Here is a 138,045-nt window from a genome sequence, read left to right on the forward strand (position 1 = left end):
TCACATGCACACTGAGCTGTTATTTGAAGGCACAGTTTGTAAATAAATACCATGTTCTTAGTGTGAGGCCACACTATTGTAACACTATTGTTACCTAAATCAACTGTTTTTGTACAACTCTGGTGCTTCTGGAAAAACTGAATTGATTCAAATCAAATTCAAATTCAAAATAAAGCATGGGAAAAAAAATATTAACATTAAATTGTTGCACCACTCCGACTTAATGTTTTACAGAATCACTAAATTGAAGGCAAATGTTCATTCAATTGTGTCCATGTGCTATTTACATGTACTCAAGGCAGGCCAAGTCAATGCAGAAATAGAAGACGTCTTTTTTCTGATTTTCCATTCCACTTGCATTTTTTTAATTGAGTAATTTTGAGAATAAAATTCACTGCCATCACAACAAACTACTAGATACCAGATTTGGGTTCATCTGTTGCACTTTCAGCGTGCAGGCTACCTATTAACTAAGGTCAGCGGTCAACCTGTACAACAAACTGAACTAATCCCCATTGGCGTCCTCAAAAACCTGCCCATGTTTTGTGCCCACAGTGCATTTCTGTGATCATGTCACGTGGCCGCATTTGGATCAATATGTCTCAACGTTCAGTGATTGACCTGTGGAGGCGTGACACGGGCGAGGCAGGGGTCCTAAGCAGTGCGTCTGATTGGCGGATAAACTTTCTGCGACTGAATGTGGTACCTTGCAAAGGAGGGGACAGCGTTTACTACAGGGGGAGTCCCAGGGAAGTTGAATTTAAACATCTGCGCCGCTGCACGTATAGGCACATATGCGCCCTTGTTCGGAGACGGTTGTATAGCTGTTGCATTTAAACCACAATGCCTCGTTTTACAGTCCACATCCGAGATGAATGGCTGGCCGTGCCATGCCGGGATATCACCAACACCATCCGGTGGCTTGGACAAGAAGCTCTTAAACGGTACATGAAGAACAAACCAGACAACGGTGGCATCCCGGCTGGGAAGGACACTCGTTTTTCTATGCGCAGGTGCCAGGGTTTGGGATTACTGGACGCTGATGACACTGTGGAGGATGTGCTGGAGGATAATGACTTTGTCGAACTTGGTAATGACCGAATGATAGAAAAATGACAAGAAATGTAAAGATTTGTTGGACAGTGAAGATGTTTTACCATTAGTTGCACGTAATTGCGCATTGTTAGTCATGTACCGACGATATGAAACACGAAATGAAATTGTATATCTATTATTATCTATTATTCATCGTCATTATCTTGTACTTGCAGCTATTGAAGGAGATACCATGTCTCCTGACTTTATCCCGTGTGAGCCTGGAGTTTCTCATCTGTATCCTTAAACCAGCATGTCATATGTACCATAGCGGGTATTCAGATACTGTACTGTGTGATAAATACTACTTATTAAATCAGCTTTACGTTTTGATCATACCACAACACTGTTTTCAGTATTGGGTAATACTGATTTTATTTTAGGGTAATACTGTGTTTTACTAATTTTTCCTTAATTACCATGTGAAATAGTACAGCAGCATACAAAGAACCTGGCGAAGTAGGTGGTCACTTTACCAATTTTACAATTCAAATTTAAAACATATTATACTGCCTACTTCTGTTTAATATGCCTCTCCCTGGACAGTATCTCTCATTAGATGGCAACAGCCTGACAGCAAATGATTTGGTCAACTTAGGCAGAGGACTCTACAAGATAAAGGTAATGATCACCGAACGGTGTGTGGCTGCTCTGTGGTGATCTATTACTCAGGATAATCATTCCCTTTATCAACATTTTCAGCTAACAGGAGAAGCAGAAAGAAAAGTTGTGCAATCCAGGGAGCTCTTGGACACCATTGTGAAAGAAAACAAAGGTCAAGAATGATTTTAGGATATAGAGCTTAAATGTATATCAAAGAGATCAAATAAACCGATTTGAATGTTAACCAACTACTGCAAAACTACAGTACTCTAGAAATACATGATTTGACATATTCAAGTCTCTGTATTTCTTTCTTCTTTCTTACAGTTGTCTATGGAATCACAACGGGTTTTGGCAAATTTGCCCGAACAGTCATTACTGTCAACAAGCTCAAGTACAGACAAATTTTACAATATATTTCCTTTGTAATCTGAAGAGCTTCTGTTATGAAAATGAGACATTTCTAATAAGATTTCTCACCCTGACCTTATTGCTTCCACAGGGAGCTGCAGGAGAACCTGGTGCGGTCACACTCAGCAGGTTAAAAATAAAAACTAAAAAAAAATATATTTCCAAAAAGCTACCTCACCACAAACAGAATTTGAAAATGTCCAGGCATTAAGTCCTCCTGACAATGTGTTCAACAAAATGTTACACTGTGGTCTGTAGGTGTGGGAAACCCACTAAGCCCAGAAAGAACTCGGATGTTGCTTGCTCTAAGGATCAATGTTCTGGCCAAAGGGTACAGTGGGATTTCTCTGGAAACTCTTCATGCTATGATCCAAGCATTCAATGGTAGGCTTCGCTCAGACCCCCAGCCTTACTGATCCTTATCTTAAGATGACTGAGATACCACTTTCTTAAGGAGTAAGAGAAGCTGACTGTCATATGACTAACCATCTCAGACCCACTTTCCCCCCTGCAGCTTCCTGCCTCTCCTTTGTCCCAGAGAAGGGAACTGTGGGTGCTAGTGGAGACCTGGCACCCCTTGCTCACCTGGCTCTGGGGTTGATGGGAGAGGGAAAAATGTGGTCTCCTAAGAGTGGATGGGCAGATGCCAAATATGTAAGATTATATAGTTAAAACAGTCACAATGATTCTTCCATGATTGTAACAGCAACATGCCTAGTGCTGCAGGAAATGTGCCTTTGGCTTGTAAGAGTGAAAGATTACAGTGTAAAAACTGTTTTCTTTTGATGAGTCTTTTACATGTATTTGTTCTTTAATTTCTGGACAGGTCTTAGAGGCACATGGACTGAAGCCAATATCACTAAAGCCTAAGGAGGTAATATTTAAAACCAGTCATACTCTCTGATATTTGACTTGTTTGAACTAAGGACACTGATCCAGCACAAGCATTTTCATGAAAAATATACAATACAGTGCATGCTTCATGTAATTCAGAGCTGTTACGTACAGTTATTAAATCAGTCAGTAGGCACAACAGTGGCATTCAGAAGCTTTACTTAAGTAAAAGTAGTAGTACTAGGATGTCAAAATGCTGTTCATTCAAAATATTTAAATAAAGTAGACTGTAAAGCATTGTTTGAAAGCAGTACTTAAATGATCTAAATATTATTTCAATTACTATTGATTTGTTACTACAAAGCATCAAAGTATAATATGCATGTTAATGTAGCTGGTCTGAGTAAGGCAAATTTTAACTACTTATTATGCATCATACTTAGAAAGAAATTATCTTGTATGTAAAATCTCAACTTGCAAAGCAGCAACTACAGCTCTCAAAAACTTGTGGTGGAGTAAAAAGCACATTATTTCTCTGAAATGTTGTCATGTAGAATCATAAAGCTGCTTAACCTGATAAACCTGACTGTGACAGTACAGGGTCCAGTCCAACAGTACTATATAGGGTATGTTTGTTTAGATAAACCATGCTTTCCAATGCATTGGGACATAAGATTTAAATGTTAAAATGTAAAATGTGACACTGTCATTATACTACTTTCAATCATCATTCCCCAAGTGGTTTCAGAAACTGTAAAACACACTCATCTCACTCTGTCTTTCCTTCACAGGGCATTGCTCTGATCAATGGGACCCAGATGATTACCTCTCTGGGGGCAGAGGCTGTGGAGAGAGCCCAGGCAATCGCCAGACAGGCAGACATCATTGCTGCTCTTACCCTGGAGGTGTTGAAGGGAACCACCAAGGCCTTTGATAGTGGTGAGCAGTGGGAGTATTTGATAAAAACTCAAAAAAAGTAGATGAAATTATTTACCTCCAATTTAAAGGTTCTGCATCTTGTCCAGCCTGTGTCATTTTTTGGCTTTCTCCTACATAGACATCCATTCGTTGCGGCCTCATCCAGGACAGATAGAGGTTGCCCAACGCTTCCGCTCATTGCTAGACTCTGATCACCATCCATCTGAGATTGCAGGTCAGAGGACAAACCGAGATTCTACAACAGACAAATAATGACACATAGTTAAGGCTTACTGGGGTCACACTAAGTTCATTTTGCATGTAATTTCTTATGTTTGTGGGCATTTCCTCCTATAAAAAACACATGCATCTGTAAAGGAATACTTCTACCACTGCCCTCGATCAAAGTCCTAATTTCAGAACTGCAGTACTCCAATGTGGTTAACCACAACTCATAAATAGTTAGGTCTAATAAAGTTAAGCTTTAGGTAAAGTCATGTCTGCAACACAAGCTTGAACATGCAGTACTTGATATGGTGTTGGTATGTTTTTGCCAGAAAGCCACCGGTTCTGTGACAGAGTCCAGGATGCCTACACCATGAGATGCTGTCCTCAGGTAACCTTATTGTAATATCTCCACTGTCCTAGAGCCCGAAAATAGGAAAAACTGTAGTGGATTCTTCTGAGGTAAATCCCATATGAGTGAAAGTTCTGAAGCAGAAGATTTAGGTTTTTGGAATTGGGCAATAGGAGTAGGACTTCACTGTAAGTACTGTTCAGTTGTTTTTGTGCATAACCTTCTATTTCTGTACACAGGTTCATGGCATCACCATTGACACGATAAATTTTGTCCATAACATCATCAATACAGAAATTAACAGTGCCACTGACAACCCTGTATCCTTACATGTTTTGCAAAATGAGGGACTCACATAATTAAGTCTTATGTGACTCTAGATCTACTACATCTGTGCCTGCACTGCACAGGTACATTGTTTTTCTTAATGCCTGCATAAGATGGTGTTTGCAGAAAGAGGTGAGACCATTTCCGGGGGGAATTTCCATGGAGAATACCCAGCTAAGGTATGAACTTCATCTATTGCCAAGGTATTTGTGACTCATAAAACAACTTTTTGGCACTTGTTCTAGACTTGACTGTCTCATTTGCTCTCTCAGGCTTTGGACTTCTTAGCCATTGCAGTCCATGAGCTGGCCTCTATCAGTGAGAGGAGGATTGAGAGGTTATGTAACCCCTCTCTGAGTGAACTGCCTGCCTTCCTCGTCAACGAGGGAGGACTCAACTCAGGCTTCATGATTGCCCACTGTACTGCTGCCTCCTTAGGTTTGTGTTAAAACAATAAAATGAGCATAGCCATTTTCTTACTATTGTATCCATGCCAAATTAAAGAAATATTTATTGGTAGAAATAAATAGGTTTTAATATTGAATATGAATTTCAAGTAGATTTTTTTGTACTATATTTATTTTGTTTTTACTGACTGTTTTAGCATTCAACTTTTTTTTTTTATATTGTGTTTAGTTTCAGAAAATAAGGTTTTGTGCCATCCATCTTCTGTGGACTCTTTGTCCACTAGTGCTGCCACAGAGGACCATGTGTCTATGGGAGGCTGGGCTGCTAGAAAGGCCCTGAGGGTCATTGAGCATGTGGAGCAAAGTTAGTATCTCTATTTTTTGTATTTGCTATTATTGATTTACCATTGCTACTCGTCTGTCCCCATCACAGTAACTGGCACAAATATGAGCATCCACACACTAAATCACAGTTACATGAGCTGCTACATGTCAGTTGCATGCTTAACATTATTTTGTCTTTCAAAGTTATTTCAAAAACAGCTTGTAGTAACATAAGGCACCTAAAGAGGCCAACTACAAAAAGTACAAAGGTAGCAGTGTTGAAGATTGTCAGTGTATACCAAAAACTGTTTATCTTAATTATAAAAAAGGATTAACTAAGTGAGTGTATTTGTAGCTAAATTTGTTTTATTTCAGTGGAGCAAAGAAAAGGCACAATAACATACAATAGTTGCACGTTGAAATAGACTAAAAAGCTAAAGCAAATAGCTGCAGTACATAACGCATTGATACTATAATGTCTGTTTGACTACCATTAACTATAGCAGAGAGTAAAGTGTGGGACATACCAACTATTCAGTACAAGTGTTTATCCAGCACTGCAAAGCACAAAGGAAAACATAAAATTAGAAAAGAAAACTCAGGCTTTGTCATTATGTGCCTTTCAACTGAAGGTTCATGAGATGCACCTCTGAGCTTTGAGCATTTTGTGATCTGGTGATTTACATGTTCCCCTTCATTAGTGTCGGTCATGATTCACCTGAGAGGCTCATCAATTCTGGACACGTTTCCCAAAGCTCTATTAGAAATGTATAGAAACCTGTATAGGATTTTTTTGTAATCGAATTCCTCGATTTACTCGAAGAGTCGTTGCAGCCCTAGACATATGCTTGACATATACTAGTTAGGTCTTCTGAACTGAAATCATTTTTATTTTTATTTTTTTACAATTCAACAGAGAACCAGTATAAGTAATTTTGCTGAGGATGACATAAGCAACTGGGATTGTAAGAAACAGCCCACAGTTATTCATAATCATTTGGGTGCTTGTCCAAAACAAGGAGAAATATGATGCACACAAGTGACTACAAGATGTGTTGAGAAATGAATATTTTGAGAAATGCAATTCTGACAGGAGAAATGCACCAAAGCGGAGAAAAAAAAAGATATTTATCTCATGCAACATTTTCTTTTGAAATTTAACCTTATGAATATTATAACCCACCACATGTTGCAAAACAATACTAGGTGCAGATTATTAATAAGAGGATAATGTGTTAAAGGATTTCACATTCTCCACACCACCTTGCTTTTCAGAACATGTATGGCTGAATCTTAATGAGTGCTATTTGATAAGCTTTTATTCACTGATGTGTGATATAAAATGTGGTTGCATCAGAGGTTGTGTAACATTTGAATTTTGTGATTTAAATAATTACAAATAAATATGATTAATTTAAATGAAAAGAAAAAATAGAATCCTATTATAAATAGCACTGGTAGTATTTATTTAGCAACATAATGTATTGTCCTTAATTTAATAGATTTTTTTCTGTGATCAGTCCTTGCTATAGAGCTGTTGGCAGCTTGTCAGGGTATTGAGTTTCTCCGCCCACTTCGTACCACTACTCCACTGGAAAAGGTCTATGAACTTGTGCGCAGTGTGGTCAAGTAAGTCAAACACATGTGCCTAAGGTACACAATTTTCAGTCCACTGAAATTATGTAAAACACAGTTAATGTTTATCCACTTTTCCACTTCTGACTTTCTCATTTTCTCTACTCTTCTAACTTTAACAGACCATGGATTAAAGACAGATTTATGTCTCCAGACATTGAAGCGGTTCACCGTCTCTTAATTGACCAGAAGGCAAGTGCCAGCTCTAATGGAGTGACTATAAAATGTCAATACAAGCTCCACTGCAAAGATTTTTTAACTGCTTATTCATATTCTAACTCAGGTGTGGAATGTGGCCAAGCCTTACATTGACAAGTATCAGACAGAGTATATCCCAGAGTCTCGGCCTGGCTCTCCTACTGCCTTCTCTCTGGAGTCTCCTGCATCACCGAGGAAGCGCGTTCGCCATGAGTGAATGCATGCCGAAATATGTTTTTCTTTGCAGTTTCTTAAAACATGATGTACTGAGAGTTTTATGAATTTCGATGAAAAACAACCACAATATTGAAGAGTGATTGTATTGCTTATATTCATGTTTTGATTTCAGACATTAAGGTTTTTAATACTTGGGAATAGATAGATAGATAGATTTCATTCTCCAAGGGGAAATATAATATTCCCTATACACAAACAGTGGCCATTTTTACATACACCTGGAAAATATAATGCAACCTAATACAACAGCTTAGTCATAAATTCTTCCTTTACAAAGAAAATTGGCAATTTTGTTCAATACAACACCACAAACTACAACCTCATTAATAAACATTGGTTGCATTAGAATGCATAGTTTTATTTGAAGTATATTATCTCAAACTTACTTTAAACCACTGAGCATTAGAGTTGTATTTATCTAAACCTTTGCTCAAATGTGCCTAATTTAATTTTTATTTCCACCTCTACCATTTTCTTATCAAATCTTTAATGATGTAGCACAACTATTACTGTGGTAACTGTTTTTGTTGTTTATTTAGTGTAATTAGATGAAAACTTAAATTACTGTCATCTACACCTTCCAAATGAGACAACACAACAGTAAAAGTATGGACAATGATGTAATCTCTGCTCCCAGTTGCCTTCTCCTGCTAATAAGTCTGTACATTTTGGGCAGGGTGTTTAGGACATAGTAGAAGTGGTAGCAGCAGTGATAGGATCTACTCTCACTCTTGTGGGATTAAGGTGTTACGCATTATCATCACAGGAAATATATGACATAAGATCACCACTCTTTCTGTTACACAGATCTTAAAATATAGTACAATGTACACCATGCACCTGCAGTATGTCATAAAAGTGACAACAAAGAAAATCCTATAATGATTTAAAACACAGTAAGTGGTTTTATGAATCTTTGTCTCCTATCAGCTCATATCAAATGTATCAGCTTTCCACTGATTTGAAGTGAAGCTGCATATGGTGCCTGGCTAAAGGCCATGAAGAGTTAAAGCTTACAGGAGCTCCTCAGTAATTTAATTTAGAATATGGAATATGGGTAAGCTCATAACCACAACTTAGACAATATCCACTATGTAAATTATAACTTAAATTTGCACATTAGTTCTGCAGGTGGAGTGTGCCATTTACACTTAAGCTGCAACCAATAAACATCTTAATTTTCAATTAATCTGAAAAAAGACTAATCATTTCTCAATTATATTTATATGAAATGTCAGAAATAACAAAAATGCAGAATGTAATTCACTGAAGGAAAGGCAAAATGTGTTTCCAACTTACACAATTCACAAGTCTAATCAATATAAGCTCTTGCAGAGTTTACAAACGGTATAATGAAATAAACTACTTTCACTTATGACTTTTAACACTACAAACATTCATGTTCATATACAACTTGAACACATTCCTGCAGTCTCGATTTATGGGTATTCACGAATTAAGTTACGCTAAATAAGAGATAGCCTAAATCTCACTGATAGCAGGACAAAGAGCAAAAGAAGCTAAAACGTACGGGCTGTCCAAGCGTCGTAAATTAGATAGCGCTGTCATTGTGTTTTTAGTCCTGAAATGGTTTGCGGTAAAACGCTGTGGGTGGAGAAGAGAAGAAAAAAAAAAAAACATGTCTCCTTCGAGCCGGATTCGAACCAGCGACCTAAGGATGTCAGCCATATTACCTCTACAGTCCTCCGCTCTACCAACTGAGCTATCGAAGGGACGCTGACTGATGTTCGGTATGTTCAATATTCAAAACCTGACATATACTGTTTCGTTCCTGATTGATCCAATGTGTTGTAACTAGCACCTAACTAGCATGAGCTATAAGGCTAGTTAAGCTAACGTTAGCTAGCTACTGTCATTAATCACCTAGCTAGTTAACGTTAGAGTTATCGCTCAGTGAAAGACACTTAAAAATTTAGCACTACGTAGACTGAAACTCTCTGGCCTAAGAAACTAGTCTGTCTATAAAGTTTAGGCAAAAACCACGAAAAGCTGCTTTAGCTAGTCCTAACTTAAACGTAAGGGCTAACACAACGTTAATGCTAATGTTAGCATAATGTTATGTTATTATTATTATGCATTATGTTAGCATAATGTTAGCCACCTGGTCAGTAATAATGGCAAGTTTGTGGCAGGTTTGTCAAAAAACACTTATGTTACTCATCACAGTTTTACCAAAGTTAGAGTTACTCTGCTTAAAATGGAAACTATAACAAATTAGCAATATAAAACGTAAGGTTAGGCCTACACGGACACGAACTGGTGTAACACATCACTGAATGATTAAAATTAACCTATTGCACTGACCTAATTTAGCATTAACTCGCCTTGACCTGTCGTGGATTAAGAGCCTTTCTCAAGAGCACATCGTGTGTTTTTCTTCAGTACAAGTATTTCCTGCCGGTCGAGGAATATGTGACCATTTAATCACACAGATGTATTGATAGTTGTTATTATTTGCAGTTAAACAGGTAAGGAATAAATATCGATATAAAGCAGGCGATCACATATGGCAGGAATTAAACATATCTTTTGATAAATTGCTGAATAATGATGTTGAATAATCAAGGTATTTTTCAATAAGAATTACAGCACGGTGTCTTAGTGGTTAACACTGTTATGGGACCGGGTTCGCAATCCACCGGCGACTTTTCTGTGTGGAGTCTGCATGTTCTCCCTGTGCTTGTGTGGGTTTACTCCAGATACTCTGGTTTCCTCCCACAGTCCAAAAACATGTATGTCAGGTTGATTGGTGACTCTAAATTGCCCATAGGAGTGAGTGTGAGTGTGTGAGGTTGTTTGTCTTTGTGTGAATATATATGAGGCCCTGTGATGGACTGGTGACCAAAAGTAAATCCAATTTTAAACACTAGGTGGCAGCATTCACTCATTTAAAATAATGAAAGCACCTAGAAGCAGTACACAATAATTCTTATGCTGCATCCAGTCAATTGGGATTTTTGAGGGATTTGTATCAATCTTCTATTTATGTCACATTAGAAGATCCACCTCTATCTATATGTAATGCGATCACTGTTTCCGGCACCAAGCATATATTAACCTCACATCAACCCAGAGGAACATTAAAATTTACTCAAACATTTATGCATTTTTTTTTCAGTCATTGTATTGCTTCATGGTATCCTGTTCCTTATTCGTGATTGAACATTGCCAAAGCACTGCAGCTGAACAATAGCCAGCTGGATAACACAAGCAGATTTACAGAGATGTTGATGAATGTGCATTGTCCTTGTTAAATACATTAATAAAATGAAAATGCACAATGTACCATCCCATAAACACCATTGCATATTAAGAGTACTTTTAGTTTTAATAATTTGATAGACATAAATCAATGTGAATCAATGTGTGAGTGTGCTGAGCAGCAAAGAGATGACAATAATTACTTTCAGTCAGGTTTATTAAAAGCTCATAATGATATGACTTGCTGTCAGGCTGCTCTCTGTGCATCTCCACTCAACCAAATGAACATATATTCAGCTTGTCCTGACCTGTCTGACAGCAAGGCAACATGTTACATGTTAACCAGAACAAGGTCATGCTGCTCAGACAGCAGACATTCCTCTCATAGCAGAGTCAGGCTCAAATCCCTTGATTTTCCCCATCTTTTACTGAGATTTTCATCCTGTCTTGCCTTTAACTAAGCATCCATGGGCAGCTACATGTCTCTTTCTCCCTAACCCTTACCTGAAGGATAAAAATTTGATGGATAGATATTCAAAACATGTACCATCAATCAGGCATGCTAATAGATGGTGTCACAACATGCACATTATGAACACAATAAAATATAATTTCTCCACCATAATCAGTTTGACTACTTCATAGCATACTGCACACAAAATAATGCCATGTAATGTTACATACAAGTATTACTTATATAAAAAAACATGGGGTACCTGGTACGAGTGATCATACAAGGTTATCCATAAAATTCCAATGTTGCTGTACAAGATAAAATTTTTAAATATTGACATTTTGTGCATATACTTTGTAACAAATGGCAGCAGTGTTACGGTAAAGACTGTCAACGAACATAGGTCCATTTTTCTATATCCCACAGTTCCCATTTCTGTCTCCACTCCTGCTGTAAATTCAGTCTTGTGCTCAGTCATCTGTTGAGTCTTTCTTGTGCAATAAGAGATCATGTCAAAAGGTGATGTAAGATATAAACTTCCAGAAAAGCCTGAATGGAAGAGCTGCTCAGGGGAATGTGTGTGAGGGAGGCAGTTGCTTAACACCAGGAGTCGTACTACTGTTTTTATCATTTGAAAAACTGATACAATTAAGACCAAAGTAGTTACATCACATTTCAGGACTAAAAGTTACATAATGAAGAGCCTGTGTCAGTTTTGGTCATTACAGATTGAACTAGCTGATGAATTGTAGGTGGTGAGGAGAATGTTATGGCTATAGGAACAATCAGAGAGATAATGATAAACATAAAAATGGAAGAACAAGGAAACAAGAGTCAAAGGGTGTTTGGAGCTTTCTGTTCAGTGATTGTGTTCTGGTCTGTGGGCAAGGTACTGACCCTCCATGACTGGCTTCTTGTCTGGCTTTTACAGAAGAGTAGACCGATTGCTTAGGGTTGAGACAGTTCAGTGAGCTGAAGGTACTGGGTGACATGGCAGCATGAGGGGGTAGGGAACCATATCCTTTTACAGTCTGGAAATAAAACAGGCCAGCAGCTATGGAACGGCCCCATGTCAGGTATATTATTGGGCTTTAGATGACAAGGCTATAGCACCACTACAGGTTGTGGTGGTCCACCACCAGGGAGGTGTTTCATCCCAATACACAGTACTGTAATGACTGAGACAAAATTCATACATGCAGTTATCCTCAGTATTCTCAAACAGATACAGCCTTTCATTTGTTATTTAATGATGCAACAAAACTGGGGTAATTACATTGTCAATCATAAAATGCATTGTTCTTTTCATCATAATGAAGCTGAATGATACCAGATGACTTTGTCTTCCGGAGTCTGAGTGACTGAACACACCTGATCCAGGTAAGCAGTAGTGGGTAGGGCAGGGGTATCTAGTAAACAAACCGGGCTGTGGCCCTCGAGGGCCGGAGTTTAACAGCCCTGTAATAAAGAACTATGGTTCAAATGTAACATAACTGGCTACATTTGTTATATTAAATGAATTTTTAAGTTTATGGAACTACCAAAAAATTGAATTAACACATTTAAGTAAAATAAACAAGACAGCAGACCATTGTAGTTAAGCTGACAGATTTGTAAATTCAACAATTACCTGTAAGCAATTCAGAATATACAAATCTACATAAACCACAGTAAGATAAAAGCTCAAACAATATTTAATGAAAATAACAGTTGTGTTAGAGGAATGATCTGCACTTGTTTGACTTGGTGTAAATATGGCAGCTCCTTTAACTCATATTTTTAAGTTACAGGCAGGGATAGGTTAGCTTAACTTAATAATTGGAAAAAGGGGGAAAACAGCTGGAGTTGAAGAGAGTAAAGGAATTTGTTTGTAATGTGCCCAGCTTTCATCCCGTCAGGGAAATACACTACGGACTGGCTGAGATTAGAGATCCTTCTTGCAGCATTTTACATGGTGACTCCTGGGATTTGAGGATCGAAAAACATGCAAGTAATGTACAAAGAGAATAGCTCAAAGTGCATCACCCTTGCCCTGGCAGATCATCTATAGAGACAACTGAAATAGCCCATGTGAATTTAAAAACACACAGACATAAACCATGTCCCCTTTAAAGGGAAGAGGTCATCACTGTAGTCACAGTATTTCAGGAATGTCTGATCCTTCAGACATGGGATGCCTTAGGGAAGAGGCTGAGAATGCTTATGACCCCATGACTGCTTCTTTAATATATACAAGAAGATGATTCACATTCACAGTGAGAACATGTTACTTCTGCCTGCATGTTTTCACAGATATGTTTTTCTCACTTTAAAGCTTTTACATAGTATCAGTGTAAATATTAACCAGTGGCAATGTGACATCATTTATTTTTGTCTTCAAATGTCGCTTTTTGCTCACTGTGTGGTGATGTTATTTTAGAAAAAAAAAAAGTGGATGATTATTGGGGTTAAAGGTTGTAAGACCCTTCAGGTACAGGGCTGTTGTCTGTCTGACGAGGCAGGTAAAGTGTGTTAAATGAGTGGCAGTTAGAAATAAGTGGTGAAAGGTGGCAGGAATGCAACACAATGACACGCGTTCAGCTGATTGTTGAGGGGGGAAATAAGCTAATGGTTTTGAATATAACAAATGGCATGTAAGGTTAAGTGAATGTTCATTAATGGTGAAAATATTTAAGGATGATAGCAAAGTAAAAGTATAATACTTTTCATCTTATCAGTAATTTCCCCAGAGATTATTTTTAAAGAATCTAAACTTCCAGAAAACATCACAGCCTGTTTAAAATACAGAATATGACAAAAAAAGTGTTGTAGATTGTTTTGTGCCTTATTTTTGTGAAGTCTGGTTTTAGGAATCAAAGTGGGAGGGGTCTGGGAAAAGACCAGAATAGAGCGGTCCAAACCTCTTCATATTCCCAACTGTCAATGAACTCTGCACAGCTCAACCCTAAAGCGGGAATAATTTAAGGATAACGACTGCAGAGCTCTCAGATTATAGTCTGCATTTCTACATCATGACAGACGGAAATAAGCGCACGTCCAGTGTGTTTTCTTCCTTGTTTTTTGCGTCGTAACCTTAGCATTTTTAAACATCAGTGAGAAGCATGTTGGATTATTAACAAGCGAAAAGCTTCAGATTTAAAAGGCGCGTTCCTGCTTTTACAGAGTAAACAAGTTACTTAGAAGTAACCTACAACTCCTTCAGGATGAGACTGTGGACTTTACTTGTCATTATCCTCCCGCTGTGCGCATCTTCCCCTCTTGTAGCCGGTGAGTTTGCACTTGTGTGGAACTTTTACGCACGCAGTTTATGATGATGTGAATGAATAAAACAAGCGTTGCGTGTCTTATTTTTGGGAAATGCATATCTACCTGCTTCACAGCATAGTAAGTGCGCAATTTTCAAAAAAGGGAGTTGATTTTTTTGGTCGGAATCGAACAAAAACCTTTGTAGTAGCCTTTTGGCCCGCCCTGCCCGTTGAGGAAAATGTAGATTTACGTCTGTAATTCTTCCCTAATTTTGTCTGAGATCATGCTAAAATAAATGCACTTTTTCTTACCAGAAATGTCTCAAAGCAAAAGTCTACTTGTGGAGAGCCGATGCTCCAGCCGAGCCTGCAACCCCCGCATGGGAAACTTGGTGCAGGGCAGGGTGCTGAGCACCCTTTCCGTCTGCGGCTTCAACTCGTCGGAGCCCTACTGCTTCTACAAACAGACGGCTTCTCCCCGCAGCAGGGAGTCCTGCTCGGCTGCAAAATGCAGCAAGTGCAACTCTGCCATCCCCAGTCAGGCGCACCCTCCTTCTGCCATGAGCGACTCCTCTTTCCGCTACCCTGACACTTGGTGGCAGTCTGCGGAGGGAGTGAAGGAGGAGACGCTCCAGCTGGACCTGGAGACGGAGTTCCTCTTCACCCATCTCATCCTGGTGTTCCGCTCCACGCGTCCAGCTGCCATGGTGCTGGAGCGCTCTCAGGATCACGGGCAAACATGGAAGACCCTCAGATATTTTGCCAGTGACTGTGAGAAGATGTTCGACCTGGCAGAGGGCTCACCAGTCGCACAGAGCGGTGCAACGTGCACCTCCAAATATTCAGGAGCTTTTCCTTGTACCAGAGGAGAGGTGAGTTAGTACAGTGCCTGGTCTAGAAAAAGTTGCTTTCACATGTGACACTGAAGGCCAGAAGAAAAGCACTTATCCACATAAATAGCAACACATTATAGTTAATAACTAAACAATGTTCTTTCGCTTTTGTAATTCATGTGAAGTGAGACCAGACCTGCCATGAACTGGGCAGTATTAAAGATTTTCTATCTATCTCTTTCCAGTGCTTTTGACAGGTTAGAGTTCCTGAAAATTATAGTGGCCACATCAAACCAGGCTATCAGACGTTTCCCAGCACTTCACAGCAATAACCTTCTGTACCGCTCTTGTCCATTTACTGGCATCACGAGCCACCATGAGCTGATATCACACAAACCACTGAACAAACAGTTGACCTGGCTTTGTAAAGTGATCTCCTCTGATCTGCTGTGAGAGAACTTTGTTGTTAGGCCACCCTTTTAGGCCACAGGCTGCTTTGACTGCTTGCACGACTAGAATATCAATGTTCACTTTTACCTCTGATGTCTTCTCAAAGCATTTTTTTGGACCTGCTTTATTATCACAGGACGGTCTGAGCCAGAAAACTAGCCATGGTTACTTTATGAGCACAATTACACAGATGGCGAGAGATAAAGACTCTCACTGGCCAGTGAAGAATCGTTTTGCTCCAAAGTGCCTCAGACCACATTGGGAGGTTTTGACTGATCTCATAATTGCAGTGTATTTGCAGCAAATATGTGTACAGTGAACAATATGTTAGCTCTCTGGGGAAGGCCCCTCTCTCATTATAATTAGTGTCTGTGTTGCACAGAGGCATCCTGAAAAATGTGTGAAAATGTAAATGGTTTCTGTAATCAGATAATTCTACATACAAGTTTAAAATGTGCTTGCAGTAATGAGCTAAATTATACAATCACCACAAGTTATTACTTGCTTGATGCAAATGAGAATCAGGCACATGGTGTCATAGTACAAAAATATAGTCATTATGATACAGCATTAAGGCTCACTGTGCATTAAATCGCACAATGCAAGATGTCTTAAGTATAAAATGTAGAGTGTAAGTTAAAATGTGAAAAAATTAATTCAGTTAAGTTTACATGTGTGATCTTGCAGGTAATGAGTTAAAATACATTATTCAGTTCAGTATAATTTGTTCAGCTAAATTCAAGGTTTGAAAAGCTGCTACTTGTTTCTGATTAAATGGAAAATTTCAAGGTACAACATTTTTAGCCTACAGCGATACACAGAACTGCTGTGAGAATTGAAGTGGAAAATAAAACAAAATAAGTTTTAATATAACGTTTGTCCAGATTAATGTTTTGGCAGCTGCAATGCTTTTTATGCTAGTTCTAGTAAAATCCTTTAATACTTTACTGTGGGTCTGATGGTGTAGTAAAACTTAATAATTTAACCATTCAGTTACTTTTACAGTGTATATATATGGCCCTGTGATGGACTGGTGACCTGTCCAGGGTGTACCCCTGCCTTCCACCCGAAAAGAGAGCTGGGATAGGCTCCAGCAGATCCCTGTGACCCTGGTTAAGGAATAAGCGGGTATAGAAGATGGATGGATGGAGTTACTTTTACACTGGAGCTTATCTGATTTTCCCAGAATAGCTGCTATTTGAAGAGCATGAAAGGCAAACCAGATTAATGCATGTTTTTTATCTTCCAGACCATGAAAAAGAGAAACTGACATAAGTTTTGTTTTGGTCATGGTCTGTCAGAGGTACAATAAGATACCTCTTACCTCTTAGAGAGGCTTTACAAGTGAAATATGAAAGGTTTTAAGGCAGATTCTTCTCTACTTTAATACTCAGGTGATCTATCGAGCCTTGTCCCCCTGGCTCTCCGTGGATCCTTATGGACCAGCTGCTCAGGACCAGCTCATGATCACCAACCTGAGAGTCCATCTGCTGCAGCAACAGTCGTGTCCCTGCAAGATTAAGCACCCTGAAGCTGCTGTCCTGCCCACAGACCATTACGCCATATATGATTTTATTGTTAAAGGCAGTTGCCTTTGCAATGGACATGCTGACCACTGTGTCCCAGCAACAGGCTACCAGTCCAACCAACAGAAAACCAATAACATGGTGAGCAGTTTTGATCTGGAGTTTTCGAACAAACAACTCGCAGGTTTATAACATTCCATCAAAAAAAAAAAAAAACAGGTGCAGTTTGTTCTGTTGTGAAAACTTGCTCAGATGTTGTGTCTTGCTAAATTCTACTCATAGTTTCTGTTTGTCTCTGTTTCGTTGATGTGGTGAGATTGGGAGCAGATGAGGTTTTGTTCCCACCACTCCCTTGTTACTCAGATGTGCGCTTGTATGCGCGGCTGAAGCTGAAGGTTGCAGTGAAGACTAGATATTAGTCCATAACTTTACCTGTCATTACAGGGGTTTAAGGCTGTAGAAACCTTAATTATGGTATTCAGCCTAATGCTTTAACAACCCATGGGCTGTGTCATGTTACTCTCTTTACTGTAAATGGAGAACAGAAACACCAGTTTAAGTCTAACACGGCCTAAGAGGGTATAAACAAGTTACACAGTCAGGATAAGCTGCACTGGGTGTAAACACTGTAATTGTGCATACTGTATATATGTTGATATGTTGCAATACTTAAGGAGTATCATTATACATTTATCACATGCACTGCTGTTTGAAATCAGTGTTGGTGCAAAAAGTACTACTGCACTCTGATTTCAAAACACACATTTATTCTAATGGATAATGTCTTGATGTCCACTCATATATATATATACTGTTTATATATATTGTCTATTTGCCTGGCAGGTTCATGGAAAGTGTGTTTGCAGACACAACACAGCCGGTGACCACTGTGAGCACTGTGCACCTTTGTACAATGACCAACCGTGGATGGCTGCCAACGGCATCACTGGGGCACCACATGCATGCCAGAGTGAGTGATGGGGCAAGAGAGTCATAGTCATAGTCAATAGGAAACATGTTTGTTTGTTTGAAACATGCATGTTTCCTATTCTGCATTTGACTCTCTTGCAACATGAAAATGGGTTTAATGTCATAAATCAGATGTCAACCTATTAGACACTGAAGGATAATGAATAACAGAGGAGTTTCTCTTTTATGTCAGCTGCTGTAAGAGTTGGTTTTAAAAGATGGGCAAAGAAAACATCTCAAATCATAATTCTTTGGTTGGATATGTCCATCTAAACACAGAGTGCAAATGCAACGGTCATGCCAAGAGCTGTCACTTTAGTCGTGGATTGTGGCTAGCAACGGGGCGACGGAGTGGCGGCGTGTGTGATGACTGTCACCACAACACAGAGGGCCGTTACTGCCAGAACTGTAAGAGGGGCTTCTTCAGAGACCCCAGCCGTCCAAAAACTGCACCTGACTCCTGCAAACGTAAGGACCTTTATTTGCCCCCCCCCCCATAGGTTCTTTTGCCCTAAATGCTGTCTGGGTGAATGCCAGCTGAGACTTCCAATTGACTGCGGTAACTTTTGATCTTCGGAGAGCAGCAGTGAAGATTGGATTTTTTTTGGACCATCCAGATTAAAGCAGATTGATCTATCTGATGAGGGTATTTTCCCCTGGCACATTCCTTAGTCACTGTCTTTCCAGTGGGAACGACAGAGACCTAACAGTTTTGGAATGTGACTGTGCCCCCCCCCCCAAAATCAGGTATGCCACAGAATTTTTAAGAACAAACATGCTGCTTTTGGAAACAGATGAAGCAAGCTGTAACAAAAATCAGTCACACTGGACCATCAGGCAGCAAGTGTAGCAGCAAACAGGAGTGATCTACTGTTTGTTTATGCTGCAGCTGATAAAAGCATATTGAGCACATACCTCCAGCTTGTTATAAGAGGATGCCCTTGGAGTTCACTGTGTATACACAAAATATGTTTGTTTTTGCTTCTACAAATGTGTTTGTCATTTCCACACATAGTGCACATGTGCGTACTGTGCATATACTGAGTGTAGCTATGTCTGGGCCAGAAAGAGAGACATGTCTTCACTTACATAGATGTTAACATGCAGTCCTCTGTTCTGTCACCTTTCCCCTCTGCAGCCTGTTCCTGCCACCCTGTAGGCTCTGTCATCTCAGGTGGTAACACTCTCTGTAACCCCGGCAATGGGGAGTGCACTTGTAAGTCTGGTGTCACAGGTCCCCGCTGTGACAGCTGCATGATGGGATACTGGGGTCTTCATGAATATGGTTGCCGTCCATGCGACTGTACAGGGAACTGTGACCCCTATACTGGTGACTGCATTTCTGGGTGAGAGCCAAGACTCAGCCACATGTATCAGCAAATATAAATGAGGAATAAGTAACGCATAGTCTAGAGGTATAGAGCATTCTGGATTATTAACAGTGAGTGGAGCCCTGTTTCTAACTGGTCTTACCTCTGCGGCACAGCTCTGATATGGAGGTCTTCTATACAGCCACTGGCCACATGGGAGACAGCAGCAATAACAGTGAGACGGCACTCTTTAGGGTAGAGGAGCTTTTCTCTGCACTGCACCACTCTGGTGAGTCACGGGTCATATCATACCTACTTCCTCAACCCACATAAATAAAAATGCAGCTGTTTGATCTTGAAACTGATAAATCATGATGAAATTATTCTATTAATTTCATTGCTCCTATTTTGGTTCTCTAGAGAAATGTAAATGTGTAGAAGTACCTCTTGGCAGCCCTAAACTCTTCTGTGGTGTGGAGTTTGATTATGGTAAGTGGTCTTTGACACCACAAATTGATTCAGTTTTGTGCGATCCACTCATGGCAGTCACGGATGATAAGGCAGTTCAAAAACATAATAGTCTGTGGCAGCTTAAAACTCACCAGATTTGCATACTACATATAATTTGTAGTTGTTTTTTTTTCCTATTGATCTAATTTGTTGAATGACTGTGTTGCCTTTGCAGTGCTGGTGGTGAGGGTGATGTCAGCTCATGATAAAGGCTCCCATGCAGAGGTGGAGGTCAAGGTTAAGAAAGTCTTGTACCAGAACCCTCAGATGAAAATCCAGAGGGGAAGCATCACTCTTTATCCAGAATCCTGGACCACCCAAGGCTGTACCTGTCCCATCCTCAGCCCAGGTTAGCTGCAGCCGGTTTCAGCAAGAAGCTTTATTGCTCACGATGCAGAAGCTTATAATTAGTTTACTCTTAAGTGAACAATCTACCAGCTTTGTGCTGAACAGAAGATCTTTGTCACCCTCACAGAGGCTTTGAGTGGGTGCCAATGTCCCAGCATCACTCATTTAGATTGGACATTTACAGCTTAGATTAGAACCACTGCTATGTTATGAGACTATTTCACATCTAACACTTCATTATAATGATTTTTGACAACATTCATCAATGCCAACCATCGCAAATCAGAATTTAGCAGGTTGATTCTAGTTATATAACAATGATGTCCACAGTGATTTCTCCCTTGTTCTGTGTATTATAATGACATTTTCAGTAGAGTTAAATTTGACTGAGGCTCTGCTTTGCCTTCGTTCCAGGATCTGAGTATGTGGTAGCGGGTCATGAAGACTGGAAGACCGGTCAACTGACGGTCAACACCAAGAGCCTTGTTAAACAATGGAAGCCAAGCCTGGGACGCAAAATCCTCCACATCCTCAGGAAAGATTGCAGCCACCGGTAGGGCTCTGTCAAGAGGGATTTAGAGATGGAGGATCAACTGTGATATACACAGGGTGTTATGGATGAGTGAAATAATGGGCAAGACGAACATTTTGAAGCATTGCTTGGACACTAAAGTGAAAGCAAAACAAGGCCCCAAAAACAGGATGCTACAAGACTGTGCTAAAACTGTGGTGGGGGAATAAGCGCACACTTGTAAAGAGATACCTCAGCAGGCTACAGTCACTTAAGGATCAAAGCAAGCCATAAAGACTTTGATCCAGACAAAGCTGATTTTGGTTATGCCTCAGCTCATACTTCTTTCCAGATTATTACAAAGCAATAAGAAGTGCATGCCAAATTCTCAATTGTACTTTATTTCCTGGCTGAGGTAGCTGTCAGAGTTGATGAGCCAAAACACAGTCATGTCCTGCTGTATCTATTTTATTGAGAGCTTTTTATTTTGTAAGGTGCAGACTGAATTAGCATTGTTATCTCAGATATTGAGGATAAATCATGAATGAGTCAGAGTGTGTGTGTGTGTGTGTGCGTGTGTGTGTGTGTGGATGTTTGCATATGCTTGATGTCCTTGGCAGGGAGTCTGGAACTATGCAGGTCAGAACAAGTAACTCCTGGGTAAGGATGAAAAAAACATTAAAGGAATCAGGTGGCTTAATCTGAAGAGCTCTGCTTTTCTCTGACACACTTGCCCGCCTGTTGTCTGAGAAGTGCAAAACACACTCCACCACCTCTGTTCTGCAGTACATGGAAGCGGCTGTAACTCAGCAGACTGAGTTTACTCTTACGGCTCATTCAGGTTTTCAGGTTGCTTAAGTCTGACTTAATTCTGGAAGCATTTTCTTCTGCCCTCATAACATCTGCTTCCCCATGACAATGATTCACTTAGGAAGGCCTATCTGACCCTGTGGGAGCCAGTGCGTGTATGTGTATGTTTCCGTTTTAGGCCTGTGACTCCTGCTGCCCCAAAATAAATAAGTATTAAAAGCCTGGGACATCACACTGTATCAAATCCAGAGCCCACAGGCTGTTTTGAGACAGGTCCGGTTAAGAATAGGCCTGGTCTGCTGTCTCCAAGGAGAAGGACAAACAGTGTCAGGAGACATGATGCATTCCTCAGCCATGACATCAGAGCCTGTGTCCTTGTCCCACAGACTTTACCAAAATAAGAGAAAATGTGCTGGAGGTTTCCTTGTAAAGGACAAACTGGTGATTAAGGGTGCACGAATGTATTCTGCCATCACTCTGATTCTACTGCTGTGTTTCTGTATGTTGCCTTCTCATCTACACTATACCAGCTACATGTGAGTGTGCTCATTCTAAATGCTTCATGGAAAAGTCTATGTCATCCCTTTATTTACATATTTCCTTCACATTCTGCTGAACCAGGAAGTTATGACTAACCTGATGTGTCTCCACTAGCAGAGGAGGTTGACATATGTATAACCTATGTCTTAGTACCGCCCTCCTTCGGTTAAAAGAGAGAAATACATGGATGTTGGTGATGTAATTGAATATATTGAACCCGCAGGCCTTTGCAAATATGTACACAACATTCAGTCAAGATTTATAACAATTTATTTCTTATAAAAACTGCCTCAAATTATAAGCAAAGAAATAAATATAAATATAAATATTTAATAGCAGCTATTCATTTCCTCACAAGGTCTGAAGCATAGCAGGATTCACCAAAACCATTTTTTGCATGATTCTCTTGCATATTTCTTTTTCATATTTTCTAAAGGCAGTACATAAAAATATAACTAAAATGAAAACACTACATTTCATAAAGGTATGCCCATTGCCTATTGTTTTTTTCTTTGGAAAATAAATAGTAGTAGGTTAGTGACACAAGTCTTGCGTTTGCTAAAAGAATGGCCTAACAAGCAGTGGAAATTTACGTCAGAGAGAAATATTGCATATTTGCTATCAGTCTGAAGAGGTCTGTTGCCTCTGAGCTGCCATGCTCTTTCTGGTTTGCCTTGAGTTTTGGTGCATGCTTAGTAGTCATCTCCCCTGCTCACTACCTCCTTGCAGGTGGGCCTGAGTAGGATGGTGTGCTCATACTGGGCGGTGTAGCTGCCTTTGATGTCGCAGAGAGGTGGGTATGGGTCTATGATGCCAAGGTCACACAGATTCTTCAACGCCATAAGGTATTTGCTCTCGCCCAGACGGTCCAGCCAGCGGCGGCAGAATGCCAAGGTGCCAAAGTTCTCATTGATCACATTCAGCAAATGTTTAGCCCTTGGTAGCCTGCAGCACAGTGACAACATAGAGTCAAAAGTGACATGACAAACTGGAGGTTGAATGTAAAAGGATATGCAGATGTGATGCTTTATTCACTCGACAGGGGTGGAAGACAAAAATTAAATATGGAGCATTGTAAATAATTTTCAGAATCAATATTTTGAATTTCAGCACGGAAATGAGATAAAAACAGTGACCTTATTGGCACGTGTCCGACATTGAAGTTTTTCATGTAATGTGAGCACTCCATGTCATCGTGGACTGCACCTCTTCCTGTGCTGCCAAATGTCTCAATGGCATACACTTCACCTTCCTGAGAGGAAACAAAAGACATAAAACAGGCTACTTTGTTTTGTTGCTGACAAAAAATGTAGAATTGCCATGAAAGTTTTATTCATACAAAGTCACCGATCTGACTGTATCTATAGCATAAAAGTACATGCAAAGCTGACTAGGTATGATGTTACGGAAACGGGCACAAACACTCCACAGGGAACAGAGAGTACACTTAAGAAAAACCTCAAGTTGTCAGCAGTGAACATATTCCTGTGTAGTCTATTAAGGACAGTAGCATACTTTCTAGAGCAGCCTCTCTGTGAGTTGATTGGTTGGGTTTCATTGGCATTCTACGTCTCTATCAGTGCATGGCTGTTGTTGGATTCCCTGTGGTATTAGCTGATAACATTGCGACACCCTCTCTCGCTGCAACGATAATCAGTCAAAGCCCGAGCAGCCCCGTGGCCCACCCAGCTGCCGCTCCAGCAGTGCACTCTCTGATCACAAAGATGTTAATGGCCCTGTTACACGCGCACGCTTCAGCTAAAAATACAACACACAAAGCTGCCACATCAGCAGCACCCCCACCCCTCACATTCCTGGAACCATCAGGTAAAAAGTTTGATGCAGCAACTTGCCAATTAAATGCTCAGTTCCATCCAAATAGAGTCATGTACTGCAGCTGTGCGACTGCAAAACAGGCATGGATCTAATTGTAGTCTAGGGAAATATAATACAATGCAAAGCCATGTTTCTCCTTGGTGAAACACCAGCCTGGTAATGAACTCTGATTGCCCACGTTTGTGTGCTGTCCCAGTAAAATGAGTGGCTGGACTTTTAACACTTGTTGCTGCTCAGGGTAGGTGGTAAATCCTTTAAAGGTGTAATTAAAATGCTGATCAGGGTGACTAAACTGCTAGAGCAGTCACTTTATTTGACACCACACTGCAATGCTAACCAGCCCTACATTCTTCCAATTACAATTACGAATTTAAAGGGTTTATTATGCAACGCAGTAGGAAAGGTTTAATTTCGGACATTCTGTCTGCAGTCCTGTTTTGCGCTCTTGAAGGCAGTCGTATCATGCGTCTCAGTTTAAGTAACTAGTTAAATTTGACTAGCTCAAATCGTGTACGTTGGATACAAACCTCCATCCTTGTGGCCTCTCCACCTTTAACAATAGGGACTGTCTTCCCTGAGTGTATCCTGTATTGTCCAATGGAGTGGCCATTAAGATTTCTGATTGGCTTCACTATAAAGACAACACCATGCAGACATTTAATAAATAGAAAGCCATACTGAACTGATGCATGAGGAAAAGGTGACAAGTAACCTTATTTTACCTTGATATGTTTTCCCGTCTATCTCCACTTCATAAGACTCCATGACCTCCTGAATGGTCTCGCCAACGTCACACAGACGCACATCTATTCCGGCAAACTGGGATGAAGAGACGGTTACTCTCATATCAGTAAATGACATTACATTCTTCTCTGAACAGATGACCAGGATAGTATTTGCCTGTCGTGTTTGTGATGTGTCTTATTTATAAGCAATGCTAAAATATTTTGTGGTAAAGTACACAATCTTCTGAGTAGTAACCAAGGAACAATAAGGAAGAAATCAGGAAATTACTGCTAACTGCTAATCAGAGACTTATTTATTATAAGAGGTTAACAAGTAAATACTATGTTGACATGTGTGTAGATACGTGTGAATCTGTACTGACCAGTTTTCTGAATTATTACTTTATGAAGGGAGAGCTGTGTTACCCTGATGCCGGTGTTCGTTGCATCTCTCACAGCCTCCAGCAGTCTGTCAAACTTTGGATTGAATGTGACGGTGAAGGCACAGTCTATTATTCGACCTAAAAGACCAAACATCTCGGTTACTGCTCAAGCCGGAATCTTTTGCAGATATATTCAGCATGTATTGAATTTTAACAACAGGAAGTTAATTAACCTATACAAAGAGTTCATTTAAAGCAGTAAGAATTATATTGTAATCATCATTTTGCCAGTTTCATAATGAACGCCAAGTGGGAAAAAGCGCAGCATAACTCCAAAAGCATCTTAAAAATTATTAGTGAGTTCTCACCATTAATATGCGTTCCAAAGTCAATTTTGCAAACGTCGTCGTAGCGCAGTACCGTGGGGTCTCCTGCATTTGGGGTGTAGTGTGCGGCACAGTGGTTGATGGAGCAGCCTGTTGGGAAGGCCAGGCCTGCCTTTAAGCCGTTTTCTTTGATGAGCCGCCTGGAGCAGTCCTCTAGCTTCTCACTGCCACAAAGAGAAAGCAAAGACTGAGACTGCTGTCAGAACAAAGCATCTAGAGGAGGTTGCAGTATTTCCTCCATTTTCCATGATTAAAATAGTTTCTTGTACGATGGCACGATGAAGTGCCAAAACCATATGTGAAATCAGCAAGAAAAACCAAGATTAAAATCCCATAAAAGAGGATCATTATAGTGCATTTCTTACCAGATGTCAATCATGGTCATCTCTGGTTTGATCCAACTCCTGACATAAGAGCGGACCTGTCGGTGAGCCTCAGCTGCCTGTCTGAAATCACTCCACATCTCCTCGTTAGCCCTGTCCAGTGCTCGCTTTTCCTCACTAGTGGTCCGCCACGCTGCAGTGCGCCTGGTGGGAGGCAGAAAGGCAAGCCACAGAGAGGGGGCATTCAATAGTTTCTTAATGTATAAATATTTATTCTACTCAACACTTTTGTTAGTGTGTTTGCAGCTACTTAAACTAAGACTAATATGACAGATTTAATTTGTTTATACCTAAGCAGGAAATTACTACACACTAAACAGTGCACCTCATTATGTTGTCCAGTACAAATAAGTGCAAATAAAAACTAGGCATGTCACACACTAGAAGTCTACTGCTGAGTGTGAGGGACAATGTGGAGGTCACACACCCGTCTTTCGATGGGGGATATTCACACTCCTCTCCCTTTGGAAAGTCTCCGCTGGGATACAGCTCACAAACAGGGACTGAGGGAGGGTCAGTCTGTCCCTTCACTGTGGCCCAGATAGAAGGAAGGAGAAGCAGTGGGAAGCAGCTCAGGAGAGACAAGTAAACATAACTTATCCTCTCTGTTCCTGGCATTGACATTTTAACCAAAGAAACATGCACAGCTTCTGACCTACAGATCTAATTAAGTGAGTCACCATGGAATAAAAGAAAAATACTGAATCTTACTGACAGAAAAATCTGTGGTAACATAAAAGCAATTGTCTTATACAGTGGAATATAATAATATACAATATGTATTTGACTCATGCCACACTGAAACACAGACACCACTTGGCTTTCATTGCATCTGTATGTTAATGTTGAACATGCTGTCATTAATTCTGTCCCACCTGCTCGACATTTAAGGCCCCGCTGTATTTTGCTCCTGTGTCAGTCCTGCATTGTGCAACTCTCATGGCACTAATTAACCAAGTCGTACTGCTTGTGTGCACCTGTTTGTGCACCTGTTTTGTGTACATCTGTGTTTTGTGTACATCTGTAAAAGTAAATATTGTGTCATTGCGTTATGAAGTTTTAATTCAAATGCTAAATTGAATAGATTTAATGGAAACAGCCCAAGTGTGATCCGCTGTGGACTGCAGAGATGCATTTTGCCTCACTAAGAAAAATACAACCAGCTTACATCCTTTCTTCTTTTTCTTCTTTTTCTTCTTTTTTCCAGCTGAGTTCTCTCCCTCATCCCCATCTGTTGGAAGCATCATTAGTTTCAACACAGTTTATAGAGTGAAATATCGACGGGGGCTGGGCACAGCTCCCAAAGAGCTACTGAAAATCAGATATCACATTGCCTGTATGTACAGTTGAATTTCACTCTGCACTTCCAGGGACTTAAAAGTTCAGCAGAATTACCACTGCAGATGAGGATGATGATGTTAGTTACCTTCTTCTCCATCCTCTTTGTCTTCCAGTGTTTGCAGCTCTAACTGTTTTGCCACATCCCCAACACCTCCGGCTTCTCCATCCCCCTCAGCCTCATTTGTCCCTGCTGCAAAGTCACACGCCCTCGTGCATGCATGTGCAGGTGAACACACACGTGTACACCAGCGGTGTGCATGGACAGGCGCACACACACACACACACACACACACACACAGAAACGCACACACATGGAGAGTGAGTGAATTAGTGATTTCAAGAAAGTGCATCCACTACAATCTAAACTTGGCAGGGTCTCTGCATAAATTCTTTCTATAGCTTGGAAGTCAATATCCTCAAGGGCATATGTACCTTGCAGCATTATGACATTTACCCCGTCAAACGGTGCTGTACGGGACACACTTGACTTAGGGCAGGTTTAACAACTCAGGCGGTTTTTATATTTCCACATTATGAGGCAGGAAAGCTGAAATGATCTTCATGTTTTGCTTTTTTGAGTGGTTGCCATCTTATTGCACTAAAACTGTGGATATTCCTATTACATAAATTCATGCCGCTTAGGGGGATTTATAGGATGGAAAAGATTTAATCTGGAGAAAATAAAAATTTTATTCCACCCATATCTTCGAACGACAGCTTTCAATCAGTTCTGGTGTTAAATTTAGGGTTTTTTTTTTTTTTAAAGAGAATGTCCCGTTTCCAGATGAGCAGGCTCAGTTCCAGCAGCAGCCGCTCAGAGTTGGGACAGCTGGACAGGAATATCCCCTGACAGGTTGAAAAGTCTCCTGTCCCGCATGGTTTGATGTTAGTGCTCAATACGGAGTGGCACTGACAGACAAATTAGCGCTATTTTCTCAACGATTCTCGCAACCGCAAAGTGATGCCTCTTACCTAATACAGTGGTTTTATTCCTCTTCTTCTTTCTTCTCTTTTTCTTCACTGATTCTGAGACGTCCGCGTCTTCTCTTTCCTCGGTAAACTCGTCCCCATTGAGAAGTTGAGGGTTTACTTCAGGCTGTGGCTCTAGCTCCGCCATGATCAGCGACTGAGAGATGAAGTGACGCATAAGCTGCTGGGAGCCTCCAGTGGTCAAAGCAGCAAAGTGCGCTGGAGGCGGCTGAGCCAATAATGAGCTACAGGACCATTATCTCTGTGCAACAACTTGACCCCAATAGAGGAAGACGATCCTCCTACCTTCCCCAGAGCTAAAACTTTGATTCATCATCGGATTTTTTTTTAGAAGAAAAAAAATATATTTGGGGACAAACAGTACTAGAACAGCAACATAATCCCAATATATTCTGCGGAGGCAGGATTGCTTGTTCTGACTATAGGTGATATATGTGACCATCATAGTCTGTGAAAGCGGCATAGAATAATCACTTTCCCTCAACACGCAGCCGCTGAGTTTCAGGTTACCTGGCCGTGCGCAGGTAACCTGTAACAGAGCCCCACCCCCCCACCACCCCCAACACTTTGTGTCACTTTCTTGCTGGTGCCCACACTGCCAAACGAGAGACACCTTATCTTTTATTGCGAGGGATGCTTTATTGTTTTTGTCACTGATAGCTCTTCAACTTGATGCCGTGGAATAGCTCATTAATGGTGCGTAACGCGAGAATTTAGAACCCCCGGCGAGGAACGGTGTATCCAAGCAACCAGCCCCGCACAAAGTGGACAGACGTACATTTACAGCCGTGAGAGGAGGATTTTAAAGCACTTCACTGGATTTCTTTTTTTTGAGAGAAGGGGGTTATTTTCTTGCTTGGACATATATATAGGCTACTGCATTTTTCTTCTGAAGTGAGGTTCACCACCTGTGGTTTGTCAGCAGGAATGACTTCTTCCGTGGCTCTGAGAGAATTCAGAACTGGCCCTTTGTATTTCTTTGACCAGGTGCACTGATGATTCACTGCGCTATGCGTAATTTAAAGGAAACCGCAGGACATTAACCATTTATCTCTCTCCAGCCAACAGGACGGAGCCAAATCAAAGGGACAAGAAGCAACATTTTGCTGTTTGCTATGTCACAAGAAGAAACACAACCGGAAGACTCACTAAGGTTATATCCACCTGTTGCTGATAAAAATGTAATTATTGTTTTGTTTCAGATCTCAAACACCCTTTCTCATGTCTCATAGTAATCCAGAGAATGAAGAAGAAGAAGGTAAAAGAGATGAGCTCACTGACGGACTCTCTAATGAAACATGTGAGGATAATAAACCTGATACATCGTCCGCTCTCGGGGCCGCACTCAACATAAAGGAACACGATCCAACGGACGAGTACAAGCGAGCAGCCCCTCACTTACTAAATGAACTGGCTGCGCTACTGTCCCAACACAGGTGGACTGAGAAGGGCTGTGTTCCTCACGGGATTGTAAATGTTCTGAACTATTCCTGGCAGGATCTGACAGCTGGAGCGGTTTGGAAAAGTCCAGACCAGACTGAAAACCAAGAAAAGTCCAAAGGCTCCTTGAGGTTGGACGAAACTAACCGGCCGGTGTCTGCCAGTGACAAGAAGGAAACGAGAAGGAGAAATTCATGTGTTGCTGGAAACGTGGGTCTCTCTGAGAGAAAACCACAATCTAGCTCAAATCCACGCGTGAAAAAACGCAAACAAAACCCCCCAAAAGGTAAAAGAGAAACATTAATGTGTTTTCAGTGTGTGGAATCTAACGTTCACCAAGCAGGAAAACAGTAGTGGAGAATGACTGTATACATATGTATACATACATATGTACATACATCAAATACTTTTAATTTATTTGGAGGATTTGTTTATTATCAGAGCACTGGCCACATATTAGGCTATAGAGATGGGGAGTAAGAATGTAATGACTTGCTTATTTATTGCTAGCCAATGTATTATCAACTCTTTAAACACCAATAATAAACCACTTCTCTGTTCCCTGAACAGCTCATAACTCCATAATGACCAGTTTCTCCATCTCATCCAACAGCTGTAATGATCCAGGTATGACATGGAGCTGCAGCATGTCTTAATGATGGCTGCTGTGCCACTGTTGTCTCACCCGGAGCTCATTTGTCTCCAGGTTGGATCATCCAGACCCAGCCACCCTCCTACAATGAGCCTCAGCAGATCAATTTGTGTCAGTGGGTGGTGAAGCGACTGCAGGTGGCAAGAACTCCTGAGTGCGTTGTTAACCTACACTGCTGAATTTATAACAAATGTATGTGATTGAGGAGTTACATTGCAAAATCTCATTTCTGATTTCTCTGGGGGTGGCAATGTCAGTTGATTGGTCAGTCCATGACTTTGGTCAAAACAAACACTGGATATATGTTTCATTTTGCAATGCAACTCAAAGAGTTTAACTGCAATTCACCTTTTGAGAATTCATTTTATGTGATCTTGACATAGAAAACTGCAAGCAGCTGGACAGACCCAGAGCAAGACCCTCATTCTCCGTCACTATGGAGATGCAAAGGCAAAACCGAAGGACAGGAGAGCACAGAGAAAGGCCAATCCTACTACTTTAGTTAATGGGATTCCCCAGATACCAGAAGTGAAGCAGCAGGATCCAGCACAGCAGAAACTACACTACAGGATCAACGATGGCTCCTCATTCATATAGTATTCTTCCCTCATGTTTATTCATGACTATTTTAATTATAGTGCTTGTCCAAGAAGAAAATGCGGTGTAAGACATAAGGAAAATGTGTCACTTTTTGACCTATGACCCTGCCCTCTCAGCTACCCATCTGGTTGTATGGCAGTATGCCAGAGTCACTCAGGTCTGCCCTGTGGAGGCTTCTACACCAACGTGTTCAGTGACAGCACGTGTCCCACTATCCTGGCAACTATCACAGCATTTGGCCATGGGGCTGTTTCACACCCTCCTAGGTGAGTGCAGTGCTGATATGTAATATCTGAGCAAACCAAAGGGGCAGTTTTAAATAGGACAAACACTTTTCTTATTACAACTATTAGGTTTGTGAAAAGTTGTATCATGTCCTCTATGGCACTGAAAGTTTCTAAAATTACAAAAAATTAAATATGTTCTTATATATAAACTTTTCAGTTCCTCCAGATCTGCCATTGCAGCAGTGTGGGACCAGAATGGTGGTTTCATATGTGACCATTTGGGGAACATAACTAAGGAGTGGCACTGGCAGACCACCAGTACACCGAGGGAGAAGATCATTATACAGGTAAAACAAATGACCTACTGATGAAAATACTGTTTTGAGATTCAAATTTCATCATGGAGGCTGGACTGGTTTGTTTTAGAACAATGTATGACGTTTTCTATTTTTCAATATTGTTTTAAGTAATCTGCATGTGTCCTCCTGTCTCTTGCAGCTGTCAGCTCTGATCTCTGTGAGGCTGCTCAGTGGCACCTCTGCCATGCTCATCTTCAGGTGTAACAACGAAAGTGTTCAACTTCCTCTTTCTGCCCTGTCAGATATTAACCAATCAGAAATGGTGAGATTATTATCTAGTAGACAAAGGTTTGTCTTGATCAAATATATTTATGATAATTTAAGATTAACTGACATCTACTCTGAATCTACTCTGCATTAACAGCCATATTTAAAGAGTGATGGAAGGTTTACCTCTAATGCTGCTCTAGAACTCCTGGTGAGGAAGAGCAAGAGGAACATGACACTAACACCTGTAAGACAATCTGATGTTTGAGTGTTAATGTCATTCTTATGTTGAAGTCTGTTTTTTCTGTTATGTTTCCTTTGCCTTCAAATATAGTGTTGCTATCCACACTTAGGGTAAGGGCTTTGGTTAGGTGTCACGGCGTCAGGGTAAAGTTGGGTCGAAGCATTGCAGAAAATAGCATGAGTTTGATGGGGAAACAAACTTCAACACAATGCCAGTATTAAAGATTGCGACACTAACAACTGAGCACATATTCATTTAATTAGCAGATGTTTTGAATGCCTTTGATTTCTTTTTTGTCCTCTAAAAGTTACGCAGATACCTTATGTTCATGTACAGTGTATCCTATAATCTACCATGTGAGTAATGTTGTATGGCAGGTGTCTGGGTGCTCTCAGAAGGTCCTCCAGATGGTCAGAGCGGTGGAGGGGCTAGAGGAGCTGTCAGCACGGTGGAGAAGAGGAGGTTCAGGTGACAGGGAGCTGAAGAGACTTCAGCAGAGAGTACGAGAAACCCTGGATGACTGGCTGGATTATTATCGTGCAGCCATTGGTATTTACCAGCTCAGAGTCTTTCTAGCTTTTCTGAGATATGTAATTGTGTGCTCACTTGTCCCACCTGGGATCAAACTGTAACCAGTTATGAGTTAATAATGTATTATTATGATAAGAAAATCTGACCCAGTAAGGTTGTTTAAAGTAGATTAAAGAAGCAGAACATAACAGTATCAGCTTGTCTTGCAAACTCAACATTATTCAATATTTCCATCAGGATCTTGTTCACGGTCACTTGTGTCACTCAGCGTTGGTCTGCATTTCTAAGTGACCTCTTCCTCTCCTTCAGGTATCAAGTGTCCTGACACGGAGCGGAAGCCAGATGTCCCACTGAGGACCAGGGTGAGGAGAGAGGTACAGTCAGCTGCTCTGCCCTCTCTGAACCAGCCACATTGGGCAGATGTTAAAACAGTCCAGTCAGAGAATGGCAGCAATGAGCTACAGGAGCTGCAGAGACAACCGTCAGCACCTGCAGAAAGACCTCCTGACTCCTCCATCAGGCTGCCAAGGTCCACACTTCATAAAAGTACACAGGGTCAGGCCGCAGCACCATCACAGAAATGGACTGTTACTTGGTACTTTTACTACTAACTGCTTATTACTTTCACTACAATCTGAATTTTCCCATTAACAAAGTTCTACAGGAGCCAAGTCTTTGATTTCTGTAATAGAGTTTATTGTTTATTGATCAGTTTGAACTGCTAGACTTTGCACAGATCTATACTGCATTATGTAAGAACTAATAAAGGGCCAATTCACCTATTAAACCTGATTGTTGCCAGGACACCTTACAAGCGAGTAAAGGAAGAGCCCTGTGTCACACAGATAGGACCCCTTCAAATTCATGGCAACATCAAACCGGAGTAAGCCGCTTGTTTCACTGACACACACAACAGTTACAATTCAACTCATTTAAATTAATATTTAACATTTACTGTAGTTTGAAGAGATTTATTTACACCAACAGCTTAACTGTCATCCCTCCATCCTGTCAGGTCAGTGGTTATTGCAAAAAGTCCAGAGTCACCGCCTTCCACTGCCAACTGCTGTCCAGCCCCACTGTTGTTCACCCCCTCCATCCCCCTCACAGTGTGTCCTGTGCTGCTGAGATCTGCCCTGCTGAGGGAGGGGGGACGGAGGCGATGCTGCTGCAGCGCTACACTGATGCCAGTGGTGACAGACCTGGAGTATGATGCCTTAGTGATGGGCCAACCTCCACACAGTCAACAGATCCTGGTGGTGTGTGTGACTCTGTTGCACCAACCCAATCAAGCAGTGCCTGACCATGGCACACTGGAGCATCTTTACAGGAGGAGGAACAAGCACAGAACCATGCCCTGCACTCAGGTGTGAATGCTTTCTTACATAACAAAAACATTATAAGCATCTATCTATCTATCTATCTATCTATCTATCTATCTATCTATCTATCTATCTATCTATCTATCTATCTATCTATCTATCTATCTATCTATCTATCTATCTATCTATCTATCTATCTATCTATCAAGATAGATACCCAGCCAAGCCTCTGAAACACAGTGAAACATCACTTGTTTAATGCATCATTGTAGTAGAATATCATTATAATCAGCAAGGACAATAATATACATATTCTTAATGCATATTTTTCAAGTACAACACTGCATTACATAGAGTACACAACAAAAGGTCAGGGAAAGACATAATATAGTCAGCAGGCTATTGCATTTTATACATTTATGGAAGCTCAATGAGAGGTTACTTTTTTATCCAGTGCCAGATGGATGCATTTCGCATGGTGAGGTATGAGATCTCAACAGTGGAATCCGGCTGTGGAGTCCAGAATATACTGCTGCAGCAGCGACACCATGCTGCTCCTGGAATGATCCTGGTCAGTAAACCTCCTGCATGCTCTGCCTAGGGGATGTTTTCATGGTCGCCACTGGGTGGCAGCAGTGGTGCATATATAAAGGAGAGCTGATAGCAGTGGGGGGATGGGCTGGGCGAGGACTGTAGTAAGCCAATGTCCTTCTGTAAGAAACCCAGACATTTATTATAAAACTACTGTAGGCTGACACGCAGTAAGGGATGATGCTTCATAATTACAAAAGGGAGCTCCAAATTCATGACAGCTGCTCCACTGATTTTTGCTGAAAGATAAAAATCCCTCCTTCTGTCCATTAATCAAAAAGAAATCATTAGAATCATCACATGAAATAATGTTCACACTTAAATTAATAAGGCCCAGAGGTTTTACTCAGAAATTAGAGTAGCACTTACAATTGACAGGATGCTGCATATACCCAGTGTTGTTTTCTCTGCCATGAAATAAAATAACCATGCTGTGAAAAGATGGTGCTCATCATCATGTTGCTGCAAACCACTTTTCTGAAATCCAAATAAAATATGCATGGACAATGGCTTCTTAAATATGAGACGGAAAACAACTACAAGGTTCATTATTTTCGCCCATTTTCTAACCCATTTTCTTACTAACATTTCATTTCTAACTCTCCTTGTTAACCCCACAGATGTACATCAGAGGGAAGCTTTTGTTTGTGGGCTACATATGCAGTGACCACAGCTTCTCAGCCAGGGACCTTCAAAAGCAAATCTCCAGAACAAGGAGAGACTATAGATTAGGTCTGGACCTCCCACCAGACTACAAATTCAGGTACTACTGTGAGATACGCAATGTGAATCCAGTTTTCAATCAAATAAATAAATACTAAGGTTTTACAAAGGTGCAAAATATAAATTAAAAAGTGTTTACCACTATGATTCTCTTCATAGTTTTCTGTCATGTAATTGCAGTGACACAGTGAATATTGCAGACAGATGTAAACAACTCACAAGATGCAACACATACACAGAAGAAGCTGATATAATACACTCTGCTTCAGTGGAAAGCCAGAGAAAGGTATGTGGCTCAATCATTATTTTAAGTTTTTTCTAATTTATTGATCTTGATAAATAAGCGAATTAAACTGTAACTGTAAATTCAATCAATTGTAGGCCTATATATTGTGTTATCTTTTTAAAAATCTTTACAAGCTTTGATTATCACCCTCCTTGTGTTATTCATTAACATAGTTTCAAGATATCTGACTGTATTTCCTGATTAATCTTTTCTGTCAGAACAGAAAGAATCGCTGAGGCTTCTTCAAAACAACAGGGGGACTTTCTCATCAGACCAAAAAACAAAAAGACTCCAGTTGTCACACACTGAAGGTGTTCCATGGGATTAAATCTCTTTAAAGTTTCACCTGTGTGGTTCATATTTCCAGTATAGATCAATGCGATCAAACACCTAATTTGCTTACTATGCAGGTTTGCACCACTGATTAGTTTAATCTGTAACACAGATGCACAATGTCTTTCAGCTTTAGACAATAAAGAGCATCCTGGCAACTCTTCTGTGCATTAGGGCAAAAGATCATCAGTGACTGCAGATATTTTAGTATTGTCTGAGTATTGTGTGTATACATAATGATGGTAAATATGTGTATTTATTATTACATGTTGAAGTAAAGTTGAACAGAACAGATTTAAGTTTTTTTTTATATTATCACAGCCTTGCAGATGTTGCCTTTCTGATTGATCAACCAGCTGACAGTAACTCTATGATGAAACCATCACCCACAGATGATGTCTTCTTTTTTCTTTCTCTTTTTTATTTTTACTTCCTCAATTATGGCTCCTGGTTTCTTAGTCACTCCAGTGCTGCTGATATTAGCAGTACTTATGATGTATGTGCGTGGGCCACTATGGAACATTTCTATGAAATGTTGAATCACAGGCTTAATGCGCTTTGGTAGAAACGTTGATCTCATTGAGAGGACACAGCACTTGACCCAATTACTATCAAAACATCCAGACTTTGCTTGACTAATTATACTTTACGATTACCAAACTTTAGTTCTGATTGGTTCTGGCAGTTTGTGGCTTCTGGGGACCCCTAGTGGGCTGTAAACCAAAACGAAGCTGGTTTGTATACATCAGGCAGGCTGCCAGTGCGACTCCGGTGATAGCGAAGTGTGTGCAACAGGATCTAATGTGTCACTCGAACAAAATGCGGATTGTTTGACAGATAAGTTGGTTTGAGTTTGGCTTACAGTGTGTCCGGACATGAAGGATGGTCTGCTTTCGCTGGACTCGTTTGCAATAATTGATAAAAACAAAGGCGAAGTGAGTGAAACCACGATGAAATCAGGTAAGGACCTGACAAGTAGTTTTTCATGACCAAATGTATTAATAATGAGAATATTTCAAATGTGCCAGAAGCAGTTATTTCTTACAGATCCTCATCAACACTGATGCAACAGATAATGTATAGGCCTATACCGTCAGGGGCTAAAGGCTGAAGGTAGTTTGCAGCCCCAGTCTCTGTTCAGGGATTTAAACTTAAAACAGCAAAAGAAATATTTGCATTAACAGATTTAACGCGGACACAGAACAATTAAGGCTGATTTAATATGTGTATCTGTTTGTTTTTCTACAAGTAAGCAAGTACCTTTTAACTATACATATATATTTAACTCTATATGTATGTATGTATGTATGTATGTATTTATCTATATATGTATGTATGTGTATATATATATATATATATATATATATATATATATTTGTTACACCAAAAGTTTGTCTTTGACTTAAAATTGATTTGACTGCTTTTGTGTTCATTGTCAAACTGTGGTGTGCCAAAAAAGGAACTATGTGATTTGCTAAGAGACAAAAAAAAAACAGCATATCTTCCCGTCAGTATGTTACAGATTAGTACACCACACGAGACTGTAGCCAGATGTACATGTTTGCATGAATCCCTTCCAGTCCCTGTGCCCCCTCCTCCACTTCTCTTTCTCCACTCTTCATCTCGCATCTGCTCCTCCTCTTCTTCTGCCTGTTGACATGGGCCATTAGCCGGATTACTGTGCTGCTGTGTGGTATTAGAATCCCCCGGAGTGGTGGTTCAATACTTTATAGCAGTTTTACACTAAGCTGTCACTAGGTTAGGATCAATGCTGGAGAGTGGATTTAAAAAGTGAAACCCCATTAGAACAACATCTGTCATAATGAAAATGCATTCAAGATACCATCTGGACACTTAGAAAATACTTTTTCACTGCGTCAGATTAAAGCCATGATCTTTTTTTTTATGATGTTTCGTATCTGAAGCTGTTTTCTTATATGGCTATGATTCATAGGAGACAAATTTACACAAGATCTCAAGGGTTTACGTTTTGTTTTTCCTTTCCTCAGGGATGCAAAAGCCACCTGTGGCCCCTAAACCAAAGATGGCTCAGCCCCAGATGCCAGGGCTGTCTCCTGCAACTCCCAGAAGAAATGGGCTAATGCTCCCATCTCCGAGCACACCAAGGAGGGTAAAACCTGTACCGGCCCCAAAACCCTGTCTCTCCAAACTCACCACTGCAGCGGAATCTAAACCCCTGGCTTCAAACAGCCTGCAGCAAATGTCTGTAAAAGAAAACCCTCAGACCGTAGGACTACTTAACTCCAAAAATGGAATAAAGCAAGAAAACAGAAAGTTGGATTGGGATTACATTATTCCTGTTTGCTTGTGTAGCCGGGAAAACTGCAAGTGCATCAGGAATGCATCAGCAAACGTAGACAAAATGGGGAGAACACTGAGGAAGAGTAAAACTGACGATACATCTGAAGGTACTGTGGATTACTGTGGTGAGAGAACAGACAATGCTAAGAGCCAGTTGACTAATGCTAATCCTTCACAAAATGTTTCTCTGCGGCTTGCATCCACCAGTACCCACCTCACTAACCATAAATCTCTACATAAACAGCTGGCTGTTGACAAAAATCTGAACACAGATATCAGTGACTCCAGCCCTGTGATGAACTTTAGACCATCTCATCCTCACAGAACATGGAGTGATGAGGCAAATGGTAATGTAATACCTCCGAGTGCACCTGGGCCTGTACCCGAGGAAGATGCTCTTGGCACAGAGCTACTCTCTTGTGTCTCTGAACCCAAGCCTGTCCCAGAAGCCCCTAGGAAGCCCGTCCCTGTACCACGGAAACCCAGGATCGCTGTCCTGGCCCATCAGGAAAAGGTGGAGGAGGAGAAGAAGGAAGGGATTGTAAGCCAGGAAGGGAAGGAAATGAATGCTGTAAAGGTGAAAGTATCATCAGAGGGGAAGGGTAGCTCATCCCTGTCTGTCAGTGTACCTGTTAGTGAAAACAAGCAGCCAATTTTTCTGTCTGCAAGAAAAGCCTGTGCTACACGAGCCCCTCCGCCCCAGAAAAAGCCTTTTCTGTCTGCACCTGAGAAAATGCCAACATCTGCTCCTAAAACATTTGTAAATGATGTGGAAGAGGAAGATCTGGGTTGGGACAACAGTATCTATGAGATGGAGGTATCAGTTGACAAGAAGGCCAGAGAGGTGGAGAAGGGAGGAAGAGATCATCAGGAGCCACTTTACAGCAACCTCACATATTGTGCTCTTTCCAACGGTTTGCTCACTCAGCCGGAGCTCAGCCAACCTCCCAGCATCACCGGGGCAGCAGAGGAAAATAGGGTTGTCAAAGCAGCACCAAAGAAGCCCCAGAGACATTGCGGTCCAATGGCATGGATGCAGAAGAAGGAATTCTCTGAGGAGAAAGAAGAGCTCAAATTAAGAGATAATGAGAAAAGGACAGATACTGTAACCAGGGAGTCTTTGCCTCTAGATGAGAAAACAAACAGAACCCTCTTAACAGATGGGATCACCAGGCCTTCTCGATCAAGCCGAGGCAAACAGAGAGCCAAGTCCTTCTCTGATGCTGACCTCATTCACTCGGAGGCAGAGAGGAGCAACTCTTTCCGGAAACTGCTGGGCTTGAAACTTTCTGTTAAGAAGCTGATGGTTAAAGGAGGCCAGAGCCCAGACATCTCTGCAAATAATAATGAGCAAAGTGTGGACATGAACCAAGATGAAGGTCAGCACATCCCTGTGGATGTTAGAGAACGTAAATTATCCTGCCCACTGGTTGGAGTAGAGCAAAATGTGGATGGAGATGAGTTTGGAATAGAACAGTCTGTTCACTATGAAACCATCTGTCACTATGAGGAGATACCAGACTACATGAATGTGGAGGTGGGAAAGGCAGGGTCATCTCCTCGGGCCTCATTTTCTCAGTCCTGGCGCAGTGAAATGTATAATGAGGGTATTTATGAGGAGCAGGAACCCTATATATCTTCTGGGAAACACACTGGGCATCAGCAGTTCCAGCTACCAACAGCTTATGACAGGTAGATTATGATGTCTGTCACTTCTGCAGCTCTCCTGTTTCTCTTTGTATATCACACATAAGCTATGAGTGTGTCCTATATTAAGTGATTGCCCTTGATTGAAAAGAGCACAGGAAAACATGTGAGGATTCTCAGTAAACAGGCTTCTCATCTGTAAAATATGTTACCATGCATACCATACATAATGACAGAGTGCATATCAATTATTTTAAAAGATCATCAAGAAGTGTGTCACGTTGTGTTTTGTGCTCCAACTTCCTGCCAGGGGAGTTTGGCAACTGTGGTGGCGTGCATGCTAACCAGGCTTTTCGGGTGATGATGGCTTGTAGGTTGACCTACTAAATTATATGACGCATAAAATTCTTTAAATACACTTCATACAATAAGTTATTTTCAGAGTATTTACTAGACAACCTTTGCCCTAAAAGGCAATGTGTTTGTCTGCAGCAGCAGTGTTTGTTTTTATCGGGAGGTGCGATGTAGGTAACAGAATTCTGTTATTATTCTATATTGTATTTTTAGAAAGCAGTGTCTTTCCAGAAACCATGTTCCTCTTATTCTACATAAGACACTGGAACCTCCTCAGTAGTTTTAATCAAACCTACCCTTTATCCAAGAGACCGCCTCTAACAAAACAGCTGACAGTGAGGTCTGTGAACTGAGCAGAGTGGCAACAACACTGCTTCTGGCACAGGACAGTGCTACTGAATTTTCTTAATGTAAGTTTTAAGTGCTCAAACCATGAATTAAAAAAAAAATTAAACATCTGCGTGCAAGATGAGAAATGTTGTCGGGTTAATTGAGCATTAAAAAAGATTTGTTGTGGCATCTGAATTGGTTCTTAATTATCTCAAATGAGCTTTTATTATGCTTATGTTACTTGGGAATGATGTTTGTAATTATTCTTTTATGCTGAAAACACATGTTATGAATGACCGGCCAGAATTAGATTCTCTGCCTCTCACAGCTTTAGTTCCAACTGTGCAGCAATCAGATGTTTAAAATATGTTGTGCAGCTCACAAACTACAATCGTTCTAGTAAACATGCCATAGTATGTAGGACTCTGGCTCTGGCTTATTGAGATTACTGCTTAGTTTTAGCAGTTTTCTTCAGGGCGTTGTTGCACATGTTGTGCTCCCTTGGGGAAACTCTGGCATTTTAGTTATGTAGTTTGTCTTCAGCGTAGTTTCCCTTTAAGATCTTCACATGTGGTGTTTTTTTTTTTTAACTGCAATGTTACCAAAGTGTGAAATGATTAGTGTTTATAGGTCTGTTTACTTCTGTTCAGCTTGGCAGCATTTAACCAAACAGCTGCTATGTCCTGAGATATGCAGCTGGACCAGGGCTAGTGATGTGTGACAGCGTTGATGGCTCTGATTAAATGTGTTTTCTGACTGTGTCTAGTGCTCCCTTTCCTGTGTGCTCTTTTTTTCTGACTCCCACTTGTTCAGAGCAGGAAATGTTCAAATACTGCTGCTTTGGCATACCAGTACTCCTACAGATGATATGCAGATAAAGGTGTTTTTACTTCCCCAATTCTACAAATAACATTTTGTCTTTCTTATGCTTTTTATTTCAATCATGTGCCATGTGAATGACTAAAGGCATGACAGTATGTCCTGCAGCTGTGTGTTCGCAGCACAGCATCTATCTCTTTTCATCCCTGACCTGAACATATTATTGTTTAACAGGAGTTCTGTAAATGAGGAGGTGGCACCCCTGGGTGTCAGCCCCTTGGATGATGACATCGTAGCCAATACCTCAGATGAAGAGGACGAGGATGATGGCAGCTCCATCTCAAGCAAAGGAGACCCTGAGCATCCAGAGGAAAGTGCGGTGAGGAGAGAAGTATCTGTTTAGGTTTTATGACTTTGGTCCCCCTGGTCTGCTCAGACCTGTTTCCTGGAATCGTCTCACAATGTTTGTTCTTTTAACATTTGAAAGATCACAGTGGAACATTTATGTGCTCTACTAAACAGAAAATTCCCCCTTATATATCCAATGTTGTCAGTTTATTAAGTACAGTAAGTAAAAGTTGCTGGATTGATTGAAGCGTCTGATGATTTTGTCCGTGTGTTTCCTCACCTTTCTTAGACAAGAAATGGACAAAAGAAGAGCAAAATTCACCACATCGCCACAGAAATCATGACCTCTGAGAAAGTGTAAGAGTCTTAATTTTAAACTTAACCTAACTTCAGTCTGAACTACAGGTTCACTACAATTCTCACCTAATACTGGTAGTATCCATCCCAGCTTTGCCCAGGTTTTCTGCCTGGACATTTAAGAGAGAAAATATGTCTTGTTTTCTTGGAAGGATGTGACGCTTTGCTTCTTTACTCATCTGTTTTCATTTATTTAACTTCTCATGTCAAACATCATAATCTGCCTGTAATAACTTCATTATTCTCTGTTTTTCTAGGTTTGTCGATGTCCTGAAGCTGCTTCATGTTGTATGTATCTCCACACGTCACCCTTTAATATTAGTTTCTTCACACAAAAGAAAGTCCCATGTTAACTGTGATAAGAACAGAGGCTGCTGTCATTTTGTACCCAACTCTCCCCAGTCTCACCCACACATTTTACTTTCCTCATGTTTTTTTTTTCTGCCTTTCAGTACAGCAGTACAGCAATCTGACAGTAACAGACATCCTTTGTTTTCTTGTGGTGTTTTAAGAAATTCAATCTGTAACAGACCCAAAGCACCAAAATGATTTGAGTATCTGCTTTCTTTGGTGTACTTGTTCAACTTGCGTGATCCTGATCCGACACGTATCGCACTGCTCTCTTCAAATTATTGAGATGAAGACTGAGAGACTATTGAAGCTGGCCAGCTGAAACAGTTTTGATGGAGGGAGGCGCGGTTGTTCAAGTCTGCCTGTTTAGTAGTCGAGACCACAATGTTTCCCTCGAAATGTTTGGGACACATGATAAATCAACTCTCTTTTTAATCTGATAATGTTTAATATTTGTCGAAGCTGTTTTAGAGAGATTACATGACCCTGTGACTGGGCTGTAGTTTGTGCTGTATTGGATTGCACTGCATTAAAACTGATAAGTGTTTCTGTTACTTTGTCTGGCCCATTTATCAGTGAGGCAAAATAACAGAAGCACCTTTCTGTATAACACGCTGCACTTCCACAGCACTAACAAACTGCAGCCTCCAAAATAATCATATAATTGAATCAACACGTCTAAAGTGATGAAAGTTAGACTTCATTAGCTTTAGCTCAGTGTGCCTAATAAACTGGCAACTTAAGTGTAACATCATATTATATATCAAACACAGGACACACACAAAGAGGAACAGACACAAGCTGTATTATGTAAGCAACAAACAGGATGTGGTTATACATATATAGTACAATGGATAAAAAATAGTCATGCCATCGGGTATTGTCATGTGAACTGAAATTTGCAGAGACACAGGGTTACAAAATAAGAAGGTAGTCAGACTGAGTCATAAGTAATGACTGCTCACTGCGGAGAACAGACAGGAAGAGCTTGGGTCTCTGTGGACTGTAGAGGAATGGAGTCCAGTAATGAGCAGCAGTCATGCCGAGAATATGGAGGTGACTTAGTATTTGTTCATCTTCCGTCTCTATCATGCAGCCAGCCACCTTTCCTCCTCTCACCTAGCTGATGAATAATGTTTTGCTGTGTGTTGTTATTTTGTTATTAAAGTGCTGACTTGAACCTTTTTTTTTTTTTTTTTTTTTTTTTTTGTTTAGTGGTGTCACTGTTACTGAAAACCTATTGTCTCCAAAATGTCAACTTCCCACTGACAGAAAGATAGTAACAGCTTTGACTTTTAACTTCATGGAAATGTATTTGTTGATCTAATTGACAAGCTTTTAAAGTCGAAACATTAGAGTCCAAAGAATACACTCAATGTATTGGAGAATAGATATGTAATCTTTCAGTGAAAATTAAGCAAACTGAATATACAAGTTGATTATTCCCACTTCACTCTAAACAGTAATATAACATTACTAAAAAAATATCTACACAGTAATAATTTCTTATCTTGTGACAGATCTGTAAATTTACTAATACTTGCCCATGTGAGCCAACTTCTTCACTGTCAGCTGCTGAATTAGGAGGCTATTTAAATAAAATTATTATTCTGTGTTAACCACAGGAAGGCTTTACTGGGTGCTCACTGTGTAAATGTTTTTTTTTTTTTTTTTTTTTAAATTGTTGCCATAAACCACCTACAAATGTCAATGTCATTAAAAAGAGGAACAGAAATAGCTCTTAGGTGCTTTTGTGCTCATCATCCTCTATGTGCTGGAAATTTGAGGATGTTTAATGCAAGTCTGGATGTTTTTTGTATTTTTGAAGCATTGCTAAGTTTTCCCCATTATTCCTGAGTTCCTGTATTTGACTGTGAGACTTTGATCTATAGGACTTCCGTGAAGTGGTGTCAAGAGCATCTCGTCAGAATGGGAAGCCTGTGATTGAGGAGCATCTTCTCAACCAGATCTTGTACTACCTCCCACAGCTTTACCATCTCAACCAAGACCTGCTCAGAGAGCTGAGGCACAGGGTGGCCAAATGGTAAAACAAAATCATAAGAAGCATATTTAAATTTCTGTGTATTGATTGCCTTACTGACAAAAACACTATACACACACACCTACACATAATGGGCAAAGGTATATGGAAACCCCCCCCTCCAACTAAAAAAAGGTGTTTCAGTGTCTAGTTTATTTCAGCCTACTTCGTTCTGTGTACAGGGATGAGAATGCACAGCTAGCAGACATTTTCCTGAAGAAAGGACCTTATCTGAAGATGTATTCCACATACATCCGTGAGTTTGACAAGAATGTGGCTCTACTGGATGAGCAGAGTAAGAGGAACCCAGCATTTGGCGCTGTTGTACGGGAATTTGAGGTAACACAGCTTGTTCAACCTGTTTCATCAGTCTCAATGGGTGTGTCTTTCAGGTTAATGAGACTTCATTGTTTGTGTGTGTGTGTGTGTGTGTGTGTGTGTGTGTGTGTGTGTGAGTATGTCCATGATTGTTTCTTCCTAAAAATGGCATCATTTTTAAAGCGTATCATTTTTTTTGTCCAAGGCCAGTCCCCGCTGTGCTAATTTGGCTTTGAAGCATTACCTACTGAAGCCTGTTCAGAGGATTCCACAGTATCAGCTGTTGCTTACAGGTACAGTTTCTTCTAAATGGTGCCTTTGACCACTCTCTGACTTCGCATTGTAGGCATCATGCTGCCCTCTAGTGTCCAGAAAAACAAAAATACTTGCTTCTTCAATTCTCGTATAATAAGATTTTTGAAGTGCAGTCCAAATCAGATTTGGTGACATAACACAAGCTTTGACCTAAGTGGGCTTAGTGTTTTATGAGTCGAATGGATCATGGTCGGTCTGTCAGTGCCAAAATGTGAAAAACGTTCCTCACGTCACTCTTGTATAATTGTATTATGTAAGAACCTGCAGACCTTTTTATCCAGGATTTTAATTTCAGATTATGTTTCAGGAATTTACAACACAACAATGGACACTTGTAACCTGGTGTACAAAGCACTTTTCACTTGTTTGCTTCCACTTTTGACCCTGACTTTGAAATGCTTGTGATTTTTTTTTTTCTAGACTATCTGAAAAACCTGTCTGAGGACTCTGTTGATTACAAGGACACACAAGGTAAACCAAGAACCCTTTTTACATCTGTGCACTGTAAACACACTTGGAAATTTATGTATGTAATGTACATCTTTCATTCATACCCATTCTTCCATTCAGCTGCTCTGGCTCTCGTGAAAGAGGTGGCCAATCATGCCAATGACATAATGAAACAAGGGGTGAGAGCCCATCATTACATTATTTTAACATGTTGATGAAATGGTCCACACAGGTTCTTCATGTGCACTTTTTTTTTAAAATTTCAGGATAACTTTCAGAAGTTGATACAGGTGCAGTGCAGTCTGAATGGCCATCATGAAATCGTCCAACCTGGGCGGGTAAAGCATGTTGCTTTGCTGTTTTTTGTTTTTGTAAATTGCGCTTGTAAATGTACGATCATTAGACAGCCTTACTTCAAGGACCAGTTTATAAAGTTCAAAATAAACTCAGTCAAGCTGGTTCCAACTATAGATATTATCATACAAGTATATGCAAATTTTGAATCCACAAAACTGCTACCATAGTGAAGTCTCATAATATAATAATTAGGATGTGGAGAAAATCATATTAGCAGAACTAAAGTACAGTTAGATGTTAATTATTATCAACCAAATGGTTCGTTGCCTTTAGGACTTATAATATAGTGCTATATTTTAGTACCAATGTTAAAGTTTTTTGAGTCAGAAAATAGCCATGTTTCTCACTAAAGAAATGCTTAAAAAGCAAAACTACATGTCATGCCATTTTTGTGCTCCAGATATTCTTGAAAGAAGGTGTCCTGATGAAGTTGTCCAGGAAAGTCATGCAGCCCAGAATGTTCTTCCTGGTATAGTACACATCTTCCTTTTCTTATATTGTGTTTTTGTAACTTTATCAGTGTTTAACACTTTCTCACCTTCAAAATGTGTTTTGAAACCAAAAATAACTTTAACTCATTTTCCCTAGTACCTATAGATAGCCCATTGGAAAAAAGCAAAATGGACAGAAAAGATAGTGTAAAAATATTTCTTTTTGATATCTCCTTCAGTTTAACGACGTATTACTCTATGCCACTCCTGTTCAGTCAGGCCAGTACAAGCTCAACAACATGCTGTCTCTGGCTGGGATGAAGGTGACAACTTATTTCCTTGCACATTTCATCTTTTTACATGCATACATATTGCAAGATCAAGTATACCTTCCATCATTGCTGAAAATAATTACAGGTTAGCAAACCAAGTCAAGAGGCCTACCAGAACGAGCTGAACATTGAGAGTGTGGAGCGCTCCTTCATTCTCTATGCCAGGTAATCATCAGAAAAAAAAATTCCTGTGTTTTTCCTTATAGTGCAAGGGTCTGTGACTGCTGTGCAGGTGTATAGTCTCACTTTATTTTCTCTTCCTGCAGTTCAGACACAGAGCGAGATGAATGGCTCGAGGCCATTTCCACAGCGATCAGGGACTACACCAAGAAGAAAATCAGCTTTATATCTGGCAAGCCTCCAGAAGCGGTACAGTCACCTCACCATATACTTTTCCTGTTCGCAAAGAGTGAGCCTATGTTATGGTGATCAAACTAAAAAGTGCAATCTTTTATGTATGTAGGAGTTCTGAATGGTAAGTCCTGTGTTTTTTTTTATGTATGTCCAGGTAGGAGTAAGAGCAGATGATGATGGTGCTCCTTTAGGATCCAAAGCCCCTATATGGATTCCTGACCCACGGACAACCATGTGTATGATCTGTACCTGTGAGTTCACACTAACATGGAGGCGACACCACTGCCGTGCATGTGGAAAGGTGAGATGACAGATTTGTAAGAAATAGTCTCTTGCTTCTGATAGAAGTGTAAACTAAGTCTAAAATTAAATTAAAATCAGGTGACAAAATGATCACTGAGGGAACAAGATAGTATCACATGAATTTTGGAGTGAAATCACAGTAGCACTCCAGGAAGTTACTGGTTCTGGCACAGAAATAGTTTGGCACATAATCCATCATAAATTGGCAAATTGTTGTGTTTTCAATAACCCGTGCTGGTGATAGTCTAATATTTACCATAAAGGCATGTAGTGGTACCAATCTTCTCATCTAACATTTGGCAAGACAGTGAATGACAGTTTTCCTCCCAAAAAGTATTCCTTTCCAAGTGTGACATATTACAATTTCAGTTTTGAAAAAAAAAAAAAAAGCGTATATTTTATGCTTTATCATCCCATCAGGTGGTGTGTCAGGCCTGTTCCTCCAACAAATACTGTCTTGAATACCTAAAGATGCAGTTGGCACGAGTATGTGACCAGTGTTTCTCTGTTCTGCAGCAGAAAAGTAAGAGCAGCTTTTTTCTAATAGTTTACAATGTGACAATGCACTGTTAACCTTATATTTTTACTCTGTCAGGCTAAACATTACTGTGGATTAGAATAAAATACCTTCTCTTTTCTGCATCTTCTGTGTGTCACACCTGCATGTTGCCTTTTTCCGTTCATCAGATGAAATAGCACTATCAACAGCTGTTTCTTCTGGAAACAGAACTGCCTTTCCTTTCAACAGGAAGTACAAGAAGATCCCTGCGGCCCTCAAAGAGGTGAGTGATGCTTGTCTTGATCAGGTTTCACTGCTGTTTACAAAGTCCAGATTTAGATCAGTTGGATTTTACCTGTTTCAGGTGTCAGCGAATACAGACACCTCCTCCATGAGTGGCTATATGCAAAGGTCAAAGGGCAGTAAGAAGCACTGGAAGAGGCTGTGGTTTGTGATTAAGGACAAGGTCTTGTACACATACGCTGCAAGTGAGGTAAGGTCCCCTATGTCTCATTGAAAGCCCAGTGCCATGATAGTTAATAGGCTGATATGAATTCATGTCCATCTGACACCTGTCTTGATTGGTTTGTCATGCAGGATGTTGCAGCATTGGAGAGTCAACCCCTTCTAGGATTTGTGTTGAAAGCAGATTCATCTCAGAAATTACAGTTTAAGCTCTACCACAAAAATACACTTTACTACATTTTTAAAGCTGATGACGATCAAACAGCCCAGAGGTACAGTATTAAGAGGGATTATTGAATATCATGACAGCAATATTAATACTAATAGTTATCTTTGTTTTTTTTTTTTCTTTTTAAACAGATGGACTAACTCATTCAAAGAAGCAACAGTGCTTTAATACCTGTTGGTGTGTGAAATTGTTCAACATTTTTGCCTTTGCCTGAAAAAGTTTACCTCAGTGCTCTCTGAAATCTGCAAAAAACATCTAGAGACACCATCATTAGCTGGCTTGAAATGAACCCAATTATTTTGTTTTTATCAGATTTACTGAAGTTACATTTTACATTGTTTTAGAGCACTCCTGTGGAGGTAGCAATTTCCCATATTATCTTTGTATGTTGACATGAACTTGTAGTTATTTTAGACTTACACATAGATTTTGTCACATCACTTTGTCTAGTAACCTGTATGACATCCATTGCACAGGTTTGGTTAAAAAAGTCCAGAGATTATTAATGAATACTGCCATAATTTTTTTTTCACATTTACTAGGTAATTTTCAGAGGTCAAAATCATGTATATGTTTTTTTAGTTATAGGAATAATGACTTGTTTCACACTTATAGTCAATTTATGAATGTGGCTGTAGAACACATTACACACATGTGGTGTTTTTATTAACGTAGTCTTAATGTGTATCGGGAAATATTCACTGTTTCCACATAGCATATATCTTGCACTTCAATCACTCAAATGGCTGTACATTTATTATATACATACATATTCTCTGTAAATACAGATGACTGTAAATTAAATGTTTTTAAATGTCCATGAATCTCATTCATACTGCTTGGATCATTTTATTGTAATTATCTTTTTTTCTTGTCAAGTGTACAAAAATGAATGTTGTAATAGTCTGCAAAAGAGGAAATAACTACTTACATACTCATGTCACTGTAACCTGATTGGATAGTAATGACTAGCTTTAAATCACATGCTTTTCAGTGTAAAATTGTGATGACTATTACAGAAAACAAGTACATTTATAACTCGAGCCATGAGTAGCCACTGAAGAGAAGTGCGTTGATGTGGCACAATTTGCTATATTGTCAATTTTACTTCAAGGTCATCTTAATTCATATTGCTGATAAAACCTTTTTCATTAAAGAAAAATGTTACTTGAGGTCTGTAAGACGTTATTTAATCATTAACAATAAAACCAGTAACTTACAGTAACTAAGCCCTTTACAAAATGCATCTTAATGTGGAGTTATGTGGCCTGCTCTTTTGTCAGTTTAAAATATGTTTTATAACAGTCCTAAGAAAATTATTGTGACACTACTTCTACATGAGCACATCAGCATAGTGGATGTGCCATATGACTATCAGGCTTTGTCACAACCATTGGACCTAATGTAGAATTTTTGAGGTTTCGTTCAAGTGGTTAATTAAAATTGCTCAGGTTTAGACTATTAGCTGCGTGGTCTCCTGGGCTTGCCACTGAAACACGATCACGCCAATGACCACAAACTGGAAAGAAACCCGAGAATAATCACATTTTTACAGTTTGACTCTCAGACCATGGTTGGCTTTACGAACTGTGGCCACCAACTACGCATGCGCATATCTTATTTATGAAAAAAGGTCACGAACTATGACCCTCCCACCAACTGCAGCAACAGTTAAAATATTAATTTATTGAACATAATACATAATCTGATCTAACATCTCAGTGACAGGTAAGGACACTGACTGATGTCTACATGAGAGAGACTCATTAGGCAGGCTCGAGTGGCCGCTAACGCAGGAAGGGAGGGAGTGTTCAGTAGGTCTACAGCAAGGAAGCTGCCATTAGCTCCCAGCTAGCAAACAGCTAACCCGACTAGCTCGTTAGCATTCTCCTCCGGAGCCCGGCGCGAGAAACTTACATTTCGCAAGTATGTAATCATGTTTTTTAGGTGTATGCGACTGCACATCTGGTCCTCTAGCTAAAGTCGCGCGTGTACGGGAAGCTGTTAGCAACAAAAATGTAGTTAACGGACATGCTACTTAGCCGTGTGTTACTGTTAGCTTCTGTTAGCTGCTGTGCTAGCGTTGCTAACTAACCGCAGCAAACTTAAGTAACCTCACTAATGATTAAAGTGTGAATGTGGCCACAGCGTGTCCAGGTGTTAAATCTACAGACAGGTGGCTAAACTGTCGTTTTTGTGGAAGTCCAGCGCACGAATCTATGCGGATTTTGCCCAGTTGTCAAACCCGAAGTCCTGGCGTTGATTCTGCTATTCGGCGTCATGGGCCTTGAACCCTAGCATGCTTTAACCCTTCAATGTTGACCTTTCACCCACAGGAAAAGAAATACCTTTATCTTCCGTATCGATTTTAAATCGCTGGCTGCCAAGAGCTTGTTTGTCTCACCGCAGCAGCGTTGCCACTCGCTTATTGTTAGTTTACTGTGTTTAAGCTCTTTTTATAACAAGGCCATCAATAGTGCAGTTTCGAGCTAACACTGGCTAGGTTGGTTAGCATAGGCCACTAACTCACATTAGTTAGTCCTTAGTAATGATGTTCATGTTTGTTTGTTTTTGTATTTTGCTTGTTAGTTCAGTACTGATGATGCCGGGTTTGTTTTGAATTGGTTAGTGTTTGAGGTCGTTTAGAAATACCCGACAAGGGTTACCTAGAAAGCTGTGTGGTAAAAGTTCTCTGAAATGTTATTGTCTTAATTCACCACAGAACTCAAATATTGATTAAAAGATGAAGTCCTTGTTAACAAACCCCCATGAAAACATCAAAAAACCTACCACTAGCACTACTTCTACTGACTTCCACTACTGTCTTCCACTAGAGTTTTAAAAATATAATTGAGCCATGAGCTTTGTAGTTTTTGTCTCTGTCCCACATAGACCTATTGGCTACTGTAAATATTTAGTGGTGTACCTAATGAGTACTAATCTGAAAAAAAAGAAAATGTTATTACATAATTATGTGCCTAATTAATTATTATAGGCCTTTATAAAATTAAATCTTATATTTGTAAGTGGTCATTGGAAGATTTTGTTGGGAAAAACCTGAGATTTGAGTGCTAGTAATAATTTGAAATTGGAAAGTATTGACATGATGACTTTTGTGGGATTTGATGATGGTATAAAAAAATGTTAGAATGAAGACAGCCATATTCTTGGAGGTATTCTCCGACTTAACTCAAGGTTTTCTTTTATAAAACATAAAGTACAATATGTGCTCTCTCTACAGGTGTGCATCCCTGATGGGGCACTGATGTGAAGAGCAGTGGAAGAAGGTGTGTGCAGTATCAGAATGGATGGACAGACTCAAAGGATTCAGCTTGTGTCAGCAGACAACAACATGGCTTTAGGACATAGAATCCAGGTACTGTGACTTTCAGCTCACCATTAGAGTTTGCTATTCATTTTAAATTGTATCTGAGTAAACATTAAATATATATGCACAAATTGCATATAGAGTAAGCTCTCTCTCATGTCTTGGTTATTTTTTTTAATTTCTAATAGATTGTTACTGATCAGCAGACTGGCCAGAAGATCCAGATCGTCACAGCACTTGAATCATCATCCCCTGGAAAGCAGCAGTTTATTCTAGCAAATGCTGACTATTCCCCTGGTGGGAAGGTGATTCTGGCCAACCAGGAGGGATCACCGAACAAGGTCATCCTCACGGCTCCAGATGGCTCTGGGGTTAACCAGCTGCTGTTTGCCTCCCCTGAACTGGCTGGGCAGCAGATTCAGGTATTGCCCAAAGATATTAGTGACTTATTCCAGCTAGTTTCCGTAACAACTTACTGAAAGGTCCTGTGACTCCAGCATGAACATGTTGTGTCAGTCTACAATTATTGCTTTGTTTGCTGTATTAAACTGTTCTATTGTCTTGGGTTGTTTTTCAGTTTGTGACTGAAAGCTCAGACCAGTCTATTGTGAAGCCAGTTGTGGAGTACTGCGTTGTCTGTGGGGATAAAGCCTCAGGTAGGAATTAAGTTTAATTCACTTTTAATGTTATTATGTTTCAGTAATACATGAGCAAGTGTTCACCAGCACAACACTTTTTTGTCTTTTTTCTTTCACAGGGCGTCATTATGGAGCTGTCAGCTGTGAGGGCTGTAAGGGCTTCTTCAAACGCAGCATTAGGAAGAACCTAGTATATACGTGTAGGGGCTCTGGAGAGTGTGCCATCAACAAGCTCCACCGAAACCGTTGCCAGTATTGTCGATTGCAGCGCTGTATAGCTCTGGGCATGAAACAAGATTGTAAGAGACTGTAATATCCTATCCAATATATTTATAACATGTATACATACATAGATTTCAGAGTGGAATAAATAATGACTAATATCTTTATTTTGTCTTTTAGCTGTGCAGTGTGAGAGGAAGCCTGTTGAAATGACCACCAGAGAGAAATCTGTCAATTGTGCAGCCTCAACTGAGAAGATTTACATTCGGAAGAATCTCTGCAGTCCTCTGGCTGCCACACCAACGTTTGTATCTGACAAGGAAACTGCCAGGTACAGCCACTTAACAAAAGCTGATATACTAATTTACCAATTTATTAGATATTCCTATACAGGTTTACAATGCAATAAATAACCTTGTTATAATTTATATATTTGTTATACATCTAATAACTGAGATGCATGATATCAGAAGATACTGTGATGCTATGTGTTGTGTTCTCTAGTTTTATGCAGAATTCCCAAAGTGTTTAATCAGCACCTGTCTGAGAGGTTGTCTTGTCTATTATAAGCTTACACAAGATGGGTTATTTTTTGCAGGGCATTAGATTGAATTGAGTAACATTTTATTGAAATGTAAAAGGAATAAACTGACAAGCATTTCAGTAAAATGTTTGTTACATGAAACAAGATTTATAAACATTATATCTAGAAATATTTATAGTAGTGAATTGTTTCATATTGCATGATACTATGTGATATGTGTGAAATGTCAACTCTTCAATTGCAGGTCTACAAGTTTGCTTGAGTCAAGTATGTTGCTCAACATCCAACAACCCTTCTCTAAGCTGGAAAATACTATCCTGATCCCTGCATCCCCTGACAAGGTAATGTATAGTATATTTAATTGAAGTCCCAATTGTTTTTTTGCCCTTAAATATAAAAGTCATGGAGAATATTTCGGTTTTAACTATATGAGATTGGGCACTTCAAGCTAACAAAATAGTAATTACTTGTTCTCTAACAGTGCATGGTTCTCTAATGGTGCATGGTGCATTATAGAACAGTTAAATAAATAATAATCACAATCTTTAATAACATTTTTGTAACCTGCAGCAGGGCAGTGCAAAGAAATACACACTTTGTATTTTTGACTTTGATAATTACTGTTCCCAGCAGGAGGACCCATCTCAAGGTGACCTTGGCACTCTGGCAAATGTAGTCACATCTCTTGCCCACCTCAACAAGACCAGGGAGGCAAGTGACAGCGGCAATGATCTGATAGGAGTTGAAACGCTTAGCAACGGCGACAGCTCGATGACAGACATTCAAGGAGATGACCAAAGTGATATCACTCGGTGAGAGAGATGTCATACATAATCAAGAAACTTTGGTACTGACCAGTAGTTGTTTCTGATCAAGTTGCTGCTACATCTACTGGAGGGCTACACAAGAAATACAGAACCCAGGGACTGTTTTTTCTGTTTGTCACAACACTTTAATCCAATTTCCTGTTGGGCCATGTGGTTTCTGACTCCATTTATAAGGGCCTAATTAAATTAGTTTATAGTTAATCAAAAATATTCCATCTCTGACTATGCCAGGTGTACACTGCAGAGCTCTGAATGTTATCCAGTGTTTCCTGTTTTTCTATGGGCTCCAATACATTAGATATAGATATATTTAGATAATAAAAATATATGCATTTTTAATTTCAGCATTTTGCTTTCATATTATGTGTATCATTAGAGCCTTTGACACCCTGGCCAAAGTCCTGCACCCTGGTGACGGTTCAGCAGGAGACTCCTTGGAAGCCACAATGCAGCTAATGTCAGGGGACCAGTCGGGTCCTGTAGTGGAGTTGGAGGGAAGTCTACTTTCCGACAACCATATCCCTTTCAAGGTAAATCCACAGCCAACTGATACCAAAAACTGCTCCCTATTTATACTGAATTAAAGAGTTTCTGATTAACACCTAAGTCATGTGCTTTATAATTTGTTCCTATAGCTTATGATGCCTTTGCCTGTGCCAGAGTACCTCAATGTCAACTACATCTGTGAGTCAGCTTCCCGCCTTCTTTTTCTCTCTATGCACTGGGCACGCTCCATACCTGCCTTTCAAAGCCTTGGGTAAGCTTGCGTCACCAGGTTTTTCATTATTTTATAAATAAATATTAATAATAATACTAATAATAATTTGTTATAGTGATTTTAGTTATTATATGTCAGTTCTAAGTGAGGCTTCTCTATAGTAAGTTTATATTAATCTCATTTTATTTTACAGTGGCCAAGACAATGACATTAACTTGATGAAAGCTTGCTGGAATGAACTGTTTGCCCTCGGTCTGGCACAGTGTTCCAACATTATGAATGTTGGTACTATCTTAAGTGCCATTATCAACCATCTGCAGACCAGCTTACAGGAAGGTATGAGGGCTTCTATGTAGCCTGCATGTAAAGTTAAACAGAATACAGTTTCAGAAGCCCAAATATGTTTTTCATTAGAGAATGCAATTAAGCCATGCAGACCTAAAGCATATTCTAATATACAGACAACTTGAAATTTCTAAAAACTATACTTATTTACTTGCTTGTTCCTTTACACCTGTCTATTCTAAACATGTTTTTTTGTGTGTGTGTGTGTGTGTGTGTGTTTTGTCTCCTAAAGAGAAGCTGTCTCCAGAGCGAGTAAAACTAGTAATGGAGCACATCTGGAGGATGCAAGAGTTCTGTAACAGCATGTCCAAACTGTCCCCAGACCCTTATGAATATGCTTACCTCAAAGCCATTGTTCTCTTTAGTCCTGGTGTGTTTACAAAATGAAAACCGCACTTTCAAAATCTTTTTTGTGTTAAAGCACAACAAAACTGTTAGTGCATAGACTCATATTTGGCTGTGTGTGTATTCTTTTGTACCAGATCACCCAGGCATAGATAATGCCCAGCAGATCGAGAGGTTTCAGGAGAAAGCCTACATGGAGCTGCAGGACTATGTAACCAAGACCTACCCAGAAGATTCCTATCGGTTAGTGATGTTTACCTCTGTACAGCATAACACCAGCTCACTGCTGAAAAAGCAGTGATGTATTAATATAGAAATAATTTGTTCTTAGCAGGAAAGATATGGGATGATACCTTCCTACATGTTTTTTGTGTATGTCTTTACTTCTCATTGCTCCCAGGTTATCCAAGCTGTTGGTTCGCCTTCCTGCCCTCAGGTTGATAAGTGCAGCTGTGACTGAGGAGCTGTTTTTCGCTGGGCTTATTGGCAACGTTCATATTGACAGCATCATCCCTTACATCCTCAAAATGGAGTCTACTGATTATAATAGCCAGACAGTCTCTGGAGTCTGACACACTGTGCCATTGGACTGTGAAAATTCAACAGGCAACCAATTACCGGACTCTGTGGACTGGTTACAGAGTGGTCACAACATAATGTATTTATGACATAGCATTCACTCTTGCATTGCTTCTGCTCCTGACTCTTCAGTAGAGCACAAGTCAACTTCAGTGGTAGGCAAACCTGTTAATATCTCCCCATTCAGGAATGAGTCTTTGAAACCTGTATAGTAGATTGTGCTTTTTATTGTAAATAGTATTTTATGCTTCATTGCCTCCAAACTTTTCCTTTTCTGAAGATTTTGTTTGTTATCTGAAGGAATCAGGATGGTTTGTTTTTCACTGCTTTCCTACATGGAACATGGCATTTTTTTATTTTCTAATAATTATGAGGGAAATAACTTGTTATAATGTGAATTGATATATGTCCTGTTATCAGTAAAGGTTAGAACCTTTATTTCTTATTTGTGTGCCTGTCCAAAGGATCAGGCAGCATCACTTATCAAATGTTTGACATCATATAGATCTGAAGTAAATGTGTATATAGATTTGTATATAGAAAGCACCAAGAAGGCTATAACAGACAGCACTTGGTAATTTGTTCCATCTTTTGGACAAATAAATGTGGATGGAAAATGATGGTCAAGTCATTTCAAAATAAAAGCATCTTACAATCTCGTTCCCATATTAACCTCGTTGTGCTTTCATTTTTCAATGACAACTACAAACCAGCATGAATGAGTTATAGTATTCAAACACAGACATCAATTACACCAAGTGTATTTACTTTTTACCTTTGCTATTTTAAAGTACATGTAATAGTTGTTGTCTAGTGTTTGTTGACCAGATTCAACTAACCTGGTGCCAGAGAACCTGATTGACTTTAAACTGTGATGAATATTAGAGAATTGCTACCTTATTAAGCGTACTAGATGTACATTGACTGTGAAGGAGTTTGTTGTCCCACTCTGGATCTCTTCCGGGCAACAGGTTAATCAGGTTACCAGTATAACTTAGCAGAACATAACCTGGGGCAGCACTATTGTACAGATATCTGTTACAGACTTGGTGAGATGCCAGGCTTTACTCACTAAATGTACCAAGAAAACTCAGTAATTATGCTTCTTAGAACTTGCTACTGCTCCTATAAAACATCAGATTGTTTACATATTCCCTCTCTATAAATAATGCAAAATCTCATCCAGCCCCCGTCACTCATTGTTCTGTTTCGTGTCAAGTGATGGAAAGGTGGAAGATGCTGCAGTACTGGTGTTAGGTACAGGGGATTAGACTTTCAGTGTGTGTTATTAGCCAATCAATTTTTCATTAGGGCTCTGTAGATATGGGTAAACAGAAGCCAGCTTTCTTTTGCTGTAGTTACCCAGAGATGGTGTCTAGTCAATTAAAGGGACTGAAACTTGATGACCAGCTGAACATTGTCCACTGGAAATCCACCGCCCAGAGTATCCAGTATCTTCTCTGCGTGGTTCCCCCAGCCCCATCTATCTCCACATCACTTGACTTGGCCTCTTCAAAGCACAGACTTTAATGTATGTCAGTGGTGCACTCACTGCTTGGTCAGTACAGACAACAGAGGATACTCCATCTCTTTACAAACTGTCCAGTTTGCAAAAACAAACACTAATTGTAAAGGTTAAGAGATTTGTGATGCAACATGGGCTTTTGTGTTCACGGCTAGGTAGATTAGTGCTTTCAGAGCTGAATGAATGTGAGTGAAAGGGCCAGTTGTACTGTTCCCAGGGCCTCTTGGGGTTTTACTGCTTGAGGGGAACATGTGCAGGCTTTGCAAAACATGGTGACAGAACCGGTTTGAAAAATAGCAAGAATCTCTTACATTAAGTGTAAGATATCACCATTTCCTACTACACCACTGCAGTAAAAGCATATCTGGCCATATATTCCAATACTTCTTCAATGTTTTTTAATTTTTTTTATTACTATTAAAACTTTCATTACTTGTAACAGAGAATAATTATAGTAAAGTAGACTACTATTTTTACTTGTTGATTTAGCACTTCAATCATTCATAAGCAGCTAAATGGGGAGTGAAATGATGGTTGATCTTGCCTTGCTGAGAAAGACTAGTATTGATCTCTGGCATACCTTCTCTTTTAATTTGAAAGTTATTTATCATAACACACTATATAATTTGCTTGATCCAGACAATTTAAACAGTGGGTGGGCATGAAAACATAACAACACAAACACACATGAAAAGCTGGTCAGTTAGTCATGCCTGTGTTGAAAGAGTTAACCCCTCCTCGCTCAGGCCGCCCTGCAGAGAGAAATAGGCGGAGTTTGGGGTTTACACAGCTTTTGTGTGTCGAAGAGGCCAGGCAGTGTGTGTGTGTGTGTGTGTGTGTGTGTGTGTGTGTTTGCTCGTGTGAGCGTGTCTGTATGTGTGTGTGAAGGAAAGAGAGAGACAGAACAGAAAGAGAGAGAGAGAGAGAGAGAAACTGGGAGCCGAACATGGATACGAGAAGAGGTTTAAGTTGTAAAGTAGTCCTGGTCCTGAACTGAAGAAGTACCAGCTCTCAAACTGGCAACAAACACGGGATTATTATGCCCAGCGCCAACGTGTCTGTGCGAAGTTTGTCTGAAGTAGAGAAATACCTCAGCAGCCGGATGGTGAGTATCATGTGAGTGTGTTTTGCAACAGAAACTGTAGGTCTCGTACTGTACCAGCGATACACTGTTGAGTATTGAGCCTCACGTCGTCTGCGCCGCCTGAGAGATGCGTCTGTCCCCGAACAAAGAGCTTCAGGAACCCGATGGCACATTGGGGTAAACGATCGTAGAAAAAAGGGGGCATGGCTTTGTGGAGGTGTGGTGGCGTAAGGATGACACGAAGTATCTGTCACTGTAAACTCTCAGTATTTACCCAACAGGGACAACCTGTTATATCGAAATTAGGGCTGAGACTAATGACTGTTTTAATTATCGGTTATTATATATGTATCTATATTATTTATATATTAGTCAATTAATTGTCTAAAGTCAGTACTGACAGAGCACAGTGTACACCTAAACGCCCAGTTTCCAGTTCAACTAACATTCAAAAAGATTGATATTAAAAAAAAATAAAAAATTCAGCAACAATATAAACAAAACAACATATTCTCATACAGGAAGCAGCAGATTCTTTAATACTGTGACCAAGAAAAAAAAAAACAAAACCTCTGTGTATCGTAGTCCAGCAGGCTGCAGTCATCCTGCAATAAGTTCTCAAGAGTTTGGAATTGAAACTGGTGATTTTCATGGATCAGCTGATTTATTTATAGTTTGATTTCTGATTGCAGCCATACACATCCAAAATATTTCATCTTCCTTATTACACTACAGCACAATAAACTAGGACCTCGAACTGAACAATGACAGTGAGTCAGTACAACAACAGCTTAAATAAGGTTATAAACAGATACTAAAAGTCTTAAGTGCAGTGTTTATTGCTGAGCTGTATCGCATTCCATAATACAGCTGTATTTGTGGCAACTCAGTGAGTCAGTATTTGACCTACTTTTCAGGAATAAAAATTAAACCCAACCCCACCTTGCTGTATCTGACATGTAGTGGTGAGCTCCCAACTGTTACACTTATGTATGTATATGTTATTTTAGTGGCAGTTGCTTGTGAGCGTCTACATTTCTCTGACAACAGATTTTAGTCGTTTTGTGGTAATTTCCTGTTATGTATGATTATTTGCCAGCACAGCTCAGAGGGCATTATTATCACATAGAGAAATGTCCTTACACTGAAATACAGCATTGACTTAGTCATGTAATTGTATTCAGCCTAAATCAGCCTGAAAGCGTTTGCTCCATCTAGACAACATGCTGACTTTGTCCACGATCAGACACTTGATTTGGATAATAAAAACACTTTAACCTAACTAACAGGTCTGACGGAAACTATCACACTTTTTTCTAATGTTAATGTGCGAGGTTAACAAAAGTCCTTTAACGGCTGTAACACATGATATAACCCTGCCTATTCATGTCAAGCCACTGAGGATGGAAGAGTCATGTGTGATAATTGCGCAAACAGAAAGTCGGTCCAGTACCAAGCAGAAGGTTGTTTCTCTTTCTCGTATATCTATGAGCTTAGATGCCTGCCACACAGTCTCTTTTATTTTTCTAAGGTGGAGCACAATGTTTTGATCTACCCATCAATAGGACCTTGCATCCTGAAGGGACCACCGGCAGATCTTCATCGGTCGGTTAAAACTTCCCTGCTGCCGCTGTGACAAATTGCAAATACTTTATATTAAACTGTTTACACTAACTCTGGTAAATTGATGAGTGCACCAACACAATCCAACATCTAATTGGACTGTTTGGCTGGTTTATTACTGCTGGACTATTACTGCCGTCATTATGCTTCCTTTTGTTGACCGCAAATGGCATTCCAGTTTTGTTTCTCAAAAAGCCATTGTGCAGCAGATATAGTGGGTTAGAGGCCAAAGATGATGCAACACCTCAGTTTGAGTGGCTGGTTTCCAGAAACTGTCTCCCTTTAGATGGTGGCTCTGTAGAAACTTGCGTGCCATTTCTCTGTGACATCTTTGTCCCTAAATGGCCCTTACATTATGCATAATCTATAGTGGTTCTCTCACGTTTCTATCACCAGACAAAAGGCAAACATATTAACCATCACCTAGATGCATAATCATTTTAATATGCTATGTTGTGGCTCATTTTTAGGTTTCATTCATCAAAAATGAGCTCCTTAAATCTTCACTTACTCTATTATTGGCTCTATTCACTCACTCACTTTGAATCAATAGAAAGTAGCTGCATATGTATCTTAATTGAATCTCATTCAATATTCTCCCAGTCCACAGGGGCAGGCAGACACTGGGAGCCTTAATGGGCTATTGATTTACTCCTGGACCAGTTTGTCCATGGGATAATGGTGAATACATTTTAAACAATTAATTCCACTGATCTCCTGTGGTTTAGTCTTTAGGGGAATCTAAGACTTCAAACTCTGTTTCTAGTCTTATTCCCCCTCTTTTATTATGATGAGGCGTTCTGTTTGGCCTCTTAAGAAAGCAATCAAAGTGTGGCCACTTGGGCAGCTGTGGGGTGCAGATGAGAGGAGGAGGAGGTGATGTTGGGTCAGCGTTCTGACTTCAATCAAAGGTTCACTCCCTGTTGCTCTCAGTCTCTTTGTCTCTGGTTTTCTTCCCGTTTCCCTCTGTGAGTCCTGAGTGGGACAGTGTCTGTATCCATGAGGATCAGCTGGAGGGAATACCAATAAGCATTACGGCTTCTTCCCCTCTGTGGTTCTGTTCTCTGCTGAAGGGACGGTTTTGTTCCATCTCATTGAGTGTGCCAGCTCTGTTGCCCTGTGTGTGTGTGTGTGTGTGTTTTGGATACATTAACAGAGAGGATGCTAAATAACTGTCACCCTATCTACCACACACAACAGCCCAATCATTGTGATATGGTTTCTTCAGACCACCGCACCTGCACTTGTATTTGCATGTGACTGTACCTGCGTGACTTGACCCTACAATGTCAACTGATGGTTTCACTAGATTACAGTTGCGATGGTGAGTACTTACAAGCATTACTTCCTGGCAAAAGGGACAATGCCTTCTTGTTTGCGTAAGAAAAAGTCTGTAGTTTCAATGATATTTCCCTGCAGGGGCACAGCGAGTCTAACAAGAGACTCAGTTTCTGTATGTTCTGCTAATCTGAAAGAAAATTAATTTCACTAATATGCAGCTCAGTATTTAGTATGCACCCATGGCTTATTTATCCAGTTTTAAATCATTTGTTGTCCTGGTGAGGGCTTGAATGCTGAATTGCTGCTTTTGCCTGTTTCTTCTGGGGCTGCAGTGGTAAAGTGAGTTTCTGGTTTTGCATGAAAAATGGAATCACTAACTGGATCACTGATTCAAGAGCAAGAACACAGTAGTTTAAGATAAGCAGCATCTGCAGTTTTTGACTGCCCCCCGCACTCCCCCCAAAAAAATGTATCAACGATTTTGGCAGCTTTCTCAAGCAGAGCTACACACAGCTCTCCCATCTTGCGGGGCGATTGAGGCTAATGCAGTTGGATCTTTATGTTATGCTGTCTAGTGAGGTCAGCGTATATTAAGTGGGTCATGGTATTGGACAGACGCTGTATGCTATGTAGGGCAGCGTGGGGGACAGGGGGCTCATGCAGGGTTGAGGTGTGGGAGAGGCACCCTGGGGGCACAGGGGACTCCTTTAGATCCTGTTGATAGAGATAATGATGATTGGGATGATGAGTGCTGCTGAGCTGTGTTTGGGAGCATCCTGTCTTTGTTCTGTTCCCATCCTCTTAGCTTTTATCATGTCTCTGTTTTGTCTCCCACTTTCTGTCTCTTTCTTCTGCTCTGGTGACACATAGTATCAATGAGTGAGTCAAACAGCAGTGGGTGTATGCCTTGTTTGTTCATTTTTAAATATCAGCATTTGAGTAGTTTGAAGTGAGAGGACTCTAAAATAGGCTTTCTCACATTGATAGTGAGATTTTGAAGATGCAGTCACATAGAGGGGCCACACACAGCCCAACCTTTTAGCCACTGAGCACAGGTAGGAGCTTATTGTGTTGCTCAGTAACACCCAGACAGGTCACCTGGCTCTTGACGGTGCCTCCATCAAATTCTAATTTAGTCCCAATCTGTGATGTTTCTAGTAAGGACAGTCCACTTCATTGCCAGATTTTACCACAAACATGTTTTGTTGTAGCAGCCTTTCCCCTTGTTACTGGCTTTAATCCCCACCCCCCCCGAGACCATCAACGCTCGCCCTGTTTCACTCTCCTACCTCAGCAACCCCTGGAGAACGCCTGGATAAGTGTTTGGGAGAAACGGAGTGAAAAGTAGGGCAGCTCCTCAGCAGATTTAGGAGGACATTTTCATCAGCACGAGGCTAATTCATTTAGCAGAGCCACTCATCCGGAGAGATCCTCAGATTGCTCCAGCACTTAGTCAGCGTGGGTGAAATCTTGAGTAGCAGTAGCGGCGGTGAAAACAGACTTATTAAATTGAAATGGTCCAATTTTCGCAGAATCTCTTATCAGGAAATTGTCAAATGTCATGCTTGCTTTCGGTTCTAGTGTGTGTAAAGCATCTGGATTGTGTTGTTATTTGAGCTGCTCCCAGGTCTCATATTGCCAAAAGCCACCTTTTTTTTTATAACACAAAATGTACACACTTCGCATTGCAGTTGTTTAATAAAAGTAATATTAGTTTTTCTAGGTGCATCTATTTCTATATGAAAAAATGTATGAATCTTTCTAAACATATTTCAGCTGTTACAAAGTCTGGTTTGGCTTCAGGCCTCGACAGCGATCACCCAGTCACTATTTAATCTATTTTACATTAATGGGCAGTTTGCTATTAAAATAAAAGGACTAGACTAGACTTAAGACTCCCTCTTGAAGAAAAAGATATTTGTGCTCCTCTTCTTTTGTGTGACAAACAGGTTTGACAAAGGGTAGTTTATGTGTTGACAAGAGATTACATGGTCTGTGGAAGGAGAAGGATTATGATTGGCTCCTAAGGCTGTACGTCAGGCCAGTAAATGCATATGCAGGAGCTTGCTCACCAGAGTCCTGCACAGAACAGAGGTAGAACATGACAAAGTGTGCATTTTTCTCTGCAGAGAAAGAGTCCTGTGTTCACGAAGGACAGACGCCAGAGGGTGAGAGAGTGGGATGAGAACAGCTACACTAGGCATGCTTGTAGAAATAAGCATGACATTCTCTGATTAGACACTAAACATAAATAAGTATAATATTGTGTATGTATACTATAATCATAGCCACATGCTTTTTAAGTAGTAAATAACTGCCATCCCATCTACTACACAGTTAAGTGATAGTATGACAATGTGTCATGGTAATATTTCGCAGGTGTGATGTTTACTATGGTAAACACATATGAAAATAAGTATAAAGCAGTTTCTGTTGCACATTATAGCAAAACCACATGGAGATGTTAGAGATGATCCAAATTCAAATTCTTCCTGGTCAGTGTATTGGACTCAAGAACACATTTGACCAGTTGTTTGAGTGTGAATTTATAGTGTCAAACTGATAGTAATCAGGAAATTGCACATCAAATCTATATGATTAAAAACGGCAGTTGTGGCCAAAAGTGTTTTAGTCAGAGTATCTACCCTATTTTGCAGTGTGTGTGCAGAAGTGTATGTGTAGCCAAAAATTGTAACCCTATTATTGGTAAACCTGCTCTCTTGAGTTTCACCTAACAGTTGTGTAGAGGAGCATCAGTGTTTGGTGCGTAGTCAATTGTAATGGTACTTAGTTTGCAACGTGTAACCATTTTGTGGTGATGTGGAAATTCTAAGCAGGATTGATTAGGTCTGCTTGAGTTAACTCTAATCTGTTTATTTACTTGAAACTAGCAGTGTTACATTTGTTAAGGATTAGTACAGCTTTGTACAGAATATAGGGCTTGTTGTATTAAGCTTACACCTCTCATCATTATGTTGTTTTGTACTGTGATCAACTTGCAACATTCTGTGGATTTTTAGAACGCTAATAAATTGCAGTGCCATTCCACATGAGGTGATACTTCTCTAAAAATGCTGCTCAGAATGATTCAATTCTCACCTTTCTGAGTTCCCCGTTTTACTCTATTGAACATTTTAAAGTTTCCTGTAATAGTTAAACTTTCTTAGGTGCCCTATTTGTAGTGTTCACTTCCTCATATCTACAGCTGAGAACTCAGTGAACTATTGACACATCAGTCAAAAGGTAATGTGAGCATATATTAAAAAAAATGTTAATGTTTCAAATAGAAAAAGAAATACCAGAGTCTTATGGTTTACTGTGATATTATCATTGACCTATTTTACATATGCACACTCCACCTCATTCAGACACATTAATAGCTCTTATCTGAATTTTGTCATCTGTGTTGCCTATGTGCTATACTGTAAACAGGATTAAAATCTGGCTGCTAAAATGTAGCAGATGTTCCAAATAAGAGCATTACGTACACCTGCAGATGGTCTCACAGTGGCAATATGGGTGGCATACATAGACATAGGGTGTATGTAGAAAATCAGTAACAAGTGGACTAGATGATTAATGGAAAAAAAATGAAATTATGCTAAATTGTGCTTAAGTTCTTAACCTTTTACTCACTTCCTGTCTTGCTGTCTAGAGACAAAGGAGCACTAACACCGTTATAATCGACAACTGAGTCCGTAGGGCATAGCAGCACCAGCAGAACAGGTTTTTAAAAAAAACAACTTAACCCAGTTATTTGAACCATTCATACACCAAACAGTAGACCTGTTTATAACTTATATATTCCAGTGTTGTCCAAACACACACTTTCTGCACTGGACAGCTTCATGATGTTCATTTTTATTGTACCTTCAGATATGTAGTTCAGATAAGCATAATAGTGTTTCTGTTAAGATGAAGGTAAATATGTAAAAAAAAAACAACACACATACAGTCATTTATTTGCAAATAATATACGATATCTTAGGACTATGTTATGATAACCTGCATAATTTATAATGAAGGCCAATAATAGAAAATAAGGCATACAAATTTCTGTAAGAAAAGATCATGCCTGTAAATGCTCCATTTGTGATACAATATCTTGTTCCTCCTCCTGTAGGACCGGAATACCGAGGGCAGTTTTTTGAACATTCCTGTGTCCATGCGGCGGGGTTCTTCAGAGAACAATTTGGATCTGGACCTGAGCAATGGAAGTCCTGGTCCTGCTCTTGGTTTCGAGGTCCAGCGTAGTCGTTCTTGCCTGGACAACCTACAGCAGAAGATACTCAAAGTCACAGAACAGCTGAAAATTGAGCAAACAGCACGAGATGAGAATGTAGCTGAATATCTGAAGCTGATGAACAGTGCAGACAAGCAGCAAGTGGGGCGCATCAAGCAGGTGTTTGAGAAGAAGAACCAGAAATCAGCTCAAAATATTGCTCAGATGCAAAAGAAGCTGGAGCAGTATCATCGAAAGATGAAAGACAGCGAAATCCATCACAGCCCGTCTCGTCAAACATCCTCCATCAAACACAGCACCATACCAAGGGAGTCACCCAGAGAGCTGCTGAGAGATATGACCGGCAGTGGCCGACACCCGACCATGGACAAGATTAAGACCATCGGACCAGGTGTTTCCCTCTCCCCTCCCTTCTTCTTCAGCAAGCCCAGAGAGTTTGCCAACCTAATCAGGAACAAGTTTGGCAGCGCTGACAACATTGCCCACCTCAAGACCAATCTTGACACTTCCTCTCCCTTGCCCACTGACACTACAGCAAAGGGGCTCAGCAGCAGCACCTCTATGGTGGGAAAGCCCAAGTATCCCAGTGATGATGAATGTTCCTCAGAGAGTGTTTCCATCTCAGACAGTAATGGTAACCCACTGGGTGGAGGAGTGACAGTGGGGCAAGGTCAGGGCCATGGCCCGGGGCAGCCCACAGGGGGTGATACCCAGAGCAGACTGGCCCTAAACCTGGAGGAGGTGAGGGAGATCAAAGAGGCCCAGAGCCAGCTGGAGGAGGATATAGAGGAGCTAAAGGCTCAGTTCAAGAGAGAGTATGGTCTAATCAACCAAACACTGCAGGAGGAAAGATACAAGTATGTTTACAGTATTTAATATTTCATTATCTTTACATATTATAACACCATGTCCGTTATCCACTAACCGCTATGAAACATAATTATGTTTGATATATTGACTTAACCGGGGCAGCATGGTGGCTGAGTGGTTAGCACTGTTGCCTCACAGCAAGAAGGTCGTGGGTTCGCATCCCGGCCTTTCTGTGTGGAGTTTGCATGTTCTCCCTGTGCTTGCGTGGGTTTACTCCGGGTACTCCGGTTTCCTCCCACAGTCCAAAAAACATGCATGTTAGGTTGATTGGTGACTCTAAAATTGCCCGTAGGAGTGAGTGTGAGTGTGTGAGGTTGTCTGTCTTTGTGTGTCTATATGTGGCCCTGCGACAGACTGGTGACCTGTCCAGGGTGTACCCCTGCCTTCCACCCGAGAGAGAGCTGGGATAGGCTCCAGCAGATCCCCGTGACCCTGAACCAGGAAAAAGCGGGTATAGAAGATGGATGGATGGATGGATATTGACTTAACCATAGCTTTTCCATATTCTGGATATAATTCATCACATTAACATCTCCAAAGGTGCTTTATGTATAATATATTTAAATCTTCCTAAAAATCATAATTTGTAATTAATGTTGCCAGGTATGAGCGTCTGGAAGACCAACTGAACGACCTGACGGAACTTCACCAACATGAGATGACTAATTTGAAGCAAGAACTGGCCAGCATCGAAGAGAGGGTGGCCTACCAGGCTCATGAAAGGGCCAGAGATATACAGGTACATAATAGTGATTTTTTTATGTACTGGTACTTGACTTGGTAAATTACAGGCCATACGGTTTAACTGTGAGTAATTTAGATGGGATCATAAAAATCTGACATGCTGGCAGATCAGCAGTAAAATTTCAGCACATTGCTGAAGCTCATCTGATCTGCTAATAAAGCTATTGTCATGAGTCCAAGTGATGAATCGGTTGCCATAGACAGTAAATGTATGAATTGCCTGTGTGTAATGGTTCCCCTCATCAACTAATGTTCTTCAAGAATGCCTGTTTTATTATTTGAGAGTAATAACTACACACTTTCTTCTCCATCCGCTCATCTAAACTTTTGGAGGAAATTTGGGTAATTGAGAATTAAAAGGTCAGGAAAATGCCCATTGGCCAGTTGGGAAACATTTTGCCTCACCAGGTCTCTCTCCATCTGTCTCAGGAAGCCCTTGAGTCATATCAGACACGAGTGTCCAAGCTGGAGCTGCAGCAGCAGCAGCAGCAGACGGTCCAGCTCGAGAGCCGTGACGCCCGAGTCTTGCTGGGGAAGAGTATCAACATTATGCTGGCCATCATTACCGTAATCCTGGTGTGTGTCTCGACTGCTGCCAAGTTTGCTGCTCCACTGATGAGGAGCCGATACCATGTGGTAGCTACCTTCCTAGGGATTTGTTTTTTGACCATATTCTGGAAGAACTGGGACCGTTTACAGTATGCAATAGACAGGTTGCTGGTGCCTGCCACATAGTGAAGAGAATATACTGAAAACAACATTAACACAGAAGCTGTCAGTTGTCAGGATAGGACTCCCCTATAAGGATTGGTTTTACAATCATCAGGTGACACGATCGCTCTGCATTCACAGGAGTCCTTTTTTAAGTTAGATTCAAATAAAATTTGGATTTAGAACTTGAATGTGTGTAGCTAACAAATACACTTAACCCTTAAAATAATATTTATATAACAGTACATTTTTTACCTTCCCAATTATGAAGTCATCACATGACATTAAAGGTCAATTCAAGGATTAAGAAGGGTGAAGAGACGCACATTTTAATTTTAAAGTGACAACGTTCTTCGCACAATTTCTGATCAATAATGAGCTACAGCCGACAGCTGTATAAAACCACCAGGTATTGTTGTCAGAGGTTAGATGCTGGTAGGTGGAATTTGTTACAGACGGAGCCAGATTAGCTATTTCCCCATTTCCAGCTTTTGTATTAAACAAAGCTAACAGGCTGCTGGCTCTAGATCATACATATGCACACATTTTCTAATGTAACTCTTGGCAAAAAGATAAATGAGGATCTTTTCTTAAAAATTGAACTACTGCACATTATTGATTTTAATGAAGAATCTACAGACTATAGCCCAGAGGCAACAGACATCCTGTTTTTTATGTCTAGTTTTCTTATTCCTTATTGTCTTGCCTGTGTGGTCAGTCATCTCTTAAATTTGCTGTGTGTACTGTTCCTGATGTTTAAAGTGCAATATATTTTATTTTTCAGAGCATTGTTTTTTAAAATTATTTTTTAGGAGTGAGCGTTTTATGTCAATGTTTTGCAGTGACAGGGTGTTGCTGTGCTAGGGGAGCAGCTGAAGAAGTGTCATTAATCTTGGTATGAGAGCTCCATAACCACTAAAGCTACTGTTGGGCTCAGATAAGACCAGCTGTCTCAACTCGCAAGGGTCAAAAATCAATCTGACTGCATTATTGTGCTACTAGCATGGTAATATCAGCACATGCCAGCTCTCCAGTGCAGCCACACATGCGCACACACCCAAAAAACACAGAAACAGAAGAAGAAATGTCTTATGGGTTTTGCCCAGTTTTTACTAATAATGTGATTGAGAGGCGACGAGTTATACTGTGATACAAGGCCTTCTGAGGAAAAATGCAATTCCCTGTTTTTATAAGAAGCAACAAACAGCCTTTCGTCCTCTGATGATGACAGAGGAGCACATTACAGGCTCTATGTGATGAACTATGAGCCTATGGACTGACTAGTGTGTTGTTTCATGTTTGTCCTACAAGCGTTGCCTGTGAGGATCTCACATAAAGCTGTAGGCCCCTTTTAACGTCTGCCATAATAACATTTTTGTGTCAACGTCATCTCTTTGTCAGTCTACTCAGTGTATCATATTTTGTTCCCGTTTTGACATATTTGAGGATGTTTTACCCGCCGAACTACAGATTTGGTTTACATTCTTTTTTCACCCTTTGTGCATTATGTGATCAATTATTTTCAAATATTTTCATGTATTACGTGCCTTTGCCTGACAATTCCTGTTAAATTAAACCTTTTTAATCAATTTGTGTCAGCTTGGTTTTTCTATAAATATCCCAGAGAGGGCTCAACCATGTAGCACAGTAAAAAAGGAAGTTGAGATCACTATTTAACTCAGTGAAACTTCCTTAAGTAACTCATTTACATTCACAGGAGATGCAGTATAGTCTACATCAATGGAACTTGATGGGAACTTGATGGGATATTTGAATCAGAAGATTAAATTCTTTGGAAAGTGTTTTAGTTACAGTCAATTAAAATGAATACCTTAAACATTTGTAGTTTTCACAGTACTAAATTTGCTCTCATTTACTGCCACTAGGGGGTGCAGGTGCTGCACCGTTGAGTTGTCAGTTTAGTCAGAAAACAATGGAAGACTGCATTCAAACACACAGCCTTCGTGGTACTAACCAGATTTCTTCATGTTTTATATTTGTTTTGTTTTTTTTATATCCAATCAATAACACCACTTCACACAAACATTAAGGCAACAACACCAGAGGAAGCAGACAAGACTTTCCTGTGGCAGTAACATTACAAGCAATGTAAAAGAGTAGCAACCTCTGATGTTGTTAAATTAATATTCGAACTACAGACTTTCTACATATTTTTACGCATGTCTAGAGTGTGTGGCTGAGATACAGCCCTATTTTCTACATACTTCCAATAATATCCACTATGGGTCATACTGTACTCCATGATCAAGAATGATGACCACTGTGTTTCCAATCAGAGTGAATTTTGATACCCAGGGTACTGATGATCCGAGAGAAATGGATTCAGTTCAGTTAAATTCAATCTGATGAATGAGGATAGTCCCAACACTAACAGCCACTATAATAAACAACGACGCATCAAATAGCTACAATATCAACTTCAAATGACACAATATACAACATGTCAGATATGTTCAGCAAGACAACATCATCAGTGCTACTGCTGCATATCACTGTCAGGGAGAAGTAAGTGTAGAAATAGGGACATACATATATACACACACACACAATGAATCTCATGCAAGGTTAAACTCAGTCTTTCTGTAATATGGGTCACCTGGCACAGCAGCATGCCTGTTTTAGTATACGTGACTAGTGTCTACTTACATGCCAAACAGAGGCACAGCACACAGTGAGATACAGGGACTGGAATGAGAATGATAGACAGATAGCTTAACTCGGGATCTCTGGCACTCACACAGTGTTCTTGTATTTTATGAGAGCTTAAGTTTAAGAGTGGAACTGAGACTTATGTGCATGTTTATTCGTATGTGTGTGTGTGTGTGTGTGTGTGTGTGTGTGTGTGTGTGTGTGTGTTTGTGTGTGTGGGTGGACTGGATGTGTTTCAAGCATTTGTGGAGCAACTAAGGCCCCTGGGGGAGAAAAAAACACTCATTGGTGTGACACAGAGATCCTGACTAGCACACACATGCACCCCACCCCCCTCTCCAAACACACACACACACAGAGGCATAAATTGGGGATTATGAGATATATTTGTTGGTGTGAATAGAGAGCAATACTTTCTTTCCCCATCTCTCTCTCCTCTGTATTGTGTGGTCTAAAGCACGAGTGCCTTCCTTTGATGTGAGTGCCGACCCTGTATGTTTTCCATTGCGCAGCCTCCTGTGGCTCCTGGAGCTCGGTGGCCTATTCATTGGGCTCCATAATGAGCTGCTAATTATCTCAGGACCTCATCAAGTCTCTTTGGGCTAAGCTTCCTCCATGGGTTGGCATGGTGACTGTAGGAGATGGGACCTGCACAGAGGAGGCCACCAAAAGGACCGCCACAGCTTCATTCCTGCTCTTTTCTACTGAAGGGGTGTGAGAGGGACACAGTTATTCAATCCCAGGAAGACAAAGAGAGAGTGGGAAGTGTGTAAACAGAATTAGCTTCAAGCATTTCTTTATTTTGTGAATTTTAGTTGTATGTGTGCATTTCATTGTTTACAAATATATGTGTGAGCGTGGGTTTATGTGTTTCAGTCGCTCTGAGCACATAATACGAGTCATGTTATGGGAAAGTTTTGACCCCTCTGGCGACACTGATTTAGAATCTTCTGGCAAGCAATCAGCCCTTCCCATTTCCTGTTTATGGTGTCATGGAAATAGGTCAGATTCTTTTCCTCTGCTTTTACATTAAACTGTATCCTGCATTCTGCAGAGAGCCACAGCACCGTATACCTCAGCAGGCACGACATCTGCAGCTCTGTGAAGCGCCAGTGTCTGTGACCAGAATTAGATCTTCCATTGACAAATACATAGAAATACCTGGTAGAAGGTTCCAGATTTATGGAGCCATTTATCATCAAGGTCTTCATATAAACCATCTCATAAAATGCCCTAATTCAAAGGCACCTCCAATTTCCTTTAGTTGCTAAGCAACCCTGTAGCACCACAGTGCTTGGAGTCAAAGGCTGGCAGCCCAGTGGTGTAGAGTGGATTGTGGGGTGAATCAGTGTCTTTTATAGCTCTGAGGTTCCATTACATGCCCAGCTGACAGTGACAATGATACACTGTCACCGGAGAGTAATTATACAGCTTGTTGATCCCTTTGGTGCATCCACAAGCAAATTAAGTCAACTGAACATTTGTAGTGGAGCTTGGGGTATTTGACCAGTGCCACTGGACAAGCAGTTAACCATCACAATCATTAGAACTGATTCAACAAGCCAATGTCACCTCCTAGTTTCTACTGAGAAGAGAGGTGAAATTTGTAGCAAAGACAAATACAAATACACTTTTTAGGTAAGAGTTTACAAGAAGATTAATACCATCTCTATGTGGTAGGCGTAAACATGAAGCTACAGCCAGCAACTGGTTAGCTTAGCTTTGAATAAACACTGGAGGCAGGAAGAAACATCTAGCCTGGCTTTGTCCAAAATGAACAAAATCCAAACAGAACCTCACCTCTGAAATTTTACATTTTATTTGTTTAATCTGGTCAAAACAACGCAATTTTTTACCTATTGACATGTTTTTTTAAAAAAAATAACTCTACCTAACTTAAATTTGTCCACAGGCTCTTAACCAAGACAACAGTCAAACCGGCTGCATAATCAAGTGCATAGAAAAATCTGACTCAGTGACGAATCTCAGGTTGTCATGATGCAGGCTCTTAGCATTTCAGCTGATATAAGGCTTTTTTTTTTCACAGCAGACATTCAGACATACCATGCAGGAAGAGCACAGGTGTTATTAATAGCACTAATGATGGCTCTGTTCTTTTCCAGCACCCTAGTGAGCCATGGCAGGGTGGTGGTGATCCAGCATGCCTTTTTTTGTCTTGCTTGTTTATTTCTTAAAGTTCTTAAGATCAACCTGCCCAAGCACTAGAATGGAAATGTGACTTTTCTCTAAATATACCACATTCCCATCATGCTGATATTAGTCTGCAATAACAGACTTTTTTTTTTTTTTGTCAGTTGGCAGTGGAGGAAGTGGAAAAAAAGCTGTAAGTGCAACATTGACATATTATCACACTTTTAGTTGATTTACTGGATTTGTTACACATCCAGCAGACGTAAAGTAACATACATTTGTAAACATGTCCCCGGCCGCCAGATAAATGCAATAATGAGCCATGAGTAATTATAAAAATAGAATTAAGTGGACCTGCAGAGATGGAGGATAAGTTTTGTGAGTTTGTCGCTAATGTGAGTTTGTCAGTGTGTCCCCTTTCACATAGATGCAGTCATTGGATTCATAAGAATAATGTGTAGTGTGTTGTGTCTGTGATAAATATGTGCAGTACAGTAAAAGAATTGATGTAAAAAAGAATCACATTCATGATGCACATTTTTGTGTAAATCCATTTTAAACATTCAAAAAGCCCATTTGTGTATTTACACATTGCAAATACTTTAAGACATTCTTGGCCCTTTGTGTGTGTTTGTGTATGAATGTGTCCATTTGTGGTGCATTCCTTAGGTCTATACTGTAGCTGTGGGCACTATGTGTATGACTTGTTGAAACTGGACAAAACAAAGGCTGCAGTATGAGTGGAGGGGATGGATTCCCTTCATAAGACGTCACGCTCTGCTCTCTGTTACAAAACCAACAGCTCATCTTTAACACACTCTTACAGAAAAGCAGCCAGACCATGTTCATCTTTTACAGTTTGATTTTCCTTTTTATTGTTTGTTTTTTAGGTGTAGACAAAGCATGGGTGCGGTTTCACCATAAACAAAATGTTGAGCACATTTCCCAACAGCAAAGATTTAAGAATAAGCCAAGTGTAAATAGGCAAATGGTTTTGTGGTTGGGTCTATGTGAGCTGTCCCGAGGTAGTTAAACCTGCCCATCTGGCTCAGCAAAGCAGTTTCAAACACTTTGAATCATTTTAGTGTTAGAACAAAGTTTGATGGTATCTGCATTCCTTCTGTGCCCGTTCTGCTCTGCACCCAGTCTGCTGCCACACTAGAGTGACATGGGTGGATTGAAGCCAGACATTGTCAGCTCATTATCAACACCTTGTCAGCCAACTCTCCACAGCTCTCCAATCCTGTGTGCCTGTGTGGGGTGCTGTTATTCTCTGTTGTGAGGAAACTGTGGGATGACTTCAAGTTGAAAGATGTCTCCATGCTCACACTACTTGTCTGGGGATTACAGTTGCCTGAGGAGAGCTGCACAGAGACACATGCAAGAGAAGGAAGTGCTGATAAGCAGGCATCAAGCTTTTCAATCTGGTACCCTTTATCCCTTATTACTTGTTGTCTGTCCCTGAGAATTCACCTGCTGTTTATCACAGGTACAAACAAGCACATGCTGAGACCCAGGCACAGACTTTCTACTTCATTCTATTTCCGGCCTATAAATTTCAGGGTTTTTTTTTTTTTTTTTTTTTTTTTTTTAACATTTCCTATTTCAGATGCCTCTATGTTCCCCATCTTAATGCACGTGACTGTGTTGCTGGTGGTGTGTGTATGTGTGTTTGCAAAGCACTTCCTGCTCTCTGACAGTGCTGTGATAGGAACAGGTTCCTCTCGGGCCAGTGAACAGCTTAGCCTCTCTCTCTCTCTCTCTCTCTCTCTCTCTCTCTCTCTCTCTCTCTCTCTCTCTCTCTCTCTCTCTCTCTGCATTGACATATTTTCAGACCTTCACAGCACACCTCACATTACTGGCACCTCACACACTGCACAGAAGTTGCCAGATGTGATAGCAGCTGTAACGGAGAGAGAAAAAGAGAAAGAAAGAGGTGAGACAGACAGTGAGAGAAAAAGATATGTGTGTGAAGGGTAGTGAGAAAAATGTGAAGGGGTGAGTTTCAGAGGCTGTTTAAAGCATAGGAGTCACTGTTCATTAAGAGTAAACAGAAAGAGAAAGCGAGTCAGAAAGAGGAGAGGAAGGAAATGAACAATGGAGGGGAAATGTTCAGTAATCTGCAGTGTTAGCTATCAGCCTGCAGTGCAACAGCCTGTCTGGATCTCATTATAGGTAAATTCATTTGGCTCAGGGGCCGAGGCTCAATGTGCATGAGTGTGTGAGGAAGAGAAAGTGTGTGTATATACATATGTGTGTTCAGGAAAGCACAGATGAATAATTTACACTCATCCTCTAATCTCAGTTTGTTGTTTTTCTCACTTTGCTCTCAGCATGACACAGAAACTGGCAAAAACATGATAAAATATTTTTTAAGGTGAGGCTACATTAGGTCTGTGGTATATAGAGGATCTATAGTGCAGATACATTGAAGTTGAAAGAAAGTGTAAAAATAGTCGAGTAAAGCAAGCAGGGAGAGTAAAGTGTGTGTGTGTGTGTGTGTGTGAGTGAGTGAGTGAGAGAGAGAGAGAGAGCAAGGGGGGGGGGGTCTGTGCAGGGAGATCGAGCTCACCGTCTGGAAAACAGCATCTTCCCCTCCACTCTGCTCCTCCCCGCTTCCCTCTCGGCATCTCTCCCACGCTCTGGAGCTCAGCCTTCAGCTCCCCGGATCCACCCATTTTCCCGAGGTACAGCCTGTTTGTGTATGCCTGTGTGTGTGTGTGTGTGTGTGTGTATATATGTGTGTGAGTACTTGACGCTGTCCTCAGTACTTTCCGCGTGTTTCTCTCTTTCTCTCTCTCTCTCTCTCTCTCCTCCCCTGCAGCCGAGGTGGGCGTGTGGAGCCTCTGACCCTCTCTCGCCCACTCTCTTTCTCTGTCTCTCCCTCTTTGCCACAGCTACAGGGGGGCTATGGATGGACTGCGTCTACCTCCACTCATCGAGGAGGCTTTGGACTCTACAGGTCTGTGCAGCAGTTTTGTGTGCAGCAGTGTGTGTTTGTCTGCGATGCCGTGCGGTTTGGATGTTGTGTGTGTGTCTGTGTGTGGCTATTTTTAGCCCTCCACTCCAGATCAGACATTATGGGCCGATAAAAGGCAGAGGGTCGATGTTTATCTCTGCAAAGAAAGGGTGAAGTGAGGGATGGGGTGGCGGACTGAGCAGGCGGTGGTCAGGTGGTTGGAGGTGGGGAGATTATGGTAAAAAGACCGTCCTTATTAGAGGAATTGACAGAGCGAGTGGACGTTACTATCAGCTGTGGCATCTGTGGACATTTGATGGAGGCTGCCAGGTAATGGAAGGCTGACAGCAGGAAGGAAATGATGCAGTCATCAGTCCACCCTGTGTTTGATGTGTGCATATGTTATTCTGATCCTGATTGTGGATTGATGCAACGTGGAGTCACGCAGTGTTTTGGTGTTATTGTAGTTTTACTACGCTTTGATTGTTTTTAGCTCGTATGGAGACTCAGAGTGGTTGTGTGTTAACAGCTGCAGCTAAAACTTGCTTGATAACTTCCTTCCACTCAGTGTTGTTGTTTGACTTTTGGCACAGTGCATCTTCATTTTTTTTGCCACAAACAGAATCAGTACTGTGTGAAATAGTTCAGAGAAGAATGTGTGGAATGTTTTTTTGCATCTGTGCATCTGAGTAAGGAAGGAGTAAGGAAGGAGTGTGTGTGTGTGTGTGTGTGTTCTGCATGTTTGGTAAAGTGTGGGTCAATTCTTTGAGGATGTTTTATTAGTGTGTAGGAGCTCAGAGGTCAGTGACCCTTTGACCAGGCTCTTGTGGCTTCATGTGCTAAAAACTTTAAATATCATGTGTTTGGTGGATGTTTCTTCAAGCCTACTTTCTGTAGACTTACCACCTTTTTTCAAACCTTATGAGTATTTTGTTTGTTCCATTTATTATACTGAAACCTACATATTGGCCATCATAACATGGATGCAATCTCAGGAAAAATTCTTCCTCCCTAGCTTGAATGTTCCTATTATCTTACCTCTGGGGACTTCTTTCCTTTCATCACGGCCTGAGGCATGCTTTTAAATTCAGCATCTAGTGATGGCAAGTGTCTGGCTTAATGTAGCATGAATGCTGACTGGTTGACCCTAATAACGACAGACAGCAAACGAAAAGTGGATTTAGTCACAGCGAGTATTAACTCATATATATTTTTAAATTACATAATCTAAATGGATTAACGTGCATCTATTCAGTTGTGGCTGGGGCCAGTTTCATCTAGACACCAGGCTGACTTAAAAACTGGAATTTTAAGACTGCTGTGGATGAATTCCAATAGGGAATACAGATGCTCTTACACAAAGACATGCTACAACTGATGAATACCGCACCATCGGGGACTAATTTGACATTTTCTAGATGGTTTGTGACTATTGGACATCATATCTTTTCTCCCACTTGCACAAGTTAATGACCATCTCTCTCCATCCTGCTCTCTGCATTCCCACTCTATACCTCTTCTCCTCTTTTAGTTGCAATCCTCTGCTCTCTTCAGTGCCCACACCCTCCAACACACGCACACACACACACACGCATGTGTATATGCAGAGGCATATAAAACTTTTGCACCTGCCAGCACCTCGGCCCACGCAGCATTTCTCTCCTGTCCTCTCCTGCTTTCCCTCAACTCCTCTCCAGTGTTGTGCCCTTACAGTGTGAAATTCACACCAGCTGTGATACCCGCCCTAAGGGCACACAAACAGGATTTCTCTCAGCTCACTGGAACTAATAAACAGTGAAGTTGATGCCTTAGACAAACATTGTAGATTTTGGGAGCTGCAGAGACTTCTGAGAAAAACAACAACTTCAGATTCTCATATCAATGTTTAACATGGCCAGTCATGGAGTTAAATGAAAACAAGTCTTGCATGCTTTTCCACCCTCAGGGATCCAGGCTTCTCTTCTCTCAACCCTGAGGCCCAGTAGTCTGACGTGTCTCCCTGCACCACTCTATCCCCATTCCCCCCCATCAGAATTTAATGCTTAATTTTAAAAAACACTTTCCAGCCACTTCGTGGGTCCATAACAAAACTGCATATGCTGCATGTTTTTTTTTTTTAATTCTCCCTTAGTTGCATAATGGAAAAATACTTAATGAATACAGAAGGTTCATGAACTCATTTGGCTCATTCCTGCAACTTATTGTATGGATTTTTCTTAGTTTTTTTTTCTCTCTTGCATAAATGCTCCGAATAACCTATCATTAGCTTGCCCTCTCTCTCTCTCTCTCTCCCTCTGAGCCTTTATCCTTTTTGGATTTGGCAGCCACATAGTGAGCTTTCCTCTGTGATTTATGTGATGTAAAACCTTCCAGAGAGATTGCTTTCAGGTGGGAGGCACTGATTTGTGATCAAATGGATTATTACAGCATCACTTGTTTTTAATGCTTTGTACTCTGTCACTATTCATATCCCTTAATGGAATAGCAAAAACAAAAACACACACACACACACACATGCACATGCACACAGCACCGTACACACATTCCTATAAAAACATATTCCCTGAATCAATCACCTAAAGTATGTAAACACTGACGGTTTTTGTGCACGCTCATCTAATGAGGGCAAATCATAGTACATTCTGCAAAGCTTTTCTATGGTGGTGACCCACTTTCTTTTATTTCCCTTTGAAAGTGCAAACATGAAATTTCCATTTAAATAACAGAGCGACTCATTAAGTCAGTCTAACTCTTGGGTGCTTGTGGTTCTTGCTTCTTTTCTTGTCTTCTCCTGCTCTTGTTGTTCCTCATTCTCCATGGACTTTTGAGGCTCAAAGTAGTGAGAAAAAGGAGATAGAATCATATTAACGTTATGAGACCTCCACCCCTCTCGTTTGCTTCTCACGCTGTTGATTCGAAGTCAGCAAATCTCATATGATGATGACCTCATCATCCAGGCGTCATGAAGGGGAATTTGATAAGATCACTTAGGCTTTTCTCTAGGGAAAAGCTAATGACTGACAGAAGGGTTTCTATAGTAAGCAGCTTTAAGCAGCTTTCTTATCACTATAATTTTCAGTATGTTGAGGTGCTAACTTATTGGTCTGCAGAGGTCACCAGGGGGATGAACCACTGTGCATATATCTTCATCTTACTCCTTTTTCATTTTGAGGGCGGCAGCTTAAGTGTCTCCAGGCCATCTCTGAACTTTTCCTCCATCCTTGTGTCTCTCCATACCTCTTGCTCTAATACATTCGTCTTTTTTTGCCTCCCCTTCCCTGCTCCATATTAAGGGTTGCTGAGGAAGTGTGGCAGTGCAGGGGAAAAGCTACAGTATCAGACTGGCTTTAAAGCAGGAATAGGAGGGGGTTGTGTGCATTATGCATGTGTTTAGCATACTGAACACATGCAGTTCAAATATGGCAGACTTATGTGATCATATGTATTTGGCTTGTTATTGGAGAAGATACAAAACAGTAAAACATAGGCCTTCCTGTCCACCATATGTGCATAAAGCAAGCATATATTCTGTACACACATATAGACAGAGAATCACAGACAACAATTCAGACACAAAACCTGCTGCACATGCACATGGATGCAAACGCACCACCTGTCTGCTCTACCTTATTTTCAAGCTGGGTTCAGTACAAGACACCCATCGAACCACACCTTTATACAGCCTTCATTGAACTGTTTGGTGCTTTTTCTTTCACAGCTGATTTGACTCCAGATGTTCCTTTCAATACAATAAAATTAGATATTTGACCATTGATCTCAGAGAGAGGACAGTGTAGAGCTATTTGCTATATAGAGAAGGTATTGTGTTTCATAACACATTTGAATCATACTACAGTTAAATAAGAAAAAAAAAATAAGATCATGATTGTAAAAAGGAGTTAAAGTATGAAGACAGCTCCTTATACAGGCATACCTTGTTCAGTATATTACAAACTACTATATCACACTATAATTTGAATTTCAGTTTTTTTTTTTGCAGCAAATCCCATATACAGAACTGCAGACTCCCACAGATTGTTTTATGGAAAAAGGCTTCCCTGTGGTGCCAGATTAATTCAACTTTGTCCTGCATGCACCTAACAATACATTTATTTGCTGCTCCTCAATTTTGCAAAGTGAAGATTTTATTATACTCATCATTTCATCATTTAACACCCACATCAGAAGTGTTTCCACATTCATGTTTAAATTTAATCTCAGACAGCTATTCTGAGAAGCTGACAAAGAACACTCTGCTTGTTGTCTCTTTTCTAAAATGGCACAGTGTTTGCACTGACATCCTCAATGTGTTCTGCTGCAATGTGATTATGAAGGAATGTGCTGTGGCTAGATAAAGCCATCCTCTCCCTGGAGCTGTAACTGCTGCTCCCGAGATGACTCTCCTGCCCGTCCCTGCTCTTATATGCATGCAGCGTCCATGGCAATCCCAGTGTGAATTCGCACCAGCGCGGTGCCAAGTGTGCAGTGCAGTGAGCACAGGTGTCACTGCAGGTGATTCTGCTGCACAGTGTGTTTGACATTCACTCACAAGCTGAGCTGATAAAGCTTCTTTAAGGAGTGAAATGATTAACAAGCTGCTGGGGAAAAAAGCTAGGAAGACAGACTGACAGGGACGCAGCAAAGACAGTAGAGAGTGAGGGGTTGTTGTAGAGTTGATTGACATGCAATAATATGTTTAGAGACACCATAATTATTTGGCAGAGATGCCCACAGAGGAGGTTAAAGAAAGTTGAAAATGGGTTTCTTTCCCACTATATCTGTCCACTTTTAAAGACATTTTACAATTTCTCAAAGCACAGTAGAAGTACAAAATATGTGTAAATATACATGTACAATACTCATTGTACTGCATGCTGTTACTGTGTGCTGAATACTATATAACAGTTCTGATTAGCTGTAGTGTATGTTCATTAGAGGAGACTTTGGATACCACAAAGCTAAAGAGCAAATTACAGTACAATACAATACAACACAATATAACACAGGCACAAATTGCTTGAGTCAAAGCTTTCCGAGTTATTATACCCTGAACTAGGCACCCTGAAGGATTTTGATGTGAGTGATATTCAATGGGAAGTTTTTTGTCTCTTGATGGCCTTTAGCTGCCTCTGGCTATACAAGCAGCTCCACCGCGTCTTCAGCTCTCTTCTTTATGACTAACTCATTATACCAGGCACCAGCATCAAAATTTAATGGCAAAATAGCCCAGTGCTCATGAAACCTATCACATGCCTCTCAGGGCCTGCGTTGTTTAAATTAACATTATTATGAGGCAGGACAGGATAAACCTCCAGCTTTATCATACAGATACCATAAAAAAAAAAAAACTTGGTTGTGATGGAAGTAGCTGTATCTCATGAGGAGAACAACAAGGCAGCGAAATAATTACCACAAGAAATGGAAGCATCCCCTGAGCTAAGATTACACCGGTGAGCATCACTCTTAATTAGGTAGATCTTTAGTTACTGTTTTTCGCCGTGTCCCTGCTGCACCTTTTTTCTTGTCACATCTCGCTGTTCCTGTCCCTTTGCAAGCACCATTTCAGTTCCTTTTCCACCTTCGCACTGCTTTCTGACTACAAACAGCAATTTTGAGGCACTCGGACACCACTTGAACATAAATGCGTGATGCTACATGTCAGTTTATCTCTGAGATGGTGTTGACCATGAAGGGCCTGTAATTGAGAAGTAAGAATGAAATGTGTGTGATGTAAGCAGAGTTACCAGGAATGACACTGTAAGTGGGGCACAGGTGATCTTTTATCTTTAAAACCACTCTAGAGCACAAACCTCCACTGTGAATATAATCTCCATTTAGCTCTGGCCTTTCTTGCCTCACAGCAAATCTCATCAGACTAATTGGAACAGAGTGGGAATGACCAGACCAGGGAATTTACTGTCATGTAGTTGTGCCGTGATTGATGCCTTTCCTCCTAGTTTACTGGCCTGCTCTGCATTTGTCTTCACAGCTCTAGTGAACAACTTGTACAATGCCGAAGCACGTTTATTAGTATTGCCCTACATCATATGTGATGTCTCATTAGGATTTACAGGCCCACATTAACAACAACAGCTCCCAATCCAGTGCAGGCTGTCTACAAGGATGAGGGAAACATCCACAAAAAGAACTAGAACAGACAACAATGTGCAATGTGACACAAAATGTAAAATCTGAGTCTTTGTCATGTCTCTCTTACTATGAGTGGAAGCCTGTGTTGTTGTGGACTTCGAGGTGCATTGCTGTGTGGTGAGTCATAGCAATTGCTTCAGCATACTGACCCCCCCCCCCCCCCCCCCCCCCTCCATTCTGTCTCCGCATTGTGTCAGCTAACTCACTCCACCTACTGGTCAAAAATTAAAATCTGCAGTGCAGAAAACAAGGTGATGCATTTGTGTTAAAACATGTCATGTATGATATGTTCACATTTTCATTTGACAGCTAACCACAGACACACTTAACAGTTTTTAAACATATGATCTTATGTATTCTTCCCCAGCTGAATGATATTGTGGTTTATTTTCTATCACAGTCTCAGCTTTAATCTCCTGAAGGGCTTGTCTTTTACACGCTTAAATGTGTGTGTTAACTAGGGTACATTAATTGTGCAGATGCTTTCATAAGATAGATTTAGTGCCACCTTAATCACAAGATGGTGCTGTAGATTTAAAAAAGAAAACATAATCTGTGGTGTGTTTAAAGCAGGGACTACATTTAGGTGTTGACTGAGGGGTTTATCTTTGACACATCCCTCATTCGAATACTGCTGTCATCTTTCTAACAGATGACTCCTGCGATCTGAAAGCAGAGAGCAGCCCCACCATGGACAACGAGATCACAGCCAAGGAGAGAAGTGTCCTGGAGAACAATGAGAAAGAGGAGATGGACCAGGAGAGAACTCAGGAGGAGGAAGGGGAAATGAAGAAGCTGAAAGAGGAGGAAGGTGAAGGAGAGGAGAAGAAGAAGGAGCAGGAGCCATTGACAGAAGAGCAGGAGCTGGAGGAGCTGAGGGCCCAGGTGCTGCAGCTGCTGCTGGAGCTGGAGGAAGTTAGGGAAACCTCCAACAAACACCAGGAGAGTTTCCATGAGCTGCAAGGTGAGACTTCTGAAACTGTATTCCTATATAATTAATTCATTTTTAATGCTTTGAAATATTAAACTTTCTTTATAACAGTCTTTTATCCATTATTTATTAAACACATATATGACCTGAAATCAAGATCTAACCCTATAGCACCCAATTCAAACATCCTCCATCATCCAAGACTAATGCTAGTATGATTGAAACTAAATCAAAAGAAAATTTACAACATACAAGCTGAAATTTTCAGTTAGAGATATTTCCATTCCTTTTATTGGCATGATTACTTTTTCAGAACAACTGCTATACTTGCAACTCAGGCTTGAAAATGTATGTTCTGTTTGCAGGTGACAATTACTTGTGAAATTTAATGCTGCCAAATCGTTTTAGTGAAACGGATTGTTTGCTACAACTTATCAACACTCTTTTCGCTCCCACGTTTCTTAAGTACATATTTCCCACATCTCTACAGTGTAGGTGGTGAGTAAAAATGTTATGTAGACTGCTAAACAAACTATGCAAAAACATGAGCACAAGACCCAGATTAAGGAATAATGGAATTTCCTGTCAGACTCAAGTGACCTATCAATGAGCTAAACAGGTATAAAAAATACTACTCAATTAAACATTTATGGCCCTTCTGCAATCTGGATTCTCTCTAGAAATCTTTTTGATATGTGTTGTAAAATATAATGGTTATGAATTCCTGTGTGGAAAATCTCAATGTCCAAACCTTAAATTTTATTATAGTTCAACAAAATAAGTATTTCCATGTCACTGCATCTCTGGATTTTCACAATTCTTTACACATATTCACAAAAAAACACTCTTATAACTAGACAACATAATTTCTCCTAAGACTTTTCATACTCATCGTAGTCGAGTTGAATGTAGAAACACCTAGAAACATAAATGTTTATATGTGGTCACTGACATAGCTGCTAAATGAAGCATCACATCATACCTTAGAAATGACGATCTTAATGCTTGGGGACACTAACAGTGTGAGTAAGGCCTTAGGTATGGGGCTACAGTGAGCTCAGTGTGTGTGTGTGCACTTTTATGAGCGTCCTACTAAAAGATACGGCATGATGAGCTACGCTGTTTGTCTGCCAGCAGCGCAGGCATACCTCAGACAACTGCGTGCGTACTGAGGGAAGCCTGACCTGGGGTCCTAGACCACAACGAGAGAATCGCTACCCGACAACTCCCACTGGGAACAGTCAACTGTTCAGGCTGCTGGCAGCTGTTTGGGGGGTATGGGGTTCCACATTGTGCATGGTCAGAGAAGGAAGTGTGGGTAAAGATCAAGGATATCATATGACTATGGATCACTATTAATACAACCTGCCAGTCATAGCACACTCACCAGCAAAGTCTGAAAAAAACAGAGAAATAGTCAGAATGACACTGAGGATGTAAAGTGCTTGAGTGATACTGATTAAAAGGGATATAGAAAAATTACAAATATAATATCTACCATATATATACTTACCTCTATATGTCTATCCATCTAATATTTTAGTTGCTTTCGCCTCTTTAGCCTCTGCTTTAGCCTCTCTATCATAATGATAGAAGTGAATGGAATTGAAATGTTCTAAATAATCCCCATGACAATTCATGCCAGTGAGTTTGAAATATTATTTACACATATAAAACTAAAGAATTAAGGGTCTACAGTCCATGCTAGTGGCTCTGAATCTTTATCTTAGCTGAGCTAAAGGCTAACATTAAGCTAATATTGACATACAGATGTTTCACATGTATATGTTTATGGTGTTACGTTGTATTCTTGTATGTTAGCATTCTAATAGTTGCTGAGTTAGCCCAAAGTACAAATTAGGTAGATAGAAATTGTTTAGTGTTGCAATTAGTGTTGCAGGCATTTTGGTGATAAGACACTTAATTTAAATTTTGACCTGATAATGGAAAAGTCAGGGGATCCTTGGAATCAACTGAATCCCTCTGGGGTCTAAAAATATCCATATGAAATTTCATTGCAATCTAACCAGTAGAATTATAGTGATGGGCCATGGCTAAAATAATCCAAGATATCTCCATGGTTAAATACCGCCAGAAGTGTTCTAAGCAAAAAAAAAAAAAGATGTTTATTCTTAGCTTGGAGGAATTGATCCTTTTAGAATATGCAACCGACCCTTATCTGCATTCAAATGGCTGCTGTTGTTGTATTAACACCACAACTGAATCTGCCTCAGTAGCTGAAGTGATTTGGCGGTACACATACATATAAGGACAAAAATAAGTTGCATTAAAAATAGCAAAGAATATTGCGGCCAAAATAATCTGCTTTATTTTGTTCTGTTGCCCTTAAAAGTTATTAGATTCGCTGTTTGATTCAAATTGATGTTTATGAATGAGTACGCAAACAAGAATTAGATTCACGGTCCTGCTCATATTGTATTAAACTTTCAGGCAGACACATAAAACCGCTTGTGTCATTCAGTCATGCTTCAAGGTGGAACAACTTATCAAGTTGTCAGCTTTCTGTTGGCTCATTGTGCTTACATTCTCCTCTTATCTCTGTGAGCACTCCCTATTCTCTCCTCACCTCACCTCACCTCACCTCACCTCTCCACCAGGTCTGCTGGAGGATGAGCGTCTGGCCAGTGCTCATCAGGCAGAAGCTTTTACACGCCAGATCCAGAATTTGCAAGGTAATGCAATAATAAAACACTCAGACCCAGACAATAACAGTGTCTTTTCTGCTTGATCTGTCAGCTGATACAACAGGAACACAATCAAAAAGCCAAAGCAGATTTTGCATACATCCTATGCTGGTCAGTAGTTAGCATTAATTTCAATTTTGTTGTGTAACCTGCCAATGAAAACCATCAGGATGTCAACATGCATTGTTTCATTAGGTGTCTATTATAAAGCCTCTAGACAAAAAGCTATTAGTTGTGAATGTGAAAGAAAATTGAATAAAGAAATAGAAATCCATACATATTACAGCAAAACATTAATATAATAACATTTCCAATCTAAACTATATAGCATTTTTGAAGAATAATGCCTTGACTGTGTAAATAAGTGAATACTGTTATAGTTGCCATTACTTTGTGTTTTGTTCTTGTTGTTATTGTGAGAGGGGAAGTTTACTTTCTTGAAAATACTAATAATCACAATCTGACCCTGAAATGAAAAAGTTACCGTCAGTTACATCATCCCCTCTTTCAAACAGTACCCACACATAAGGCAAACACACACACATACATCACCCACACAAACACAGGCAGGCCTACTGTAGCAAAGTCTGAGGTGAGATTGCACACACACACACACACACACACACCCACTCACTCACACACACGCACACACGTTGATGCTGTGATCTCACCCACACATACCCCATAAAGATAAACTAAAGTTCTCCTCCTGCTCCTCCCCTCCCCACAGCCCAGCTGCGCTCTGTACAGGAGGAGATGGACAGCCTGGAGGAGGAGAAGGACAGTGAGCTGGCCGAGGCCCAGGAGGAGCTGCGTGTGGCTCAGGAGGAGGTGCTCCTGCTCCAGCAGGCAGCGGAGGAGGCGGCGGCAGAAAGGGAGAATGACATTGCCTCTCTGCAAGAAGAACTGTGTCGCCGACGGGCCGAGCTGCAGCGTCTCAGCGAGGAGACCCAGGAGTACGAGCTCGAGATCACCACCCTAAGAGCTGAGATCAGCATGAAGAGCCAGCGCAGGGAGGCTGAAAGGAGAGAGGGTGAGGGATGAGGAGAATGGAAGGAGAGAGATCAGAGTCATCATATAGGAGAAAAACAGAAAGACATTTATAGATGGATGTTAGCAAATAAGGATAAAAGACAAAAGTAGAGGTGATTTCAGTAGATTGCACATAACTTCTTCCATCCACCCTTGTTTTACTTGCAGTACATCAAAGTTAAAATACAATAAGTCTTGGTTTTACACCTCATCTTCACACCTTGTGTGAACAGCCAGTAGGGTAGACTAAAAACACTATGGAACTTATCCAGCATACTATTACAACAAATGGTCTATGATCAATCTTTGTAGCTGTTATTATGAAAACAACGCATGATGTTATGGATGGTTCTTATTTCATGCTTACATCATGTCAGAGTCCTGCAGCCAAGAACATAAATCACATCTGGGGTTTAATAATTGTTATGAATTATAAATGTGATAGCTGAATGTTGCAAAGGGAGTGGTGTGAGTGTGTGTGTGTGTGTGTGTGTGTGTGTGTGTGTGTGTGTGTGTGTGTGTGTGTGTGTGTGCGTGCGCGCGCCTGCGACTGTGCGCACACATGCATGTGTGTGCATTTAGGATACCAGGGACATGAAGTCATGAGGGGAGGGACACATACTTTGAACACATGATATCACTGCTGGGCTCTGCAGCTGAGCCTCGGGTGGGACTGAGGGAGAAGGGGAGTTGACATTATTTTATTGTTGTTCTCTTTTGTGACAACATAATCCAACATTTTAGAAAGAGTTTTTGGAAATGGTGTGGTCGAGGTCTAGCCTTACATTTAACAGACATATGATAATGACATTAAGGTTGTTATGTGACTCTCAGCAATGAAAGGAATAAGTGTATTTCCCAAAATGTCAAACTGTTCCTTTCATATATTCTGTTTATGCTGTAACTCTGTTTAAATCTCAAGCAGTGAGACTGAAGATGACCTCCGCTGAACTGCATTCTTATTTAATGTCTTCACCTCTGACCTTCCTTGTTCCACCAGGTGATGTGGACCTGCTGAAGGAGGAGTGTCGTGTACTGAGGGAGGATTGTCAGATGCTGAAGGAGGACAACAGACGTCTCTCAGAGAGGCTGCAGCTGCTGCAGAGGCAGAGGACATGGTGAGAGGTCAATGACTGCTCACTCATCAGCTGCGTTTACTGGATCAGCTGGATGGGACACACTCTGGAATACAACCCCACGTCACTGCCATTCACATCATGTGTCATGTAGAAAACACTGGCCAGCTGTTTAATCACTGCACTAAATTTGTAAATATCAATATGAGTGATTTTCACATAAGCGCTGAAACCCCTTAGCTCATTAACTGATTGGTTTTGAAATGATTTAACATTGATTGAGACTGAGATTTCTCAGTCTGATACTCAGCACATTTGCAGCCCATTTTTGAGCTTTTAGACATTTTAGTTAAAACCAAAAGAATGATATATTCTTTACCCCTGTTCATCTCCCTTACAGCTCTAGTGTCTACCTGTCACTGAAAGAGGAAGACACAGGGGAGGGCTCAGAGGGCAAGGAGACAGAGACCAGCTCAGACGAGGTCATGATGGAGAGCTACATGACCATGGCACAGTCTGACAACTGTCGCCTGGTGGACGCCTCCATCCAGAAAAATATTTCATTTGATGGGAAGCCCATGACACCGACCAGCTGGAACGGGGGCATTGGGGAGATCTTCTCCCTGAGGGACCAGCTGAAACAGGCTGAGGAGAAGGCCTCACAGGTTCAGAGAGAGGTATGAGGTCTTGCCATGGGAGATGGCTAGAATTATGGACGGATTTGGATCAGCTATAATTGGAAAATTCATCCATTTGAATTTGTGTACATTTAATTTAATCAAATATAGCTCTGTTTGACCTCTGTGTTCTCTAGTGTGACGGTCTGAAGATGGAACTACAGGAGCTGCAGGTACTGTATGACAGCAGTCAGAGGGAGAGAGCAGAGCTGGAGGAGGAGCTAGAGCGCTGCAAGGCAGAGCTGAAGAAGCTGTCAGGGGGCGCTCAGGTGAGGGACAGGGATCAGCAACTTAGTATACAGTTTATATGAAGAAATTACAGTGATTTAAATAGTGATTTATGATAGTCTTTAATTAAATAAACTTTGCATCCAGGACTGAAGAGTCCTAATGTATATGTTGAACAGGTTGTGGTGTTGCTCAATTCATTTATTATAAAATTAAGACGAACTTCTCACACTAGTTTGGCAAATTTCCAGCCCATATATCATCTTCATCTCAATTAAAAACTTAAAGTTTTTTTCTTTGGACCCCCAGCTAACAGCTAACATACCGACTAACACACCTCACTTCAAACCTCTTGTATTCTGTCTCCCACTTCTTTATGTGTGTCATACTGTGGCTAGCAATAAATGTTTTGATATGAACTGACTTGGCCTGTCAGCACATATCAGTATTTGTTCTGTGCTTTGGGCTGGGGAACTCACCCATGTCCCCCCCCACTGTGTCTGTGTCCTAACCTCTCTGCGACAGTAATGCTTTAATACTGTTGTTGGACAAAAACACAAAATTAGCAAAAAAGGCACTGAGGCATTAAGGAAAAAATGCCTGCCTGTTTTACCACTAAATCCCATGTAGGCTTCATATATATATATATATATATATATATATACACATATATAGTCTTTTTCATGGTGTCTATATTTGTTTGTCCTCTGGTTTTTGATTTTGTCGTTTTGTGAAAAACTGTGCAGTTTATGAACACAGCAGTTTCAATTGCGTGCCCTTGCAAGTTGATTTTCATCATCAATTTTAAAGGAACTGATAACAAAGAATAGGTAAAAGGAAGGGAAATATGCATCCAGAAGCTCAAAACTATCCATTAATTTGAACAATGGTTGGAAAGTAGTGTATGTGAACGAGCACTAAAACAGCTCTTTAAAAATATAAGGACTAAAACTCAGTGTTTTGTCTACAACAGTCATGGTAAGATGTCTGCCTTGTGTCAAACTGTCTACCTGTGCCGGTCTCTGACGCTGTCCTTGTTCTCAGAATGTCCATGTCCGCTCAGCCTGTTTAACAACAACCTTAGCAAAGCATAAAAACAAATAAACCATAAAATGAGGATAGACAACAACACCACAGCATATGTGAATGAAAACTTTCATGCTCTGTTGTTTTTTTTTTTTGTTCCACTATGCTATCAAATGGCAGACTGCTCACAAATACTTAAATTATGTTGATGTGCATGTCACCATAAAGTTTTGCATCGTTTCTTTAATAGGAAATGTGCATCAGTCCATCCCTACCCTTCCCGTGTTTATATCACAGCCATATGCCATGTCACACTTTTAATTTAGTGATTTTTTTTTTTTTTTGTAGTAGTGGGCCATTTGTGTTGTTGTCACACCCTTTTTGGCTGTGTGTTTATTATTTTGCTGCTTCGACCCATCTGTTCACTCATTCCCTTCATCCCCATGGTCCTTGTGTTTGTTTTTATTCCCTCCTCAGAGCTTCATCCATCCGTCTGAGCACCCTGTTCTCTCCATCCCCTTCATAGGAATGATTATAATAGTGGCTGTGATCTGGTGCTGGTTGTCGGAGCTGGCGTCCCAGAGAGCAAGGTATGGGAAGAGCCTATATCTGTCTGATGTGTAGTGCTGTCTATGGTTCTTACACACAGATGAAAGGATAAATTCACCAAAATCACAAAAAAGGAATCGTTTTCTTACTTACAGTATCTACAGTTGTCTTATCAATGCCTTTTTTGTGAAAAACACTTTAATATAAAGTATTGGGAAGTTATTGCTCAGAAATCAGTTTGTTGATTTGGGAGGGTCTAAAACTGAAAATAAGTTAAGTATTTATGAAAGGTGGACATGGGACGGGTGGGCAGTTTGGCAAATTATAACATATATTCTTGAATAACACTGAATAAGACATTATTAGGAATAGTTAAACATTTTGGGAAATATGTTTGTTTTCTTGCCAAGAGTCAGATGAGAAGACTGAAACCACTAAATATAAAGCTACACCTGAGAGATGTTTACCTTAGCTTACCATAAAGACATGAATCAGGTAGCTCCCTCACAAAGTACAGCTGCCAGCACATCTGCTGGCCTATAAATAACACACTCTATCTTTCTTCCTGTGTGAAACACACTAGATTCAAAATTTTAATTAGTGAGTGTTTGAGGCATTGATATGTGTATTCTTAAACTAATCCTGCTTCAGGTTTTATGCTAAGCTGGGCGAACATCACCCTGGATCCAGCTTTATATTTAACTTACAAACATGAGAGTGGCGACAATCTTCTCATCTCACTCACTCTAACAAAAGAACGAACACAAAGTGTTTCCTAAAATGTCGAACTATACCTTTAAAACTCTGTATGGTGTATCTGTGGCTCTGCAGGGCCGCTACTGACTGTTCTTCTCCTGTCTTCCTTTAGGGGAGTGAGGTAGGTTGGAACTGCATTTTGACAATCACTGCAGCCACAGCAGTGCTACTAGTGATGACTAGTGTGTTGAGAGCTCTCGTCAGATGTTGATTGGAAGGGCAACAACTGCACAGGGACAGACGTTTCCTTCAGACCAGCCCTCCTTTTCTCCTGCCATATCTATAGCCTGAACTGGAATTTCCTAAATGTGATAGAGCTGACAACTGCATAGAAGAAAATGTATGGGATTTTTTTTTTTTTTTTTTGCCTCTAATGAGCAGGTACTACATGCACAGAGACTGGCAGCAATGCGCTCAGTTGCATTTTATTGACATTTGATAAGGAGATTGCTACATTGATGAACTGACCTGCAAACAGCCCAAAAGAGCTCTGGTCTCATGCTACTAAATGTTTGCTGTGTTGTGTCATTCCTCCTTTGTGAATGGTTTTCTCTTGTTTAGCTAAACAATGTGATCAAATGAAGGTTTTGATTATTTCTGAGCACCAAAATGGTTTTCAGTTTATTTAACAGTTATTTATTTATTTGCTTGTTTAAATATTGGTTTTAAGCTGTCTCTGATAAAAGAAAATTACAAACACGGAGTCTGGACATGCACTGAAAACCTTGACATTGTACAAAATGTCTGAAGACATTAATGGAAAGAGCAGCTTGCATTTTTTTGTTACTGAGTTGTTAACTATTAATTAGCCCCCCCCCTCCCTCCAAGTGTATGTATTAAGCTGATGTTTAGCCCGGTGGGTGGAAGCAGTACTTCTTCACAGTGTTTCTCAGTTGTGTGCTCTGCTCCAGGCTCTGTCACATCCATCTGGCTCAACATTGTCTTGCATCACTTTTAATTAACCATTTAACTAAGATGGCGAGAAAGGACGTGCAGTATTTCTGTTTGATCCCGCCTGCACACTGTTCATTCTGAAAACCTAAACTTTTACACTTACATTGTTAAACTTAGAAAATTGTTCACTGTCATGTACAAGTAAAAAATATCTCAGCAACTTTAAGGAAAAAAATCTGTGATAATTGATCTGCAGTATACTTTATGTCCGTTTTTTGCATTGATTGCAGGATTTCAACAGCTTAGTTTTTCCAAGTGTATTGTTATTATTAATCAAAGGTACACAATGTGAGAATGTTGACTGCTATTGTTCCCTTGTTTACTGACGACACGCTTTATGGGATAAACTGCAGATCTGATGAAACAGCAGTTGGCATCTGGTTACGCCTGTGGCTGCAGGTGAAGTGAAGGATCAGGGTTAGTTTTTTTGGGGGGGCATTTTAGAAATTGACATGGTTCCAAAATATGTAAATAGGAAGATGTCAATAAATTGTTTGTCTAAGCATCAACTACAATTGAAAAAATATATGTACATGTGGAAGGACTCTGATCATTGTTTACATTTGTGATTTTTTTTGTGAAAATCTTTTAGAACCAAAAAAAGCATGCTACAGAACATATAGAAGCACAGTATATAATTTATGTTGTTTATGTTACTTTGTATTTGATGTAAATAGATGTGGCATATAGTACTATGGGAGAAAGATTTCTTAAATCCATTTGTACTAGCTTTGTAGAAAGGTTATTCTATTTTAAAAGAACATTGTATATTTGATAGCAAAATAATATGCTATGTAAATGTTTATTTATGGTGGTGTTATTCATAAGACCTGCTAGCATTGCTAATCATTTTTAGAGTTGTGGTCATTGCATGCATTTAGATTGCATTTGACCTTAGTTGCCAGAAAAAGCAATATGACTCCTGGTTTTTCCAGTTCGTTAAATTTCAGAAATGTGTTGGAATCTTTCCTGAAGTATTATCATTAAATGGAGCCTTGATGAGCAATGCCTGACCAATGTTATTTCTCCATATGAACATACTCTAAGGAAATAATGTGCCACTGGACTGCAAATGTTGTCATTGTCTATTTGAAATGATTAGTTAGCAATATAAATCCAATTCTCATTTACTGAAACAGTACATATGAATGTTGTCTGCTTCAGGACATTATTTATACTTATTTCTGAGCTCATTTCATGAATATTAACTGTCATAGTTTCACAAACTTCTGTATTGCACAGTGTTTCTCAGCTTTACATATCGATAGCATTGTTGTTTTCAGTATAGTTGTGGCTATTTTGTTACCTGGAGTTCTATTTTGTACTGTAAATCACTTGAGAAAATAAAAATAACCACCTCACATGATGTCTGAGAGCTTTCTTTTCTTGGGACATAGCCTCACCAGTTACCACAGTCACATGATTTAAGGTGCCAAGGCATCCCATTCATGAACTCACTAGCACTCAACCTGAGTGAGAAGCGTCCCTCCGTTGGCATCACGTTACAGGGGTTGTATGGGTATTAATAACCTTCACTCCACAGACATGACATAAGCTCACAGACATGGATTCTTTACAGATGGTAGGAACTGGTGTGTCAACGTTCATGTTGGGGGTCTCTAACCACTCATTACTCCACTGCCACGGCTCATAGCGTGCTAAGTATAAGTCCGACTAGTTATCTAAAAGTAGAATCATGAGGCACAATTAGTAAAAACCTTGAATCAGCCACCTTCTGTCACTTCAGGGTCGAGTTAAATTTGTTTCACGACCCTGAAAATATTCCAAACTGATTCTCAATCAGGTTATATTCTCATTCTGGCCCTAAATGTCAGATCTGGCTAACCAGCAAAATTAAACCACTTGGCCTCAGGCCTGTCCGTCGAGCAACCTCGCCCCAAATCCCTTCTTAAATATTTGATATATTCAACTGGGAGGCTAAGAGGGAAACTAATTAAAAATGTGACTGTGAAAGCAGCCAGGTGCAGAGATATCATGTCAGGTGAAAAGTGTCCAGGTCAACAGATGTAGATCTGTGATCTGATTTTCAGTTCACTTCCTTTTCACTTCAATTTTCAATTAAATTTATTTGTATAGCACCAAATCATAATACAATCTTCTCAAGGTACTTTATAAAAAAAACAAAACAAAACAAAGCAAAAACAAAAACCCAACAAATCCTTTATGAGCAAGCACTTGGAGACAACTTCCTATACACCGTGGGAGAGACACAGAAATACATTAATGTTCAAAATAATATTATTATTAATATGTTTTACAGTTCTCAGACTGAGAGATTTTAAAGCAATTAAACTATTCTAATGACTTTAATGTAGTGAAGGGGGACATGAGGATAGTTGGTGTGGGTGAGGAGGATACAGAGGATAGAGTTAAATGGAGGTGGATGATTCGCTGTGGCGACCCCTGAAGGGAGCAGCCGAAAAGAAAAGAATAAGAAACTATTTTAATGACTTTGTTTCAACAATTCAATATGACACTTTTGTGGTGATGCACTTTGTAAAAGACATTTTCTGTGTAGTTATAAAAAATTCAGACATGTTAAATGATTCTATGCTGTCAGCCTTACTTCCTACTGACTGAACCATTCCACAACAGGGATGGTGCATGTTTTACTTTTATTTTTGGTGGAAAACATTCTAGTGCATGCTTCAAGTAAGATTTTCCCATAAAGCCATGGTCTTACTCTAAGTACTCCAGTTGTTCCACACGAGTGAAGCTCTAATGTCACCACCTGACAGAAGAAACTCAAACTCTGTGTCAAGGTTTCGGAGAGTCCACTGAGATGATCTGAGCTTTGTCTGTGGCTTTGAGTGAACACAAGTGACAAGGTCATTTAAATTTCAACCAGTGACTTTAGGGTGTATGTAGATTCAATATTGTAAGAGCAAAATGGTTAATATGGTTGACAATGAGCAGAAGATATTTAGTGTATCTTATGACAGTGTGGGAGATCAACAAGGGGACCCCTGGCTGCATCCAGACCGTCCTAGAACACTTTCTGCATGTGTCACAGTTATTCTTAACCTCCCAGTACTTCATCAGCACTGGTGCTGTCATCTGGTATCACTAACATGTCACTGACTGCTGAGTCACAACACCACGACAGCCCCTAAACCAGCAGCAAAAACAGTACTTCTTGGTACTGGCTCATTTTGTGTGAACACAATCAGTTTTTCTACACCGTCAACTGTGCCACTGGATTTCTATACACAGTCCTCAATCAATGAACGCTGTCATGTTGTCATTGATCAGATTTGGAAGCCAAACAAAATTGCTTTTGTTCACAATCAGTTTTTTTTTTTTTTATTTTGGTTAGCAAAGAAGATTCTTCTCTTACTCTCTGTGAAAATCTAAATGAACAGTTTTCTTTTATTAGCTACCAGACATTCTCCTATATTCATCCCTAAGTATTATATTGTCTGTATTGACCCTTGTTTGTCCACTTGCAAATGCATTTCACTCAGGGGTGGCAGATACTTGTTAAACATATGTAATGCAGTTGCTTCATCTTTACCAGGGTGAGCTCATCCTTTAAAATGTTTGTCTCTGGGGCCTCGCTGAGACAATCTGATGTGTAAAATCCCACTTTTTGACTTATTTTACTATGTAAACCAGCAGATTATCGAGAAACGTCTCACTCTCTTTTCTTAGTTCAATTGTTCAGCCACTTGGACCCCGAGCATGACACACATTCACAACAATCGGGAAGCCCCAGCCCCCTCATGAGCCCAAATAGGAGCGCCTAAAAATAAGGAGTACGCCGCTGCCAGGGGTCTGACCAATCACCGCCCCATCCTCCCCGTAAACCGACCCGGACTCCCGTTGTCCTTATGCACAGACAAATAGACTATGATCACAGAGGCTGAGTGACGTGGCCCCGGGGGTCCTTTATAAACCCATCTCTTTCTCTGTCTCATCGTTCAAGTTAAACACATTTAGAGTGAACTCCAGCTCCAGCTCAGCAGGCAAACAGCGACATACTTCTCAGGGCTGTATAAGAAAAGATCGAGCTCTCAAGAAGGTGCCAATTAAAAAAAAGCGGACGAGCAGCTGCCTTGCACGTTGTAAATCGGATCATTTCATCCATCACTGTCCCGACATAAGTGGTTTTTATCGCACCTACACCCGAAAAGTCTCCAGGCAGCTTTCTGAACTCCTGCAAGTTTGAACTTTCCTCCACGAGTACGCGCTTGTCATCGAGCTGCTAAAGTTTTGTGCGCTGCCGAGCGAATAATTCAACACATAAGTGTCGCCGCGGTATAAAAGTTGGACTCGGAGAAGGCCATCACGATGAGCAACAACTACGAGGACCGACTGCCTCCGCAGTGTTACCAGGCCACCGACTTTGGGGAAGAGGAGGACGACGAGATGCCAGCCACGGAGAAGGACCTGGCCGAGGACGCGCCGTGGAAGAAGATCCAGCAGAACACCTTCACCAGGTGGTGCAACGAGCACCTGAAGTGCGTCAATAAAACCATCACCGACCTGCAGAGGGATTTTAGTGATGGGCTGAAGCTCATTTCCCTCCTGGAAGTTTTGAGCCAGAAGAAAATGTACAGAAAGCACCACACCAGACCCAACTTCCGTCAGATGAAACTGGAAAATGTTTCTGTGGCATTGGAGTTCCTGGACAGAGAGCATATCAAACTGGTCTCAATAGGTAAGTTAGTCTCTATAATGACCTCCTATGGGGGGAAATACAGACATAAAGGCACCAGGCTGTTATTAGATAGGGAGAAATAATAAATATGACAATGACAGGGTGTGTCCAGACCCAAGATCCAGTGCTCTGATATAAAATATGAATATAAATTGAGCCATGACAACAAGAGTTCACAGCATTAGGTATTTTTAAGACCGCCCTATCTTCTCCAACGCTTTGTTGGTATGTTATCAGCCCAGGTGTCAGCCAGCAGTGAGACATAGCTTTCACAGGTCCCTGGGAAGCAGCATTGAGCAGAGGTCAAAAGCTTATTGGAAAGTTAATGCAGAGGTGCCACTGAGGTCATTAACTTGTGTCAGGGCCAAGGCCTAGTGGCTCCATAGTGGGCTGTGGATTCCTCCCACTGCAGCAATGTGGCTGGAAATTCACTAGGACCCTGGTAATGGGGAAAGACAAAATTTATGCATGTGGACAGCAGTCAACACACTCATCTCTGTCAGGTCAGGTGTCAGAATGACTCACTGGGGCCTCTTGTTGACAGCCAATTGCTATCCAGATCCATCTGCAACCCCTTTGAGGTTATGACTCTGACTTCCACAGCGTCACAACAGGGGAACCTCACTCCATCAGAGTGAAGAGCACGTCACCTCTTAAAACTATTTATTAGCTGAGGAGGAAATATGAAAAAGGACAGACAGCGTAAGATGAAGAGTTATGGCTTAATTATACACCTCTACACACCACCACGATTCTTACAGGAGAATAGTCATTATGATTTTGACACAGTATTTTTCTGTTTTGGCGACTAATGGTCCTGCAACACGAGTGAAAGTCCTGAAATGACTTAGGCTGTGATCGGTGGACCGTGAAAGCCACAGTGTGTCCACCTGGGTATGAGTGTTTGAGAGTGTGTGTGTGTGTGTGTGTGTGTGATTACACTGATGGAAACTCTCTACGGTAATCTCAATACTCAGTGGGTCTTGTGATCACAGTGGGGCAAATGTCACAATCACAGATATTACCTCAAAGTTTAGCAGAGTGTGTTCCCAGGAAAGTGTGCCTCGGACTTAATATGTCAGTGTGTGTCTGGCGTAGTTGTCGCAGCCGTACAGACACACACCAGGTCAGACTGTTTTGACAGAAACAGGCCGTGATAATAGAAGTGGTGGTATTTCGCTTCCCAGCATCCTCCCTGCATGCATCTCTAGTGGGTCAATGCAGCCCTCTTAAGATAATGTCTGTCTCATTACAGTGACCCAGGGACACTAAAATAGTCACCATAGACTTAGCCGCACATGTGTCAAAGTGTGTAACCAGATACCAATTGATGGATGTCTCTGGCCACACAGTTGCTCTTAAAGCTGCACACAGTGGGATCAAAACCACGCTGTTCCACATTGTGCCACCTGCCTGTGCCAGTCAAACAGTGACACAGGCAAACGCTCTGGTAGAAGCCAACTAATCTATGAAAAGATAAATAGTCTCAAATAAAACAGTCTCCTGATAAACAACTGGCATCAAAGTCCCACTGTTATTAAAGTCTAAATAAATTAAGTGGAGTGTATCACATGAGATTAGTCAATAAAACATTAATGCTAGGGCTCCTCAGAGGTTATTTGGCTTAAATGGCTGAATTTCTAAATTGGAGTGGATTTAAAATGGCTTATTTGACAAACTTTTCCTTGGAGAATTTTCAGAAAATGAGCTGCATGCTCACTGTCGGTGATTCTAATCTTCACCTGTTTGATTTATCACACTGTGGTGCTACAAGTTTTGGAGGTAATTGAAATCCAAGTGGTATTTATGCAGAGGGGGATCCACTTCCACATATCCTCAGCTGTCACATTCTTCAGAGTGCCATTGTGACTGGATGACAGATTGTCAGGGGTCCTCAGCCAGACAGCTGTCTGAGAGAAAAGGGCTCAGGGGAGGCAGTGAGGAGCATTAGATTCTTGTCTTCTCAGCAGTCAGTCATCATTGTTTATATTTCTACTCAGAATAGCGTGGTCAACTCTTCAATGAAGGATTATTTTGAAAATAATGTATTTGTGTATAGATCTTAAATCCTAATGTCTTATAGATTAGGGTGCTGTGGTCAGTGACGACAACATACGGGATTTAAACCAGTTCACTAGTAAAAATGCAAATCTACCCGAAAGGGCACACAAATAATTAAGAATGAAAGTACAGATAGAAGATGCAGTTACCTCGTATATCACCCAGTGCTATAGGCCATGGTGCATTGTGTGAAGTTTGGAAAGTTATGAATGCTCATGAACTCATGTCTCTACTCTCCAACTGCAGATAGCAAAGCCATTGTAGATGGGAATCTAAAGCTGATTCTGGGTCTTATCTGGACTCTCATCCTCCACTACTCCATCTCCATGCCAATGTGGGATGACGAGGATGATGAGGAGACTAAGAAGCTGACCCCCAAACAGCGCTTGCTGGGCTGGATTCAGAACAAAGTGCCCCAACTGCCAATCAACAACTTCAACCGTGACTGGCGGGATGGCAAAGCCCTGGGAGCTCTGGTCGACAATTGTGCCCCTGGTAAGCAGCGCGTAGCTGAAGTGCTGATTCAGAATACATGCAGTGCCTGTCAACAGGCTTGTTGTATATGGCAGTTTTGCTTGGTTGCTATGGAGGGTGGGGTCAGGCATATGTCAGTCAGTGTATTTAAAACAGTATCACTTTCTCAGGAGAATTTGTATCTAGAAATGAGTGCTGTATACTGTAGCTCACACATTTTGGAGCACACACACTTATACACACTTACAGCTACCGTTGATAGAATGCATTTACATAATGCATTCCCAAGGTCCTTACTGTACATCACAATTAAAATGCGTTACCCCAGCCCTAACAATAACGTAAACCTATTTCTAACCCTAACCCTCAAACAGCCCTTTGAGGGTGTGGCAGAAAGTGATTACCAGCCAAAATATCCAAACTTCCATGGTCTAAAACTGGTTGTCACAATATCTAGCCATACAAGTACACACAGACACACATCCAGATTCAGATTAAGATCTCAGACGGTGTAATCTGTCTCTGGAGACCAGGTAGTGTAGTGGGTTGTAGAGGGGTTGCTGATGGCTGGAGGACGTCCCTGCCAGCTGTCTTGCAGTGACTGAAGCTTTCATTCTCGCTGTTTCAGGCCCTGAGGTCCAAGCCCAGCTTTAGTGTTTATAGCCTTGCTGCTACACAACACCCCCAAATTTGGGCACCATTCCTCCTTTTCTGTCAAGGGGATGCTTGGCTCTGCATCAAAATGCAGAGTGATCTGTCACAGGGAGGTGGCTAAGCCAAAGATTCAACGACCACAAGTCCATAATTTGAGCCACTGCCAGTTTGGGTTTCTGCTTCCATTGGTGAACGTTAGAGTGCTCTCCCAACTCCTGCATCACAGAGCAAAAGGTGGAGGAGTAGCAGGGGGAGTGCAGAACACCGTGTTTAACTGTGTTTATATGAACCACTGATCTGAGCAGACGCATCTTTCAAACACTATGCTGCAACACTGACCATACAAGGTCCTGTTGTTTCATCAGCTAATACCAAGCAGCAGTGTAACTGTCAAAACCAACTCTGCTCTGAAGCAGAGAAACACAGAAGCTCTGCTTTTAATTTAAATACAGTTGTGCAAAACAAGTTCATTAGCCTGGCCAGGAAGAAACCAATCTCCTAAAGGAACATCAGATAGTTACAATTTATGTTGTTCTATTAACCTTATTCTTATTTAGTTATAGCATAGTCTTGTTTTCCTTGGTTACAATTGCTTCATCTTTACCAGGGTACAATTGTTGCATTATGAGGCTGTAGTTTTATTCCAGAGATGACATCACATCATCTGATTTCCCAAATTTATATGGTGAAAGACCCACCCTGGTGCTTCGCTGCTGATGGCTTTACACTGTGTTTTTTCTGTACTGCCCCTGCACACTTCTTCCTTGCACACGCATGTAGACACCCCTTTGCCACACTAATCCAATTAAGGCATTAGTAGCATGTAAAAGACTGCCTTGAGCCACAGTGGAAGTGCCAGATTGTCTGTCAAGGTTGAGTTTTTTTTTTTCTTTTTTCATTTAACAGTCAAAAGAGACCTTCATTGATGCACTTTTTAAACACACAGGAGCACCGCAGTGTTGGCGATGTTGTAGTTGGAGGTGTTGAAGCAGTGACAGCCCAAGTGGCCTTATTAGAGCAGCTACAGTGCAACATTGCCTGCCTGCATTTGTGCATTATTGTTTAATTGGCCTGTTTGTATTCTGTTAGGTTTGTGCCCTGATTGGGCCGAGTGGGATCCAAACCAGCCTGTGCAGAATGCCAGAGAAGCCATGCAACAGGCTGACGACTGGCTGGGTGTGCCTCAGGTAAGGTGGATAATAGATGATAGCTGTAAGTCAGGAATTACTTTTTAGTTTGCTTTATCACAGGTGGGTGTCAGACAGATGAGATTGATCTCGTAAGACAAGCATCAAGTACATATGTTTTCTGATTGGCAAAATAGTTTTTATACACAGTGGACAGACGTTCACTAAGCACCAAAGCACCAATCAGCTCCAAGTAATTTAAAGCAGGTACCAAGACACGTTTGCAATGCATATATCCCTCACAACAGGTACATACACTAGTGAAGCAACACTAAACCGAAAAAAACGGCAAAACTAGAGTCCAGTGTTTTTCCAGGGAGATCATGCTGGAGGATGTCATGAAATATTTATTACCCAACTCACTTCTAATATTTCCTTTTACTTTATTGTAGCTCTCAGTAAGTGAGTGTGTAGGAGTTTTATTTGGTAGATTTGTGAAACTGTGGAGGTGTGAGATTTCTTAGCACCTTCCATGCCAGCCACTGAGACAGAGGTGTAAATATGCCTGCACTCATCAGAGCAACAATGTGAACAGAGCAAGTGCAATATTTCCAGTCCCATTTGTAGGACTCTGAGTCTCTGTATTGTAATGTGCACTATGTAGGTTGTTTACTTGTTTGTCTAAGACACAGGGTTAGCTATTCTCTGTTTGGCTTAGCATTGGTGATATAGCCAAGGGGTGCATGTAATGGCTCTACAGGCCTGGGGGCTAGATTCCAGTCTGGTGGTGTTAAGGAGATGTGGGAGAGGTCTGGCTTGGGATAAGTTCCCTGGCTGGCTTATTGAAGGCAACAATCCTTAACCCTGCTGTCCTGGGGTTAAATATAACCAGGCATGGCGTTGTACCACTGTGTGATAGACAAGCAAACAAGTGCTGTGAGGGAGAACGGAGTCAGAGGTGGAAAGTATAAATAACTTTAATCCTCGTTAAATCCATTTGCAATATGCTTAATAAGGGAAAATTGTATAGTTAGTTGTAAAGTGTCATATCTTTCTTAGAAATAGCAAAACAATCTGGTGAAACATAAATTAGCTCTTTTTGTTTTTAGCTTTATGGTTGTTGTGAGATGTTGCATAAACAAACCAAACTTACCATATACTCTTCTATGAAGATCAAACAAGTCATAGTATTCACTTCTGTTGTGCTGATTCTCTTTCTGTGCTGTAGGTGATTGCTCCTGAGGAAATCGTGGACCCAGATGTGGACGAGCACTCGGTGATGACCTATCTGTCCCAGTTCCCCAAGGCAAAACTGAAGCCTGGAGCCCCTCTCAGGCCCAAACAGCTTTTCCCAAACAAAGTTAAAGCCTACGGACCAGGTTGGTTACTCAGAAGTGGCCACAAACCTCTACAGTCCTGACACAGTATGAATTTGGAATAAATACTTTTCACTTTCTCAGTCCTGAATATCACAGCAGCAAGCTGTTTAAATACTTTTTGTTGGTGTGTCATTTTGTTAGTTTTGATAAGATTATTGCATTGCCCCAAGCTTTGCAGTATATCATATGTGTCTTTACACTACAGGTATTGAACCTCATGGCAACAAGGTGCTGCATCCAGCTGTGTTTACTGTGGAAACTCTTGAAGCTGGAAGTGGTGAGGTCCTGGTCTATGTTGAGGATCCTGAAGGTCACAAAGAGGAGGCAAGTTGATACACAGGGGATATTAACATACAGCCAGCTCGCCATCTCACATAATCCTGGTGTTAAATGTTTCAAAGTGTAACTGTCTCTGCTTTCTTATTTTTCAGGCTAAGGTTAAACCCAACAAAGACAAAAACAGAACCTACACTGTCACCTATGTTCCTAAAGTCGAGGGTGTCCACAAGGTAACAGCTAGCTGTAACTGCTTTCTATGTACATGATCACATCTACATGTCCATTACTTATTTAAAGGTGTCTTAAATATGTCTTGCTTTTTCTTCATAGGTAAAAGTGCTGTTTGCTGGTCAGGACATTGACAAAAGCCCCTACACAGTAAATGTGGCGAAAGATATGGGTGACCCCAGCAAAGTCCATGCTAGAGGACCAGGTCTGGAGCCTACAGGCAACGTGGCCAACAAACCTACCTATTTTGACATCTATACAGCTGGTAAGTCCACCAACCACCATGGAAATGTGCAGACAATGGAAGTATGATCTAATGAAAGGCTAATCAGTGGACGTTTCTGTGGGAGACTAAAGTTTCAGCTTCATCTGTCATTTAATAACTGATTATTTTTCCGTCTCACTCAGGTGCTGGTCATGGTGATGTCAGTGTGGTCATTGTTGACCCACAAGGCAAAAAGGACACAGTTGAGCTCATTCTGGAGAATAAAGGTGACAGCGTTTTCCGCTGCACCTATCGTCCCATATTAGAGGGGCCTCACACCATTCATGTGCTGTTTGCAGGCCAGGAGATCCCCAAGAGCCCTTTCACTGTCAACATTGCAGAAGGTGAGCCATCTGTCTGGGTTGTAAATTACTGTCAGACAAATCAGATTTCTTAGTGTGCTGTTAGTGTCAGGGTGATCTATCCCTCACAACCTACAGTCATTCTCCCTGGGAACAGCTACTCAGTATAGACGATAACCCTTCCTATCTGTCATTTCTAGCACTGCACATTGCTCCTCCCACAGGAGCTCCACTGCAGATAGTCCCTCAGTCAGTGCGCACCCCTCCTGGAGCAAAGGGTGGAAAGGGGGCCCCTCCCTCAAAACCTGGCCGCCCAAGTTAGTATGTTCTGCTGGGAAGGAGCTGGTGCCCGTTGCTCAGCTAGATCTCCCAACTGCTCTCTATGCCCTACCCTGCAGATGCCCCTCTGTGCTTTTTAAGACTTGGGTGCCACGGCTCAGTGCCGTGCTTGGTCGGCTGCTACATTTTCTTGCGTCCTGCAGCTTGAAGTTTTCAATACAAAGAGAGCTGATGCAATGCTGTACACAGACTGTCCCAGATTGCATTCCTGCCTACTTTATTCTCCCTTGTTAAATGTTTTTGCTTGTGCTGTTGACATGTTTTTTTTTTCTGCATCTAATTTTGCATCAGCCAGCATTCAAGTTAAAGCCTGCAGTCAACATTTCTGAGTGACTCACTAAAATGTTGTCAGAAGCTCCCTTGATGCACTCAAGTGTGTCAATATCCCATTCGACATTCTGTACTTTGTCGTATGTGCTGCAAAAAATCTTTTTCAGGTTCTGTCAGTCAAACTTGAAAGAATCCCATATGAATTGGATATGTTATCGTCTTTGCTACTAACATCACTGTCAACTGATGGCTAGTGTCAGTTGCCTTTTGCTTTACTAAATATTTTTCTCTTTCACACTCGTTATTATTCTTTTTAGCCATAAATCCAAATGCCTGCAGAGCTACAGGCAGAGGCCTTCAGCCTAAAGGCGTAAGAGTAAAAGAGGTTGCAGACTTCAAAGTTTTCACCAAGGGAGCTGGCAGTGGAGCGCTGAACGTCACAGTCAAAGGACCAAGTGAGTCAGAAAGCTCTCTCTTCTCAGCCTCATTCCTTATTGTTCCCAATTCATTTTGGAAAATATTGGTTTATTTGGGTTCTTTGTCGACAGGGTTACATTTACATGAACCTGTAATAAAACAAAATGATTAAGATTCATCTTTGACTGGGCAAGAATCAATATTTACTATATTATTTATCTTTAGCTGGAGCAGAGGAGAAAGTGAAAGTGCGAGATGCAGGAAACGGTGTGTATGAATGTGAATATCATCCCCTTAAACCTGGTAAATATACAGTCAGCATCACCTGGGGAGGCCAGCCAATCCCACGCAGGTAGGGCCCTATTGGTGCCTTTAATTGTTTTTTAACAATACATATTCACATTTAAGATGTTAATATTCTATTTTGTGCTGCAGCCCATTTGAAGTGGAGGTGGGTCCTGAGGCAGGTTTTCAGAAGGTGAGAGCCTGGGGTCCTGGTTTGAAAACAGGCATGGTGGGAAAATCTGCTGACTTTGTGGTAGAGACCATTGGCACAGAAGTGGGAACTCTAGGTGAGACAAGTGATACAAGTGTAGTAATTGTGTTTTAAATATTTGAAACATAAAATCTAAACGTGTGAGTGCTTCCTTTTCTCAGGCTTCTCAATCGAAGGCCCGTCGCAGGCTAAAATTGAGTGTGATGATAAGGGTGATGGCTCCTGTGATGTTCGCTACTGGCCCACGGAGCCTGGTGACTATGCTGTTCATGTCATTTGTGACGATGAGGACATCAAGGACAGCCCCTTCATGGCCCACATCCTCCCTGCAGCTAATGATGTTTTCCCTGAAAAGGTAAGTCCCACTCATCGACATATAATCCATACATAAAAGGATAAACCAGGTTATAAACCATGATGATCTTTTATATCCATATTCTAAACAAAATACATAAAAATTATGTTAAAACATCTTTTGCTGTTGCAGGTGAAAGCCTTTGGTCCAGGCTTGCAGCCAACTGGTCTCATTGTGAACAAACCAACTGAATTCACCATTGATGCCCGAATGGCTGGGAAAGGTCACCTTAAGATCTATGCACAGGTATGGGAGGAGTAAGAGTTTGTGAAATTTTCATTGTTTTCATTGTACAAACCAGAACTGATATGCTTTTGTATCTGTAAGGATGTGGAAGGCTGCACCATTGACATCAAGATCACAGACAAGGGAGATGGCACATATTTGTGTGTGTATACTCCTGTTAAACCCATTAAACACACCATCATCATCACCTGGGGGGAGGTCAATGTGCCAAACAGCCCCTTCAGGGTAAGACACACCACAGTGTACACACACACACACACACACACACACACACACACACACACACACACACACAGAGCTATACTGCTCTTAAAATTCAGTCAATTTAATGTGATGATACTCCACCAAATATAGACAAAATTAAAGGACTGCAGCAGTTCTTCTTCAGCCAGTGACTTGTGCCTTAAGTACACTGTGAATTCATTAGGTGCTGGTTGGAGAGGGTTCTCATCCAGACAAAGTCAAGGTCTATGGGCCTGGAGTGGAGAAGACAGGGCTCAAGGCTAATGAGCCAACATACTTCACTGTGGACTGCAGTGAGGCTGGTCAAGGTGAGCATGTAGGAGGCGATCATGTGGGTGGTTACAAAAACACTTCTGAGTTTAGCTGACTCTTAATCAAATTACATGTAGTGTGAACACTGAAAAGCACAGAATGAACAGAATACCCAAATGTGTTCAGCTGAGCCGACACAGCTGCATAGGTTATTTGAAATGAATAAAATGTACCTCAAAGGAAGCTCCAGGCAGTGAATGGACTGCTTCTATTTATTCAGATCACCTACTTTTGAATGACCTTTTTGAACTACGCTCACTTTGCTATTCACTATTAGGGGACATCAGCATTGGAATCAAGTGTGCCCCAGGGGTGGTTGGTCCTGCTGAGGCAGACATCGACTTTGACATTATCAAGAATGACAATGATACATTCACCGTCAAGTACACCCCCCCCAGTGCAGGCCGATATACCATCATGGTGCTGTTTGCTGACCAGGTAAAAATACAGTTTCCAATGGAGGAGGGATGAACGAAGCATGTTACATCACCTGTGTAATTCAGTTTTTTTTTGTTTTGTTTTGTTTTTATTATTCATGTATTTTCTCACAATTGTCTTCATCAGGAAATTCCCATCAGTCCATTCAAAGTCAAAGTGGATCCTTCCCATGATGCTGGTAAGGTGAGAGCAGAGGGTCCAGGACTCAATAAGACAGGTGAGAGAGATAACAAGTTACCAAGCACATTCAATATAGAAATGATTAGAAATGATGTGATTTGACTGGGATTGATAGTACTGACAAAACACACACATTGCAGGTGTGGAGGTGGGTACTCCAACCCACTTCACCATCTACACAAAGGGAGCTGGCAAGGCAAAGCCTGAGGTGCATTTTGCAGCATCAGGCCCAGGAGAGGCGGTTCGTGACTTTGAGATCATCGATAATCACGATTACTCCTACACTGTCAAGTACACTGCTCTTCAACAGGTACTGTAGGCCTCTGTTTGAAGTCCAATAACATTAGAGGAGAATTTTTGACCGTGGCACATCAAATCAATAAAAAAAATTATGTTTCTTGTGTTTTTTCAGGGTAACATGGCAATTTCAGTGACTCATGGAGGTGATCCCATTCCCAAGAGCCCCTTCCACATCACAGTGGCACCCCCTCTGGATATTGGAAAAGTGAAAGTGGAGGGATTAGACACTAGTAAGTACAAGCATACTCTTGCAGTTACAAGTAAACACAGTTAACAGCAAAGGTTAAATGTCTCATTTGAATCTTTCTCGCAGAAGTGGAGGTTGGTAAGGATCAGGAGTTCACAGTTAACACAAAGGGTGCTGGCGGGCAGGGCAATGTAGGTGTGAAGATGACCTCGCCCTCTGGCAGACCAATCCCATGCAAGATCGAATCAGACAAAGCCAAAGGCACTCACAGTGTGAAGTATATTCCCCCAGAGGAGGGGCAGTACAAGGTTGATGTCAACTATGATGGCAACCCAGTGATGGGAAGCCCCTTTGGTGTTGAAGCCGTGATGCCTGCTGATCCTTCAAAGGTAACGGTTTATGTAGTTCTTCACTCTCCTCATACATGGGGCTTAAGAAGCAGTGTTTTGCAATACAGGATTGTTGTACTACATCTCAAAAATTGACCTAACTGTTACATCACAGGTGCGAGCTTTTGGTCCAGGCTTGAAGGGGGGCATCGTGGGTAAACCTGCTCCATTCACTATTGACACAAAAGGAGCTGGTGCAGGTGGGCTGGGCCTGACTGTGGAGGGTCCATGTGAGGCTAAAATTGAGTGCCAGGACAATGGTGATGGCACATGCTCAGTTTCATACCTGCCCACTGAACCTGGCGAATATGCCATCAACATCCTGTTTGCAGAGCAGCACATCCCCGGCTCTCCCTTCAAAGCTGCAGTGCGCCCAGCCTTTGACCCTAGCAAGGTGACGGCTAGCGGGCCTGGTCTGGAGAAGGCCAAGGCCGGCGAGCCAGCGACCTTTACTGTGGACTGCACCCGAGCAGGCGATGGTGAGCTCACCATCGAGATTGTGTCAGAGACTGGGGCTAAGGCTGAAGTGCACATCCAGAAAACTGCAGAGGGGATCTTCTCTGTGACATACATCCCACCCTTTCATGGCACACACACCATCACCATCAAATATGGTGGCCATATGATTCCTCAGTTTCCAAAGGTCCTGCAGGTTGAGCCCTCTGTGGACACCAGTGGGGTGCACGTCTATGGGCCAGGAGTGGAGCCAAGAGGTAATGACACCAAGAGCCTAAGCTTAACATGAGTTAACATCTCATAATAGGGGTTAAATATGCTCACAATATGTTACACTGCTAAAAAGACTATAGGAAACTAGTGTTTGCCCAATATAATAATTGACAAACATTTGATAATGAACTCTACTGAAGTCATTTCCAACGTGGAAACTTGCTTTTATGTCATTTCAAACAAAATATCTTTGGGTTTGGGGCTTTTTGTTACATAAAACAAACAATTTGAAGACATACCTCAGGACACTGTAATCTCCTTTTTTCAGGACTAGTACTAGTGAGACTTTAAAGATTAAATGATTATTTGATAATGGAGACAATAGAGACAGGTAACAATTGATGAAAGAAACATTTGATTGGAAGTTATATACTAGCATATATAAATTTAAATAGTTCATTAATAGCTCATGAAGATTTAAAATGTCTTCGTGTTGGGACTGCGTTTAATATTTCTCCTCAAGAACAAATCAGTCAAAGGGCTTTTATGTTATGTTTCTAGGTGTCCTTAGAGAAGTCACAACCCACTTCATCATTGATGCCCGTACTCTCAACAAGGTTGGAGGAAATCATGTTAAGGTTCGCATTATCAACCCCTCTGGCACCACCACAGAGAGCTACATCACTGATAAGGCAGACGGCACATACAGAGTGGAGTACACAGCATTCGAGGATGGTACGTGCACAGGGAACATTTTCTCATGTCATTTAGCAGTTAATGCAAACAGTGAATGGAACATTAGGTAGAGATACACTGAACAACGATGATCTAAGGTTTATGTTTTTTGAAAAATGTAATATTTACCAAACTAATGTGGCTCAGATAGATAAAAGATTTTACAGAGACAGCCTATCTGAAAGAGTACATACAGATAGACAGAGAAGCAACTAACAGGTGCTCGTATTAGGTGCCATCTGGGAATAAAACAGGAGAGTGGGAAAAGGAAGAGCAACAGAGAGAGGGGTATAAATACAGAATGATGCAGTGGAGCAATGATGTGGGGGGCAGAGAGCAGGGAGGCAGACAGACTCTGTTTTATAAATAGTATGCGCTGGAACAGAAGCTCTTAACCAGGCAGGTATGTGTGCTGAAGGCTGCCTGCACACAGCAATAGAGCAAGGGAATGACAGGGGATATTAATAGAGACCTATAACACAAAGCAAAGAGATCACAAAGCACAGCTCCACCACCAGACATGCTCTAATATCATAGCAGTGCGGCTGGGAATCTGGAGTATAGGCCTACTGAGAGGACTCTGTCAGAAACATGTTGTAACAGAATAATGAATAGGGAACAGATGTAATGGCTTGTACATTAACCAGATCTTCTGTGCTCTAGATGGTGTCTTTTATAACTAAACAGATGTTTATATCCCTAGAAGGGAATTTTTCTGGCCCATAATTAAAAGCAAGTGGCAATAAAAGAAAATATTTGTGTGCTTTAAAACTGCTCAGGAAGTGAGAGGTGATATCAGATACTGAACTGATGTATGGTTGTGTGCAGGAGTACATCTGATCGAGGTGCAGTATGACAACGCGCCTGTACCTAAGAGTCCCTTTAGAGTTTCAGTGGTGGAGGGATGTGATCCGACCCGGGTCCGTGCTTATGGACCGGGTCTAGAGGGAGGAATAACCAACAAGCCCAACTACTTCACCGTGGAGACCAGGTGCATTTGGGTCACATTTAAATCAGAGATCTGCAGGGATTTAACTCAAACATGTGCAAACTAAATAAAACTTGGCTTTCCTTACAGGGGTGCTGGTACAGGAGGTCTGGGTCTGACCATTGAGGGAGCCTCAGAGGCAAAAATATCTTGCAAGGACAATAAAGATGGCAGCTGTAGCGTGGAGTATGTCCCCTTCACTCCTGGGGGTTATGATGTCAACATTAATTATGGAGGTCACCCGATCCCTGGCAGCCCATTCCGTGTTCCTGTTCATGACCCTGTTGACCCCACCAAAGTGAAGTGCTCAGGTCCAGGTCTGGGCTCTGGGGTCAGAGCTCATGTTCCTCAGACTTTCACAGTTGACTGTACCCAGGCTGGACAGGCCCCACTGGATGTTAAACTCTATGGCCCAACAGGTGAGAACATACTGGAGCATATGATAATCCATACACCATCACGAGTGACTGACCAATATCAGTAAGTGTGTGGTTTATGTGTATTGTACCTGTAATGTTCCTGTTTTCCAGGTACTGCGGAGCCAGTTGGTGTGAAGAACAATGGTGATGGCACCCACACAGTTCACTACACCCCAGCCCAAGATGGCCCCTACACTGTAGCTGTTAAATATGCAGATAAGGACGTCCCACACAGGTACAGTATGAGTTTAAAAAACACCAAGGCAGGCATTATGTGCAATAATATCTTAATTAAGGTTCTGCTCTGTTTAGCTGGATTTAAGAAAGGAAAGTGTAACTCAGCAAATTTTCTCTTCTCATTTGTGTCTTTGACTTGGCTTAGTAATTACACTTGATATTCTCTCCTTTTTCCACAGTCCATTCAAGGTCATTTCTCAGCCTGGGCATGACGCCAGTAAGGTACGTGCCAGTGGCCCTGGTCTAGACAAAAAAGGTGTGTCTGCAAGCCTTCCTGTTGAGTTCACCATTGATGCGCGTGATGCTGGAGAGGGACTACTCACTGTGCAGATTCTGGTGCGTTCATGGTTCATTTATGCATTCATTTATTTGAAAATGTCTAGCTTTTGAACTGTAAGTGACCATTTGAAACAACTCAATATCCTCAATTGTTCACAGGACCCAGAGGGCAAACCAAAGAATGCAACCATCCAGGACAACAGAGATGGCACCTACACTGTGTCCTATGTACCTGACTCTACAGGCCCATACACAATCACCATTAAATATGGAGGAGATGAGATTCCTTATTCCCCATACCACATCCAGTCCCTGCCCACAGGAGATGCCAGCAAATGTCTCCTCACTGGTAAAACAACTACTGTAGAGCCATAATGGTTCTGATAAATAGATGTTTTAATACAGATTGTCTCGTTTTATATGTATGTTCACAAGTATGCTCTTTTTCTTTCCAGTGTCTATTGGAGGACATGGCGTGTGTGAGTATCCAAGACTTTGTTTTTATCTCTGTGCTGTATGTATGTAAAAATCTTACAGTAGCCCGTGTGTTTATGCAGCACTTTTAACCCACTAACCCTGGTCTCTTTTCTTAACAGCCAGTCTCCAGAAGCTGCAAACCTCTGAAGATACAGTCATCACAGTGGATGCCAAGGCTGCTGGGAAAGGCAAGGTGACCTGTAAGGTGCTGACGCCACAAGGGATGGAGCTAGACATGGATGTGGTGGAGAACCATGATGGGACCTTTGACATTTACTACACAGCCCCTGAACCTGGAAAATATGTAATTACTATCCGCTTCGGGGGAAAGAACATCCCCAAGAGCCCCTTCAACGTGGTGGTAAGTAAAGAAGTATTTAAACAGCTGCTATGGTTTTATATTAATTGTTAATTGATCTGACATTTAACAGTATGAGATCAACTATTTCTCTTCTCTCCATATTAACAGGCCACTAATGAACCAGTTGTTCCCCGTGATACTGTGGATCCTCTCTTCCGCCCTGTTAACTTTCTCGTCCCCTTCACGCCACAGCAAGGAGAAGTCACAGGTGTGACAGATACCACTCACACAGAAACAAAATCCTGCATACAAACACAAAAACTGTCAGGTTGCTGACATCTAACCATGCTGCTGTCCTTTGTAGGTGAGGTGCGGATGCCTTCAGGCAAGACTGCCCGTCCGCATATCACTGACAATAAAGATGGCACCATCACAATCAAGTACCAGCCAACAGAGAGAGGTTTGCACGAGATGGATATCAAATATGACGGCAACCACATTCCAGGTCAGAACCCCATCATGCTAGAAGAATGAGAAGTGCTTGTCCTATGCCATGATTTATTTAATTATGTTTTGCTGTTCCATTCTTATAAGTAAGACATGATAGATGTCTCTTACTGAAACACTATAATTACTGTTTGCTCTTCTATTTATATCCCTTACAGGAAGCCCTCTGCAGTTCTATGTGGATGCTGTGAACAGTGGGGTGGTAACTGCTTATGGTCCAGGTCTGAGTTACGGCATGGTCAACAAGGCTGCCACTTTCACTGTGGTCACTAAAAATGCAGGAGAAGGTAAAATTTACTGCTGCACAGTGGATCTCTGGTAATAAAATTAACCTTTGCAAACTGTTGGCAACCCCACACTGCAGAAACTGGAAAAAAAGAAAAAACAGTCAGAGTATTTTTTTTTCTCTGTTGCAGGTGGTCTGTCACTGGCAGTGGAAGGTCCTTCTAAGGCTGAGATCACCTGTAAGGACAATAAAGATGGTACCTGTACTGTGTCGTACATGCCCAAAGCTCCTGGAGACTACAATATAATTGTCAAGTTTGACAACAAGCACATTCCTGGCAGTCCCTTTACTGCTAAGATTACTGGTAAATCAATTATTTCCCCCATAGAATTACCTTCTTTATACTGCTGTTATGTGTTTATAGTGGATATATGTGCCATAAATCAGGTTTTAAGGGTAGACAAACATCTTAACCATCTTTTTTATGTCAAGGGGATGACTCCATTACCAGGACATCCCAGCTGAATGTTGGCACCGCGGCTGACGTGTCGCTGAAGATAGCCGAAACTGATCTGAGCTCTCTGACTGCCAGTATCAGAGCTCCATCAGGCAACGAGGAGCCCTGCCTGCTCAAGAGGCTGCCCAACAGACACCTCGGTGGGATATTCATTTACCAGATACACAAAATAACAGGAAAAGAAAAACATAGATAAGATGCTGGTGGAATCATCTAATGCATTTTGATTTTATTTTCCTGGTCCTGAATTTTTTTTTTTTTTGCCTCCCTACCTTTTTATGTTCACAGGTATTTCTTTCACCCCTAAGGAGGTTGGTGAGCATGAAGTGAGTGTGAGGAAGAATGGCATGCATGTAGCTAACAGCCCTTTCAAGATCATGGTTGGCCAGTCAGAGATCGGCGAGGCCAGCAGAGTCAAGGCTTTTGGGAAAGGCCTGGTGGAGGCACACACTTTCGAAATGGCTGAGTTTTTTGTGGATACAAGGAATGCAGGTGGGCTGTGTTTCACCTTCTTACCTATAGCAAGAATTGTCAGAGTAGAATGATAATTAAAAAAAAAAATCAAACTTGTCTCCGTTTTTCTTCTTTTTCTTAGGTTATGGAGGTCTAGCATTGTCAATTGAGGGTCCGAGCAAAGTGGATATCAACTGTGAAGATGTAGAGGATGGGACGTGCAGAGTGACCTATTGTCCAACAGAACCTGGAAGTTACACTGTTAACATTAAGTTTGCTGAAAAGCACATCCCAGGTTAGAAATCTATAGCTTGGAAAATTTACAAAACTGAAAATATTTGACATCTAAAAAATAAATCTTATATATTTTCTTTGATTTACTGTAAATGTATATTCCTTCCACACAGGAAGTCCTTTCACAGTGAAGGTAACTGGAGAAGGAAGGATCAAAGAGAGTATTACTAGGAAGAGGCAGGCATCTTCTCTTGCCTCAGTGGGAAGCACATGTGGCCTTAACCTCAAGATCCCAGGTGAGTAAAGACGACTGTCAGAAGTTGTTATAGTGCAGCGGTCATGTATTGTTTTGTACTGGTATTCTCACGTGCTTTCATGTCAATTTAGGAAACTGGTTCCAGATGGTTTCAGCTCAGGAGAGGCTGACGAGGACATTCACCCGTAGCAGCCACACCTACACCCGCACTGAACGCACAGAGATCAGCAAAACCCGAGGTGGAGAGACCAAGAGGGAGGTACGAGTGGAAGAGAGCACCCAGGTAGGAGGAGGAGGAGGGAGCCCATTCAGAGATGTCTTTGGAGACTTTCTGGGGAGAGAGAGTCTCAGCAGCTTCGCTGGTATCACTGCCAGACCTGAGGGTGAGAGTCCATATAGAGCTTCTATATAAGGTTAGACATTTTCTTAATTGTACAGTATCTAACATGCTTTGCTGGTCTGAATCACCAGTTGAGAGTGGCTCTCAGGCCATGACAGCCCAGGTGACCAGCCCCAGTGGGAAAACGGTGGACACTGACATTGTGGATGGAGGGAGCAGCACCTACAGCGTGCGATTCATTCCACAGGAAATCGGACCCCACACAGTCAACGTCAAATACAGAGGCCAACACGTCCCTGGAAGCCCCTTCCAGTTTACTGTCGGGCCCATGGGAGAGGGAGGACCACACAAGGTCCGCGCAGGTGGACCTGGTCTGGAGAGAGGCGTGGCTGGAGCACCCTGTAGGTTCATTGTGTGGGCAGGGACATGATATCTCCAAGAAGAATAGCATTTTCTGCAAATACTATGCTAAGAAATGTTTTAAAGTCAAATATGGACACCTGCGATGAAACTTGATCTAACCTAGCTTTCCTTGAACCTCTCCAGCTGAATTTAGTATCTGGACCAGAGAGGCAGGCGCTGGTGGTCTGTCCATTGCTGTAGAGGGGCCAAGCAAGGCTGAAATCTCTTTTGAGGACAGGAAAGATGGTTCTTGTGGTGTCTCCTACATAGTGAAAGAACCAGGTACAACCCACCAATGATGCATTTACATTTTCCTCCCTAGCATTTTTTTATTTGTCTGTATATTGTCTCTAAACTGCCAAAACTCTCAATTCGTCTATACATCTTCTAAGTACATTTGATGGTGAAAGCAAATACCTGTCTGTTTCCCCAGGTGACTATGAGGTGTCGATCAAGTTCAATAACGAGCACATCCCTGACAGCCCATTCATCGTTCCAATTGCTACACTGTCCGATGAGGCCCGCAGGCTCACTGTCACAAGCCTTCAGGTATGATCACACAAACATAGTTGACAAAAGCCACAAAAATATATTGCATACACCAGACATCACAAAATAGCAGGGTTGACTAACAGATTGCATGTAGCATAATGTTGGAGTGGTTGTAGATATTTCCGTAGTCCTTTGCCCTTGAAGTGTAATTGAATGCCAGCATTGGAACTGTATTCACAACTATAATACTGTGATGCTGGCTAGTGATGAAGGGCTGGATTAAGTGTCCCTTGCTAATGTGGGGCAGCACAAGCTGTGCTATGTGTGGGCAGTCAGTTAGTCTGTGTGATTGTGTTTCAGCTGAGAGGAAGGAAGGAAAAAAGAATAAGCAGAAGATAAAGAGACCTGTGGCAGCTCATAATGTTTGTCTCCTCACTTCACAGATGCTTGTTTTATTTTCTATCAGTTCCCATTACAACTGCCAACAATGCTAAAAACATATATTTTTGTTAACTGAAATGACACTTGAGAATGATTTTTATCCCACTAGAAGCCAGGTAAAGTGCAATATCAGACCAGTGTTTAAAATGTCACATTACCTCTTATGTCTGCTACGACTGCTTATTCACCTGTAGGGCAAAAACACTGAACGCCTCGCTGTAAACTCTGACCTTTTCTACCTCTTACACTCAACTGCTCGATCTATTCTCGTTCAGGCATGCTGAGTCACATGCTTTGTGTCCCTTGGACACACACACACACAATGCATGCACACACATACTATTATCATATCTTTTCTTTTCTAGGAGAAGGACCTGAAGGTAAGCCAAGAAGCATCCTTCATGGTGCAGCGAAATGGGGCTCGAGGTGTGGTAGACGCCAAAGTTCATACCCCGTCTGGCTCTTCTGAGGAATGCTATGTCACTGAGCTTGACAGTGGTACGCACTAACCTCACCACAAACACACAGTACAATTCAACAGTCAGAGTGTTTTGCTTTTTTTATCTGTAAAACTCATGTTTAAGAGTAGAGGTAAGTAACATCACTTCACTTCTCCTTCTATGTTTTCAGACAAGAGTGCAATCCGCTTCATTCCACGGGAGAATGGCGTTCACTCCATAGATGTCAAGTTCAATGGGTGTCACATTCCTGGAAGCCCCTTCAATGTTAGAGTGGGAGACCCGGGACTGATTGGAGACCCTGGTATGGTGACTGCACATGGCCCTGGACTGCAGGGAGGAACCACAGGTAAATATCATCATGACTTCTAAAAATATGTACTACATTTGTAGTAACGTGGCTTCCTTGTGCTTTAAGTTCTTTAATATCATGTGCTACAAATGAGCAGTTTTTGCATCAGTTTCTGCATTCACTCTCTCTCTCTCTTATAGGTGTACCCTTGGAGTTTGTGGTTAACACCTGTAACGCAGGCTCAGGCACTCTATCCGTCAACATAGACGGGCCATCTAAGGTGAAGATGGACTGTCGCGAATGTCCTGAAGGCTACAAGATCACCTACGTACCCATGGCACCTGGCAACTATCTCATTACCATCAAATACGGCGGGCCACAGCACATAGTGGGCAGCCCTTTCAAAGCTAAAATCACAGGTCTGCTTGACAGTCATTCTCCCATCTGATCTGGGGATCTCAAATGACAAGTGTCTTGATTATGAAACAAATGTTCCTCTGAAAAAAAGTGTGGATGTCAGGAAAATGTTATGTCATCTGTGTTCAGACTGCTCAGAGTACAGCTTACATAAAAGCTGAGTTTCTCTGGCACTAAAGTGATATATATTCCTTTCACTACTTGATGCATACAAATTTCTCTTTTTTTATTAATTGAACATAAAAATACTTTCAAGAGTGAAAAGAACTCCCATAAGTCCTAGATGTTCAGTTTATTTGAAAGTCGTATGAAATATTTTCCTCTTTGAACTCAAGCACCAGGCCATTTCTTTGCACTTTCCTGTGGAGGGGAACTCCCCTGAGAAATATCAGCATCTTTGCTTCCATCATACTTTGGTCAATATTGAATGTGTTGTGTATTGTCTGGAGTTAACATTGATGACATTAGATAACGTTTTGCCCTCTGTCTCTCTTCCACAGGCGCCCGACTGTCAGGGGGACACAGCCTCCATGAGACTTCCTCTGTCTTGGTTGAAACAGTTACAAAGACCTCCAAAGTGGGTGGTGCGTACAGTTCATCCTCATCCACCACCTCAACCGCACTGATATCTGATGCGAGCAAGGTGATCTGTCGTGGAACGGGGTTGTCCAAGGCGATGGTTGGGCAGAAAAATAACTTCACCGTTGACTGCAGCAAAGCAGGTGAGAAGATTTTTCACATAAAGTGATTTTCATTCATTAAAAACATGAACAGAACTGTTTCTGTGTTTTAGCAGATTTTTCGGCAGAGGCATGGGTATAAGCTATACACTAAACAATACACATCTACATTACAAATCTGCATATCTAGCAGACAGAGAACAAAATTAGAATTCATGTTTCTGACACCCGAAGGAGTTAAAGTCTGATATTAATGTCCAGTATCCACTATTAGTTGTCTCTGATCTTCACTGACTCCTGAGGGAACTGGCCTTTCAATGCTAAATATTCCACTACCTGTATCAGTTAGTCACTAGCTCTGTCTGTCTGCTGTTTTGGGGCTGGGCAGATAGCACGCAGCTTATCAGAGCTTTTTGACTACAAACATCTAGCTGCTAATACTTTCAGACCACAAAACCAAAACAGCTGAAAGACACTAAAAGGTTTAGGTTGAGCTGAGATGAACTGCTGAATCAGGTGATAACACACAAACACACACATCTATGCAATGTTTGTACACCACAATCATTAATTCCCCCCTTACTTTTTCAGGTACCAACATGCTGATGGTGGGTGTGCATGGACCCCACACTCCTTGTGAGGAGGTGTATGTTAAGCACATGGGCAACAAGCTCTATAACGTCACCTACACTGTCAAGGACAAGGGCAGCTACACCGTCATCGTCAAATGGGGTGACGACAACGTCCCAGGGAGCCCCTACAAAGTGGTTGTACCCTAAAATAAACTGCACCAACGCTCCTTTCCCCCTCCTCCTCCACCCACCCACAGCCTTTTTATGTCATGTGCATGCATCAATCAAACTCACCAGTGCTTCTATTCTGGTGCTGCTCTTTGCTCTTCAACGGATTGCAATATACACAACATGCACTAAATCCTGCAAGGACATTTGCTTACAGTTTTCTTGATAACCAAATTTTTGTTGTGCCAGAAATTACATCTACAGGTTTGCATCCACATTCAGAGTGGTGCGAACACAACAGTGAGTCTTTGAATGATGCTGGATAGGTGTTTTGCTCTGTCAGTGAAGTTTCCTCTCTCTGTTGTGTTGTAAACGATTGACATAATATATGAATATTGAGAGATGCTGGCGTAAACAACAGTATTAAAGTTTGATACAATACGGTTTTGTATGGTTTAAGAACAAGAAATTCACCTTTTTATTATATTAACCTATTTTTGGTAAGTCTTTGCAGACCTAATAAAGATTTAATCGCTTTCCATATGAAACTGATTGAAGTTATTTGACTTCACACAGTGTTGGCAGATCCTTCCTGACCGCTGCTGACCCTCTGAGCAGCTGCCAGGATCTTTTCTTCTTATCACAGGCTCACTGAGTGTCTGACCTGTACCTTGTCTCTGCTACCCTTGATTTTCCTTTGAGCTCAATCCAATATCACCGTTTAATTTTACATCAATAAAATACTCCTTCTAATAATCTAGTTACCTTCCAGTCTACTCATTTACATTATGTACTTGTCCAGATGCAATCACAAGATGGCAGCATAGGCAAGCTGTCTCAACCAAATACACCAGAATAGAATGTCCATTGTTCCCATTGAAGATTAACTACACCATCCTCAACACAAGGGAGCCTGTGGCGCATTGAAACCAGAGGCATCAGCTTCCATTGTGTGTGCAATTAATCCTGTTGGATCAGAGATGGAACACAAGTGGTTTCTGTTGTGGCATTCACATAGGTGGAGGGGGGGGTGGGAAGACCCTGCTGAGCCACAAATCAACCAGAAAAAGGAGAGGTTCAACCTTTTGCCTGTGTATGTTTCCATGCATATGTGTGTGTAATCACTTGTGTCTCCTCCATGGCCTGTGTGTGTGTGTTCTGTATGTCTTCTGAGTGATCTGCAGGCCTCGGTCCCACAGTGAGTCACTCACCCAGCCTCCACATGCTGACACACACCACCAGCACCAGTACCATTCCTCACAGAGAGGAGCCTATAATTAGGTGCTAATTTTCTCTGGTTCCACTGTGACGTGATGCTGGGGGCCATGGTGAGGCGAGACAGAGCGAGCGGGTGCATCTGATGAACGGTGGCGAGAGCTAGACTTGGGACCATCTGGCCAAGTGGCTGGCTCTGCCCGCTGTTGCCCGTGCTGACGTTGGGACCAGGGCATGGCCCACCCACGTCAGTCTGTCCTTGCCGTCCTGCTCCTCCGGACCGGGACCCAGGCGTCTGTCCACCACGGCATGTTTATCTCGAGAGGCTGCCAAGTGAATCACAACTGCGTGGAAGATGCAGCTCCTTGGTGCATTAGTAGGGGGGCAAAGAGAGGGGAAGAGAGTGTGGGAGGGAGAGCAGGAGAAAGATGGATTAGAGGAAGAGAATGGGATTAAAACAATCCAGATGGAAGAGAGAGAAACAGACAGACACAGCACGCAAGTGCACACACATACACAGAGAAAAAGACCAGCAAAAAAATTTGAGATAACCTAAAAATGCTCACTTCCTATTAATCACACTTTGCTCCAAATTTCTTTAGAACATGCAAACACAGTAGCTGTAGCTTCGCCTTCAGAGCAATCAGAAATGTTGATCTTAGTGAAATGGGTAATGAGTTATTAATTTTGTTTTAAAGGGGATCAATAAGGGGGTGTTGTTGCCACGGAGATGATTCTGTCTCTCTTACATCTCTTTCATTCTTATCCTCACTCATCCTATCTCTCTCTCTTTCACACACACATAAACACACACACACTCCACTCCACTCTACTCTCTCTCTCCCTTTCTCTTTCTCCCTTTCAGTCTTTCAGAAATCTGGATTATGTTAAGAGTAAAATTGTGTAAAGACATGCCCCCAAAAGCTTTTGAAGTTTGTGCTCTCAGGGTAAAAATCTCATTCTCTGGCTTGCCCCTATCATGCTGACTCGTGCTCTCTTCTCTCTCTCTATTCATCTACTCTTATCCAGCCTCTCCCTCCCTTTCTCCCTCCCTCAATTTAATTTTTCCTCCCTCCCTCTAAAGTCCAATCAATCTAAGCCTCTGCAGATCCAGTGGTTTATTTCTCATCTAACTTCTTCTGTCACCACAAGCTTTCTCCCGGGGCGTGCTTCTTCTACCTTTGACCTTTATTTATCAATACAGCCAGTCTCTTCAGCCCAAATGGAAATCCCTGTAGAATAGGTCACAAGATGGTGATCCGTCTTGAAGTGGATATAAAAAAAAAGCAAATGTCCATGGCTGAGCGAACAAACAAACATCGAAACAAATGTTTGCACAAACAAATGGCCACTTGGCTAGAATATTGAATGTATATGTAGAGTGAAGGGGAAGATCATTGCAGGAACTCATCCATTTGATTTCTGACCGAGCCCCAAGGCCCTGGTATGTAATTGGTTCATGCATAGTTGATACACTGCACAGTCAAGCAAATACATTGGATTTTCTCTGTTTATGTAGAAGGCTACACACTTGGATTTGCAGGCCACTGGAGATGTTTAGAATCAATGGGAGGCCCCTGATAATGGAAAGGCTCAGTTATATTTGAGTGTTCAATGCCCAAGTACGGTGGCCGACAAGGGCAATCGCGCCGCAACAGCCAAACAACGCAAATACCAAGAACACCTGCGAAAGAGAAATGCTGCATATTCGCGGAACGGAAGTGCGCCAGGCCTCTAGAGGGATCCCGAACTGAGGGATGCTATGAACAAAGTTTGGCTAACTTTTAGAGAAGCGACATAAAAAAGGTACGTATTCCGTTTAGTTCTTTTTTTAAACACGTGGCCGTCATGTTTTACAGTGTTTTTAAGTACGGTATTGTAAAAGCTGAGCGTTTGCCCTTGTCGGCCCTCGTACACATAGGACCAGTAGAAGGTATGTTGTCCTGTGGTTGAATCAGGACGAAGTTGTGTTTTATTCATATGGAACAAAGAGTAAATATTCATACCAGAGTGTTTCTGCTATGTTTACTTCTGCATCTCTTAAGTCAAATACACAATTCCTGATTGAAAATCCGACTGTGGCCACAAATGAACTCCCTTCATGTAGGGTTGCAAAAACAATAGAAATGGATGGAAGGAGCTTTCACTGGGCATCAGTAAATTGTGTTCATGCAGCGTGCAGATGCATGAAGCATAAAGCTGGTTCAGCCTACCTCAACCCAGTACATACAAATGGAGCATGCTGCACTTTATAGAGGGATGTATGTCTGATGATGGAAACCTCAGATCAACAACGACACTTTTTTTTCCCTCAAAGCCATATAGATAAGCATAAGCTTAACCAGCTATTCATACTTACAAGCTCACACACCCAAAGCAGCACCACACACATAAAGCAACAGCATAATGCAAAATGGTTTGGTTTCATCAGGTGAATGTACAGCAACAGCCTGAGGCCAGAGAAGATACACGAGAGAAAAATTCCCTTTTCCTTCCTGTGAATAGTGTGCTCACACTTCTTTTGTGGAGCAGCAGGGACATGTCAGGGGCAAAGTCCCCATGTCTCAGTCTCTAATTGGAGCATATCCTTCTACCCTGTCCCTATCACACTATGGTGGAGGCAGGATGCTGTGCTAATAGACAGCCCCCCTGTGGACCGCTTGTCCTTGATGTACCGAGTTGACGGTGGCCCACTCTAAGAGTAGACTACAGATTAGAGGCAAATCAGAAGATTTGTTTGTCCTCTCCAAGCGAGACGGGACATTCAAGGAGAGAGACCGGCCACGTGATGGAGTAGGTTGGACCGGTGCGACAGATGTGTGTTAGTGTGAATGATGTGTTCTGGGTGAGCTGGCTGCACTAGGTCGCTGACACCTGGAGAACAAACATAAGCCCGTCCAAGAAATGCCTGGGCATACTGATGCTGTTTGTTTCAATCAGTGTCCAGAAGGTAAACAGCTGAGCCAAAGGTAGTTTTTTGTGATAACACCTTTGGTGAAGATTTAGGAGTAGATAACGATGTTGTAATTACCTGTGCTAAATTGGAACTGTGGATGCTCAATGAGCTATAAACAAGGTTACTCCGGTCCCCTTGGGGTAATTGTTTCAAAAACCTGCAACAGTCTGGTCCAGTGATGGCAAAATTGGAAGGGTTGGTATCCTGTAATTTCTCAGATCACTGAAGCATGTCCTGTGTGTGGGCTGAAACTCTGATTTGAAATGGAAGCATAACTTTTTGTTCCCTCTTACTGTAATAGTCAAAGTCATTGGTCTCAGTCAGCTTTTAACCTAAAGATGGAAGGGTCTTGTGGGTCACTGGGCACCTCTTGTGCTGCTTTTTACATTTCAGTGAGTATGCCAATTCCTATTACAGAATATTTCTTCATGGCTGCAGTGCTTCTATGAAAACCATGTTGTATTGTACTAGAATATATGTACAGGTGGTTAAATGTAAGTTCCACCAAGCAGAAATGGCTCAGTTGAACAGAAATACATCCTTTTTGATGCTCCTTGCATCGTTGTTGAAATTAGCATAATGTAATTCAGAGCACACTCTCAGAAATTCACTAATTCATCACAGCATCAGGCCAAGCTAAATAATACCGTGGCCCTTGAGCATTGAAAGGGTGATGTCTTTCCAAATATTACAGCAGATTGAGTGTTTACAACCTAAACTAGAGCTGGACTTAACTGTTGAATATTAATACTAGCAGGCAGGTGATTGCATGGTGAGATATTGTGTCTATCTTGCATCCAGCTTGACTATAGGAAAACAGAAAATGGACGGGTTGTCCCTCTGATCTCACTACTGTAGCTTACTCCTCAGCCCAGATCACACTATGTATCTGAAATTCACAGCCACCGCCTGACTGCTGTGATCTCACTCTGATTTCCAATCGTTCTCTGCATTTTGCTTTGTATCTTACTGACTAGCGCAGCCCACTTTAATGCATGCAGTTCAAGGAGAGCCACAGCTAGCTTTTTCAGAGTTTAATTATAACACAGTCGCCCCCTTTTGAATGTACTAACCAACCACTGGGCCGCTGGTAAGATTGAAAGATGAGAAGAATATAAATAAATGTGCCACAGCAAATTGATGGAGAGAATGTCATTTTCAAAGGTTGTATGAGAAAATGTAAAATAATGTAACCATCCCCATAGACATTTACAGGCATGAACACACCAGTTTCACCAGGATTGTTTTCAAAGTGCATGCGATGCAGGCACTCCATCTTACTGATGTGCTCCCAGCCAGGATTAATAATGCGTTGCTTGTATTATTAGACTCTTTAAACTAGACACCTCTTTATTACGATGCATATGAGAATATCATGTAGGTTCAGGACACATTAGTGTCATATAGGCCCATGACAGTTCCAGTGAATTTAATTAATTATGTTATCCTTATTGTGTCGGGATGCTGCAGGCTGCTCAAGACAATATCATGTCCAGGAATGTCATTTACATTTTATATATAATGGACCCATATTACCATCAATACTGTAGACTAAAGAGTGTAAAGACAAATATAGAAGGATGGAAAGATTGACTTTGGGCAGAATGGAGGACAAATCTTTTAACAATGATCAATCCATCATGGATAATGAAAGTAAGCTCTGTTCCATATCTAGGATGCTAAGGTCATCACATAAAATATAACATACAAGAGAAAAGATAAGATGCTGGGCCAATGAAAACCATTAAAGACCCTTATTTGTTATTTAGCCATATAATTATGGACATGTTTTACACATATCACCTGAATTTCCCTTTGAGGATTAATTTTTGTTTATTTTATCTGTTTATCCTGTTTTATATAGAATTACAAACATTACAACAACATATGAACAAGCCTGTTCCTTACCCTTTGTCACGATCCATGTCCTAGTTTCCTGTTTTGACTTTTATTTTTGGTTTCTATTTCCTGTATCGCCTGTGTTAATCTCAATTAGTTTTATGTTAATCTCCTTTTGATTAGGTTCACCTGTGTCTGCCTGGTTCCCTGGTTTTCTCCATTCCCTAGTCTCTCTCTCCTCTAGTGTATAGGTATGTGTCCCATAGGCAATGAGGTGATGAACCACATCTGGTTTTGGTTAGGCATTAGGGGAAGAAGTCTATATAGACCAGCTCTCCCTTCTCCTCATTGCTGGATCGTACTGAATACTGTGCACTATGCACACTCAGAACTACAGGACTTGTAGTATTGTAAGTATTGTATGACTTTGAGAACTGTGTGCTCTGAGAACTGCCATACTGCCAGACCCTGTGTGATTACTCCCAGTCTATACTGTGTGATTTCTGCCAGATCGCTGTGAGTCTACTGTGACCTGACTCTTCCCGTGTGTGGCTTCACTTTCCTTATTGTCCTTTGTCTTATCCTGGTTCCTGGGTCTGGTGTTTCCTGGATTGGTTTTCCTGATGAGAAAGTGAGCACAGTCTTGTGAGTCTTCCCGGGTCTCCCTCTCTGTTGCTGTGTTTAGTTTCTCCAGACTCCAGCTCCCCTTTAAGTAGGCTACACACTCCTGAGCCTCTCCCTCTTCTTGTGTTCTGTGTTCCTGGACTCTAGTGCTTTTCCACTGGCTCCCTTTTTTCCTCCCTCCTCTTAATCCTCAAGGTCTCCTGCTGGTTCCTGAGTCTCCTGGTTCAGACTTTACATTCCTGGACTCTTTTGTAAATATTTTTTGAGTTACCCTTTGTCAATAAAGTATTGATCTGCAAACTTGGGCCCTAATAAATTTATTTTATATATACAGTCATAACACTCTTAATCCTAAACCCTGACCTTAACCCAACATCAGTAAATATGGATAAGATTGAATTAGCAGCTGGTTATAGTCAGAATCTTGTCAATCAATGTCAATGCTGTTGATTTTATTTTTGTCTTAAAACATGTAATGGAATGACTAGTTCAGGTGACTTCATGTAATGTGGAAGGTGTCACTTGGAATGATGAGCCCACAGAGAATTATTACCCGACTCTGAAATTCCCCTCAGTTATAATTGTAAAGTGTTACTGTTATATGGGGTGTTTTAGTGTCTTTCACCTCATTGTTTTCATTTTACAGCCCACAAATTTGCTACTATTACCTGCTACTGTCCTGGCACAAAACAACACAAATTAGTGTAACATTTAGCAAATATAAAGGGAGATTTCCCCCAGGGCGTACTAGAGACCAAAACAGAGCTACAAAGAGACTAAGCATTGGATTTGTGTTCTTCAAGTGTACTTATGACTTCAAATGAATGCTAATGCTGCTCAGTGTTGTGTGTGGTCAGATGTTTGGGAACCATATTATAAGGTGATACAATGTCAGTGTTAGGGATTGTAGCTGTCCAAAAAATCTATCAATACTGCTTTAAGTACCAGTGTTAGAGAAATAACAACTTCTAGTATTTTGTCTTACAGATGTTGTCCTGTTTAGCCTTTCATGGTTGCTGACTTTATAATCCACATGAATTTAGTCAAGTTGGTAATGTAACGTGGATCGGCCTTGAATATCATTCACATCAGATGTCTCCTTGTCATGTGCATATACTAAACCTCTCGCTATTACTAAGAAGAGTTGGGTTTTTTTTTTTTTTTTAAATTGACAGTGACGGGTTTAGGGGGAGCTTACCATTATGCTATTATTCCCAGTGGGTCCTGTTAGGCTAAATACTCCAAATCCAGCTAAAAGGACATGAATTAATATGGTTCATTTGAATGGGATAATAAACCCTGTGTAATAAGCATTATATAGAAGTGAGTGGCAGCTCATCTCTTGGCCTCTTGGTTTGTATTAGAGAGAGAAAGAAAGAGAGAGAGGGAACATATGTGCTTGTGTGTTGATGTGTATGCCCATGTGTGCATGTGTTGTCTGTTTATGGATTTGTAACTCTAATGGTGGGAGGGGTGGGGAATACACTTTTGTCTGTTGTGATCCAGTCCCAGCTGTGTCTCATTAACTGCTGTCATTTTAATCCTCTTAGTCAAATCCCATAATTTTGTCCATCAACAAAAACATAAGCAACAGGGCAATGATTAAACTACCCAGTTTCAGCCGTTCAAAATGGAGAAAATCTAGATGAAGTCGACATTATTTTACCCTGGTGTTATGTAGAACAGAGACCCTTCTCTTATATTTACATCAACTTCTTGGTGAAAAACTATTAATCTGGTTTGGACTCTGCAGAATTCTGGTAGCTGAAAGAATTTCCTGTTTGTAGCATTACTCTATTCGTCAGTGGATTCTCAGGGGAGGATGAGCACTTTGGTTACATTACATATCACTCTGGATTCCTGCAGTGAAATTCCTGTTTACCCATGTGAATTTATTTGAAAATGTATTACTGATTCAGTCTCTGCCTCGCCGTGGCCCAGCAATCCTCTCCCTTCCGTGATGAAAGCTATTTTCTTCTCCTTCCCCACACTGACAGCTGGTGTGTGCTCTTCACCAGCAACACTTCACAGCTCAGACCAGCTCTATGTATAGATCGCCATCATTGAAAAACACTATTTCAGTGGCGCTTGCTGCTATGAATATATGTGCAACATTTTGCTGTGTTTTATTTTCACAATTGCCTCTTTCTTTTAAATGAGTCCAATAATGCTGCAATGCGCAACCTCTTCAGGGTACATAAAATCTAACTTCTATCCTGATGGGAAACTCAACATGACTGTCCAAATGTCAAGCTGTCCCCTGAGAGGCATTGTAATGTACACAGAGCTTGTGGTTAGTTTTAATTGTGACATTTATGAGATGTGGGAGAGCAACATTTGTGCTCACTTTATCTTGTGCCAAAGCTACCTAGAGGATTCTTTTTTTTCTGAGTGTGAATCGTCCATTAATTGTGGGTAAGACTGGTGAATCGATCTGTCAGGTAGTATTTTCCCGAGCTGCAAATTAGTTTCCCTGCAAGCTGTTAGACTAAGCTATGAGAGGGTTGCCCAGTGTATGGTAATACTACTGTGTTGCCATAGTTTTCCATGATGCCAATAAAGTTCAAATCAACACATTGCAATTACCATCTATTCTTCAGTGTATGGCTGCCCGTAGTGACTGGCTTCACCAGGAGAGTTAGGACAAGCTCCACCGCTTTATTCTCCCGTATGTCATCCTGAGCTGAAAAACAAGATTAAATTGGTTCTGCTCAACCATTTGCTGTCAGCTAAAAGTAGATGGTCCAGCCTCAGAGAAAAAGGTATCCTGTGAATCTGCGAACTAAAACTCACTCAAATAGACAATAGAGGCGTGCATGCACAAACGCATGTGGATGCAGATACACGCATGCACAACCTCCTGTGCACAAATCAGCCAAAGAAATTCAAAAACAGATTCAGAAATGCACCAAAATACACTCATGGAGAGATGCTCACAAGCACAAACACACTTGGATATGCAAACATGAAAACGCACAGTTGGTAAACATGCGCACAGTAAAACACACAGACAACACAGTCAAACATTAGTGGTGTGTCAGAAGTCTGCCATTTCTTCTTTAGAAGATGTGAATGCGTAGGACGGATTTGTGACCTTTGTTGTGACTGTGAGGTGTGCTCCCTCTTTGGAGAAGATGATTAATTTCTGTTATTTACATTACTGCCCTGAAGGCTCCTCAATAGGCCTCACACATTTGTCATTTCCACTACACTGTTTTTCAAATGGAAATGAAATAGAACGTACAGCCTCCTGGGTCCGCCTCGCCAAGACTCTTTTAAGCAGAGAAGGTGCTGGAAAAAACTGTTTGCTCATAATAAAACAGCCGTGTCAACATGGAGCTGCAGCAGTCAAACAGTGCAAAGTCTTTTGGCTTTAGTAAACAACAATAAAATGTTGAGGGCTATGAGGTGCTATGCTCTTACAATTCTCACACTGCTCTTGCGGTAATTAGAGCTCTGTTTGGATGGGCATAGTCCATAAACCAGCCATAACACTGGTTCAATGCAGCTGCAGTTCTGCACTGCTTTTTAACATTAGTTTATAGCCTGCAGGAACCATGACATCCCCAGATGTCTGTCTGTATAGCAGCTAGCACACAAACATCTTAGTGAAACATCTCGTGAATTTATGTTCACCCTGTTCTCACTTCCTCTTCTTCCTCTCTTCCAACAGTTCAAGGCTTATTTCTATCACCTCCTGGGAGTGTGGCAATGGAGTAAAAGAAAAGTGAGAGGAAGAAACAGGGAGTTAAAAAGAAAGTGAGAAAGACTTGAAGGTGTCCTGAGAGCATTTTGCTTTATGGAAAATGCTGCGGCTAATCCTCTGAGTGTCACTGCATTCTCTGCATGTTAAATAAGAACCTTCTTTTCACGGTAAGTACAGACACTTCCCAAGACATGACTATCTCTGTTCCTCCTCCTCTCTATTGCTCATGCAGCCTTGGAAAAACAAAAAAACACTAACAATCAACTGCATGGGCCTTACTTCATCATGGACATCATTAGATTTTACCAACACAATTAGACCTTTTATGCTGTTAGAAGAAAAACAGAAGCACAGAGTCATTGTTTTCATCAATATGGCCCACTGGTCTCACTGAAATGCTTTGACTAGAAAACAGCAGCCTCTGATGAGCCATAAATGAGTTATGGTCATTTATGCTAATCAAGGCTACACACTACACACATCTCATTCTATGTTAAACAAACAGTTTATTTTCCCGATGAGATCGCCTGGCATTTGTTCCCTAGGGTTGTATTACTACAGCTGGACTGCAGCTATGATCATAACTTAACATCTCCATAATGGGCTTGGCCCTCTAAGCAAGCTGACCTGTTAGGCATGGGACTGCTTGACGGCAGTAATTACACATGTGAGCCATTTAAATGAGCATGATTAGCCAGTAACAAGCTGAAAGAGTGAAAGGAGGTGATTAGGCAACTGTGTACTGATTCATCCGCCAGTGGGAAAAACCAAACTGCTGCAGGTGAATGTTTGTGTTCCTTTATGCAGTAGTTGCTCTAACAATGTTTATACTTGTGCTGGGGAGCCAAATCATTATGAGAAACGTAAATTGTAATAAAATGTGTTTTTACTACTCTAATTCAGATCGAAGGCACACAATGGTACAGTGAAATGGAAGCGTTCATATGCTGTTGTGTTTGCTCAGGCAGATCAGAAAGTCAAAATCTATTTAATATCAGCGGTTCAGTTTGGGCTACTCACCTTGTGTTTATTTCAGTCTCTTGTTTAATTTAACCATATGCTTCTTTTGTCAGTATAGCCCCTGAGCTACATGCAGAGCCCCAGCACTGCCCTCTGGCATTTTTTCCTTTGCAGATAAGGAAAGCCATGGCTTAGCATATCAAAATATTGCAGGTTTATTTATAGAGCAAAAGAATTTTAATTATGCTGGAATGTGTCGTTCTAAAGCTTCTGTGTGCTACTCGCCATCATAATATCTGACAAAACAGCTTCAGGCAGTTCATTGTGTAGTCTGAGCTAGAGTCCAACTGGGACATTGTTTTTGTGAGATCAGACATTTATCAGTATAAACGCATACCTTTGCAATCACTTTTTCAGCCACTGCAGTAACTCCTCCAGGTGCACACATTTTTAACTGGTCATTAAACATACATTAAAACTTTTAACAATTAACTTTTAACTGCACTTCTCTGGTTATTTTAACAGCTGAGAGCTGAGTGCATCACTTCAGTAGAAACAAAGAAAAACCAGCCACGTGACATGTTTAAGGCTTTTGGTGACTGATCTGCACTCGACATGGACCTAACCACAGAGCGTGACTGTACTGTTTTTTTTGTAGGTGACCAAGTGTGATCAAGTGCATTAATTGTAAAATGACATCAAATTAGACTCAGTGATTAGTGACCTGAGTAATACAGCAGGACACATCTTCATTTAATGCTCACAAATGAACATACCTATGCCCAAACACACATTTGATAATGATCCTTCATTCAATTTGAAAAACTTATACACCAGCAGCCCAGTTCCAGCAGGCATTGCCATTAATAACATATTAACGATGTATGTCTGCTTTGAAATTATAATATTTTTGCAGGGGCTCAATTTGAAATCCATCACGGGTGTGGGGGGCTCATTACTAGTATGTAGCTGAAGATTTATCAGAACAAGACCCTTCGTTGCCTGTCTGTCATTACAACACTGTCAGATGTGCTTTGGCTATGGGGGCTGTTAAAGGGAGCATGGGGACTTATCTGCTCAGCTGTAAAATGATTTTCTGTCTCTTCATAAGATACTGGGATTGTGTATGGGGGGGTATCAGTGATCTGAGAGTAATTAAGATATGGGCTCACGTCACACAAGGGCTTTTGCACGTGGGAGACAAGTAGATAAAATTGAATGTGAAATTCTTGAGTTTAAAGGAGCAGTTTGATTAATTAGAAAACTCTCAAAGGACGGTCCACCCCCTCTTAAATTGAACTGCCATCCAATAGCAGCTGCTCTGGAGCTGATGACCTCAACATCTCTGCTTTATCTTTAATAGGCAGGGTATCTCACTATTCATTGCAGCTCACCCATTCATTTGCTATATTGCTCTTTCTGCAAGATTGAAATACATCATTATCTTTGTATCAAGCTATTCCATGTAAAGATTTTCTTTAAAGGGTAAGACAATTGTGTGCTTGATGGAATTTCAATTCTGTTTATGACACACAGCCTTCAGCCATCTACATTGGTCTTTTCCTTTCACTCTTATTGCTGAAACTGCTGATTACAAGTTTTCCACATTGATGTAATACTCAGGTCATGCCGTACATATTTTAAGGAATTGTTTAGATTTTGGAGAAATGCACTTGTGTGTTCTTGCCAAGAGTTGACTAGATGTAAGGCTGCAGCCAGCAGCGCTTAGCTCAGCTTAGCACAAAGACTGGAAACAGGGGTAAACAACTAGCCTGACTCCTTCTGAGGGTAACAAAATGTGCCTATTAGCAGCTCTGCAAAAAGTAAATGATAAAAATGACAATTCACCTTTTTATGGGGGGTGGGTTTGTGGTGGACTATTTCATGGCTCTGAGCAGTTGCCAGGCAACCAGTAGATCGAGACCCCAGGAAGTTAATTCTTCAATGCCAGAAATCACTTTAGAGCAGTAGCTAACTCCAGGGTGACTGTAAAAACAGCATTTTTACAATTTAGTTTTGTAGCAGATATATAGGGTTAATGAGCTTTAGTGGTGCTGGTAGGCAGATTGTTTTACTTTTAGAAAAGCTAAATGTTTCCCTCCATTTCTTATCTTAAGAAGCTAAGCTAACTGGCTGCTGGTGTAGCCTTAGCGTTGTATTAAACAAAGATACCTATCTGATGTCATTTGGTCACATTTGGGATTACTTGTAAAATAACAGTTTTTATAATGTGAGTTGCACAGTGAAAGTAGTGGCAAGTAACTGTTGGAGATAGTGACATATTTTAAAAGCAGCAACTCACACTGGGCTTTCTTATGGATTGTCAACCATGTACATTTCCTGTCACTGCCTGTCTGTCCCTATAACTTCTTGCGACTCTGTGTTTTGTGTTTTCTAATGGTGCAGAAATGATTTTACAAAGCGACTCACAGGAATTTTAGATTAAAGTCCTGATGCTTATCACAGTTTACTGATATGATGTATTTAAAGTCCTCCTTCATTTAGTGTTCCTCCAAGCTGTGATGCTCATGATTGATAAAACTTTCAGTGACAGTAAATTGATTTGCCTCCTTCCAGCAGGGTTAATAGGCCACACTTCTATACTTTATACACCCCACAATATATTCAGCTTGCTTTTCAAACCTTGCCTCCCTGGGCCTCTAGACTATTTCAAAAGATGTCTGTTTCACTAACAAATCTCTGTTCAGTGGTTGTTCCAGTGAATACTATTCACAGATGACTGATGATTCCTTTGTATGGGACTAAGGCATGGATGCAAGAAAAAAAGCAGGGGACATGAGACAGAAAGCAGAAGAGAAACAAATTTTGCAATCCAGATAAAGGGGAGGTGGAGGAGCTGTACGCTGTGCCTTCGGGATGATATTTCACCCTGAACAAACAAGCTGAGCCTCACAGAGAGAGGAAAGCATCGATCTACCAAGCTCCAATCATAATACATCCACTTTTCGCCAAGTTTACTTTCTGGCATTCTATCAGGACTTTATAAATTATTTTGGGTGACAAATCGATCTGTTGCTTTGCCCCTCTCTCTCTGCTGAGTGAAGGGAAACTTGATTGTAAGCAGTGTGTGTGTGCTTATGTAAATGTGTACTTCTGTGTGTGTGTGTGTGTGTGTGTGTGTGTCTGCATGCATGTGTGTATGCTTTTTTTGTGGATACACTCTTGTGAGTGTTTGTGTGTCGTCTGCTTTGGAGGCATCATCTGCCATCTGGCCTCAAAGTACAGGGGCCACATGGTGGGAAAGCAAATGTCACTGGACAGGCCAGCCAATGCCAAGTCCCGACAAATGACGTCAGGCGAAGCCCACACTGCCACTGCCCAAACAAACAACCCTGCCACCAAGTCTGATCCCCTCCTGACCCTTTGCTTCTCTGTCGCATGTTTGTAATAATGCTCATGATGATCTAGGAATTAAAGCTTATCCTAGCATAGCCTTCACTGACAGTCCCTTTGAAGAAAACATGAATGCTTTTATCAAGTAAAATATATCTTTAAAAACAATGTCGTGAATGTGAAGAAAATTCTGATGAAATGAACTTGTATGGAGTCAACTGCCATCCCAGTCAGATCATCTAAAAATCCAACAGAAAGCATTTCCAAAAAGTATATTGAATATCCATATCTATGCCAACTGTACAGAAGCCAGTGAGGTGTAAATATCAGTCAGCTGAAATGCCAATGAAATTCTGAACGGTACCTCACATCTGACAAAAAAACATAATTTCAATTCTGAAGTAGATTAGATCATATTTTTTCTATCTTGGATACACTCCCCTGTGCTCCATCATAACTGTCATACAAATTTATGTGCACCAGTGATAAACAGTGAACTCTTAATGCGCTGGTTAATGTCTGATCTGATCCTCAGCTGAATGCTACGGCTAATTTCTGTCTTTTCTTAGCCATTACTTCACTGCACAGAAGCAGCTGGAACATAAAGGTTTGACACAGTTGGAAAAAAAGAAAGCTTCAATTCAATTTTGGGTCTACATCTGCACAAGCAGTGTGGACTTGTTAAAAGCCTTGTGTTTAGATGTTCACATAACATCTGTTCCGCCCCCCTGCAATGGGGATTGTGCTTAACAGATGAGGCAAGTAAACAATGCAATGTCCTTGGAAAAGAATTACTATTTCAGTGAGAGTTTGCCAGTCAGGTGCCATGCTGTCTTTGGTTTTTAATTACACACCGTGAGATAACAAACATGTATTTTTCTGAACTACTACAAGGCCAAATGAAATACTGCAAAGTTGAACTGACAAGCAAGGTAAGGGAAATGGTTCAGTTTAGTTTCATGGCCACATTTTCCAGCTGATCTGCCCTTGTGCAGTGGTAGTTAAGGGACTCATGGCTGATTGTGCAGTGATGGACTGTGCTTGAGGACTTCCCACATCCCCAGGCACATGCTGCAGTGTATGTGCTTTAGCTATAGGCACAAGCACTCTTTGTGACAGACGCCTCCCTTTCTCTTGTAATCCCTCTCCACCAGATGACAAGAGCTACAAGAGCTTCCCTATAGATACGATAAGGAGGAGCTAGGTGAAAAACAATTATAAAATGTGCTAGTGGGTGAAGCACTCATTGTTTCTGATCTCGTATATGCAAATGATTTCATGAGTAAGACTATCATTAAACAACACTTTTATGTCAGTCAGATACAATTTAACATATTTGCTAAAAAAACAAAAACAAAACAGGTATCATTTAAAGTGCTGCGAACCACCCATATCCATATGTCCTATTTGCATCTTTCTGACAACCAGCACTTGTTAAATTACAGATTATCTCAGCAGTCCTGACAGGGATAAAAACTAGTCATACTATCTTCAAGTACAAACATCAGCCTCCCACTGCTGGCAACTCTCTTCCCTACAGTACATTGTGCATACACACTTGAACACACATAAATATCTTCACACACGTGAGTACACGTTTGTGTACACAGAGATGCAGACACACCAGCTGCCATATGCAATAAAGGACCAAGAAAACCTACTCTATTCTGCACATCCGCAGGGGGTCAATAACTCATTAGAGCTGAGGAAAGGCAGAGGCAGCTGAGGGAGATGACATGGTGGGAGATGGGCTGTGTGGCTGTGGGCTGTTCACCTGAGGATATCAGCATGTCATAGTCCTCACAGGTGATGAGGACGATTCATGACTTCATTAGCAGCATGTCATAAAGCATGCCAGGGTGTTTCCAGGCCTGAAATAGGGTGCTACATGTAATTTTCCCATTTTATTCCTCTCTAACCTTTTTCTCCCTTTCTGGAATTTTTATTGCTCATCCTATTGGCTTTTTATTTATTACCCTTTTATTGCTTGTCATGAACTTTGCATCTCGTTGAAATGCTCCATAAAGTGAAGTTTATTATGAGGTTAAGCTAGACCTCTGTCCCACAGTCATCCCAGTGTAGAACATTAGCCTATATGTTTTCTTCAAAGATGTTGTATGCATTGACGCAAATATTTGTACTGTACATGTTTCATTCTACTCACTTGTTATAGCTGGCTTAAACGTACAAAATCATTTCAAAAGTTTCAAGTATTTTGAGTTTCTCCAATGATGACCTGAATCAAATGGCAGCTGCCCCTTCATTTCTTCTTTAACAAGCCCTGGCACGTCTCCAGTGAAGGGGACTCATCTGTTTAATCATCTCAATCACTGAGCTGGACCTGTCTAAATATAGAATATAGAAAACAGGCTGCAGTGTGGGATGCATTAGTGTACTACAGCGGACAGGCTGCTACTGTCTATAGATGACATGAAAAAGATGGTTGTGTGTGTGAGCCTACATAAATGTCTTAAGGGTTTCTCAGACAGACAGTGTGTGCTTGTGCGTGTGGGTTTTTGGTCTGTGCCTTTGTGTTACAACACTGAGCACACTTAAAGACCTGTTTACAAAATATATCCTGTTACACAACATAATCACTTCAGTGGTACAAGTTCAAAATGTCAGCAAACACTGTCTGGCTGGACAGGACAAGAGCCTGGTTATGTATTATCATCACTGAAAGCCACTAAAATCCACGGTGTGTGTGTGGTTGTGTGTGTGTGTTTTTTTTTTTAATTCATTTGTTGTACATCCATATCAGTGGTTTTCATCTTTAAACTGATGTCCACACAAATTACCAATGGGTTGTTCACTCTTGTTAAGGACACATGCTAATTACTTGAGTACAAAAAAGTAAGTCCACAAACAATACAAATATAATTAAATCATCTGCACAGCTCTGAACAGCAATCATCTGAAATGACCTTGGAACTTCTTGAAATTAAGGCTTGTTCATAAGATATGTCAGCACCGTCGATGATGTCGTTCTGACAAAGACCAATACCAATACGTAGACCACCTACCAATACCTAGACCAATACCATTCAAAATCACTAGTTCATACTGGTCATACTGGCAAGAACAAAGAACAGAACTGTGGTTTCACTTGCTAAAATGATATCGAGAATTAACAAAACAAATTCATGTTATTAAGAATGAAACAGACAGAAACTTTATTTTCACTTTGTCACACACCCATGTTCATTTTAGAAATAACTGAAATTACAGGACAGGATGTAAATGCTAAATTGCTACTTTCACTAGCTTTTACATTAAAGCACTGTGACTATCTGTGCTCTGACAAGCTCACACATAGTCTAGCTTCCAGTTCAACTAGGATGCCTGTGTTTGGTGCCATTTGGCAACAACTGGAATATTTAAATGCCCTGATGAATATATTGCCCCTGGGCCTGCCTGCTCCAACTGAACACTGAGCGTACTCAGCATACACTAATAGGACTTCTGACAGTCCTGTGCATTCATCCTACAAAACCTTGGCATTATGCCAGAGGGGACCTGAGGCTGGGTGTGAATGTAGTGCACTTGCTGAGGATCTGGAAAGCAAAAGGCTACAGTTCTGACTGGTGCAACAGCTAATGTGTCCATCAACAACCACTTATATTGTCAAGCTATCCTTGAGCACGACACAGATCCCAGTTCTGCCCACTTGTTGCAAATTTCAGTGCTTTGGATAAGACCAATAGCTGCAGTAAATTTTCTAAAGAAAATTAATCTGCAGCTCATCTCGATTGAGCCTGGGAGTCTGGATTAATGGTCAGGGCTACCGTCCATTTTCTAGAAGCTCAGCAGCTGTGTGTGCTTAAGCATGACCATGGACCTCTGTGCGCTTAGCGGAAGCTGGAGAAAACGTACAGCTTAAGTGGCTGCAGCGTTAAAACATGCCAGGTTGCTGTAAACACTGACGTCTGTGGAGGCATTGAAAGCTCGAGTGCTGTCCATGGTGCTGAAAAAAAAAACGAAACAAGAAATGGTTAAAGCGCAAACTTGCATCTGTTTAAGGATCAGCGACAACGTGCTCTTATGTCATAATACGTGGATGTGAAGCCATATATGATTCACGTCGCAACACATGCTTCACAGTGTTCACAGTGGACGCAGCTGCCTCCAGTCCCTTCGGAGATGCCAGTGTTGTGTTATGGAACACAAGAGACATTTAATTGATTATGGTTATTTTGGAAAATGTCAGAATAATTGTGTAGCCCACTGATGCTGGCCTTTTAAGCTGTGTAATTCCGTCAAACAGCATCACAGAAGGATGCAATAAAAAAAATTGATCATGATTTGCTGCACATCTGAAATCCCTGTATTTTTTTTCCCCCTTCCATCACATTGTGTTGTTAAACACTGCGATCAATACATTTAGACCAGAAACCATAGTAGTCTGTAAGAATTTTCTTTCCATAAACAAACAAAATACTAACTCTTAGCTCCCTAAACTGGATCCTATTAGACGTGTTTCATAAGCACAATAGTAGTTCATCGAAAGAAAAAAAGACTTCATTGGACTTCGTGCGTTAATGTGCCCAGAGAAATCCCCAAACAAGTCATCCAGTTTAAGGTGTTCCATTATATCTGTGTTATGTTTTTGGTAATAGGAATTGTGAGGGTCTGTGGTATACACAAACACAAGCGTTAACTTGAGGCTTTGGAGATGCCGCCTACTTAGACTACCATTGCGCATTGATTAGTCCCCCCCCCCCCCCCCCCACACACACACAGAGGAATTTGTGGGTGCAGATAGGGACCACTCCTCTCTCTGCATATCATTTTCTCTCCTTTCTCCATAGTCAGAGCTTGGTGGTGAGAAGGAGAGGGGGGAGGGGGGGGGGGGTCTTGCAGTCGACGAGAGGAACAGGAGTTTATTGAGGAGTAGCTGCAACGGAAGGAAAAGCGAAGGCAACTGAGCACCGCTGCCTTGCGGATGGTAAGAAGAGAAAGAGAGAGAGAGGGAGAGGAAGAAAAAGATCGCGCTTGGACGAATGACCACTCAAGCGGCTGAGAAACTGCTGCTTGAATTGTTTAACTTGTTGATGCGACGTTATTGTACTGTTTTCCTCTATCGCCTGGCTGCAGTGATAGATAGATAGATAGATAGATAGATGGGAGGCAGAATCGCAAGTGCTCTCTTCCGAGGATAGGTATTTTCCAAAAACTCATCGTGGATGCAGTTTAAAGAGCAGCCTTTCCTAAGGTGGGTGATTTTTCTTTGATTTATGTTTTCA

General features: G+C 41.1%; 9 protein-coding genes and 1 non-coding gene across 22 annotated transcripts; 8 read left to right on the forward strand and 2 right to left on the reverse strand.

Annotated features, from left to right (window-relative positions):
• The first annotated feature begins 843 nt into the window (after positions 1-843).
• hal (histidine ammonia-lyase) lies at positions 844-8,190 on the forward strand. Its single transcript, XM_026312539.1, has 20 exons — positions 844-1,090; positions 1,272-1,332; positions 1,527-1,554; positions 1,642-1,716; positions 1,798-1,870; positions 2,026-2,092; positions 2,201-2,238; positions 2,368-2,493; positions 2,624-2,763; positions 2,936-2,983; positions 3,735-3,882; positions 4,001-4,096; positions 4,419-4,477; positions 4,678-4,758; positions 4,879-4,944; positions 5,038-5,203; positions 5,402-5,536; positions 7,017-7,125; positions 7,254-7,323; positions 7,415-8,190. Exons 1-20 carry the CDS (start codon positions 844-846, stop codon positions 7,544-7,546), a joined length of 1,965 nt encoding a protein of 654 aa, XP_026168324.1. The 3' UTR covers positions 7,547-8,190.
• A 1,020-nt stretch (positions 8,191-9,210) lies between these two features.
• Positions 9,211-9,299, reverse strand: trnay-gua (transfer RNA tyrosine (anticodon GUA)). The gene is given in 2 exon segments: positions 9,211-9,246; positions 9,263-9,299. It is a non-coding gene; the product is annotated as a tRNA-Tyr (tRNA).
• A 4,873-nt stretch (positions 9,300-14,172) lies between these two features.
• On the forward strand, positions 14,173-22,507 carry LOC113132991 (netrin-4-like). The gene is made up of 10 exons (XM_026311484.1): positions 14,173-14,509; positions 14,803-15,359; positions 17,165-17,437; positions 18,140-18,266; positions 18,545-18,733; positions 19,404-19,611; positions 19,752-19,864; positions 19,996-20,064; positions 20,261-20,434; positions 20,848-22,507. Exons 1-10 carry the CDS (start codon positions 14,446-14,448, stop codon positions 20,988-20,990), a joined length of 1,917 nt encoding a protein of 638 aa, XP_026167269.1. The 5' UTR covers positions 14,173-14,445; the 3' UTR covers positions 20,991-22,507.
• A 228-nt stretch (positions 22,508-22,735) lies between these two features.
• On the reverse strand, positions 22,736-28,491 carry LOC113133032 (methionine aminopeptidase 2-like). 2 transcript variants are annotated; one of them, XM_026311546.1, is made up of 11 exons: positions 28,321-28,491; positions 27,434-27,538; positions 27,176-27,238; positions 26,435-26,537; positions 25,990-26,151; positions 25,607-25,788; positions 25,282-25,376; positions 24,853-24,949; positions 24,658-24,761; positions 23,431-23,546; positions 22,736-23,239 (listed from the first exon to the last, which is right to left on the reverse strand). In XM_026311546.1, exons 1-11 carry the CDS (start codon positions 28,463-28,465, stop codon positions 22,987-22,989), a joined length of 1,425 nt encoding a protein of 474 aa, XP_026167331.1. In that variant the 5' UTR covers positions 28,466-28,491; the 3' UTR covers positions 22,736-22,986. The 2 variants fall into 2 exon arrangements, with proteins under 2 accessions (XP_026167331.1, XP_026167330.1); XM_026311545.1 differs by lacking the exon at positions 27,176-27,238 and having other exon boundaries at positions 28,321-28,469.
• A 498-nt stretch (positions 28,492-28,989) lies between these two features.
• On the forward strand, positions 28,990-35,904 carry LOC113133176 (uncharacterized protein C3orf20-like). Of its 5 annotated transcripts, none has more exons than XM_026311793.1 (17): positions 28,990-29,325; positions 29,400-29,491; positions 29,571-30,064; positions 30,349-30,405; positions 30,485-30,622; positions 30,814-31,296; positions 31,475-31,604; positions 31,756-31,878; positions 31,981-32,070; positions 32,445-32,616; positions 32,908-33,193; positions 33,401-33,481; positions 33,614-33,965; positions 34,375-34,491; positions 35,132-35,274; positions 35,415-35,520; positions 35,744-35,904. In XM_026311793.1, the coding sequence occupies exons 6-17, from the start codon at positions 31,163-31,165 to the stop codon at positions 35,846-35,848; spliced, it is 1,839 nt and encodes a 612-aa protein (XP_026167578.1). In that variant the 5' UTR covers positions 28,990-29,325; positions 29,400-29,491; positions 29,571-30,064; positions 30,349-30,405; positions 30,485-30,622; positions 30,814-31,162; the 3' UTR covers positions 35,849-35,904. The 5 variants fall into 5 exon arrangements, with proteins under 5 accessions (XP_026167578.1, XP_026167577.1, XP_026167579.1 ...); XM_026311792.1 differs by having other exon boundaries at positions 30,485-30,584; XM_026311794.1 differs by having other exon boundaries at positions 30,392-30,405; positions 30,485-30,584.
• Positions 35,905-36,439: 535 nt separating this feature from the next.
• LOC113132616 (FYVE, RhoGEF and PH domain-containing protein 6-like) lies at positions 36,440-49,293 on the forward strand. The gene is made up of 21 exons (XM_026310871.2): positions 36,440-36,813; positions 37,863-39,867; positions 41,560-41,704; positions 41,963-42,030; positions 42,288-42,318; positions 44,274-44,425; positions 44,605-44,761; positions 44,946-45,033; positions 45,476-45,526; positions 45,626-45,684; positions 45,772-45,843; positions 46,263-46,331; positions 46,533-46,616; positions 46,711-46,790; positions 46,892-46,994; positions 47,134-47,280; positions 47,703-47,805; positions 47,970-48,064; positions 48,146-48,274; positions 48,379-48,518; positions 48,607-49,293. Exons 1-21 carry the CDS (start codon positions 36,729-36,731, stop codon positions 48,641-48,643), a joined length of 3,900 nt encoding a protein of 1,299 aa, XP_026166656.1. The 5' UTR covers positions 36,440-36,728; the 3' UTR covers positions 48,644-49,293.
• A 798-nt stretch (positions 49,294-50,091) lies between these two features.
• On the forward strand, positions 50,092-56,689 carry nr2c1 (nuclear receptor subfamily 2, group C, member 1). Of its 4 annotated transcripts, none has more exons than XM_026310873.2 (14): positions 50,092-50,203; positions 51,717-51,851; positions 51,992-52,225; positions 52,381-52,459; positions 52,561-52,740; positions 52,844-52,994; positions 53,452-53,548; positions 53,838-54,019; positions 54,411-54,564; positions 54,670-54,791; positions 54,946-55,088; positions 55,330-55,467; positions 55,580-55,685; positions 55,843-56,689. In XM_026310873.2, exons 2-14 carry the CDS (start codon positions 51,780-51,782, stop codon positions 56,012-56,014), a joined length of 1,830 nt encoding a protein of 609 aa, XP_026166658.1. In that variant the 5' UTR covers positions 50,092-50,203; positions 51,717-51,779; the 3' UTR covers positions 56,015-56,689. The 4 variants fall into 4 exon arrangements, with proteins under 4 accessions (XP_026166658.1, XP_026166660.1, XP_026166661.1 ...); XM_026310875.2 differs by having other exon boundaries at positions 53,841-54,019; XM_026310876.2 differs by having other exon boundaries at positions 52,010-52,225.
• A 1,689-nt stretch (positions 56,690-58,378) lies between these two features.
• Positions 58,379-69,691, forward strand: LOC113132832 (transmembrane and coiled-coil domain protein 3-like). 4 transcript variants are annotated; one of them, XM_026311197.1, is made up of 5 exons: positions 58,379-58,651; positions 65,190-65,260; positions 65,658-66,634; positions 67,251-67,386; positions 67,821-69,691. In XM_026311197.1, the coding sequence occupies exons 3-5, from the start codon at positions 65,700-65,702 to the stop codon at positions 68,124-68,126; spliced, it is 1,377 nt and encodes a 458-aa protein (XP_026166982.1). In that variant the 5' UTR covers positions 58,379-58,651; positions 65,190-65,260; positions 65,658-65,699; the 3' UTR covers positions 68,127-69,691. The 4 variants fall into 4 exon arrangements, with proteins under 4 accessions (XP_026166982.1, XP_026166983.1, XP_026166981.1 ...); XM_026311198.1 differs by lacking the exon at positions 65,190-65,260 and having other exon boundaries at positions 58,379-58,662; XM_026311196.1 differs by lacking the exon at positions 65,190-65,260 and having other exon boundaries at positions 58,380-58,651.
• Positions 69,692-74,778: 5,087 nt separating this feature from the next.
• On the forward strand, positions 74,779-93,327 carry LOC113133282 (coiled-coil domain-containing protein 136-like). Its single transcript, XM_026311985.1, has 11 exons — positions 74,779-74,859; positions 75,436-75,610; positions 75,821-75,885; positions 82,685-82,996; positions 85,582-85,656; positions 86,399-86,701; positions 87,701-87,818; positions 88,177-88,453; positions 88,591-88,722; positions 90,185-90,297; positions 91,125-93,327. Exons 3-11 carry the CDS (start codon positions 75,834-75,836, stop codon positions 91,135-91,137), a joined length of 1,395 nt encoding a protein of 464 aa, XP_026167770.1. The 5' UTR covers positions 74,779-74,859; positions 75,436-75,610; positions 75,821-75,833; the 3' UTR covers positions 91,138-93,327.
• Positions 93,328-95,852: 2,525 nt separating this feature from the next.
• On the forward strand, positions 95,853-118,696 carry LOC113132656 (filamin-C-like). 2 transcript variants are annotated; one of them, XM_026310937.1, is made up of 47 exons: positions 95,853-96,647; positions 98,955-99,203; positions 100,926-101,023; positions 102,192-102,342; positions 102,548-102,666; positions 102,774-102,851; positions 102,952-103,114; positions 103,258-103,458; positions 103,617-103,733; positions 104,343-104,480; positions 104,668-104,794; positions 104,878-105,014; positions 105,100-105,293; positions 105,426-105,539; positions 105,621-105,764; positions 105,967-106,090; positions 106,372-106,532; positions 106,659-106,749; positions 106,853-107,022; positions 107,125-107,242; positions 107,326-107,588; positions 107,704-108,301; positions 108,819-108,992; positions 109,821-109,983; positions 110,071-110,399; positions 110,511-110,634; positions 110,816-110,972; positions 111,075-111,264; positions 111,371-111,394; positions 111,512-111,753; positions 111,862-111,961; positions 112,058-112,198; positions 112,359-112,487; positions 112,617-112,790; positions 112,919-113,083; positions 113,232-113,435; positions 113,539-113,691; positions 113,804-113,926; positions 114,018-114,269; positions 114,358-114,627; positions 114,773-114,910; positions 115,062-115,177; positions 115,927-116,059; positions 116,192-116,368; positions 116,512-116,730; positions 117,229-117,450; positions 118,000-118,696. In XM_026310937.1, the coding sequence occupies exons 1-47, from the start codon at positions 96,278-96,280 to the stop codon at positions 118,185-118,187; spliced, it is 8,232 nt and encodes a 2,743-aa protein (XP_026166722.1). In that variant the 5' UTR covers positions 95,853-96,277; the 3' UTR covers positions 118,188-118,696. The 2 variants fall into 2 exon arrangements, with proteins under 2 accessions (XP_026166722.1, XP_026166723.1); XM_026310938.1 differs by lacking the exon at positions 103,617-103,733 and having other exon boundaries at positions 95,854-96,647.
• Positions 118,697-138,045: the final 19,349 nt, after the last annotated feature.

This window comes from Mastacembelus armatus, chromosome 6 (genome assembly GCF_900324485.2).
Source record: "Mastacembelus armatus chromosome 6, fMasArm1.2, whole genome shotgun sequence".
Classification (NCBI taxonomy): Eukaryota; Metazoa; Chordata; class Actinopteri; order Synbranchiformes; family Mastacembelidae; genus Mastacembelus; species Mastacembelus armatus.

Coding starts and splice junctions, on each gene's coding strand:
- hal (XM_026312539.1), top strand. CDS start 844: ATGCCTCGTTTTACAGTCCACATCCGAGATGAATGGCTGGCCGTGCCA. Junction 1,091..1,271: donor TAATGACTTTGTCGAACTTG/GTAATGACCGAA, acceptor TTGTACTTGCAG/CTATTGAAGGAGATACCATG. Junction 1,871..2,025: donor CATTGTGAAAGAAAACAAAG/GTCAAGAATGAT, acceptor TCTTTCTTACAG/TTGTCTATGGAATCACAACG.
- LOC113132991 (XM_026311484.1), top strand. CDS start 14,446: ATGAGACTGTGGACTTTACTTGTCATTATCCTCCCGCTGTGCGCATCT. Junction 14,510..14,802: donor ATCTTCCCCTCTTGTAGCCG/GTGAGTTTGCAC, acceptor TTTTCTTACCAG/AAATGTCTCAAAGCAAAAGT. Junction 19,865..19,995: donor CTCTGCACTGCACCACTCTG/GTGAGTCACGGG, acceptor TTGGTTCTCTAG/AGAAATGTAAATGTGTAGAA.
- LOC113133032 (XM_026311546.1), bottom strand. CDS start 28,465: ATGGCGGAGCTAGAGCCACAGCCTGAAGTAAACCCTCAACTTCTCAAT. Junction 27,539..28,320: donor GAATAAAACCACTGTATTAG/GTAAGAGGCATC, acceptor GTGACTTTGCAG/CAGGGACAAATGAGGCTGAG. Junction 24,950..25,281: donor CAACGAACACCGGCATCAGG/GTAACACAGCTC, acceptor TCTTCATCCCAG/TTTGCCGGAATAGATGTGCG.
- LOC113133176 (XM_026311793.1), top strand. CDS start 31,163: ATGGCAGTATGCCAGAGTCACTCAGGTCTGCCCTGTGGAGGCTTCTAC. Junction 33,966..34,374: donor GAACCATGCCCTGCACTCAG/GTGTGAATGCTT, acceptor TTTTTTATCCAG/TGCCAGATGGATGCATTTCG. Junction 35,521..35,743: donor CAGTGGAAAGCCAGAGAAAG/GTATGTGGCTCA, acceptor CTGTCAGAACAG/AAAGAATCGCTGAGGCTTCT.
- LOC113132616 (XM_026310871.2), top strand. CDS start 36,729: ATGAAGGATGGTCTGCTTTCGCTGGACTCGTTTGCAATAATTGATAAA. Junction 47,281..47,702: donor ACTGCCGTGCATGTGGAAAG/GTGAGATGACAG, acceptor TCATCCCATCAG/GTGGTGTGTCAGGCCTGTTC. Junction 48,065..48,145: donor TCCCTGCGGCCCTCAAAGAG/GTGAGTGATGCT, acceptor TACCTGTTTCAG/GTGTCAGCGAATACAGACAC.
- nr2c1 (XM_026310873.2), top strand. CDS start 51,780: ATGGATGGACAGACTCAAAGGATTCAGCTTGTGTCAGCAGACAACAAC. Junction 54,020..54,410: donor GACCAAAGTGATATCACTCG/GTGAGAGAGATG, acceptor GTGTATCATTAG/AGCCTTTGACACCCTGGCCA. Junction 55,686..55,842: donor TACCCAGAAGATTCCTATCG/GTTAGTGATGTT, acceptor CATTGCTCCCAG/GTTATCCAAGCTGTTGGTTC.
- LOC113132832 (XM_026311196.1), top strand. CDS start 58,586: ATGCCCAGCGCCAACGTGTCTGTGCGAAGTTTGTCTGAAGTAGAGAAA. Junction 66,635..67,250: donor CTGCAGGAGGAAAGATACAA/GTATGTTTACAG, acceptor TAATGTTGCCAG/GTATGAGCGTCTGGAAGACC. Junction 67,387..67,820: donor AAAGGGCCAGAGATATACAG/GTACATAATAGT, acceptor CATCTGTCTCAG/GAAGCCCTTGAGTCATATCA.
- LOC113133282 (XM_026311985.1), top strand. CDS start 75,834: ATGGATGGACTGCGTCTACCTCCACTCATCGAGGAGGCTTTGGACTCT. Junction 86,702..87,700: donor GGAGGCTGAAAGGAGAGAGG/GTGAGGGATGAG, acceptor TTGTTCCACCAG/GTGATGTGGACCTGCTGAAG. Junction 87,819..88,176: donor CTGCAGAGGCAGAGGACATG/GTGAGAGGTCAA, acceptor TCTCCCTTACAG/CTCTAGTGTCTACCTGTCAC.
- LOC113132656 (XM_026310937.1), top strand. CDS start 96,278: ATGAGCAACAACTACGAGGACCGACTGCCTCCGCAGTGTTACCAGGCC. Junction 99,204..100,925: donor GGTCGACAATTGTGCCCCTG/GTAAGCAGCGCG, acceptor GTATTCTGTTAG/GTTTGTGCCCTGATTGGGCC. Junction 111,962..112,057: donor ACAGCAAGGAGAAGTCACAG/GTGTGACAGATA, acceptor TGTCCTTTGTAG/GTGAGGTGCGGATGCCTTCA.